The following is a 144179-nucleotide window of genomic DNA, read 5'->3' as shown; positions in this document are numbered from 1 at the left end:
ATTTCATTTAGATTAATAATTTAGTCTTGATTTTTTTTCCTAAAAGCTTTTAATGAAATATCATGACAAGATTCCAATCACATCTTTTTCAGTTTGTTCGAACAATGAGAGATTTGATCATTCGTCTAACATTTGTTTTTCCTTAATACCCTATCTAACTATTATAATTGTAAAAATAAGAGATTTGAACGATTTATCATAAATTTTCTAGTTTTTCATTTAATAAATCAAACATTTATTAGTTTATACTAGTTTATATATACTAGAAAGGTAAAGTATTATATATTTTTTATCTGTATATTCTTAAGTAACTAAATCTCAAAAGCGTATGTTAATAAAATAAGTAATTTGTTTTGTTGTTGTAGAATTACTTATTTTAAACCGAACTGGTGAATATATACTAGAAATACATTTATATTTCGAGTCTGCACTTATATTCTATAACAACTTGATATATTAGATTTGAACACTAACCTGTTAATAGAGTTTTCCGGTGATTTTCTTCAAATTTTTGATTTTTAGATATGAATCTGGAGTGGAACTACTTTTTACATATATCAATCTTTTTAAATTGACACTTATGTAATTCAACGAATTTATAGAATAAGTTAAAAAAAGATGGAGGGTCTATAAGGAGTGTGGATTCTTTTATTCCTTTCAATAATATGACAAGAAATAGTGGTCTACTAGAATTTCCGGCTAGGGAAAATAAAATGTTATGGCAAGGGAGAAGAGGAAAAGGGAAAGGGGCAGTGATGGTTAGATGTCGTTTAGACCGTGCGCTAGCAAATGAAGAGTGGCATACTCTATTTCCATGTTCCTTTACAGAGTATCTTGGGATGGTGGCTTCTGATCATCGCCCAGTGGTGGCTTATTTAGAAGATAAAGTTCCCAGAAGGAAAAGACAATTTCGGTTCGATAAGAGGTGGATTGGACAAGCTGGTCTCCTGGAATCAATTACAATGGGTTGGATAGACTATAACGAAGAAAGAGTAGGAGGGGGCGCAGAGAGTATAGTGGAAAAAGTTAGTAATTGTCGTCATGAAATTGCTAAATGGCGGAAAAATAATCCACCTTATGGCAAAGAAAAAATAAATGAGTTACAACAAGCACTTGAAGAGGTACAAACAGATAATACCAGGTCTCAAGAGGATATTCTGGAGGTGTCTAGAAAATTACAAGACGCATATAAGGATGAAGAAGATTATTGGCAAAAAAGTAGGAATATGTGGTATTCCTCTGGGGATCTTAACACAAAATTTTATCATGCTTTAACTAAGAAACGGAGGGTTCGCAATAGAATTGTTGGACTACATGATGCTAATGGGAATTGGATTACAGAGGATAATGGTGTGGAAAAGGTGAGAGTAGACTATTTCGAAGATTTATTTAGTACCACCTCCCCATCGGAATTTGATAGTTTCCTGACAGAGATTACATTGGGCATCACTCCTCAGATGAATCAACGTTTGTTGAGGCTAGCGATAGATGAGGAGGTTAAAGAGGCTTTGTTTATGATGCACCCAGAAAAGGCGCCAGGTCCAGACGGCATGACATCACTATTTTTCCAACACTCCTGGCATATAATTAAGAATGATTTGGCAGAGATGGTAAATAATTTCATGGTTTCTGGGGCAATAGATGCACAATTAAATATTACTAATATTTGTATGATACCAAAAACGGAGAGACCAACAAAGATGACGGAACTGAGGCCAATCAGTCTCTGTAATGTAGGATATAAAATCATTTTCAAGGTCTTGTGTCAGCGTTTGAAAATTTGTCTCCCCTTACTCATATCTGAGACTCAATCGGCATTTGTGGCAGGAAGATTGATTTCTGATAATATTCTTATCGCCCAGGAAATGTTTCACGGATTGCGGACCAATAAAGATGTCAAGGAAAGTATATGGCAATTAAACGGATATGAGCAAAGAATATGATAGAGTGGAATGAGATTTTATTAAGGCTTTATTGCAGAAAATGGGTTTTGATCTTCATTGGATTAAATTGATGATGGAATGTATTTCATCGGTTCAATATCGGGTTCTTATAAATGGTCAACCACGTGGTCTCATTGTTCCACATAGGGGTTTACGTCAAGGAGATCCTTTATCGCCTTATTTATTTATTCTCTGCACTGAGGCTTTAATTGAAAATATAAAAAACGCAGAGAGAGGGCAACAAATTACGGGAATGAAGGTAGCTAGAGCTTGCCCATCGATTTCTCATTTGCTTTTTCGGATGATAGTTTTTTCTTTGGTAAAGCTCAAAAAGAAGAGTGTCAAACAATTCTTAGGATTTTAAAGGAATATGAGGCAGTTTCAGGGCAGCTAATAAATTTTGATAAGTCTTCCATTCAATTTGGATATAAGAATGAAGATTCTGTCAAACAGGAATTAAGGGCTTTTTTGGGTATTCAGAATCTTGGAAGAATGAGATCATACCTTGGTTTACCAGAAAATCTGGGGGGGGGGGGTCGAAGATCCAAGTTTTTAGCCTTGTACAGGATCGTTTAAATAATAGAGTCAATGGGTGGACTTTCAAGTTTTTCACAAAAGGGGGAAAGGAAGTGATCATTAAGTCAGTGATCACGGCATTACCAAAACATACGATGTCCTGTTATCGTTTGCCTAAAGCAACGGTGAAGAAACTGACAAGTGCGGTATCACAATTTTGGTGGAGTCCGGGGGGAAGTACAGGAGGCATGCACTGGAAATCATGAGACAAGGTATGTGTAGATAAGGAGGAAGGAGGTTTGGGGTATAAAGATATCACTGATTTCAACACAGCGATGCTTGGTAAACAGTTATGGCGTCTGATAGAGAAGCCATACACTTTATTTTCTCGAGTTTTCAAAGGTCGGTATTATAGGAATGCTTCACCCTTGGAACCGATTCGTTCATATTCTCCGTCATACGGTTGGCGGAGCATTGTTTCTGCTATATCTCTAGTTAACAAAGGACGAATCAAAAGGGTGGGATCAGGGTCTTCTATATCTGTATGGAATAACCCTTGGCTCCCAACCACTCGCCCGAGACCAGCTAATAAAAATCAACACAATTTATACCCGGACCTTACAGTAGAGTCCCTCATTGACTCTACCTCGCGAACTTGGAATTCAGAGGCAATTCGGGCTTTGGTGGATCCTCAGGATGCGAAACTTATAGAAAGTATTCCACTAAGCAGGACTCAGCGGGTGGATAGAGATGGATGGCACTTTACAAAAAATGGAAAATATACGGTCAAATCAGGATATCAAGTAGAACAGATTTATCCAGATAGAGAAAGACCACCATTACTGATTGGTCCCACAGTTGATGTCTTGAAGGCTTACTGCTAGAAAATACGGTGCCCACCAAAGCTAAAACATTTCCTATGGCAATTAGTGACAAGGTGTATAGTGGTGCGGAAGAATTTACAATCAAGGGGGATTCAAGGGGATATATGTTGTGTAAGATGTGGAGCTCCTGAGGAATTGATAAATCATGTGTTTTTTTAATGTCCTCCAGCTCTTCAGGTTTGGGCTCTTTCGAAGATACCATCAAATCCAGGTATTTTTCCAACAAGTTCCCTCTTCACAAACATAGATCATCTATTCTGGAGAGTTTTCCCGCAGATGGAGGATCACCAGTTTGCATGGATACTATGGTACATCTGGAAAGCTAGGAATAATAAAGTTTTCTGTAATTTGGATATGGACCCTATGGATACGCTTAAATTGGCTGAAACAGAATCAACATTGTGGGTTGAGGCAAAAGTAGTGAATGACCAGAGGACGCCACCACCAATAATAGATACGGCATTGCCGTCGATCCCAGGAAGATGGTGTTTTACAGATGGCTCGTGGAAAGAGGGTGTTATTTTTTCAGGACAAGGTTGGCTCAGTACTTTGGAAGGTTTCGATGGATTGTTGGGGGCGAGGAATGTTAGGGCTAGTCTCTCACCTCTTCATGCGGAGATGGAAGCGCTATTATGGGCAATGGAATGCATGAGGAATTTACGTCAATTTCAGGTTACGTTTGCAACAAATTGTTCTCAATTGGTGAAGATGGTTTCGGAACCAGAAGAATGACCAGCTTTTGCAAATTATTTGGAAGATATCAAGATCCTGAAAGAGAGTTTCACCCGATCAGAGATTATCTATGTACGACGGACGCAAAATTCAAAGGCGGATAGTCTAGCACGCAGTGCTAGAAATCAATCATCTTTCGTCGTTCACATGGATGCAGATCACCCGGTTTGGTTGATGACAAAAAAAAAAAAAAAAAACTAAACTCATATCAATGAAACAAAGACGAGAACAAAATCACAATTTTATAGAGGTATAAAATAAAATCATTTATGGAAAGTCAATAGTAAACAAATTCAGAGCAGAAAACCTAATCCCCTTTTGTCATTATACAATCGATGTTGCCTATTTGGTTCTGGTGATTTGTGTTAGCCGCAAAACTTAATTTTTTTTTGTGCATATAAAGTTAAAAATAATTAAAATGAGTTGTGATACATTAACTTTTCAACAACGATGATACATTTAAGAGATCAACATTTGTATTCGTCATTTTACAATTGATAAAAATTGTAATATTACAAAATGTTAACACCATTTAATGAACAAACATTATTATAAAAATTCGTCCGCACATACGCGCGAGTTATCATGTAGTACTTATTATATATTAGTAAATTTTATTACCGCACATATGAGCAAAATACATAGTTTTTAAATATATCAAGCGCTCGGTAAAATATGAAGTAAATGCACGAAAAAAATGGCGACTTGGTGTAATCCTTGTTCGGAAACTCGCTATGCGCTACGCGTGCGGTACACATGGGCCTAGTGATTTATTGAAAAACCGGGAAAAAATCACGAAGCGTGGAGGAATTTTTTTGTACTATTAGATGATACATGTATAATATTGTACACCGTGTAATGATGGAGAGGCAATGCTGACGTGGCACATTATAAGAGCATTATAAGAGAGAATGATATAATGTAACTCCTACTACTTCGTTAATGGTAGTGAGTGAAGCCAGAATCGTACACGTGGCACGTGAAGAACTATGATCGATCTACGACCGTTCAGTTCAAAAAAATTCAGGAGGAGAAAACAAAATATAAAGTAAAAAGTAAGAAATAGTTTCCGTTACACAGATCTTTCCGCTCCTCTGAATTCCCAAAACTTCGTCTTCTTCTATCGTCGATCGATTTTCTCAGTCTCCAAAGATTCTCTTTCTTCCGCCACCGCCGCATTTGCAATCTGTAAGTGATTGTACAGATTCTTTTCTTTCTTATTTCCTTTCAGGTGATTGATTATATGTTGGATTTTCTATGTTCGTAGGGTTTCTATTCTATTTTAGGCTTTCTTGGTATTCCTAACAGTTAGTGATGAACTCATCGATTTCTGGGGAAAAGAATGTTTGTATCAAAACGTATTGTCGATTTGTTACAACTAGGCCTGCTTATAAGTTTCCTAATTTGATCTGAGTTACGGTTGACTATCTTGAATCGGTGATGACGTGATCTTACCAAACTGAAATGTATATTAGATTGATGCTAGTTAATTTCAATCCCCTAAGCTTCTTGATTATGTGATTGGTAAGGTTGGGCTAATCGTTGTATCAAACTGGAATCTACCATTTGTATAGTAACATCATCGCTTTCTTATAATTGGTTTTAGTTGTGTGTAGAAAATGATTGGACTGCCCAGGACGCCCTCTAGTAAGATAAACAGGGCCAATCCCTCTACACCTGGGGGTTCCAGAGTTACAGAGGAGAATATACTTGTCACTGTCCGGATGAGACCATTGAACTCGAGGGAACATGCCAAATATGACCTCATTGCTTGGGATTGTCCAGATGATCACACCTTAGTTTTTAAAAATCCCAATCCTGAGAGAGCTGCAACAAAATATTCATTTGGTATTCACAAGAATCTCATTGCTTTTCCTTTCTTGTATGTAAATCTGTTGATGATTTTCTTCTCTCCTTGACTTTTCATGAAACTATAGACAAAGTATATGAGCCCACCTGTGCAACTCATGAGGTTTATGAAGGTGGTTCAAGGGATGTCGCACTTTCTGCTTTAGCTGGAACCAACGGTAATTAAGCAGATATCAGAAATCTTCCTTTTGATAAAGCTTTAGTTTTAGATATGTGAATTGTTTTTTCTTTTTATCGCAGCAACCATTTTTGCTTATGGTCAGACCAGTAGTGGAAAGACCTTTACAATGAGAGGAGTCACCAACAGTGTAGTTAAAGATATATACGAGCATATAAGAAAAGTGAGTGGCAAATTTAAGGTCCCTATCCCTTGGTTTGTTTACACACTGAAATAGATATACTCAAATCTATGCAGACTCAAGAAAGGAGCTTTGTCTTGAAAGTATCAGCTTTGGAGATCTATAATGAGACTGTGGTTGACCTTTTAAATCGTGATACTGGGCCCCTTAGACTGTTAGATGATCCAGAGGTATGTAAAGGGTCGGAAGCACTATATTGAATGCTGAAAGAGGCATCCTTTATCTTGGCTTGATTGAGAATGTTGTCTACCTTGCAGAAAGGAACCATTGTAGAAAATCTGGTTGAGGAAGTGGTTGAAAGCAGGCAACATTTACAGCGTTTAATTGGCATTTGTGAAGGTAAATCCTTCCTATCAAAGTATCACTTTTGTTCTCAATTCTCGGTGCATACACCTTGGCAGAGCAACACAAATTAGTGATAGATGAACGGAGTAACTCAAAGCCTCGAACTCTTTTTATAGCATGTATAATATATATGACACATTTTCTCTTCAATCAGACGTGGTATCTTCATTTCCTTACTTGTTATGTGATTTTTGATTTGCTTTTTTCAGGTCAAAGGCAAGTAGGTGAAACTACTTTGAATGACAAAAGTTCAAGATCTCATCAGATTATTCGGCTGGTATGATTTATTCTCTCATGCATGATAGAATTAACAACTTAGTCCCTTATGTTCTAAACATGGACAAGATAGAGGTGGATAACATTATCTCATGTTCTCTGCTTTTGATATTCAGACCATTCAGAGCAGTTTAAGGGAAATAGCAGGCCGTGTGCAGTCTTTCATGGCAACTTTGGTACGCCATTTTATGTTTTGGCTAAAGTTTCACTTGGCATCTAAGATACTAAGACACTCTAATTGGTGCAGAATCTTGTTGATCTTGCTGGAAGCGAACGTGTTTCTCAAACAAACGCCGATGGTCTAAGATTGAAGGAAGGGAATCATATTAACCAAAGCTTACTGACACTTACGACAGTTATTAGAAAGCTGAGGTAAGAAATCATAACACATGATTGTCTTTGGGCACATCTAAACTATCTTTTAAATTGATGCAACACATTAATTTTTGTTATTGTTATTATTTGGATGTAGTTCTGGAAAAAAAGATCACATACCATATAGAAACTCAAAGCTTACAAGGATTCTGCAAAATTCACTTGGCGGGAATTCGAGAACTGCAATAATATGCACCATTAGTCCAGCCCTGAGCCACGTTGCGCAGACGAAAAAGACGCTTTCTTTTGCGACCAGTGCGAAGGAAGTCACAAACTGCGCAAAAGTAAACATGGTATGTCAGTTATCTTTACTCCTCTGGCTACAAACGTCTATAGGAGCCTGGTCATATACTTCAATAAATAAATAAAGGCTTTTGCTTGTTCTTCTGCTGGTATTCATTTCTGAGATTTGGTTTTAGCTGATTTTTTTTTTTTTTTGGGTTATAGGTGGTCTCAGAAAAATTACTTTTGAAACACCTGCAGCAAAAAGTAGCCAAACTCGAATCAGAGTTAAGAAGCCCAGAGTCTAGTTCATCTACCTGCTTAAAGTCTTTGTTAGTTGAGAGAGAGAAGAAAATCCAACAGGTAATAAATTCGCTGACTAAAACGTAAAACCACAACAGACATTAAATGGAGCTTTATTGTGAAAAAAGGAAACTAAAGTGATTATATATTCGTGCACAAAAAAAAGGTGATTATATATTCATGTTAATCTAATTGCAGATGGAAACAGAGATGAAAGAGTTAAAGCGTCAGAGAGACATTGCACAATCTCAGCTTGAACAAGAAAGAAAAGGAAAAGAGCAGAAGGTATGCGCACGGATATAAGATACCAAAATTTTACTGGGACATGCCTGTATAATTGATTTCTGAACCTTTTTCTCAGGTAGCAAGGTGTCTTTCATACACTGCTCAGGAGGAGTCCACTCCAAGCAAATCTGTTCCTAGAAGCCGCAGAACAAGTCGTGTCAAAAGAAAAGATAATGTGAGGCAGTCTCTAACTTCAGCGGATCGAACAGCGCTAGCGCAAGAGATCCGTTTGTTTGAGAAAAATCAGAAGAAGTTAGGAGAGGAAGCAAACCAAGCGCTAGATCTTATTCACAAAGAAGTGACATCTCACAAACTGGGTGATCAACAATCTGCAGAGAAATTTGCGAAAATGCTCTCAGAAATCCGTGACATGCAGAAGAGCAACCTTATCCCGGAGGAAACCGTGGTTGGTGATGAATCTAACTTGAAAGAGGAGATAAACCGGCTGAACTCTGAAGAAATTGCAGCTTTGGAGAAGAAACTTGAGACTGTTCAGAAATTTATTGACATGCTTGCGTCGTCTTATCAGACAGATGAAGAGACTCCGGAGTTCAGGACCCAGATGAAAAAGAAGAGAGTTCTTCCCTTTGGATTAAGTAATAGTCCAAACTTACAGCATATGATCCGGGCACCATGTTCACCTCTTTCGTCTTCTGGGACTGAAAACAAGGCTCCTGAGAGCAATGTTGTTTCTGCTAGGGATAGTCGAACCCCCTCAAAGGAAGGAACCCCTGTGTCATCTTCACGACAAGCGAATTCAGTCGATGTTAAGAGAATGAAGCGTATGTTTACAAATGCTGCGGAAGAAAATATACGTAACATCAAAGATTATGTTACTGGATTGAAAGAACGTGTGGCGAAGCTTCAGTACCAGAAGCAGCTTCTTCTTTGCCAGGTCAATTTTTATAAACTCGTGACTTCAAATCAGTAACTCGGAAGCTTTTTCATATATTTTTGTTTGTCCTTAGGTGATAGAACTGGAGGGAAACGAGACAGCTGAGTCCGATGAATCTCAAATGGAATGGCCCTTGTGTTTTGAAGAGCAGAGAAAGCAAATCATAATGTTATGGCATCTTTGCCACATCTCAATCATCCACAGGACGCAGTTCTACATGCTGTTCAAAGGAGACCCAGCTGATCAAATCTACATGGAAGTAGAGCTCCGCAGGCTGACGTGGCTCGAGCAGCACCTGGCCGAGTTGGGAAACGCAAGTCCAGCATTGCTCGGCGATGAACCCGCAAGCTACGTAGCATCAAGGTAACCCGTAGTTCTTCGGTTTTTTTTTGTGTTTGTCTTTTCTGGACTGAGTTGAGAATCATATGTTGGTGGCGCAGTATAAGAGCATTAAAGCAGGAGAGAGAGTATTTGGCAAAACGGGTAAACACGAAGCTAGGAGCAGAGGAAAGAGAGATGCTGTACCTGAAGTGGGACGTAGCGCCTGTGGGAAAACAGAGGAGGCAACAGTTGATCAATAAACTGTGGACAGATCCTCACAACACGGAGCACGTGAAAGAGAGCGCAGAGATAGTGGCCAAGCTTGTGGGGTTCTGTGACTCGGGGGAGAACATAAGGAAAGAAATGTTTGAGCTCAACTTTGCTTCTCCTGCGGATAAGAAGACATGGATGATGGGTTGGAACTTCATTTCAAACTTCTTGCATCTCTAAGGCCAACTCGTAGTTCTCAACACGTTCTTCTTTTTTTTTGTCTTCTGTAAATCCTTTAGATTCTCCGACTCTTTTGAAGCTAAACGTTGAAACTTATTTCATTTTAAATCCTGATAATAGATCGTTCCTCTTGAAATTATCAAGTCGATTTGAGTTTGGAAGCGAGATGTCTGTTTTTTTAGTTTTCCAGTTCATACATGATGAGCATAGCAAAATCATTGGCTAAACACAAACTTGCAAGCTGAGATATAAATGGCCCACTTGGACCAATTTAGAATTGTATGGATTCATTATGAATGGGAAAAGTGATGGATTCGAAAAACAATACTCTGTTTATAAAGAGTATTATATTGACATTTTTTACATAAAAATGTTTTTAATGCAATTTATAGATATATTAAATTTAGTATAAATTGAAAAACGTATTAATTCTGTGAATAATTTATTTATTTTAAATATTATTGGTTAAATATATAATTAATAAAAATAGAGATACATTTCAATCATTTTGTTAACATATGTGAAAATTTTCAAAGCGACATTTTTTCATAAAACGGATAAAGTAACAAGTAGACAGATTTACTCAAATAATAAGTTTAATCCTTTCATGAATGTTGTTTTCATTTGTAATAAATATTTCGAGATACATAAATAATGAACCAAAAAAAACTGAAATAATCAAATATTCAAACTGAGGGAGTATAAATACATTTTTACATTTTTTTCTATTGCAACAAATATTATATTAAAAGTATATAATCCAAAATTTCCTCAGATAAATTATTTTTATAGATTCAGTATGACCAGCATAAAAAGAGAATATCCCTTCCTTGAAATTTACCTAACGAATTCATACATTAATTATAAATACAAGAAATTAAATGTAAGCTACGAATTTCAAAAGAAACTTTAAAATTATACTAGTAATCATCTAAATCCAAACTTGAAATGTCAATCGAGAAATCTTTCAATAGAAGACCAGTCAGTTTATTCTTGGATGCAAAAAAATTTGGAAATTACTATTTTTCCATAGAACTATCATATAATTAAAAAAAATCGCCCAAAATTTTGACCTCAATTTAAACGTACATGAAATAATGTTATTGGACATATTTTCCCACGAAAACATAGTTTGAAAGCTAATTATCTAGAAATTTTTTATATACTCGGTTTATTGTAACCAATTAAACCATTAGTAAACCTGCTGTAAATTGAATTTAAACCTAATTTTAATCAGACCCAACCTAAAAAATACCAAAGAATAAGTAAGGGTATGACTAGTTTTCCGCTACCACCCGCAAACACAGCTTTTGCGGGTTGTAGCGGTTGTTAGCATTTTGCAACAATCACTCAAACCGTTCTAAACCATTTCAAACCGCTCTAAACCTCGTAAATTCAAAAGCTGGTTTCAACTAGCGTTTGCGGTTGCCGACGGTTGCCGGCGGTTGCGAGAGGATATAAAAAATTATTTTTTTTAAAGAAACAACATAAATACAAAAAAATAAAAAGATTCAATAAAAAATTAAATTGGAATTATAAAAATACTAAAATATATCTAGATTATATTTTAATTAATATTATAAAATTTTAAAAATATTTTCTATAATTTTTAAAAATTTAAAACTTTAACTTTCTAAATATAATTTTTATATTTATTGTAATATTATGATTTTTGATATTTTTATAATTATATAAAATGTAAATATTGTTAATTTATTATTTAATTGCTGTTGTGCATTTGGTGTTAACCAATCATAAATATCCCGCAAACGTACCAATTTCTAACCATAGAGCCACTCATACAAATCTCTTAAAACCACTAGAAATCGAAACCACCTGCATTCGTAAACTCCTGCAACCGCTGCGTTTGAACGGTCAAGCCCTAATTGTTTATCAAACCTGGCGTGTCTTTGTCTTCGTCTTCTTCACCCAACCCCATCTTCTTCACCGACCATTTAATTGCTCTATATCGCATCTGTTGAATCTAAATTCAACATACTTATTCGAGCGTGAATTTGATGATAAATTTAATGAATTTTGTGTATTGAAGTCGGAGCTCTGTGAATACATAAAAATTTATGCTAATTCTTGTTTATTCATTATTTTTCCTTTGGTTGATTTTTTTTTTATTATTAATATTTTGCATTATTCTTGCGAATGAATGAACAACGAATTTGCAGCTTTGATGGTGTAACGTCTGCAGATGCATCAAGTGGAGAGGAGGTTGTGATAGGGAGACTCACGATCCAGAAGTTGAGAGCTGAGCTGGAGGTCACTCGGATTAGAGATCGAGAGAGAGTTGTTGAGCTTGAGGCGACAAACAAGAAGTTGAGGATGACAAGTCTCGAATGTCTTAATCTATGCAGGAGGTCACTTCTCTGACAGCGAAGAACAAGGCACTGATTGCTGATCGCAATTTGGAGATTCTTCAGGCTTCCTGAGCGGCAGGTCGGGCCATCGCGAAAGAGTACAGTAGTCTTCTAGGGTCTTTGAAGGACAAGTGGAAGAGTAAGAAGCTGGAAGAAATGGTGGAAATCCATTTACAAGAGGTGACCGCGAATATCTTTTTGACGGAGATCACAGAAGGAGGTCTTCAGGCAGCCGGCGAGCTTCAACGCCTCAATGAGAATGATATTGAATTTGATACCGACTTTGCGCTGGCTACGGTGTCAGATCAGGTCCTTAACGAGCTCAATCTTCTGCAGATTTTTGAAGAGTCAATGACACAGGGTGATCTCCCATCTTCTAGGGTGGCCAATGATGAGGGTAAGGGTAAATTTATGCAGGTGCATTTGTGGTACTACAGAAATGTATAAATAAGTAGAAAAAGCAGAAGAATTGATCAAAAGTATTGTATTATTGATCTTTAGAGCATGAACTAAAACGGTTGGTGTATAAACCCTAGTTTTAGTGGTCTAACTCTAATATTTGTGTGTAGAATGGTCCATCCCTTGTTCTAGGATTTGGGTCTCCCTTATATAGGTAGTTCATAGTCGGCAATTAGGTTAAAGGCTTCCATATGTACATCTCAAATGGATTATTCGTTTTTAATCATTTACAAATCAAAATTTTGATTTTTTTAGGAAAATCGATTTGTTAATCGTTTAACATCAAATGCCCAGTTTATCTCTGCTGAACGGCAAATCTTGTCGGAAAAAACAGGGAAGAAGATATCCATAATTTTCACCTCTTTACATGCTCTCTTTCTCTCTCAACTTAAAGCTATCAATTTACCTATTATTTACTACATAAAGTTGATTGTCAAGGCGCATTTGTCATTTTATGTCTCTTTTAGCTACAGCAAATGTTCTAAACCCGGGCGCGTCACCGCATTATCTGCTGCGTATACGGCTACGTATACATCGATCGGAGCATGGGCGTGGTGAAAACGACCAAATGGGCTGCGAAATGTGGTGAAGCGAGTTTTGTCCGAGTTGTACGCTTAATTATTAAACGTGGTGCGTAAAGTTTAATATTCAGATACAGTTGTGTTCAAATCGTTTTTCTTTGAATCGTACTATACTTAATTTGGGTAATAGTTAATAAAAATTGTAAAGAAATGATGATAAATATGATATATATATATACAGAGATGAAAAAGATAAAGCCGAAACTCCATATATATTTATTAGTAAACACAACAAATAAAGAGAAATTTGGCAAAAAAAAACAAAAAAAACTATACTTTTGTCCCCACCGAATTAAAACCAAAATCCCTATAGTATAAACAATAATGAAAATCTAGTTTTGTTCAATTCTTTAAAATACAGTTAATAAAATTAACATTTTTCTTTAATGAAATAAGAAGTTTAAAAAAAAAAAAGTAGAACCCTATCATCGTCTCCGACTTTCTTTCTCAATCGAAGAGGCGATTTCGTTTTCGCCGTCGACACCCTTTTTCTCTGGTCCGTCTAAGATCGTCGGAGAGCTTTAACTGGTCGTAACATCTCTTTGTCGTCCTCCTTTTGCCTTTCTTCTTTTAGAACCACCGATTAAAATCACTTTGTAATCTCCGCCGATTACAATTGAAGTTGTTAAAGCTCGGAGTAGCTTCTTCTCGCTGATAAAGGACGATTAGCTTCACATTGGTCTTCTTTTCCTCTTTCCTCTTCTGTTTTCGTAACTTTTCTCTAGAATGCCTCTCACAACATTTACTGCATACTCACGTGCCTCCCATGCTAAAGAGTAGGATATCTCAACTCCATGATCATTTCGCATAAATTGGATGATATCATTAGGTTTCGGCCCTTCCTTGACACTTTTATACGTATGCATAATGAGAGTACCAATTGTTTTTGATGAAGATGTCCGAACATAATTGTTTCTTGTTGATGGAGCACATAAATGATCAGGTGAATACTTTTTGATAATAAAATATAAAGAACCTGTTAATCCCTATGCACAAACACGCCAGCTGCAATCATCATCTGCGCAACGAACGTACCAAACTTTTTTATCCGATTTGCCAAGCTTGTGGTCGAAGTTATTTTTCATTGCACATATTTCCATTGTTGTCTTCAAAGCTCTTTTGCAAGTAAAATGTTGACCCTTATTCACAACATCAACCAGAGAAAAGCGGATAGACTTTTCGTTTATCGTATCTTTGTCACGCTTGTTATCATCATCACTTTCATCCAGCTTAACATCTTCTTCTTCAAGCTCGGTTTCACTATAAATATCATCTGAAGCTTCATACGACATAGGCTCTTCCTCTCTGTTAGGCGACTCAATAGCTTTTTCATTCAAGTTAAAATCGACCTTAATATTGCTTATCTCGACCTTAGATCAAATACACACACATAACCGCGTCAAAGCTTTGTTCTTCACATATATATATATATATATATATAATTTTTAGTTGTTGATCATTTGTGATGAAAACATGTGGCACGATGCCAATAATCAAATCAGAGGGTAAGTAACTCAGCTCGATATTGACCATGTTTACATTGATTCCAAAGTCCTCACAAACCATATACGTCTTTAGGTTGTCAAAGGTTTTACTTGTGTCTAAAGTAGTAATACACTTCATTTTTCTTCATCAGCAAGAAATCTACATCCACTTCTTTCGGACGATTTCCAAAAACTAGAAGTAACATAGATGTGCATATTCTTATGTTAGATTGACAAAAGTTTGGTGGAACTATAAAAGAGAAGCCCCCCCCCCCCCCCCCCCCCCCCCCCCAACGAAGAAGACTCAAATTTAGGAAACAATATTTAAAAAAGAAAAGAAAAAATATTTAATAGATTTAGAGAATATTTTATAACCGTTTTCTCTTAGATTTTCGTATTTTGTTTACAAATCTTGTAGAACTTACATTCTACCAAGTTAGAAAAGATATGAAATGGTAGATAGAGAATAGAGATTATAAATAACATAGAAAGAAACTTAGATTTGTTATTCTGCTTTAGTAGATCAAAATGTTTTCGGTGTATTGCGTATTCCACTTTGGTTAGATCATTGCGTCTTCAGTAGATCGCATAATCTAAGTCGGCGTAGATAGTAGATTTGATATACAAACACATTTAGCCCATTTTTGAACTTATTATTTCAAATATTTTTTGAATCTAAAAATATTTTTTACATATGCACGTGTTTGACTATTTCATGTTTTACATATAATTTTTAATTTTTTGCATTGTAAATATATTGGTATAAATTTTTGTTTACAAGAGAATGAAAATTCAAAAACTGACAAAATTTGATTTAATACTAAAAAGACAATAAAGATCCAAATTTCTCAAAAATAAACAAAAAAGCACGCCTACGCCTTTAGAAAAGGCACTCCTACCGCTACAGTTTAACTTTTGCAAATAAGTTTTACAAACATTGTATATATAGATCGAAATATAGATAAAACCCTCTAAAAGAAATCTCTCTCCAATTAATTTTCGACCTTTTGTTAATTCGATATGTCCAACTCAACCATCCAATTCACAACTATCATAATTTCGAACATAGACTAAAGCTACTTGTCTACTTTTATTGTTTTAGGTTGGTAGTAAATTTGTTACGTTTTATGTATTTTAAGCTAATTAACTCTGGATTTCAAATTGACCAAAAAAAAAAAAAAAACTCTGGATTTTAATCAATAACTTTGATGATGAAAAACATGGAAAAAAGAAAGAAAGAGGGACACGTAAAGCCTCGTGGGCCCACAAATATAAGAATATCCTAGAAGACTTGATTACCGGAATATATAATATTTATTAGTATTAAATAGTCCTCAGAAGCGTGGTTATCTTGTTGAATCGGAGAATCGATAGGGTTACGTGAGTTACGTGTATCGAGATCAAAGCACAGGTTTATTCCTCTATTGATCCGTTGATTTTGGTGGTTGAATTGAAATCAAAGGTAGCTAGTAGGGTTCTTGAGCTTTTGTTTGTGTGTTTATGATTTCTTTTATACAGAATTTGGATTTGTGCATATGGCTAGTCTTAATGGGAAGATGAAATTCAAGTATGAAGATGATGATGATGATGATGGATATGGAGATTCGTCGTCTCTCGAGTCAATTCCAACAAAAATAGAGGCTAATTATCCCATCATCGACGACTCAGAAGAAGATTACGTAGATGAAGGATTCGATTCAGCTGAACCCAAACAAGGAAAAGTAGATGTTAACTTGAAGAACGTGTTGACTGGGTTGATAGCAATCGTCACCGGGAGTAACAAGGGCCTCGACGACCAGAAACCCCCTTCTTCTTCTTCTTCCAACCAGAACGTCTCCTTCCTTGGCTCCTCCGTTTACATACCAAGCGCCCCGCCTCTTCTTGAACCCAACTACAGTGTTTACAAGGACCTGCTCGAAGCTGAACCTCCTCACTGGCTCCCCGACAGTTCCACTACTACCTGCATGCACTGCTCTTCTCCCTTCACCGCTATCACTTGCGGCAGGCATCACTGTCGCTTCTGCGGAGGGATATTCTGTAGGAACTGCTCCAGAGGAAGGTGCTTGATGCCCACTAGGTTCCGTGAAAGGAATCCCCAGAGAGTCTGTGATTCCTGCTACGAGAGGCTTGATCCTTTGCAAGGTGTCCTCATTAACTCTATTAGTAATGCTGTTCAGGTTGCAAAGCATGATGTTGTTGATTGGACCTGTACAAGAGGCTGGTTGAATCTCCCCATTGGTCTATCCATGGAAGATGAGATCTACAAGGCTTCTAATACCTTGAGAGGTTACTCCCAGGTAGCTAGATCTGACCCTGAGAAATCCATCCCTCATGCCCTTCTTAGTCGAGCTCAGGGTTTGGCCATCCTCACTGTCGCTAAAGCTGGGGCTTTTCTCTCGTACAATCTCGGGACTGGTCTGGTTATCTCTCGGAGATCAGACGGGTCATGGTCTGCTCCATCTGCCCTACTCTCACTAGGTCTAGGATGGGGTGCTCAGGTTGGAGGTGAGTTGATGGACTTCATAATAGTGCTGCATGACTTGAAAGCTGTGAAGACCTTCTGCAGCAGAATGCACTTCTCTCTAGGCGCAGGATGCAGTGCAGCTGCAGGACCTATAGGGAGAGTCTTGGAGGCTGACCTCCGCGCTGGTGATAGAGGCTCTGGCCTCTGCTATACTTACAGCCGTTGCAAAGGTTTATTCCATTATCTTTAATATTGTTTTCGATATATTACAGGATAATTTGAATGATTTTGTCTTGTAATCTCTAACAGGGGCATTTGTGGGACTATCCCTTGAAGGCAATGTGGTGACGACGAGAAGGGACACGAATGTTAAGTTCTATGGCGATCCATACCTAAGCACATCAGACATTCTACTTGGGATGGTGGATCAACCCAGAGCGGCTCAACCATTGTACACTGCGCTCAAAGACCTCTACGCAGGTCTACGTCAGTAATCTCCATTCGCATTATAAACTACTCGTGTGATAAATCTTTTAATTGTACATGTACAAAGCAATTGTTTCTTTCTAGAACTTATGAAACTTTTAGCAATTGGTTAATTTAATTATGGATTGTTTACCGTCTTTCATTCAACATATATAATTAGAATGAAACGTGCACTGCAAAAAAAATCGTAAGAGGAGGAGGAATCAATCATTTTAAAAAGAAAGAGAAAAAGAAAAGGTACAATGAAAGAAGAAACGTGAAGCTAAGAGACAAGCAAGCCATTAGAGGTCTTCTGCGATTTGTTCCTGTAATTAGAGACGCTACCGTTTGGGTACACATTCGAATCCATCCGCTTTCGCATAATCCTGTCATGATAATAATTATTAATCAGTACACACACAGGTCATTGAGTGGCTTGTTTGTTTGCTTTACCTTGAAGGCGCCAAGGCCAGGCCTTCTGTCACATCTGAACTGAGCCCTTTCTCCACAGTTCACCCAGTCCCCTGCCGTGCTACTGCTTCAACGACATTCTTAATGTACCTGCGACATAGTAAGGAACATTCACTATCTACATCATCATGAGCATACTCATACTCCACTAGATAGGTCTCATAGTGTCTTTTCAGTGTATTGCCCACTCCCTGCCATATATAAAACCTCTTTTAAAACAAAGACTTTCAACTAGAAATCAAACCATACTTCCATTCTTTTTTTTGAGTGTGGTTCCGCCATCTTTGAGAAAACTTGTCCTTTCCAGTTGATCCCATTCCTTACGTGGAATCCTCCACGTGTTACAACCAGAAAAAAAACTCTCATTAGCTCACCATAATGCTGTCTGGGTTGATCAAAATCAAACCACCTCTCGGTACAAGTTAAACAGACCAAGCCGTTTAGAGTTGATCTTTCTGGGGTTGTGCACTGGGAAACGGATTATGCGACTAGTAAATGAAAAGTTTTAGGTTTCTCCTAGAATGCGGTTAATCTTCAGGATATAGGGACATATGGACCAGATTATTTCAATATATTGAAATTGTGACTCTAGAACGGTTACAAAAGTGGTTAGGGTTACAAATACAATGCAAATTCTAATGAAAATGAAGAGGGTTTGGGAAACGACTCCGAAGATCTAAGATCAGACTTCAATGATAATATGAGGTCATAAATTGTTGAAAGCGAGCTCAAACCTTACGATAAATTTAACCTAGTGAAGTGAATCTTCACTCTCTAAGTTTCTCTTTGGAGGTCAGGTATGCGGGTGCTTCTCCTTCAGGCGTTTGATCAACAATGTCATGTCACATGTGTAATTTGTACAGTTGTTAGGTATGCCTTTTTCGAGGTAGGCCTAGCAGCTTTGTGGGATTCCGTATTTTTTAGTGGACCTGTTTTGAATGAAATCCACCTCAGTGAAACTAAATTTTGCATGTGAGCAACCTAGAAGAGTTAACTTTTACTTATATTGAAAGATTTTGGTGACCGACCACACTATATTAGAAGAGTTAACATAATGATTAGTGTATATTAGCCTCTTTAAAAACTAAGACTACAAGAGCGTTAAATGAGTCTGAAGTACTGTGGACAACACCAAAACAAATCAAACCTGTAATCGCTAGACCAACTCATGAAGCTATTATTTCCTTTATTTTATCATGATTGTAATATGTGGTAAAATGAAAAAAAAAGTACTGTAGTTTGACTTAATGTTCCAGAAATCGGTTGAGGCGGCGGCGACCGATCTAAACTATAATAAAAGGAAAATAAGCTGCGCATAGAGAGTGTCCACGTTGGTTTAAAAAATCAACTAATAGGGAGGCTCCGTTTTTTCACGTCATCTTCATTAAGCATCAAGTCAAGTTTCTAAGTTACCGGGCTTTCGTGTGGGCTAATCTGTACACATTATCAACCCTAAGCGACTCATCAACTTCACCTGCTTCGTACCCATCGTAGAAACGCAGACATTTATCACCATTTCCGATTCTCTTCTGTAACGTCGGTCTCCACCAATCTTTCTCATTAAACCCCCTTCTTTACGGCTCCAATCTGACCCATGCAACCGTTCCGAATCCCTGATTTTTACCTAATATAAATCCTTTCTTTGATACTCTGATCCTCGCAAAATCAGGCAATCTCTTCTCTGTCCCCTTAACTTTCTCTTCTCTGATGGCGATCAAATCTGCCGATCTCTTCATTGTCTTCTTAACTTTCTCTTCAGTCATATTTTTCTTGACAAGAGATAGTTGAAATCATGTTTAACAAGACTAATCAACAGACTAGAGGAATTAGTCGGGGAAAAGAATCCGAAGGGTGCTGGGATGCTGGCGTCTATGGCGTCGTATGAAATTGGGCCGGTTCTTCTTCCCTAGCTTGAACGAACTGTGTCGGTATGAGGACGACAAATAGGAAGAAGATGATGAAACCGTTACTGTTTCAGAGGTCAATAAGATCTTGAAGGGTTTTTGTAAGACCCGATCCCGGCCTACTAGGCCGCGGTCGATGCCTCACGTCGCTCAGTCCCTACCCGGACCGAACCTCTAAAAATTTTTGCCCTTTATTTAAAACATCGCCCATAGGCGAGGGCTAACTCAGATCTTAGCTCAAGACTACCATAGTCTTTCCTAGCTTAGATCAATACAACACATACGCAGCGGAATAGTATCTACTTAACCATTGGTCTAAATCCAATCTAACACTTGTCTGGTCAGATCACCTCAGCTACTGGTCAGTAAACACAACTGCCAGCTAGCTCAAAGGTCGATCCTGAACCTAGACCAAGTCATACAATCAGAGGTTCCGTTCCCCTAAGCCATTCTATCTAGATCTATGCAACATTGACTGATCATACATTTGCCACATTCCCAGAGCTTGTTAGCTCATTGTCCCAGCTGACTTAGCTGTCTTAGCTAGCTCACCCAGCTAGTTGAGCTGAACCACTTCACTTGAGGTTTGCTGCTCCGTTCCAACTGATCGAGCTGCGAGGTAGCTTTGCCCAGCTCCCCGTCCACTCGTCCAACTCCCTTATACCTGCATAAACTCTTCCCTTGGGTACTTAGTCATTCAGCCAACCCTCCCCACAGACTAAGTAACCTTTGGGAAGTCTTCAATAGTAACTGATATGCATCTGGCCCTTCTTAGCCCATGCATCATCCAATACCCGTACGCTTTGTAGAATATAATACCAAGTCCTCTCATGGACTAACCAGATCAAGTCCTCACAAAGACTAACAATGCCCATCAGATCCTAAGTCAATCAACCAACCACCCCACATGACTCAGAACTGATGAGTCTTCATACTTCCTAATCAGTCATGGAACCATGTCCCACTGAACCTGATTAGTATTGCTCTTACCACCGGTGCATCCTTTGATCAATCAGATCAGACACCTTGATCCAACCTCCAAGGATCAGGTCGTCCATCCTTGCCCATGATCAGATCACACACGGCCTGCCTTACCAACACCAAGGTTGATAACCAGCAATTCCTTATGATCAATATCATAAGTGACAATATGTTCCAGCACACAAACATATGATCAGATATCCTAACACAAGGATCTGACCCCAATATGCCCTCAGGTGCAATTTCGACTGCAAGCAAACCTGCTCCAAAAATCAATTAAAATTCATGATAAATCATAACTAAGAGAATGGTCCAATCAGATTTCCCAGAACCGGCCTCCATCCCATAGATCTCGGCCAAGATCAGCCAAACCGGCCCAAGGGACCATCTCTAAATCAATCCCTAAAAACTCATTAGGATTCATGATAATTCATGATAAATCTTAACTAAGAGAATGGTCAAGTCAGAATTCCAAGAACCGATCTCGATCCTATGGATCTCGACCTAGAACAGCCCCACCGGCCACCTTGACCATCTCGAAATCAATCAGATAAAAATCCCCAAATACCATGATAATTCATGATAATTTACCACTAAGAGGATTCCAAAGTCAGATCGCCATAAATCCATCATGAAGTAGGAGATCCGGACTTAGCTGCCAAATTAAGGCCATGGAGGGTTCTTCTGAACCGGCCAAACCATGGTTCAGTGCTACTATGTCTAATCATCAATCTCAATCATAAGAAGAAGAAATAACATGATTAATAATCATAAAACAGAGTAAGGTGTAACTGCAGGACAAGATCAGCCCATAGTGTACCAGACTATGTCCAATGGTCTGCAGTCCCCACCTGTTACCTCATCAGGGCGTCCATGCTCCTCCTAGCACGCCTTCATCAAACCCTTATCACATACTTCCAGTATTGATAAGATCTAACCATGGTTTGTGCCCATCACTCTTTCCATGGAACTTCCATGAAACCAGTTTCTATACTGCATCCATCTTCAAGGCTGTTCATGCCTTTGAGAGTGGAGTCAAGCCTTCCCCCTTCTCTCCTAACCAATTGCGTGTGTTCCCAAGACACATAGGAAGCCTTAGACATGATCATCCATGATCAATCACCATCCAAAGGTCGTGCATCACTTCCCTCTTTGTTTCCCATGAAACTGCTTTCCACACCAATCTCCCTTTTAAGGCTGCATTGGCCCTTGGGAATGGATTCCGGCCAACTCCCTCCTTTCCTCACCATTTGCGTGTGTTCACAGGCTCCAGATAAGGCTTTGGGTGTTGTTAACAATGATCAAAACCGTTCAGAGGGTCGTTCTCAACTTCCCCCTTGATATGCCCCAAAACTGTCTCTTTATGGCCTTCACACCACCATGGGTCTTGGATTGGAAATCTGACCAACTCTCTGTATTTTTCTCTGGATTATTTGTGTTTCAGGGTGTAGAAGGAAGCCCTGGCGTGCCTGCAAAGGCACGGACTTGCCTTCCTTATATAGGAGAAGGGGTGGTTACTTCTTAACCATTGCATCCCTTCGGTATCATTTCTGGCCATTGATTTAATCAATGGTACATATTGCACCCTTTCGCCTATGGCAGTTACCACACGCCCTGGAACTGCCAAACCACTCCTGGACATGTCCAAAACTATCCCACACGGATTGCCCATGCCCCTGGCTCAATCCCAAGAGCCCACTAGCCCATCGGCACACACGGGTCACCCACATGGCCCGGCCACTGTCCAGACCCGGCCCAACTGCCCGAGACCTGAACACTCAGTCCAGCTGAGTTGAGCTGATCCCCAGCTGACCCAGCTGAGTGAGCTAGACCATCCAGTTCAGGGAGCTGACCTATACTTCAGTGAGCTACACCGAGCTGCATTACACTTCACCTAGCTGGTCGAGCTTGCTTACTGCATCGCCCAGCTGTTATACACTGTGTCCAGCTTGCTTCCTTTATCTTCTTCAATCCTTATAAGTCCCTTGGTCAATTTCCAGACCTAGAATTAGTTTTCCCATGATCCATTCTGATCACTCACTTCATCGAGCTTCACCTGGATCTTGTCCAGCTACCAGCTCGCTTGTCCAGCTCCTTTGAGCTTGTCTCCTTCTTGGATTAGCTATGCCTTAGCTTCCTGATGCCCTTAACCTTACCTTCAGGCCATGATATATTTGTCTTTAGGTCATATGACCTGACTGGTGCGTTTCCTCGCACCGCAGTCCGTCCGGACGATCCTATCCAGGATCGGGGACATGACAGTTTTGCCCAAATATGAAAGAACGAAAATATCTCTTGATTTGATCAAGGTATTGTCTCTTCTACCATCATCTAACTTCTCGGGCTTGCGCCAGGAATAAAGCATAAAATATACCGATGTATCTCCAGTCAAATCTTAGGCAGTAAGACAGGAGTGATCAAATGTCTCAAAGCAGCTATTCAGAGAAGTCTTTGAGGTAAACATTTTTTAATTTGCTAGAAGAAGAAACGTAAGAATGTTGTGGCCTACACATATAAACTTTAGAGTGTATTTCTGACCTAATTGTCTAAAATCATATGTACAGAAAATCCCACAGGTGAAGGTTGGAAGAAGACCTGGTGATGCAGAGAATCAGATCGTGTTAACCGAAAAAGCTTTACTTGAACTGAACTGAAAGTAAGCAAAACTTAAGACTGTTTCTTTTTTTAATTGTCATGCGACCTCTTTATTTTGCAATGTTTCTGACACAAAATAAACTCAAAAATGTTTGGACAGGTCAAACAATGGAATAGAAGAGATGTCTAGGGACCAATGTAACTGGGCCATCAACGGTATGATTCCTCACCAAACACAAAATAACAGTAAAGCTAAATCCAACAAGCTCCATTATTTTTCTCTGTCTTTAAGATTCATAATCATTCTGGATTTAAGCTTTGAAGCCAAAAAAACAATACAAATGAGACTAAGTTTTGTTTCCAAAACTTAACATTTTCTTTTTGCCAATGCCAACCATACCAGAAGCTCAAGTGGAATTTGCTATTCTAGTGTACATCTATTTTTTTCAGAGTGATTTAAATGTCAATGCAACAGTCGCGCCTCTCTACTATTTGGTACATTCCATTACATTAACGCAGAAATCTGCACTGGTGCCAATGCCTCACGGAGATTCCATTACACCCACGACTTAAATAAAACAGCAAGGGTAAGAAATAAGTCACACGTGCTCTTTTGGTAAGTTTACTTTGCGGCTGTTGAATGTTGAATCAAGCTATTTATGTGACATAGATCTTCTTACTGATTAACGAATGCTCTTTTATTTTCTTTCCTAGGCTACTAATCGTTTCACAGATATGGGGTGTGAACGTGCAAGCAAAGTAATTCACGCTAATTGTATGCGTGTCTCTGCATTTTCTGGTTATTTATGTAGAGTAAAAAGTCTTTATATACCTTAGCTGGTGTCCTCAGGTGTTCAAAAACCAAAATCTTATGCAGCTCCAGCCGGTGATCCTGGAATTGGTCTTGAACAGCTTGAGCTAATGTGCAAAGTTTAGAACATTGTTTCTCTTCAGTTATATGGAAACAAGGAAGCGAGTGCTATCAAAGTAAAAACCTTCAACATAGAAGGCAGTTCATATCTCAGTAGAAAGAAGAAGTCTGGTCAGAAGAAAAAAAGTGATGATGAGATAAGTAAATGGATCTGACCTTCCTACCATGTCCTAAGGTCTCGGCTGTATCTTTTCTGCCATAAGTATATCAACAAAAACCAATGTCCGTTGTCTAGCTCCCAGGAACAACATAGGAGTTAGTTTCCAGCAATGTGGCCGTCACACATGTCGTTTTTCTCCGTCGTTTGGACTTGACATAGCCTAAAAGAGAAAGAATAGAGTTTTCATGAATTATTCCTATGTTTTTCCTATTTTTGTTTTATGTTGCCTTAGTATCTCAGTTAGTTTTTTTTTTTAAATAAATAGTAAGCCTATAAATATAAAGGAAATACTCCTTTTAGTATTAGTAGATTATTTATAGATTGGGGTTGAATTCTTTATAAATATTTTATAAATGATTTTTAAACATTTTAAAATGATTTTATAATGTCAGTTTTAGTTTTTCAGAAATTTAAAGTATTTATGAAAATAATTATCTCTTAAAGATAAATTTTAATAGTGATATCAAATTTAGGGTAAAAGCAAAAATTAAAATTCTCCCATAAATCATAACATACATTTGTTTCTCCAAAAATTTTAAAAAAGGATGTTCATGTCTAATTGCAGCTTCTAATGTTTTTTCCTTCCATATATTTAAATTTATTTTTTCAAAAGAAATTTTGGTTCACACACTATTATGCGTTGTATTTAATTAGCAAACAGTTTCTCCAAAATTGTGTTTCAATTTACAGAAGTCCAACACCAAATAAGATATAGACTTATTTATTATAATGTTATCAAAATTATATTAGAACAAATTTACAAAAACAACATCTACACATTGTAAAAAGAGTTTTTTTTTTAGTTTACCCCGAGGGCATAGGTTCACCGGCCAATAATAGCCTGTTATATCATTTTTTTTAAACGTAAAATAACATGAATTTGCCAAGTTATATTATATTTTTTAAGTAAAAAGTAAAAATAAATAAATAAAATAGTACTAGCAGCAAAAAAAAATGAGTTTATTTAATATTATTAACGATGTCAGCAAAACACAAAACTCTAAATTCTAAGCATTAAATCCTAATCCTTTGGATAAACCCTAAACCCTAAATTATAAATACTAAACACTAAATCCTAAACGCCGTCAGCAAAACTCTAAACCTTAGCCCTAAGTCCTAGGGTTTAGGATTTATCCAATGATTTAGTGTTTACCCAAAGGTTTAGAGTTTACTCAAAAATTTAGGGTTTACCCAAAAGTTTATGATTTACCCAAGAATTTAAGGTTTAGTGTTTAGGGTTTAATGTATAGGATTTAGGTTTAGTGTTTTGCTGACGGTGTTAACAATGTTAAAAAAATATTTGTACTATTTTTTTTTTTAGTTTTAAAAATATAATATGACTTGGCAAAGTTTTATTATTTTTTTCCTTTTTTTTTTCAAACATTGAATATGAGGTCGCAGACTTTTATTGGTCGGTGAATAAATCATTTTTCAAAGAAATATCAAAGTACAGATAAATAATCTTTCTATATTTAAAATATTGGTTGCTAATAATAGTACGTCACTTCCAATTAATATTATTATTATTTTATTTAATAATGGATAGACAAATCTTAAATGGTTTTAGTTTTAAAACAGTTATCAATCAATAATAATAAATTCAAGTGCATTATTGAACAATTTTTTTTGTTCTGATGTGTTAACTTATATGAAATTTTAATCCCTAAAATGTTTCAAATATTATACATAAGTAAAGTTTGCCAAACATAATAAAAAAAACTAATTCAAACTATCTTCCTAATTTTACTGTGATAGTCAGGTTACTCATTTTCATTTCATATAATAGAAACTTATTTGACATTAATATAAATAAAATTTTAAAACATTAATATAAATAAAATTTTAAAACTAAATTTTCTCATTTATATAAAAGATTTACCATGAAAGTAAAAATATTAAGTTGTAATTGATCAAATAAACACAGTTAATCTAAAATTAAGATGATAGTTTACATATGATAAAATACGAAGAAAAAAAATTTCAAAAGTATATTATCCGCGCGTAGCGCAGAAAAACGATGTAGTTGAACAATAAAAAGGCAAAATAATTCTTTTAGAATGATTTTTAAGAAAATTGGTCCAAACATTCAAAAACCCGATATAAATGCCCGAATAATTAATATTTTCCTATAAATTGTCTACTATCTTTTAACGATTTTTTGAACATTGGTTTCAGTCATAGGGACAATTTAATATTGAATCTTCGAAGAACCATGATTCATAAAATTAGGACTCTTAATGTAACATGGATTAAAGGCTTGGAAAACAAAAGGCATATATCGATCGTATGCATATATATCATATTTTTTACAATAAGGAACTAAACAAGGCCTTGCTTGTTTCAAATGCAACTTTTGCGCTTCTCTGCCCTGACGATGGAAATGCCTTTTTACTTTTGTGAAATATGAATATGAATTTTCAAAACGTAACAAAAGAATGCTGTTTGCGCTAATCAAAACTTATGATTTCATTTTTCAAAACTTTTCTTTTGTTTTGACTTAGGACCATTAACAAACTTCACATTTTAGTCCTATCTACAGATAAGGTCCAGGTAGTAATCTAATAACACATTAATCAAGTTATCAAAAAGTGCATAAATTGCAAAATTGAAATCGAGAAGGATAGTAAATGTTGATAGCAACGAAATCCACAATGTCTAAGAAGCGAAAGAAAAAGTTTTACGGATACGCAAGTGGACGGTGTCTAACAGCAACAGAAAATTAAGAGTCATAAAAGTTCTCGAGTTTTTAAGTTTGCGTGCATAAGAATCTCAAAAACAGCTGATACGGTCTACAATCGACATGTCAGGAACAAGCATCATCTCTAATCAAGAGTCAGGAACAAGCATCATCTCTAATCAAGAGAAGAACCACTCCAATGTAGAAAAGAGAGAGAAAAAAACAATAACCCAAACTGTGGAAAGCAAGTATGCTTTGTCACAATTTCACAGGCTTCGATCATTTACTGTTGCAAAAGAGGCTTCAATTGTGCTGTGAAAAGGTTGGCTAATGCACCTCGTATGTCCATCTGAAAACAGAAAAAAAAAAAACTCTTACTGATTATAACAACCTTTGTCTAGATGAGACTAGAACATGTTTAATCAAAGTGGAACTTGCCTGTTCACAACAAACAAGCCTCGTGAGCAGAGGGTAGAACTCTCTCATGTGTTTCCTGAATATTTTGTTGTTCATGAAGCACATTCCTTCCAGAACCTGGCACAAGATGGCATCAGCAAATTATCCTTTTCTATCGTAGTTTATTTTATTATATATTATCTCAGCGATGTATTATCATTATATTTATTTATTACCTTGACAATCACGGGAGAACGTAGCTCAAGTACCCGGTGAACATCCATGTTCGTAGACTCCCCCAAAGAGGACTGGAGATCAGATGTTTCTTTCAGCACTTGTTCACAGAACGACACCAGCTTTTCTTCAGCTGCACCTTCGAGTTTATCTTCCGTGTCGGATGCAGCATCCCCAAGCCCAGTTGTAGTCTTATGTAAGACATCCATATATATGTTGGTTCCTTCCAGCTCTTGTCGGAGAAGGTTTAGAGGTGGCCTGTAGTATTAAACGAATTGTTGGAAGATGTGATTATAACTATAACTCAGTCCAAAGGCTTTGTTTTGTTCCTAACCTTTCCGCGGAAATGTGATTCATTCGTGTTCTGAGGTTAGAATATGAATTGTAGGAAGCAGCGAATTCTATGAAAGAGAATAAGATGTCCATGATCGCAATCTTCTGTGCTGTTTTCAAATTACTCCAGTATTTTTTCTGCAGAATTAACATCAAACACAGAAATATGCAATAATAAGAATGTATGCCCTAAGACCATACAGCATATAGCTAAGTAGAGAAGACATTTTAATACCTGGATACTGTTGATAGCACCAAGTAGTAGTAATTGTGTGATGCATTTGCCTCTAATAGTTCCAAGAGCTGGGCTCTCTTCTTCTCTGTTGTCTGGCTCTGCAGGATCCACCTGCTGCAGGAGGAAGTAGTAATTTTTGATGAATATTCCTCTGTTTATCATATTACTCGGAGAAACAAGAGAGCTATGCATGACAAGCCAGCCAAGGTGTGTGCCCGAATAATTACCTTATGTGGAGAAGAGGGTACAGACACCTCTGCAGCAGAGCTCTTTGGTTGAGATGTGAGATTCCTGAGAAAGAGATTGTCCATAAATCTTTGGCCAAAAGTCTGACTCCGCTGGATATTCAGATCATCCCCTTCCTTTTGTGACCTTCCAGATGACGACGGACGACCTTCAGGAGGGAAGGTCAAAGTCAAAAACATGGCGTTGCACAAATCTAATTGTCTTTCAACTATGCTAAAAAGTTTAAGAGGAAACCTTCAGAACCATCGTCCTTGGGCTGTATCCTAGATTCTTGAGAAGCTCCATGAATACCAACCCTTGGAGATGCCTGGGCGGAGCCTTTCCCATTATCATCCGGATTATGATCAACTCGGGGAGAATCAGTGGCATCAGCCTCTATATCTCCTGTCACAACCAGGTTCTTATTCGGATTGTCAAAACCCAAATCATTTAATAGCTCCAGCGGTTGAGTTGTGTATGATGCATCTCTAGAAACCGAAAGAAAAAGTTAGATAACAACATTTGTAGATGAAATTTTTTGTGATGAAAGATGGTGACCTTATGCTTTTCAAGAGCATATCCCAGTCGCCCTCACTAAATTGGTGACCTCCAACCTCTATAAGGTGAACCAGTGCTCCTAATGAAATTGAAACAACTGTCTGATCTGATTTCTTCGCACAGTCTAGGAGCAAGCTTAAAAGTGGAGGTAGCATAAAACAAACTTCCTGCTCCAAAGGTGAAATTCCAATGGTCAAATTTGCAGCACGCAATAATATGTTCTAACTTTGCATGTTAAGAAAAACATTTTCTGTACGGTTTCGTGTGATAAACATGACATACTGCAACAGGTGTGAAAGTTAATTGAGAAATAATGGATTGGATGCGCACAGAGAGAACAAATTAAAGTACCTTGTAGAATGTATTAAAGAGATTACAGAGAAGCTGAAGGGAATGAATGCTTGTTTCACGAAATTGAACATCCCCCGACGATACTAAGCCTTCCTTTCCAGCATGACTCACATGATCAAAAATTGGAAACAAGATGCGATGGAAGATGCTCTCCCAGAAAGGCGTGGAGAACTTTTTGCCTCTTTCATTCAGCAAATCAAACAGCACCTCCAGAGCGCAGTTTCTAACTTCAGGTCTAAAATCTGACGTGAGATCAGATAAACCAGCAAGCATCGGATACCAGTAATGCTCTGTCACATCAAAAGTTTCATCCTCATTGGTATTGACAGGCTTGAGAACACCACCCGGTATAAGTCCCTGAGCATCATCATACGCTAGACAAATGAGCAAATGTAGTTCCAGAGGGAGAACTTACAAGAAAGTGAGGGAATCTGAAGACTGAGAAATGTGAGGGAATTTGAAGACAGAGCAAAAAGTAGATAAGAACGGAAAGGAGTGTGGGATATAAGACGAAAGTTATAATTGACGAGTTACATGCTGAAATGTTAAAGCTACATTTAGCTTGAAATCATACCTCTGCAAGCCGATCCTCGCATATTCTGAGAAGGGCAATAGCTTTCAGGCTTATCCGGTCTGAAGCTTTGTTATTGGCAAATCGGATGAGACAGTTGACGCAATCCATGAAGCAGTCACCGATCACCTGGTCAAAGTGTTCCAGAATAACTGCAAACAAAACTAGTGGTTAAAAAAACTTTTATCCAAACAATGAAGTGAGAAAATACACTCAAACTATGATATAAGTTCAAGAGTTTTGTGGACAGTTTGTTACCTTGCTCCACATTCTCAAATGATTTTTCAACTATGGATTCAACATCGTCATCTGCAGCTGCTGTAAATATCATAAAAACACTCCTCCAACCCGATTTTATACTTCCAACTTTAGATTTGATCATCTACAAGAAAGAAGATTGATTAGGTGATGAAAAAATGGCTGCATACAACTGAGTAACAAAAACAAAGGAAAAATATTAATATTTAAATTAGCAAAGACCAGCAAGCAACCTGAACGATGCAGTCAACAATTAGGCTCCTTATGGTCTGACTTTGAGTATTCCGCATGATAATAACGAACGGTTTGAGAATATCATTTTGAAAGGTGAAATTGGTGAGCTCAGCACGCTCCAAATACTTCATCCCGAGCTGTCTAAGAGAATCTATGGCATACATTGCAATCTTTTCATCATGATGGCTACCAGCAGATACGAAATGTTCAGCAAGGACAGACCATATTCTTGCCCAGACCTGGTATGTCACAAAAGCAAACACAAATTAAGTCATATAGCCTAAGATACATAATCTATCAGCACTACAACATTACTTAGACAAGAGAGTCAGGAAACAGTTTTATAACAGACACCAAAACTTAGAGATAACCCAAAGTTATAACAGAATAGAGAGCAACATTAACATATTTTCCACTTGACTTTTTGATTATGTTATGGTTAAGGCTGCTCATGCTTAGCGTATCCATACTTTCAAGTTGCATGAGGTGCAAAGATTGGGTATGTGTTGTCACCTATCATATGTAACCATGCACCTAGTAGATTAGAAGACTATCAGAAGAGTACCATTCGAATACGAGCTATATTGTAGTAACTGATCTCAACGAGTTTCTGCAAGCTGAAAACCCGGGCAGGAGACTGTTTCAGTTCTTCCGCTGAAACACCACATAAAGCAGTAAAGAATTCCACAACAGATTCGCTGGGCAGCTTCACACTGTTTACAAAAACCTGTTCAGCCGGTCTCCCCGCTAATTCCTTCAATGATTGAACAACCCCATCCCTGGATATCTGGTTTGATCCATGCATTACTGTTGCAGTAATCCCAGGAGTAGAAACAATGAATTCAAGCCGAGAAACACATTCTAGAACTGCATTCCAGGTATCTTGAAGGGTATCAGGTTCTGAGTCACACAGAGCCAGTAATATCCTCAATGCTTCAACATTTTTGCTCCTCATTTCTTTCGGAGCATGCAAGAACGTGAACCTATGGACAGTTTGACGAAAAATAATCAATATGCCACAGATTTCTGTAGTTTACATAAATAGCCAATACACAACGAAACCTAAATAAATGCTCCACACTGAAACATAAAAGGCAGTATGAAATAAGTGTTGCAGGTTTACCTGACAAGCGATGTTAGAAAGGCATAGCGCATTGTATCCATTCCAAGAACAAAAGCAATATGTATGCCAGCTTTAAATCCTTCCATGCAGAGAAGAATTCTTGGTTTGTTATCACCTACTTCCATTGTAACGGAGAAAGCAGCAAGCAGAGGCCAGCCAACAGCTTCAACCATGGGCCTTATTATGTCAACTTGCTCTACAGTGTGGAAGACTCCTCTTTTCACTCCATCCTTTCGGAAAATTTCCTGTGTTTTCCTAACAATATCCTCAGTCTCAGACTTAGCATCGGCTGCTGATATTCGTTTTGGCAAACCCAGATTAAGAATACTGACAAGACCACCTTCTCCTCCTGGCCTTTGACTGTTGATTTTCCTTATGCTGCTGTCATCATCTTTGAGTTTTATCTCTTCTTTTACAATAGAATCATATATCTCTTCGAGAAGTTCAGTTGGAGCACAATCTTCGGGATCAGTTGTAGCGTTCATACGTATAAAATCAGATTTTGACATTTTAGGCCAAACCATTGGATTATGCGCATCTGTATTTAACATGATAACTGCATAGGCTAGAACATAGGCAGTATCTGCATTCTTGAAAAGACCCGGATTGTCTGCGCAATATCTACTCGAAGGAAACAGTGGAAAAGAAAATGTTAGCTATCAATGGGGAAAAAAGATAATATAGACAAATAAATATTTTCAGTTCAAGTAATAAATACCAAGCTTAATATTTGTATTTAACTCAAAAGATGATCTAAGCAGAACATATCATACCTCTCTGCAAAGTTTTCCATAATGCGATCAATTTTTTGAGCCTCTCCAGGAAGTCTGAAACCTTTGAGAAATTCACGAATAGCTGTATGAAACTTCATTTCTGAAAATTTCATTGAATCAACATAGGCATGCATAACAGCAAGAGGAAACTCCTCGTGTTGGCCCAGGTAATCGCCAATCATGACCTACACATAAGAATGGTTATCCCACCTATAAATACTGAACATAAATTCTGCACAATACGACTGTCCCACCTTCTTTAAACTCGAAGTACTTAGAAACTGAGCAACTGAAGCAGGATTCCTTTCGACCAACTTATTTGCTATTAGGTATTCTATACCCTTCACTGAATTCCTGTTGAACTGCAAAAATAATTACCAACGCGTTAGTAATGTCACTATAGTGACAACCATCAGGATATTAAACAATAATAACCTCGGAGATAGCAGCCTCCATTGTGGATTTATGAGCTTTAGCCTTCTCAAAGTTGCTTGGCACATCTTCCCTGCTTTTGGTTTCAACTGGCTCCCTAGCAGAATCAGAGTCCTCGTTTACATGTCTTGTACTATTTTCTGCCTCTCTCCTTATTTTCTCCCAATCAACAAGTGATTTAAGAACGTTCACCAGGCACTGGAAAATTTTAAGAAAACGGTTCCCCTAATTGATTATTGAATACTTCACAAGGAACCAGATCAAATAAATAAATTAATAGCAACTTAAGTAATTTATTTATGGGTGCAGGTACAAACGTGACATGACGCCTACCTGAAGGGATGAACCTTTAACTGAAGCTGTCTGCGAAGCCATGGCAGGATTGGGATCAGCACTTTGAGTACCTTGAGCAATTTTGGAGAGTGTTGTTACCTAGAAGAAAAGAAAAAGATGCAATATGAGCCCTAACTATCAGTCACATTGCTGACGTACAGTAGTTATATAAACAAGAAGAAAATGGAACACACCATGCGTTCAAACAAGTTCGGGGCCTCTAGATCACAATCGTAGTTTACATAGACATCAACAAGCATCTGAGGATCTTTACAGACTTTTTCAAGCATCCTGCAAAAAAACAAAAAACAAAAATATACATAAAAATTCACAGAAAAAGAGATAGTACACTCGTTTAAGAGATAATACAGAGCAGAATAACACTTTACCTAAGAACACCCATCTTTTGGTCATTGGGACACTCTGAGCTATCTAATGATCGTAAGACGATGATGGGGAAAAAGATACCAATTTCACCCTAAAAATGAGATTTAGGATCAGAAAATATGGTAAAAGGTAACAATCATCGCAAAGAAGAAATTCAAAACAGGAGACATCACACGCTTACTTTTAAACTATCTCTGAACCGAAGCAAAAGCACGGAGAATATACCAGATGCATACTGTCAGAAGATAAATCCTAGTTAGATACAACATTCTAAAGTGAATCCTCAAACATCTACATGAATTGGAAAATCAAACCTGAAATATGACAGAAGACTGGGAAACTGAAGCTCGTAACAACGCATATGAGAGGTACGCTTTCACTGAATCAATAAAGTGAAAGTTCTTCGTAAACGAATGACTAACTCCTTCCAGCATACCCTGCGTATTGCAAACGTATATGTTGCAGAAAAGTTGGTCAAACTTAACAACAAAAGGAACCTTCAGTGCAATGCAACATTAATAACAATGTCATCAATCCTTCTATGTTTTCAGAAACTTAGCATAAGCAAAGAGGTAAATATAGGCCTTGCACAACATTGAGGGGGGTGTATTGAATCTGAAATTTGAAGTAATTTGATTTTTAATGAGTTTGTAGATGATTGCAGGAAAATTAAAGAATTTGGTGTGATTTTTGTTAAAACACTCTAGAATCTCATCCAAAACAGTGAGATTTAGATTTTTATTTTTATAACTAAAGAACTCCCCTTAAACACTCTAGAAACAATTAAAGTACTCTAAAATCTCCAACTTAAATTTTGTTCAATAACAGTTCGGAGTGTTTTATGAAATGACAAGTTCAATAACACTGGATTTTAAAGTGTTTTTTAAAATCCATGTTTGAATAACAGTGGATTTGTCATTTTAATACAAATCACTTGAAACTCTTAGTTGAATACACCCCCTAAAGTTACGAAGATGGACAGCAACTGTTTTGAGTGTAAATACAACCTAGAACACAAGGCATGCCTCAGATATTTAGGCAGAAAGCAACAAAAAGTGCATAGAAAGAACAATCATGTCTTACAGCTCTATTTGACTACAAAATAATAAAATTTATATGATGCTCTAATGTCATGTAATGCCTTTAGTTATAAAGTTACAAGATAATGTAACTAAGTTTACCTGAAGAAGTTCAAGAGACAATATACGGGTCTTGGTTGTGACTTCATCACTATCTTCTTTCATGCCCATCTGATACAAAATTTGGAAAATATGTCACAGAAGCACCACAAATAGCTAGTCAAGGATAGAGAGATGGAACCTCAAAAATCCAACCTTGCAAAGGGTACGGAAAACTAGCAATGCATCACGCTGTCCAATACTCATGCTATCTAGCTCGATGCCCCTACGGAATTAACATGAATTCAATAAGAAGGCATGGCATTTACAAAGAGCAAACAAATCGAACCCATTATTTCCTAATCGTAACAGGTGAGTATGGGCATAATGTATGTTCGGTCACACGCAAGATTATAGGAGTAAGAGAGGCATGTGCGTAACTTGTTTAGGAAAAACTTAAATTCAAATATTGTGCAGAGTGGCATGAACAATACCGTTTTATCTTCTTGCCATCTTCAAGATGCACAGCTTTGTCAAGGGCGGCTTCTAAACCCTGACCAAAGAATTAAGAACTTCATCTCCGCAAAAACCAACAACAATATACAAGAGTTTTCTATCTATCAGGAAGACTGAAGAAACAATCCTCGAGAACTTCTTCCAGACTCACAAAATTATAATTTCTTACAAAATTCAGTCAGGAGATTCTATATAAGACCATATGAGATGCATACGTCATAAAACTATATAATGAGCGAGCGTGCGAAGACAAGTGACTACCAAATATCTCTACTTATCCAACGAAACAACGAGCATCGGTATATAAAAAACGCTACAAAACATATGCATTTCTCTTTTACTAGGAATTTAAAAAAAAAAAAATTTCAAGATTCCTTTTTATGGAAGAAACATCTGTATTTCCGTCATGGCAACTGAGAAAAGTTCGAGATATAAGTTCAAGACCAACCTTAATATCAGCACCGCCCACAAGAGTATGCAACTCTTCAACAGAAGCCAGAGTTGTGTCTTTTGCTTGAGTGAGTGCATCGCCTAATGTCATTTCTTTCTCACTTTGGTCAGCTGCAATAATTTCTTCAGTTTTAAGGCTTGAACTGTCGCCTGAAACATGTTCTTCCTGAGAAACTGAAGATGATGAGGAAACCTAAAATTGTACATTCAATTATCAGCGCATCCATACAACAGTTACTTTGTTTTCACTCAATCAATAAAACAAACGCAATACTGAGAAATTCAAATTCCTTACAATGTCAGTCTCCATTCTCCGGAATACAATGCTTATCATCTGAGTCAACATTGCTTTAGATGTTGCTTGGTTTATTGGGCTCTTGCTACATGTAAAAACTGCATTTAGTGATTACAACTGGAGTGATGAAAAAATTCAGATAAAAGGAGAGAAAGTATACCTGTTTAGAGCAATATTATAGCAAACTCGAATAACTCCCAGCAATGGTTCCCCGTGTACTGCGATCAAAACATATTATAGTAATCTAATTTGATATTTCAAGAACAATAAATAGGAAACCGGTTCAGTTATCTAAGAGTTACATAACATAGCTTTTTCTAGATCAGAGGCTTACCTTTGAACTTTCCTGAAGCAACAGCTGTAAGAAGAACCTTCAGCACTTGAAGTACAGTGCTGCATAAATTTTTCAGCTTTAAGAACTGGTGTGGCCAATCTCAAGAAGCTTTGGAAACAGAGAGGCACATACCTATCTGGTGATGAATTATCAATACAGCTGCAAACCATGTTTAGAATTTCGGTGAAAGGTGCAGAATTCTTCCCGCCATCCAAACCCGGATCCCCCTCCAAATGATCGTAGGCAATGAGTTTCTGCTTGCAACAAATAAAGAGAAAAGAACATTTACATAACATCAATAGAAGGACTGGAGATACACTACAAGACTACAGGAATCTTAGAAAAGCAAGTTTTAATGGAGCAAACAACCAGGGATGCTCAAAGAAAAAAGAAAACAAGGACATACATGAAGACAGTCCAAAGCAGCATCAAAAATCTTTAAGTTCTTCGTCTCAAATGCAAGGCGTAGAGGCTTCAGAACAAGCTCCACTTCAGCTCCCCCTAATGTGTGTCCAGCATTTGCTAAGGAAATGTTGATAGTCCCGCTTTTTGACTGGCTGGCCTGCTCGGCCACTTCACCACTCGGGACTTTTTGCGGTTCATCTGCTTCTCCTCCAGTTTTTGCACCTTCACCTTCAGCTTGTGATCTGAAGATGAAAATAAAATATAGTGGTAGTCACATGTACAAGGAAGGAAGACCGACAGAACAGGGCACCTTTACATATAAAATACGAAACTTTAAAGAGTTGGACAAATGAAACTAGAATAGCATAAAATAGGGGCTGAAATTCTGACAGAAGACTATATTTGACAAATACGGTTTGGCAAAGGGTTTTCATGATATCAAGCATGGCTAGTAGCTACCATGGTTAAAAGACAATAACACAAACATCAACAAATGATTACCTAAAATCAAAATAAAGTTTCAAAGTAAAAAAGTATTTCTGTCGAGAAAACTCAATCCACAGAAGTGACTAACTCCTGAAAGATGGGTAAAGGCCAACAAACTAGAAGAAAATGGAACGGTGGTCTGGTCATTACCTCTCATCTATGCTCGAGGATGCAGCCTGTGTAACAACCTTGGAACCATCTGTAAAATCACAAATGGGAGCTAAACAAGTTAGCAAAAGAAAAAACAAATTGAAAGTTCATAGGAAGTATACAGATCAATTGAAACCTCAGCTGGTAATAATAATAGACCACACTTCTCCTTAACCTACCGTAGAACTAAGCAACCCATCCATCATGTAACCAAACCCTGACTAGAACGTCCTTGTAAAATTAACAAATAACACGTTGCCCATTTCGTATCTTTGTCCACCGTTCACAGATACAAACTATAAGCGAGAAGTTGATCTAAAGCCTAACATCTAGCAGATAATCAATTTTCTTTTTTTTTTTTAAAAGGAGATCTGACCTTGATACGCTTGAATGGCTTTCTGGAGATCAGGAAACTTCTTGCCCCCAGATTCCTTGAGCATCGTCTCGAATGCTCGGCTCACAAATCCACCCGCCGCCATATCGTATTCGTCTTCAATAGCAAAATTTCCTGAACAATCAAACACTCGATCCAACGAAATAGAGATAGATCGTTGCAGTTACGAGGGAATCGAGAGAGAAAATGCCTGCGCTCTCTGGTTTTGATTATTCCATTGACCGAAGAGGCTTTGATCAAAGGGAGATCTGAAGCAGCGAAACGAGCCACTAGCTAGATCTATTTTCTCTTTTTCCTCTTTAAATAACCATTTCTAAGGTAATGTCCTATACTCGTATGTCACCCATTTGAACCGGGATTTTTAAGCTTTATTTATTCCGGTTTCTTTGTCTTTTGTTTAATAACTTAGGCTGTAATCCTACTATATAAAAGGGACTAAATTCAAGGCTTTTGAGACTATCCACCTCAGCCAAAATATTCTCATCTAAAAAGAATTAAAAATAAATATCATTTAGAAAATAATTAACTAACATACAACTTTTGATATTTCTAGAAATTTCAAATTTGTAACTGCTAATTTATTAATAGAATCATATATCTATATTGAATTATGTTATATTTTAATAGTTAGACTTTAAGGGTAAATAAATTATTAATTTATAATATATATAATTTATAACATTATATTGTAGTTATAAATAAAGAGAAAATAACCGGGAAGGATGAAGAAGCTCATGTAAAATTATGTAATTAAAATGGTAAAATGGTGAGTATGATGAGGTGAATCTAAGAAAATTTGTTGTACAAATTATGGTGCTTTATTCGTTCACTATAATGATTTAAAATAAAATATATATTCACATATATTTGTTTTTTTTTTTTGGTAAGATGTTAAGATTATTATTTTCTAAAAGGTTACACTGTTGTTTTTAAACAACTTATTACAGCAAGGAAACAAAAACAACCAACAACAACTCAAGGTAAAAAAAACCTTAAGGAAGTCTTATACAAGAAATATAAAAAGAAGTAGAGAAGATGAGAAAGAAGAACTTACCGGGTAAGAGAGGAGACGGTCACGCATCATACGGTCGAAAGAGGCAAGGATGACTGATGAAGGTGAGGAGACATGACTGAAAGTAGAGCTTGATGACTGGAGTAGCATGTGCATCTACGTTGACGCGAGGTTGATTGATCTAGGCTGCAACAGAGTGTAGATCAGCCGGAGGAGAAATCCAAACTTCAGCAACAAAAGGCTCCCATATCAAGCGAGAGAAAGAGCACTCAAAGAAAAGATGATGGTGAGTTTCTATTTCCAGATTACAAAGGGCGCACGTTCCTGAGACATTTAATCCCCAACGCCTCAACAGTGGCGGACGTAGTAAGAGCGGTACGGGGGCATGTGCCCCCATCTAATTTTTCAATTTCTTTGAGTAATTAATCTTAATAAATGACAGTGCCCCCTATTGAATTATAAAATATAGTGAAAAGTGTTATGTGCCCCCGATTAAATCCAGTTCTAGATCCGCCCCTGCGCCTCAAGCGATCCTTGGTTGGCAGTCTTCTCCGCAAAGCCAGCCATGATATAAACACATTACGTGGAATATGTTCCTTGAACCAAATATTCTTGTGCCAATATGTATTATTGATAGTGTTTATATTCTTTTCTGACATTAGTATCCATATTTTTTGACAAACTGATCCAAAGAGATTAGTTTGTGGAGCTAACCAAACGAGGATTATAGTGTTTACTTTGGAAAAAGTAATAGGTTGAATGATAGATGGCGTGCGTGCCCTTTCACATGGAAATCTGCACATATATTAAAATTGTAAGTTTTGAATCATAGAGAAAATATAGTGTATATGACTGAAGTTGGTACATTCCGAAACTAAAGATGGCTGAAATTCTTCTTTGTCAAAATGCATAGATGTGAATCTTATATGAATAGAGTTCTACATTGCTTATAGCAGTGTAATAAACTCCGTGTGTAAAGGAGAAAAAATGTTATATAAGTGAAAACAAAAATTATGATTTTTTTCTTGTGCCTATAGGCTCTTCGCAATTTGAAGAAGAAAGAACATATTGTGTGAAAATCTTTGGCTTGGTCAAATTTTATCCAGTTGTTTATAAAACTGTTGTTATCTGATTCATGTAATTTTTCAGTATTGATTTAAAAGCCCAAAAAACCTATCTATACTGACTTTTTATATTTTTTCTGTGATTTGAATTTAAAAATAGATAAAACTTTCGATAAGTTATGTAAACTCAGAACAAGTATTTAGCTTTAGAAAGCATTTACATGTTTCAAACTTATAATATATACATATATAATGTTTAAAATTATGCATATAAAACCTGTGTAAAATGTGTCTGAATATGTTTCTCTTCTTTAATGTGTTAATCGTACTATATATAATATTATTTTAAAATTTCAAAAAGTTTATGTCACTGTCACATACAAAAAACCATCAATAAAAAATATAATTCTCCATCTACAACAAAAAAATGAAAAATTATTAACATATAAATTTAAATTAAAAAAACTAACATTGGAAAAACAAGAAGTTAATATAAAAGAAAAAAATTAACAAATAATATTATAAATAAAATAAATTTATAAGACATAATCCGCGCGAAGCGCGGAAAAAATCTCTAGTCTACATTATAATGAGCTCCTTGCATCATTTCTAGGACGATACGTCATCAGTTTTTCTAAAAAAATCTTCTGTTATGGGCTTCGTTTTTAAACGTGGGCTTTGCTAGGCCTTCACTTGCCTGAGACGCTGGATGTGTCCGTCGGGGGTCGCTAGGGTTGCCGTCTTCCTCTAGATCTTTCAATCGCAGGGCTCTTCCTCTTCCCCTTTTGTTATTACTCCATCATTATGAACCGATCTTTGATGTTGTCGCGATTCCTCTTCCTGTAATGTATTCGTTCTGTTCCTATATATCGAGATCGTCTGCGGTGAGGTATCTTCTCTCTCTACAACTTTCATCTCATCTATTTCTCTTCGTTTACGTTTCGTAACTTCTTCCGAAATGACTTCGTCAGGTGCTCCCGTTGCTAACGCCGCCTCCCATAACGCCGCTGTCCCTAACCTCGCTGGCGCCTACTCTACGTTCAACACTCTCCGCCTTGGTAGATCCGCTCAGACCATTGTTGCTCGCCTCATCCGGTTCTGGGATTCTCGGAACATCCACAAGAATGGGGAGTTTATGGGAATAACTATTCTCCTCCTCAATGAACAGGTGATGATTGTTTCAAACTTATTTTTTTGTTTACATATGAACACGTCTCTTCGTCTTTTTGATTGTTGACTGAATAAATTATTTTCTCTGCTTACAGGACTCGGTGATTCATGGTTTCATCCCCGCTAATCGGGCCAGCCAGTTCCGGTCGTATTTGAAAGCCGGTTCCATTGTGAGATTGGATGGTTTTGAAGTTGCTCGCGTCCCTCACATGTACAAGATCACCGAACATCAGTTCGTGATCCGCTTCATACCTTCAACACGTATTGTTGAAGTCTTGGCTGACGCTCCTGTGATCAGGTCCGACAAGTTCCTGGTCCGGCGTATTGATCATCTTTAAGTGCTTGCTAACACTAACCTTGAGCTCCCAGGTTTCTTCTCTTTCTCATTGCATATATATATATTGCCATCGTTGTAATGTGTTGTAAAAAGTTTTCCTCTTGCAGACGTTGTTGGTGAAATACGTTCCGTTCAGGGGTCTGATCTCCAAAACGACGCAGCTACTACCCGAATTGTGGTCCACTTACCCATCGAACCGTGAGTTGTTTCAAATTTTTGTAGTGGTCTCAAATTGTGTACCATGTTTGTATGGAAGTATATGATCCCCAGTAACATATTCGTGTTGTTTGCACCACAGGACTGTGACCGTAAACGTTTCTTTGTGGGATGAGGTTGCATCAGCCTTTAGGGGCCTCTTGAGAGATGGATACAAATCCCAGTCCGTGATGCGGGTGACCTCGGTCAATCCTAAACTGTTTGGAGGTAAGGACCATGCACTTTCTTATTCAGCTGAGAGTTTACATATAATTTTACGCTAAAAATCATATTACATGCAATTTTAGCTTACAAGTGATTTTTGCTAATCAGGTAACCTGTATTTAAACTCCACACAAGGAACTAGGTTCTTCTTCGACACCACTCTCCCTGAAATAGCAGAGTTTGTCAGCAGGTAACAAGATACTACTGATGCAATAACATGATTTTCCTGTTTTCTAATGGTGCGAACATATTGTATGCAGAGTTGGAGCTACATCAGCTCAAGTGTATTCCTGCGTTGACACCCTCGAAGGAATAAAAAAGAAGGAGCTTGTCTCGATTAGGGATCTCAACAGCTTCATCTCCAGTTCCAATGAGCAGGTTCTTGTCTGACTTTGTCTACACCAATATAGTTTAGTTAGTTTAGAAGTTTACATTTCCTAAAGTACTACGATTTAGCAAACCCAAGAAGTTGATTTCCTCTGCAATGCCCGTATTGTTTGTGTCATCCCGGAAAATGGGTGGTCTTTTGTGTCATGCACTGGCTGTCACAAAAAATTGGAGAGACTTGGAACTTCGCTGAACTGTACCAGATGTGTAACTTCAGACGTGACTGGTGTGGTCAGGTGAGTTTATTTAATTTTTAGCATTTTCTAGAATATACCCATGTAATTATTGACTGATTATTCCATCGTTCTAACAAAGGTTCCGTGTTGAGCTTGCTGTTGATGATGGCAATGACAGCGCAACTTTTGTTGTCTTCGACAAAGAGATGACAAAGCTGACAAAACAGGAAGCTTCTGTTCTGGCACTCGATGCGGTTCCTTCTTTACTCACACAAACATTTACATTTATATCATGCTAGGTTATATATGTTCTTTTCCTCAACCATTGAAGCGCTGTTCTCAATTTGATGCAGGTTTCAAACGGTGGAGAGGAGTATCTGCCCAGCTGTCTTGAAGAGCTTGCAGGAAAGGAATTTGTGTTCCAGATCCGTGTCACACCTTTCAACTTCACTCCCAATCACCGTACATTCACAGTCTCCACCATCACTGATGAAGATAGCACCATTGCGACTCAGCTGAAGGTATTCTAATTCTACATGTTAGTTGATTGACTAATTGTATCCGTTTTTAAAACAGCACGTTCATGTAACTCAGGAACACAGTGAGGGCATTATTCCAAGCGGTTCTGGTGACGTAGGATTAACCGCTCCGTCCTCTGGTCCGTCTGTTTTGGAAGTCAAGCACGGTGAGGAGTGTGCTTCAGCAGCCCCTCCTGAGAATGCAGATACTCTGAAGAAACGCAAGCGTAGCCATGAGTAACTCGCAGAATGCCACCTACCATCCCGTCTCCAATCTTTTATATGCTTTTTTAAAAAAACTTCTAATATCTATGTTTTCAATCTCAACTTTGGGTTTATTCCTTCTATCTTCTTCATATCTACGTATGTCTCTCTATGTTTTATTATTAATGGATCTTTGACGGGCTTAAGTTGATTCCAAATTTGCGAGACTGCATATTTTATTATTACTGAGTTGAATCCAAATGTGCAAGTCATGTGTTTATTAGAATAAGTTTAATGCTCAGTTTTTTTAAAAAGTACCAGTCTTCAGCCGGAGTATAATGCTTAGAACGAGAACATTGAATAGTTGGGAGGTTGAGCATGACTAAAACATTTGAAACTGATCTATTGGAAGTATGTAGTTATATAGGCTAATTAAGTAAAAACACCCATCTGTTAACAAAGGTCTACGCATGGGATCTAACATAGATTACGACTAATTGTTGCTTTACAGATAAGTTACATGAAAATATATATTTTATTTCTCAGCATAAACATCCAATATGTATTTTCCTTTCAGCAATAAACCAGCCCTCAAATAGAATGGACAAATTCAGACTCCTTGAGTACAGTCGGATTTATATATTCAGTGTAGTAACATAAAAAAAAAAATCTTAAATATATAATCAAAGTATAAAGTGACCGGATTGGAATTTAAAAACAAACTGCAATCAAGACAAAAAGGTAAGCTTGAAAAGTTTTTTAGATGCAGATCTGTTTGGAATTTTTCAAAAAGACATAATACTTTGAACACTAGATACAGCTAATAGTTTCAAACATAAATTCGGAAAAAAAAAACCAGGACCGTTTTATACAATGTGGGTAGACATGTCCAATACACTAAAATCGATCGAACCGTACAAAACCGAACCGAAATAGAAAATATGGTTTGGTTTTGGTATGTACCATATAAACTGAGTGGGTGTGATTTTATAACAACCGTATGATTTGGATTTCGTTTGGTTTATAACCAATTAAACCGAATAACCCGAACAAAACCGATCGCAAATAGCAACATGTAAATATGTACATATTTTATATCGTCAAATGAAAATCTATTTGTTATATAAGTTATTTTTTCATTACACTGCTCATATCATATTTTTATTAGTAATAAAGAATCATAATTTGAAAAATACTTAAAATATAATTAAAAGACTGTCATGGTTCTTTTTTCTTAGTCTTCTTCTTTTAATATTTTTTCTTTCTTTTACCATAGATTGATGGATCATAACTCGAAAAAAACTTCCCAACTTTTTCCTTATTTATAAACGGACAAAGTTTCATTTGAAGAACCATGACTTTGATGAACACTACTAGAACATGAAAGAGTGGAAAAAATTTTCTTTCATGCTTTTCTCTGTTTTTTTTCCAAATTTCGATATTTGAATTGAATTATAGATTTAATTATTTCATCTGAAGGTATAAGCGTTTTTATTTTTTGCTCTTCTATTTGAAAATATAAACCGAAACTAAATGACTCTAAAATTTATATAATATGATCCCAAACTAAATTATTTTGTTTTGGTATAAAAACGAATAAACCGAAAACAGACGGTATATAAACCGAACCAAACCAAAGTTAATATGGATTTAGAATGGGAGTTATATTTTCTAACCGAAATACCGAGAAACCGAAAAACCGAATCGAAACCGAACCGATATCCGGATCGAACACCCCTAATTGTGGGACCCACATGTTTTTAATTATTTCAAATAGTTGTCCAAAAAATATTGAATTTTTTTTTAAAAAATGTACTGTTATGGGTTCGTCTTTTATTTTGTGGGCTTCGCCGTCTTCTACGAGATTTTTCTTACAAGGGCGCTTCCTCTTCCCCAATTTATATATTACTGATCATTATGACTCGATCTCTGCCGTGTTCGCGATTCCTCTACCTGTAACGTCTTCACCCCCTTCCTATATATATCAATATCGCCTACAGTCAGGTATCATTTCTCTCTGCAATTTTCTTCTCGACTCTTTTTCTTTCTTTAAGCATCGTAACTTAAAATGGCTTCATCAGCTGCTCCCGTCCCTACCACCGCCGTCTATACCGCCGCAGACGCTAACGCAGCCGTCACCTACTCTACGTTCAACAGTCTCCGCCTCGGTAGATCCGCTCAGTCCATTGTTGGTCGCCTCATCCGGTTCTGGGATACTCATAACTTCAACAAAAATGGAGACTTTATGGGAATAACTATTCTCCTCCTCGATGAACAGGTGTTGATTGTCTCAAACTAAATTTTAATTCATTCAAAATATTGCTAATATTATTTTTATTCGTATATGAACACGTCTCCTCATGTTTTTTAAGTTTAGACTGAAAAACTATTTTGTTTTCTTACAGGACTCGGTGATCAATGGTTTCATTCCCGCAAACCTCACCAGCCAGCTCCGGTCGTCTTTAAAAGCCGGTTCTATTGTGAGATTGGACGGTTTTGAAGTTGATCAAATCCCTCACATGTACAAGATCACTGAACATCAGTTCGTGATCCGTTTCATCTCTTCAACCCGTATTGATGAAGTCTTCGCTGACGGTCCTGTAATCAAGTCCGACAAATTCATGGTGAGGCGTATTGACCATCTTCAAGTGCTTGCCAACACCAACTTGGAGCTCTCAGGTGTGTTCTCTTTTAAATATTTAGTAAATATATTAAACGAATATATAAACAACATTATAATATGTTGTTAAAAATAAATACTCTGTCGCAGATGTTGTGGGTGAAATACGGTCCGTCAAAGGCTCCGATCTCCAGAACAACGCAGCCACAAGCAGAATTGTTGTTCGCCTCTAATCGAAATGTAAGTGTTTACATATTTTTGTAATGGTCTCACGTTGTGCAACGTGTCTGTATGGAAGTGTATTTTGTTGTCACCTTATAAATTCAGCTTCAAACATGAACCCAGATAAACAGATTGTTATTGTTTCCACTACAGGACTGTGACCGTCAACGTATATTTGTGGGACGAGGCTGCATCAACTTTTAGGGGCCTCTTGAAAGCAGGAGACAAATCTCAGTCCGTTGTGTTACTGACCTCAGTTAATCCTAAACTGTTTGGAGGTAAGGACCATGCGCCTTCTTATTCAGTTGAATGTGTGCATATAGTTTACTGCCAAAAACCTCTTACATGCAATCTTAGCTTAGAAGTGCTTTTCTAAATCTGGTGAACTGTATTTAAACTCCACACAAGGAACTTGGTTCTTCTTTGACACCGCCGTTCCTGAAATAGCAGAGTTTGTCGGCAGGTAATAATATCATATATGTAACGGTCCGGTTCCTAGCCCAAAAAAATTCTTAAGGAGAGACCGTTAGGACTGCAGCCCATTAGGGTAAATGACCTACGATTCCCTCCTTTTCCTATAAATGAAGCTGCCTCCTCTTACTTTTCTCTCATTCTGAAACTTGAGCGAAGCTCTGCAGAGATTTAGAGAGACTAGGAAACCCTAGCCGTCAAGTTTCTCTTTTCATTTTCTCTCTTCTTCTCTCACGCCTCTCTCTCTCTCTCTCTCTCTCTCTCTCTCTCTCTCTCTCTCTCTCTCTCTCTTTTCTCTTTCCATTGGATCTCTTCCACTCTCCTCGCCACGAGTCCCCTCGAGAGCAAGCCGAACAGCCGGTGGGGGTGGTGGTGGTCGTCCAAGTGGTGGTGGGGTGACCGTCCGAGTGTGGTGATGGTGGTGGTTGTGTGGTGTTGTGGTGGTGGGGTGACCGTCTCTCTCTTGTTTACTTGTTTCAGATCTGTTCAGATCTCCTCTCCCTTGTCTCTTGTTTCCAGATTCGGATCCAGATCTAGGCTAAGGTGGAGTGTCTTGAACCCATCTTGTTCCCATGTACTGTATACTCCTTTATGTTGGAGTTAGGTTTGATTAGACCCTGTTTGAAAGTTAGGATGATAGAACATGGTTATTACTAGGTTGATAGATGAATGGATCATGATGCATAAGAACCATCATACTGTTAAATGGGACTTAATGAACTGTCTTGTGTTGTTGTGGTGATGATTGATTGGTAATGGATACTTGTATGTTTGGATGTGTAGTCCCATGAGTGGTTTGTGATTAAAGCTAGGATGCTAGAAAGAAGTGAATGCTAAGATGATAGATGACTACTGATTGTTAATGATACTGTAAGTGAAACCTGAGTGTGATGTGTATTGTGTGTGACACCGATAACGGGTGGCGTCTAGTGAATGAGTTCAAATACGAGTCTAAGTGTAAAGGAAAGTGAATGAGAATGAGAATGAGAATGGATAAGTGAAAGTGAATAAGGATGTGAAAGGATAAGTGAATGTATAAGTGAATAACGTTAAGGTTACGCATGGGTTGGTAAATCATATAGAGTCTAGAGGGAGTATGTGGGGTAGTAGTTCTACGCTAGGCATCCATAGGAGCTGTGGTGGAATCCACAAGAATATGGAGGCACCCATAGGAGCTGTGGTGGAATCCACAAGAATATGGGGTAGAAGTCTAGCGAGAGCTACCCACGGAGAAAGAAAAGATGAGCCAGCCGCGAGAGGCGGGATATAAAAACGTGCATTGTAGAGTCCTTAGTTCATGGTCGGGTATCTGGGTGCTAAAGGTGTCATAAGATTGAGTCGGTCTGGTATGTCGAGTCGGTTAAGTCTATGGTTTGACGTGTGTGACAATGAGTGAGATCATTGTACTGATTGATCGCTAGGTTGTTAGAAATGTATAGAATTGAATGTGTGGAAATAAATGATGATGATATGAAATGTTAAAATGCATCAACTGATTGTAGTGGCTAGTCAGCCCTAGTTCCCGCATAGAGTAGGATAGAGTGTCATGCGGGCAGGCTGGTCTAGAGTCACTTCACTGAGTAACTTGTTGCTCATCCCTCCCTTTCCATTTTCCTGTGCGCAGGACTGTAAGTAGAAGTATATGGATGTGGGTGTGACGGTATTTCAAAGAAGGTTATGCGTCCGTCGACTCTTGGGACCAGTAACGGGACACATATGGTTGTCTAACTGAGTAGACACGTGTCCATAACGCCCTTTCGATAACCCCGGTCGGACGCTGGGGGATCGGACCGTTACAATTGGTATCAGAGCGGGTTAAGATCCCTTAGTTCTGTCGTAAAGGGTCAGCATTTCCGACGTTTTCAAAAAAAAAAAAAAAAAAAAAATTGTTTCATTGAAAGAAAAGAGTTTGTGAAAGTTTTGATTCTTCTAAGAGTTGTGAAACGATTTAAAAACCACCCACCATATCTATACGTCTATTATGGTTTTGATCAGATCCATTTTACTTGCAGATTTTTTTTTTCTAAGCTTAATTCATTCTTTGGTTTTAAACGATCCTGAGCAAAGTTGTTCTCGCCTTATATGCTTCCCTTGTATGATATGTGATTGTGTGAGTCCATTTCAAAATCGGATGTTAAGTTCGGAAGTTTAGGGCTTGGAATTCGGGGACGAATTTCGATTAACAGGGGAGAATTGTAACGGCCCGATTCCTAGCCCAAAAAAATTCTTAAGGAGAGCCCGTTAGGACTGCAGCCCATTAGGGTAAATGACCTATGGTTCCCTCCTTTTCCTATAAATGAAGCTGCCTCCTCTTACTTTTCTCTCATTCTGAAACTTGAGCGAAGCTCTGCAGAGATTTAGAGAGACTAGGAAACCCTAACCGTCAAGCTTCTCTTTTCCTTTTCTCTCTTCTTCTCTCACGCCTCTCTCTCTCTCTCTCTCTCTCTCTCTCTCTCTCTCTCTCTCTCTCTCTCTCTCTCTTATCTCTTTCCATTGGATCTCTTCCTCTCTCCTCGCCGCAAGTCCCCCCGAGAGCAAGCCGAGCCGCCGGTGGGGGTGGTGGTGGTCGTCCAAGTGGTGGTGGGGTGATCGTCCGAGTGTGGTGATGGTGGTTGCTGTGTGGTGCTGTGATGGTGACCAGATTTCGTCTCTCTCTTGTTTACTTGTTCCAGATCTGTTCAGATCTCCTCTCCCCAGGGCCGTGCCTGACTTTTACGGGCCCTCAAGCACAAAATATATTTTTGGCCTTTCAATTATTTATTATGGAAAAACATTAAATTTATGGGGCAAAGAATCGAACACTCAACCCTTCGTAGGAAAGAATTGGACAAAGACCAATAGAACTAACTACACTTTGTTAAAAAAATTGGCCCTTAAAATACTTATACACATCAGGGCCCCAAGCATGTGCTTGATCAGCCTATAGTCAGGCACGGCCCTGCCTCTCCCTTGTCTCTTGTTTCCAGATCCGGATCTAGATCTAGGCTAAGATGGAGTGTCTTGAACCCATCTTGTTCTCATGTATTGTATACTCCTTTATGTTGGAGTTAGGTTTGATTAAACCCTGTTTGAGAGTTAGGATGATAGGACATGGTTATTACTAGGTTGATAGATGAATGGATCATGATGCATAAGAACCCTCATACTGTTAAATGGGACTTAATGGACTGTCTTGTGTTGTTGTGGTGATGATTGATTGGTAATGGATACTTGTATGTTTGGATGTGTAGTCCCATGAGTGGTTTGTGATTAAAGCTAGGATGCTAGAAAGAAGTGAATGCTAAGATGATAGATGACTACTGATTGTTAATGATACTGTAAGTGAAACCTGAGTGTGATGTGTATTGTGTGTGACACCGATAACGGGTGGCGTCTAGTGAATGAGTTCAAGTACGAGTCTAAGTGTAAAGGAAAATGAATGAGAATAAAAATGAGAATGGATAAGTGAAAGTGAATAAGGATGTTAAAGGATAAGTGAATGTATAAGTGAATAACGTTAAGGTTACGCATGGGTTGGGAAATCATATAGAGTCTAGAGGGAGTACGTGGGGTAGTAGTTCTACGCTAGGCATCCATAGGAGTTGTGGTGGAATCCACAAGAATATGGGGTAGAAGTCTAGCGAGAGCTACCCACGGAGAAAGAAAAACTGAGCCAGCCGCGAGAGGCGGGATATAAAAACGTGCATTATAGAGTCCTTAGTTCATGGTCGGGTATCTGGGTGCTAAAGGTGTCATAAGATTGAGTCGGTCTGGTATGTCGAGTCGGTTAAGTCTATGGTTTGACGTGTGTGACAATGAGTGAGATCATTGTACTGATTGATCGCTAGGTTGTTAGAAATGTATAGAATTGAATGTGTGGAAATAAATGATGATGATATGAAATGTTAATATGAATCAACTAATTGTAGTGGCTAGTCAGCCCTAGTTCCCGCATAGAGTAGGATAGAGTGTCATGCGGGCAGGCTGGTCTAGAGTCACTTCACTGAGTAACTTGTTGCTCATCCCTCCCTTTCCATTTTCCTGTGCGCAGGACTGTAAGTAGAAGTATATGGATGTGGGTGTGACTATATTTCAAAGAAGGTTATGCGTCCGTCGACTCTTGGGACCAGTAACGGGACACATATGGTTGTCTAAATGAGTAGACACGTGTCCATAACGCCCTTTCGATAACCCCGGTCGGACGCCGGGGGATTGGACCGTTACAATTGGTATCAGAGCGGGTTAAGATCCCTTAGTTCTGTCCTAAGGGGTCAGCATTTCCGACGTTTTCAAAAAAAAGAAAAAAAAATGTTTTCATTGAAAGAAAAGAGTTTGTGAAAGTTCTGATTCTTCTAGGAGTTGTGAAACGATTTCAAAACCACCCACCATATCTATACGTCTATTACGGTTTTGATCAGATCCATTTTAGGGCATCTCCAACCCTACTCCATTTTCAACTACAAACATCATTATGGAGTAAAATCTTCTTCAACCCCACTCCATTTTCAACTCCAAAATGGAGTAATGGCTAGGGTTACTCCATTTATGGAGTAATCTTACTCATTACTCCATTTTGGAGTTGAACTTTTTTTATTTATAAAATGGTCCTTTGAATCTTTAATGTTTTTATTTCTTACTTAAATAATATTTAAAATGATACAATAACATGAAAATAATATATTCCACAAAGGATTATTTAATAATTTTAAATAAATGCATAAAATAACAAAAAACATAAATAATTAAAATAAAAATAACATAAAATAAGTAATTAATAATCTGGAAAATCTGTTCCGAATCCGCTAAGGTCGGTGAAATATTGCCCAAACGGAGAAGTCTGAGAAAGAGCTTGTTGATCTTGTGATTCAGCATTTCGCTTTGATATTATTTGTATTTGTTGAGCTTGAATATACGCACGAACATTTGGATCTTGTATGGAACTCAAATCACAAAGCAAATTTTTGTTTTATTCTTTGACTGCAAGATTTTGCTTTTGAGTCTCCATATGGTGAATCCTTTCTGTGCTTGTCTTCTTTAATTGTTCCATGAATTGTTTATTTCTTTCTTCTAAAGTTTTTATAACAGTTGATGATTGATCATCAAGCTTTCTTTTCATTTTTGACTTTTTCACCCCACTTGGACGTTTAGAGGAAGATCTACTCATAATCTCATCGTCATCGTCTAAGTTTGGAGAAAATGAAAACAAACCTGGAGATACTTGTGTTGGATAATTAATGACATGATCATTAGGAGATGTGGCACCATCCATAAACTTTTCAAAAATTTTAATCATATTCCAAACATGATCAAATTTCCAACCCGTTTTGAATTGTGGATCTTCACTTAACATTATCTTGGCTTGATTAAACTGCATATCATTAAGAACAAAAATCAATAATTTAAAAATCTTTAACGAAATTATAAATTATATAGTAATACTTACAATATCATTATTCGAAGCACCACTAGGACGTCGATTTTCGCATTGTCTGATGCATGCATGCAATTTTTTTGTTGCTTTTTCAATAGTTTGAATTCAAGATTGCACAGATCTTTTTGTACGCTCACACCAAGTTATCTTCCTTCCATTTTCGTAACCTTTCATCACACGGGACCAAAACACATCAGATGACTGATATGCACCTTTAATTGGATCTTGAGAAATTTCCATATAAACTTCACATAAAAGTTTATCTTCTTCTTGAGAATATCCAGAAGATCGAATAGACATTTTATTAGTAGAGTGTATATATTTTAAAATATTATATATGGTGCAAGAAACACCAATATTTATAAACGAAAAAGATCTCTAAGCCATGCTATCGTGAATAAATTTTGCCAGTTTTCAAAATGTGATTTATTTGTGGTCAAAATATATTTTTCTATGTCATGCAATCGTGACAAAATTTTGTTAGTTTTCGAAATGTGATTTATATGTTATGCAAACGTCAAACTTTCTTTTTCTATGCCATGCAAAGATCAAACTTTCTTTTTCTATGCCATGCACAAGTTTACAAAGTCGTGAATAAATTTTGTTGGTTTTTCAAAATATGGTTTCTTTAACATGCAAAGGTCAAAAGATTTATTCAAAGTCAGTCAGTCAAAAATGTCATACAAAACATGGTTTCCATGCCATGCCATGCACCAATTGAACTTGGAAGAGAAGCTCCACCTCCGGATATCGAAATTGCAGAAGATGAAAATGTCCGATTTCAAAATTTTCTTGCTCGATTTAGGAATATCAAAGATAAAGAAGCTCATTTTTCATTACGAAATGCATTAGTTGATCATTTGTGGGAAAAATATTCTAATGCTCATTGTTGAACCCACATATATGTTGTCTTTTTTTAATGATTTCTTGTACTTTTTAATAATAAATATTTAATTCAAATAATTTATGTTTTAATTATTTATTGTAAATATAAAATAGTTGGGGTTAATTGGTAAATTTTTATAAGTATAAGATATTATTTGCAATTATTGATAAAATAAAAATGAAATCATTTAAGAAATATTATTTTTGGAGTAGAAAATGGAGTAATACATTGGAGTAAAACTTTACTCCATTTTGGTGTTGCACCATTTTGGAGTAAAAAATGGGGTAATACATTGGAGATGCTCTTACTTGTAGATTTTTTTTTTTCTAAGCTTAATTCATTCTTTGGTTTTAAACGATCCTGAGCAAAGTTGTTCTCGCCTTATATGCCTCCCTTGTATGATATGTGATTGTGTGAGTCCATTTCGAAATCGGATGTTAAGTTCGGAAGTTTAAGGCTTGGAATTCGGGGACGAATTCCGATTAACAGGGGAGAATTGTAACGGCCCGGTTCCTAGCCCAAAAAAATCTTAAGGAGAGCCCGTTAGGACTGCAGCCCATTAGGGTTAATGACCTAGGATTCCCTCCTTTTCCTATAAATGAAGCTGCCTCCTCTTACTTTCTCTCGTTCTGAAACTTGAGCGAAGCTCTGCAGAGATTTAGAGAGACTAGGAAACGCTAACCGTCAAGCTTCTCTTTTCCGTTTCTCTCTTCTTCTCTCACGCCTCTCTTTCTCTCTCTCTCTCTTTTCTCTTTCCATTGGATCTCTTCCTCTCTCCTCGCCGCGAGTCCCCCCGAGAGCAAGCCGAGCCGCCGGTGGGGGTGGTGGTGGTCATCCAAGTGGTGGTGGGGTGATCGTCCGAGTGTGGTGATGGTGGTGGCTGTGTGGTGTTGTGGTGGTGACCAGATCTCGTCTCTCTCTTGTTTACTTGTTCCAGATCTGTTCAGATCTCCTCTCCCTTGTCTATTGTTTCCAGATCCGGATCCAGATCTAGGCTAAGGTGGAGTGTCTTGAACCCATCTTGTTCCCATGTAATGTATACTCCTTTATGTTGGAGTTAGGTTTGATTAAACTCTGTTTGAGAGTTAGGATGATAGAACATGGTTATTACTAGGTTGATAGATGAATGGATCATGATGCATAAGAACCCTCATACTGTTAAATGGGACTTAATGAACTGTCTTGTGTTGTTGTGGTGATGATTGATTGGTAATGGATACTTGTATGTTTGGATGTGTAGTCCCATGAGTGGTTTGTGATTAAAGCTAGGATGCTAGAAAGAAGTGAATGCTAAGATGATAGATGACTACTGATTGTTAATGATACTGTAAGTGAAACCTGAGTGTGATGTGTATTGTGTGTGACACCGATAACGGGTGGCGTCTAGTGAATGAGTTCAAGTACGAGTCTAAGTGTAAAGGAAAGTGAATGAGAATGATAATGAGAATGGATAAGTGAAAGTGAATAAGGATGTGAAAGGATAAGTGAATGTATAAGTGAATAACGTTAAGGTTACGCATGGGTTGGGAAATCATATAGAGTCTAGAGGGAGTACGTGGGGTAGTAGTTCTACGCTAGGCATCCATAGGAGCTGTGGTGGAATCCACAAGAATATGGAGGCACCCATAGGAGCTGTGGTGGAATCCACAAGAATATGGGGTAGAAGTCTAGCGAGAGCTACCCACGGAGAAAGAAAAGATGAGCCAGCTGCGAGAGGCGGGATATAAAAACGTGCATTGTAGAGTCCTTAGTTCATGGTCGGGTATCTGGGTGCTAAAGGTGTCATAAGATTGAGTCGGTCTGGTATGTCGAGTCGGTTAAGTCTATGGTTTGACGTGTGTGACAATGAGTGAGATCATTGTACTGATTGATCGCTAGGTTGTTAGAAATGTATAGAATTGAATGTGTGGAAATAAATGATGATGATATGAAATGTTAAGATGCATCAACTGATTGTAATGGCTAGTCAGCCTTAGTTCCCGCATAGAGTAGTATAGAGTGTCATGCGGGCAGGCTGGTCTAGAGTCATTTCACTGAGTAACTTGTTGCTCATCCCTACCTTTCCATTTCCCTGTGCGCAGGACTTTAAGTAGAAGTATATGGATGTGGGTGTGACGGTATTGCAAAGAAGGTTATGCGTCCGTCGACTCTTGGGACCAGTAACAGGACACATATGGTTGTCTAAATGAGTAGACACGTGTCCATAACGCCCTTTCGATAACCCCGGTCGGACGCCAGGGGATCGGGCTGTTACAATACACATGTAATAACAAGATTCCTCTGAATTTGATGTTGCGAACAAATTATATGCAGGGTTGGGCCTACAGCAGCTCAAGGGTATACCTGCATTGACACTATGGAAGGAATCAGGAGGAATGACCTGCTCTCGATATGGGAACTCGACAACCTGGCGAGCCAGATCAAGGTAGTCTAATTTTACATGTCAGAAGATTGACTCAATGCATCCGCTTTAAAAAAACCATGTTCATGTAACGCAGGAACACAGTGAGGTAATTCTTCCAAACGAATCTGGTGACGTCGGATTGACCGCTTCGTCCTCTGGCCCGTCTGATTTAGGAGCCAAGAACGGGGAGATATGTGCTTCAGCAATCCCTCATGAGAATGCAGACGCTCTGAAGTAACTCAGGCGTGGCCATGAGTAACACGCATAAACCGCATCTATCAGCCGAGCACCAGTTTTTCGTATTTTTTTTTTAAAAAGTTTCTAATACCTATGTTTTCTAATACACTATTTTCCTCCAAAATTTATCTATCCCCAATATATTATTTGAGAAGCATTTCAACTTCTTTTTGTAGTCACATGTCATCACTACAATGATTTTTAGAATCATTAGAGAATTATGTTGGTCCATCTAATTATATAATAAACTTTTTATTAAACTAACAATAAATTCATCATTAATGTACTTTATTATTTCCTTAAATAAAATTTACGGAATTGCCTAATGTGGCTAAAGTATATATGGCAATTAATGATTTTGAATAATAAAGATTTGATAAAAAATAGTGTATCTTCTATCATATTTGTTTAATTTTAAACTATTAAATAAATTAAACAACCACAGTAACCATATAAAAAAATTTAGATTTTTATGTATATGTTATATTTTGAATTTTTACAAACGGCTATAAATTACTAAAACTGTTAAAAATCTCACATTCAAATTTTATGATCCATGGTTTAAAATTTTTGTTATGACAAAATACAAATGATTACAAAAATTATATAAGTAAAAAATCTAATTTAATTAATTATTAAGATTAATATATATATCGTTTTAAATAAACTATAAACCATATAAAATACAATATTTTAGTTTCAAAATTTACTTTGAACAATTTTTTTGATAAAAGTTTTGAACGATGATTGACAACTTATTTTTTTTTTTAAATTATAAATTAATAAAACTATTAATCCCACAATGAAAATTTTGTTATCAGTAATTTAAATTTTTTTCTATAAAAGATACAAATGATCAAAAACACTATATGAGTAGAAATCATCATTTAATAGACATTAATATTAAAAATATACTAAAATATATTATCTATGTTAGTATCATTTAAATTTAATAACATATCTTATCAAATATAAATTTTTTTTTTTTGGATTAATAAAATTGATTTATATGTTCGCACCTATTTAATTATATATTTAATAGTTACCGACTTTTAATTATTTAATATATATTTATTATTTCACAATGTGTAAAAATATTTAATACATAAAATAATTTATATATATAATGTTGATCCCGCGCAAGGCGCGGATCTTAACCTAGTGTTTTGATTATTAATGAATGTATGAGGAGCTTAAGTTGATTCACAATTTAGAGGTTATTTATTTTTAAAATCAATTAAATGCCAGCATTTTAAGAAATCACGGTTTAGCCTGACAGCAAACGTTCGGTTTTCTTTACAGTTCTCAATTGGTTACGTTGAAACCATTATAAAAGGATCAATTACTTGCCGTGAGTTTCATTTGTTCTTTACGTGAGAAGAATCGATTTCTCTATTTTGAATGAGATGAAGCTCAAATGTTTGGTTCATGCGTTGTGGTGATGTAAAATTGTAGCTTCATGCTTTGTTATGAAATTAATTTTTAAAACCACCGGTTACGTTCTTTACAAGTAAACTCTATGTCACACGTAAACTCTATGTCACAAGTAAACTCTATCTCACGTTTAGATAAACTTTTTTACAAGGCCTAAAAACAAACTTCGCAACTTAGTAGGGACAACTCTAATTAGTTACAAGAAGGTCCGTTCTTCAGGACTGAAAATCTGCCTCCAACAAAATTAAGGGAAACCATAGTGTTAAAGAGAACATGAACATTACAATTTCAGAGATCTACGTATCCATGCAGTCTCCTATTATACACTTTCAGACTCACCATAAACATAAAGCTAAAGAAACACATAAACATTATAATTCAATCATACAATGTCTGATACTCAAAAGTCCTTTTATTATGCACTCAAGTTTCTTCACCTATACAATTGCTGATACTCAAAAAATTTCTGATAAACAATTTTTGATACTCAAAAGTCTCATGTAACGTTACAAAATGGAGAGGGTAAACGAAAGACGTCCTCATCCCTAACAATATAAAAACCAGACATTTTAAAATCACCACAAAACGATCTAACATGCGTAAAAGAAAAACAAACGAGGAAACCGATACGGAATGGAACAAACGGCCACGAGCTAGCACTACCACTACTAGAAAACAGCGATATACCGAGGGAAATATCGTCGGTATTTCGTCGGAATAACGTTATTCCGACGACATACCGACGAAACAAGTCCTCGGAAATAACTGCTCGGAAATTCATTTTTCCTCGGAAATCCCTCGGAAATTTCTGACGGAATTCCGAGGAAATGAATTTCCGAGGAAACTCCGAGGACCACCAGTTCGTCGGAAAGGTCCTCGGAATATACCGAGGGAGAACTTCCTCGGGATATTTCGATGGATTTTCCGATGGTCCAATCCTCGGAAGTTCCGACGAAATGTTCCTCGGAATTTTCATCGGGAATTTCTGAGGAACGGAGCCCTCGGAAAATTCTGAGGAAGGAGTCCCTCGGTATATTCCGACGACTTATTTCGAGGAAATGTTCGTCGGAAATTTCCGAGGGTTCATTTCCTCGGAATTTAAAAAAAAAAATAATTTTTTTTTAAAAAATAAAATTTTTGAAATTTAAATTCGCAAATATAAAATTAAAATTAAAATTCAAAACATATTAGATAATATTCAAAGTTGTACAAATAAAAATAAAACATTCCGAGTTTTTGAAAAAAAATAAAAACTACGGGTCTTGCACGTTCGGGAACACCTCATTCGGGTACATCCTCTGCATCATCTCCATCATTTGCTGGTTCAGCCTCTTCTGTGCCTCATAGCCCGCCTGTTGAGCCGCCATCTGGGTCTCCAACAAATATATGCGATCATCCTTGTCCTTCAACTGAGCCGTAAGTACTTCTGGGTCAACAAAGGGCGGTGGTGCAGAAGAAGGAGGAACCGACCGGGGGCGACGACCCAAACCGACCAAACGTCCCTTCTTCTTTGGAACCGACTGAAATAGAAAATAGCCAAATTTAAATAATATAAAAAGATGATAAAATAAAAATCAAGAAATAAATGAATTGAACTTTAAAAAAAAAGAACTTACCAATTCAACGATTTCGTTGATTCGAAACCGGGACAAGTTGGTCGAAGCCGTCGAATCGTCATCGTCGGTTTGAAGCTGAGACACTTCGTCTTGCACCTGAGTTTGGACCAGGGTGACCACTTCCCTCACAAGACCATCATCAATCTGGCCGGTCTTCTTGTTGGTATACGCCCTCTTCATTAGGGCGAGATCATCAACCGGCTCGCCATCATTTTCTTCCGCCTTGAAAAAAACATAAATTAAACAAACATTAGAAATTAGAAGAAATGCACAAAAAATAAAATTTCAAAACTTAAATAATTGAATAAAAAGCTGCTGAACTTACCATGCGATCCCCCAGAGTGGCAATAGATTGAGCACCCAAGTTATGCTTGAAGACGCCCTTCCCTTTACGGTCGCTCCTGTGGTTGGTGGAGTTGGTGGAAGAAGTTTCTTTCGTCTCTTCCTTATCCCAATGCACACACAACTCCGTCCAGACCGTGTTGTTCATCGACTTTGGGACCTTTTAATAAAAAAAAAAGAAAATAGTTTAATAAATTAAAAAATAGTTTAATAAATTAAAAACAACCTTGTTGATTTCCCACTTCTTCTTCCACTCGTGGATCTGCTTCCCATAATTGTCCATAACTTTATGGACGAAGTGGTGATAGTTAAAAAACGTATCATCGGAATTCCAGTTGAATTCTTGCTGAAAAAAAAACACAATTAGTAGAAAATTTATATTAAAGATTAAAAATATAAGTAAAAAATTAGAATACTTACCGCAAACTGACGAAACCACAGATGCTGCTTATCGGTAAGGAAGTCAGTGAAAGTCGGATGTCTCTTGTCGAGGGCCGAGTACATCATACGGCTGATCCATGCGCTGATCCCGTTCCCGGATCGGTTGAACCTAATAAAAAGAACAAATTATTAATAATGAATCAAATTTTAATGAAAAAAAAATACGTTTAATTACCATGTTTGACCCCGTCCATGTGGATACGGAGTGAGATAGGGAAAATGGTCACGACCGGGCTGTCGAACCAACTCCGCAACACTCATCACTCCCGGAAGACCCGGAGGAGCAGGAGCGGGTGCAGCAGCGGGAGCGAGAGGAGCAGGAGCGGTTGCAGCAGAGAGAGATGTATGGTAGGAGCTGTGGGGCGAAGGGGAATCCTGAATCTGGCTGGAATCCCGAGACTGGCTCCCCGTACCACCACGACCACGACGCTGTCGAGGCCGGGTCTGATCATCATTAGACATGTAAATTAAAAAAAACATATTTAAAAATTAGTTCTAATAAACAAAAAATAGTTTTAATAAATAAAAAATAGTTTAATAATTACAAAAAATAGTTTTAATAATATTAAAAATGTTTAATAAATATAGAAATTTATATTATATATATATATATATTTTTTTTTAAAAAAAAATCCCAAATAATAGTTTTTAATCACAAAAAAGTTTTATAGATATTAAAAATGTTTAATAAATATATAAAAATAGTTCTAATACACAAAAAATAGTTTTAATAAATAAAAAAATAGTTTAATAATTATAAAAAATTGTTTTAATAATATTAAAAATGTTTAATAAATATAGAAATTTATATTATATATATATATATATATTTTTTTTTTAAAAAAAAAAATCCCAAATAATAGTTTTTAATCACAAAAAAAGTTTTATAGATATTAAAAATGTTTAATAAATATATAAAAATAGTTCTAATAAAAAAAATAGTTTTAATAAATAAAAAATAGTTTAATATTCCGAGGAAATTCCAAGGAAAAAGACTCTATAATCAAATCCCTAAATCGACAAGGTCTATTCCGAGGAAATTCCGAGGAAAACTTATCTTCCCTCGGAATTTTCTCGGTATTTCTATTAAAAAAAAAAAAAAGTCGATGCTAGTCTGTTTCTGAGTCATCATCACCAGATGAATCTGAATCTGGATCTTGGTGAAACTCTCCAATCACTGGTTCATCCTCTACGTGAACGACAGCTTCCTCTCCGAAGTCGGTTAAATCGACTACAAGGCTAACTCCAGCTAAATCTTCTGCTGCACTTAAGTTGCCGGATGTGCTTGGTTGTAGTGGGTCTTCCAGCTCAGAACTTCCCAGAACTCGGCCTCTCGGGTTGAGTCTTGTAACAGTAACCCATGGATCATCTCTGTTCCTTACCCGGGGGTACTTGATATAACAAACCTGTAACATTTAAAAAATTATTAGTAAAATTATAAAATTAATACACATGATGATGAATCATTCTGAATAATTAACATTTAATTACCTGATCGGCCTGAGAAGCAAGAATGAAAGGATCATAATATTGCAGCTTTCGCCTCGAATTTACTGATGTAACACCAAATGCATCTGTTCTCACACCTCGATCTAGAGTGTTGTCGTGCCAATCACAATAGAAAACAGTACAACGCAATCCAACCATGCCCAAATACTTGATTTCCAAAATCTCATGTATGTGTCCGTAGTATACATCATCTCCTGATGCAGAACAAACGCCAACATCATAAGTCGTACTCGAACGTCTCCTCTTCTGAGTTGTGAATGCATATCCTCGAGTACAAAATCTCGGATATGACTTCACAACAAAGTTTGGTCCAACGACCATCTCGCGTATCCAATAGTCAAATGTTTCACCTCTGGCCAAACCAGCAGACACCTATTAGTAGCAGATATATATGTTATATCAATAAATGTGAATTAGTATAAATATGTGATAAATGATATTTTAATTTGTTTAAAGCACTCACATAAGTAAACATCCATCCAGAAAATTTTCTCTGCTTCATTTCTTCTAGTTCGTCCTCTGTGGCGTATCTATATTCGAACCGCTTTTCTGCCATGAAAATTCTGTACATATGATGACAATAATGTAATTAATTAAGATTTAAATTTCAACTTGTTAAAATAAAAATTTGTAAGATAATTTATTTACCTCTCATATTGAAGAACATCTTCGCAGTTGGTGAGCAAATATGTTTGCAAATTATTGCGCTCCTGCTCAGTAAGTCGACGGTCCTTTGGTTTTCCGCTAAGTCGTCCAACGTCTGTGAAAATGTCTGGAACCATAACATGATATGTTGCCCGTTCGCCTCTATCATCATGCCGAGCAGGTCTTCTGTTTTTGGTCTGAACTTCTGCTGGAAAGTAGTACTCGGCAAAGTTTGACGTTTCTTCATTGATCATCTGTGCGACTATAGAACCTTCCACCCTACTTAAATTTTTCACCATCTTCTTCAAATGGAACATATACCGCTCATACAGATACATCCATCTATACTGCACAGGACCACCAAGTTCCAATTCTCTTGCCAGGTGAATAACAAGATGCTCCATAACATCAAAAAATGAGGGAGGAAATATCTTCTCAAGGTTGCACTGAATCACGGCAATGTTAGTCTTCAAATTTTCAATACCTTCAAGAGTCACTGATATCGTGCATAAATCGCGGAAGAAACCACTTATCCCTGCAATTGCTTCATGAACATTTCGTGGTAATAGTTCCTTGAAGGCAAACAGAAGGAGGAGCTGCATCATTACATGGCAATCGTGGCTTTTCAAGCCAGTAAACTTTCCTTTCTTTCTGTCGATACAGTTACGCAAATTAGATGCGTAACCGTCTGGAAATTCCACATCGTTTGAAATTCAATCAAAGAACGCATCTTTTCCCTCTGCATCAAGTCAGTATATGGGAAAAGGAGCCATACCATTCTCATCAACATGAAGTTCTGAACGAGCACATATATCGACTAAATCCAGTCTTGACTTCAAATTATTCTTTGTTTTACCTTGAACATTAAGGATCGTGTTCATGAGATTGTCAAAAAAGTTCTTCTCAATATGCATGACACCTAAATTATGCCTTAGCAGATGATCCTTCCAGTATGGCAGATCCCAGAAAATACTTTTTTTGTGCCAATTATGTAGGTCTCCAACAGCATCTACCGGAAAACGCTCATGTCCACCGACGTCTGGCGTTCTTTCTGCACCAAAATCTCTTAGTTGTGTCTTCAAATCTTTCCCACAAATTTCCGGAGGTGGACTGTCAAACACCCTCTTGTTCTTCGTAAACAAATTCCTACTCCTACGATATGGATGATCAGGTGGTAGGAATCTCCTGTGACAGTCAAACCAACACGTTTTACTTCCGTGTTTTAGTTGGAAAGCATCAGTGTTATCTTGACAATATGGACATGATAGTCTTCCATGCGTTGTCCATCCAGATAACATACTATATGTTGGAAAATCACTTATTGTCCACATTAGTACTGCCCGTATTTGAACATTTTCTTTACACGAAACATCGTATGTTTCAGCACCTTGAGCCCATAATTGTTGTAACTCATATATTAGTGGCTGAAGAAACACATCAAGTGATCTCTTAGGATGCTCTGGTCCGGGAACGAGAATCGAGAGAAACAAAAATTCTCGTCGCAAGCACAAGTTTGGGGGTAGGTTGTATGGTGTAAGAATGATTGGCCATAGAGAATATTGTCTTCCACTCTTGCCAAACGGGCTGAAACCATCAGTACATAATCCAAGGTAGACATTTCTTCTCTCATACGCAAAGTCGGGATACTTTGATTGGAAATGCTTCCACGCTTTTGCATCTAAAGGATGTCTGATCTCACCATCTGTTGAGTGCTCCGCATGCCATCTCATTGGTTGCGATGTGCGTTCAGACAGATACAACCTCTGCAACCTTTCCGTCAAAGGCAAATACCACATCCTTTTATATGGCACTGGAACTCTTCCACTCGTATTTTTATAACGAGTCTTCCCACAAAATTTGCATGTAACCTGCTGTTCATCCGCCCTCCAATAAATCATGCAGTTGTCGCTGCATACATCTATTACCTGATACGATAAACCAAGACCAGCTACGAGTTTCTGAACCTCGTAGTATGAAGCAGGAGCTACATTATCCTCGGGTAGAATACCTTTTACAAAATCAGCAATCGCATCCACACAGTCTTCAGCCAAATTATAATCTGTTTTAATGTCCATCAATCTTGTAGCAGATGATAAAGCTGACTGACCATCTCTGCAACCTTCGTACAATGGTTGCTTTCCAGCATCCAACATATCATAAAATCTCCTAGCTTGTGCATTGGGTAAATCTTCCCCTCTAAAATGATCATTTACCATCTGCTCAGTACCTACACCATAATCTACATCTGTTCTAATTGGTTCTTCTAATCTAACTGCTGGCTGAGGTTCGCTAGTACTACCATGTTCATAATCAGTTTCCCCATGATGATACCAAATTTTGTAACTTCGTGTAAACCCACTCAAATATAGATGAGTCCAAACATCCCACTCTTTAATAACCTTTCTATTTTTACAATTAGAGCAAGGACATCTTAAGATACCTGTTTTTGCTTCCGGTTGTCGGTGAACTAACCCCATGAATTCGGTTATACCTCGTTGGTATTCTTCCGCAAGCAATCTCGTGTTCGGATCCAAATGAGGTCGATCGATCCAAGAACGAAAATAATTTGAAGAAGACATGTTTTTTATGAATCAAATTCGTGTGTAAAGAGAGTAAAAGGGAGGATGAAGATATGAGTGAATGAAGACAAAGAGGGGTGCTTGTATTTATGGTTGAAATCCTGCCGACAGACCGAGGAAATTCCGACGGAATTCCGACGCCAACGGCTAGTTCGTCGGAATTTCCTCGGAATTTTTAAAATCCCCCAACGGCTCTCCAACGGCTATAATATATCCTCGGAATTCATCGGTTTTTTCCGAGAAATACATTTCTCCTCGGTATTCCATAAGAATATTCCGACGGATTGATATTTCCTCGGAATTCCGTCGGTATAATCCGAGGAAACCAAATTTTGTGTTTCGTCGGAATATCCTCGGAAATTCCTCGGGATATTCCGAGGATTTCATTTTCCGTCGGAATGTCCGTCAGAATACCGCTGTTTTCTTGTAGTGTACAGTCGACTCAGGAACACCTTCAATTATTATTGGCTCCACCAGCGAAACTCCAAACCGTAAAGGTACACTCAAACTCTATATACTACATACAACACACCCATATAGAAATCTTCTAATAAGCATAATTCCTGCAGATACCCAAAGAAGAGCACGCGAAATGCGGAGAGCCATACTCCTTTCAAAGAAGCCAATACGGAAAATACCAAGTAATATAGAATTTCTCTCTACTAATTCTCCTTTTGATATCTACTTTATCAGACAACCAAGCAGGCTTCCTAACCACGACGAACATCTTTATTATAGGATCCAGAGCACGTTCTAAACGTATGACCCCACGAGCTCGTAAACAGACATCTAATGGGATCGTTGAATGCCCATTCTGTCATGCTCTGGTTTGGGAAAAAGAAAGAAAAGGGTTCAGAGGAAAAGAGAAGATACCACTATTTAGTATATGCTGTCAGCAGGGTCGAGTGAAACTCCCCCAGAACCAGAAGCTCCTCCTGCTTTGAAAAAGCTCTTCAGCTCCACTCATTTTCAGCATGATATCCGAACATATAACTCCATCCTTGCATTTACGTCTATGGGAGCTCAGATTGATCATTCAGTCATGCACAAAACGGGTCCTTTTACTTACCGCATCCATGGTCAAAATGCACACCGGATCGGTTCTTTAGTACCTGAACCAGGGCGACCTCCAAAGTTCAGTCAGCTATACATTTTCGACACGGCAAATGAGATTCAGAATAGGATTACAACGGTTAAGAGAACAGCAAAAGTTGGTGAGCTGGATCCTAAAATAGTTAAAGAGCTGATAGAAACAATGGACACATACAACTGTCTAACTAAGATTTTCAGAAAAGCAAGAGACATTCATGAAACGGATAGCTGCCAAGATTTCAGTATTAGACTCGTCGGCCAATCTAAATGTAATCGTCAATATGATATGCCTCAAACAGACGAAATAGCAGGCTTAATTGTTGGTGACTTTACCGAGGATATGGGTGAGAGAGATGTAGTGGTGCAGCACAGATCATCAGGCCTGCAGCATATAAGTGATATGCACCCACTCTTTATGACTTTGCAGTATCCAATCCTCTTCCCATACGGTCAGAGCGGCTTCAACGAAAACATACCTATTACCAATACTGATGGAAACCAACGAAAGAGGGAATACATCACAAAAAGAGAATTCTTTTCTTACCAGTTACAAACTCGCCTGGATGAAGGCATGGTTATTGTGAGCTCCAAAATACTACTGCACCAGTATATAGTTGACGCTTATACATGCATAGAGATGGAGAGGTTGCGTTGGTTTCGATTGAACCAGAAAAAAATCAGAGCGGACCTGTACAACAACGTACAAGATGCAGTCATGAATGGTGACACTGATGCAAGATCTTTAGGGAAAAGAGTCATATTACCCTCGAGTTTTACAGGAAGCCCCCGTTATATGGCTGAAAAGTATCATGATGCGATGGTAATATGTCGATGGCATGGGAATCCAAACTTATTTATCACGATCACAACGAATCCTAAATGGGATGAGATAACTGACCACCTAAAGATGTACGTCTCTGATGATCCCAACGACCGCCCTGACCTAGAGGCTAGAGTGTTCAAGATGAAACTGGATGAGCTAATTTCAGATTTCAACAAAGGCACCTTCTTCCCCCGTCCTAAAGCAGGTTTCATTCCTGCAAATACATTTTTTTTTTAAATAATATAAGCTTCCGCAATAAAAACTAACAAATTCTAACCTTTTCTTTTTTGCAACCAGCTGTTTACACCATTGAGTTTCAGAAGCGAGAGCTGCCCCATGCCCACATTATTCTATGGCTTGAAGGTGACTTCAGGACCCCAACAGCATCAGACATTGACAGAATCATCTCCGCAGAACTACCAGACAAAGAAAAAGATCCAGAAGCCTATGCTCTGGTGGAACAACACATGATGCACGACCCCTGTGGGAAAGACAGAAAAACATCTCCGTGCATGGAGGAAGGTGTTTGCAGTAAGAAGTTTCCACATAGCTACGTTACACACACCCAGATTAACGACTCCGGTTACGTCTTGTATAGACGACGGCATACAGAGCACTTTGTCTACAAGGGAGACATAAAGCTTGATAGCCAATTCGTTGTTCCCCACAATACCCAAATCCTGAAAAAATACAAGGCACATGTCAATGTCGAGTGGTGCAACAAATCAAGCGCGATCAAATACCTCTTCAAGTAGATTACAAAGGGTGTTGATAGAGCGACATTTAAGTTGCAACCAAATGCAGAGCGGTCTACTCTATTAGAGAGAGAAAAAGAAAAGCCAAGGAATGAGATAAATGAATTTGTGGAAGGGAGGTACCTTTCAGCGTGCGAATCAACATGGAGAATATTTAAGTTTGATATTCACCACAACACCCCAGCTGTCCAAAAATTACCAGTTCACCTTCCTGGAGAGCATACAGCAATTTTTGACGAGGATGAGGACCTTGAAGACGTCGAGACCCGATACCTGCATGGCAGGACGATGTTAACTGAGTGGTTTGAAATGAACCGACTCTACGAAGAAGTGAGGAAATTAAAATACATTGAGATGCTGACTATGTTTGTGTGGGACAATTCACAAAAGATATACACTAAACGAAAGCACAAAGGAACACTATACGAAAGCAGAAAGGAAGAATTGTCAATATATGCCCTACAGCTGGTGATAAATATTACCTTGGCATTTTGGTAAGCTTACTTCGAGGCCCTACAAGCTATGATGATTTGTACACAGTTGGTGACATCAGATATGAAACCTTTCAAGAGGCCTTCTATGCAAGAGGCTTGCTCGGGTCAGACAAGGACTGGCATGACTCAATGTCTGAAGCATCACAATTCTCATCACCAAGATCTCTTCGCTGCCTTTTCGTCCTGATCCTCGTCTTCTGTCAAGTTTCAGAACCAAAAAAACTTTGGGATCATTCTTGGCAGGATATGGCAGAAGATGTTCTGATGCACCAGAGACGTCTACTTCGATTCCAAGCCCTCCAGCTAACACCAAGCGAACTACAGCATTACACCCTTATCGAAATAGAGAGCCTGCTACAAAAATTCGAGAAATCATTGAATGAGTTTACGGGGATGCCACTTCCAAACAAGGCTATCATGGACGAAATGAAAAAGAAAGCAATGGCAAGGCACAACCAGTTTGACATAGCAGAGGAAACAATGATCCGCCAGAGCCTATTTGACAAACTCAACCACCACTAACGGGCAGTATATGATGCAGTGACAACGTCCGTGAATGAGAACCAAGGCAAGCTATTCTTTCTTTATGGAGCAGGAGGTACAGGGAAAACATTTCTCTACAGAACAATCATCGCAGCTTTACGATCAAGAGGCAAGAAGGTGATCCCCGTTGCATCATCCTCCATTGCTGCGCTTCTTTTACCTGGGGGACGAACAGCCCATTCGAGGTTCAGTATTCCACTCAAACTTTATGAAGACACCTACTGCGAGGTGAAAACTGGGACAGTCCAAGCCAACTTCCTAAGTGAAACAGACCTCATCATCTGGGACGAAGCTCCTATGGCCCATCGTCATGTTTTTGAGGCTGTTGATCGTACTCTGAAGGATATTTTAGCGGTTTCAGATGCAAAAGCTCTAACAAAACCTTTCGGTGGAAAGACAGTACTTCTAGGAGGTGATTTCCGCCAAATTTTGCCAGTTATTCCACAAGGAACAAGACAAGAAACAGTCAGTGCCGCTCTTAATCGATCGCCCCTGTGGAAATACTGCGACATCTTTCACCTCACACAAAACATGCGGGTAGAACCAGAGGAGAAAGCGTTTGAGGACTGGATTCTTAAGGTTGGCGATGGCAGAGCAGCAGGCGAACCTCAGCGTTTGGCCAACTGTGAAACACCAGAAGATCAGATCTTCATAGACAATAATGTCCTTCTCCCCATAACCTCAAACCCTTTGGAGACTCTATCCTCTTCTGCGTTTCCAGATTTTGAATATGAGTACAAGGATCTCAACAAACTTCGAGAAACAGCCATCTTAACACCAAGGAACGTAACAGTTGATGAAATCAACAGTTATTTGGTCTCCCAAGTACCTGGAGAAGAGAAAGAATATTTAAGTGCAGACAGCATTGCGGAAAGTGAGCAAGATTCAGAAGAATTATGTATGACTTACCCATTGGAATATCTAAATTCTTTGGAATTTCCAGGCCTACCAGCTCACAAGCTACGTTTGAAAGTCGGTGTTCCAGTTATGCTCCTGCGTAACATGAACCAAAAAGAAGGCTTATGTAACGGCACAAGACTAATTGTCACACACATGGGTGAAAAGGTTATCCAGAGATGCTTACATCGAAAGCCAAGAGAGATCCTATTCTTCTACCATGGATTATACTGTCACCACCAGAATCCAACCATCCATTCACCTTGAAGAGACGCCAGTTTCCAATCCGTGTTTGTTATGCGATGACAATCAATAAAAGCCAAGGATAAACTTTGTCGAACGTGTCCCTCTACTTACCAAAGCCTGTCTTCAGCCATGGTCAGCTCTACGTGGCACTGTCACGAGTTACAACACCGAAAGGTCTCAAGATTTTAGACATGAGCAGGAGCGGGGAGGGGAGTAGAACGATAGCCAACATCGTCTACAGAGAGGCTTTCAATGGGCTGCCACAACCAATCGATACGTTTTCTTCTAGATCCAACTACGGTTTGGTCTAAGCTTGGGTTGTCGAACCTAAGAGAAAATCTTCAAACCACAAGATGACCGCTTGAAACACCTACATTAGAAAAAGGATACGAAGCAAGTAAACAAACAAAACCACAAATAATAAAACAGGGACCTGAATCAATTTCACCTTTAATAAGCGCCTCCTAAAAAAGATAGAACACAACACAGTTAACAAATTCATACCTTCTCGTTGCAGGTTTTGACGACGACCAATCTTCGGAGGATCCACGAATCATCGGAGAATGGACACCTACGGGATGAAGCTTTAGATTCATGACGCAGCTTAAATTAAATTGATGTAAGTAATATCATCCTCATGTCTCTTTTGAACTTTCGGAGGATCCACGAATCATCGGAGAATGGACACCTACGGGATGAAGCTTTAGATTCATGACGCAGCTTAAATTAAATTGATGTAAGTAATATCATCCTCATGTCTCTTTTGAACTCTTATCGACTTCAAAACTCAAAAACTTAACCGGTGATCATACCAGGAAACGCCGATCTGAAGCTTCCCCGACAACAGAGAAAATAATGGCGACCTAACGGTTTTTCCCATTATCAAAACAAATCTCAGCCTAAGGCCCACTACTATTTCAGCCCAAACATTTTAAAACTCTATTTCTTATCCATTACGTTCAAACATCACACAAAAAACCGTTTAAATTTAATGATTTTTTTGGTTACTTAATATTAAACTTTTTAAAAAAAAAGATATAATTCACTTTTTAAGAAAGTGCCAAACCTACAACAAAAAACATACCAACCAACCTAATCTCATAAGATAATCATTTATATAACCATATAGAATTTTTTTAAAGAAATATTTCATTATCATTGTTAACCTATTCAATCTTTATTTCCCTTCACTACTTATTTTTTTCACATTTATAGGTTTAAAAAAATACATAATTCTATTTTAAACAACAACCTTTAAGCTCATATGGATGTTAAAATAAATATATTTAATTTCAAATGATCACCTCAAACGTTACAATCTAAACAAATTTACAACAAAAAAAAATACATACAAAGGAAACAATGATGATAAAGAAATCATTAAACGTACTATAAAAAATTAAACTACAACACGAAACAGCTACTAAAAAACCCATATAAGATAAAACATAAACTACACCACGAAACATAATTAATATCAACTTATTATACATTGAAAAACACAAACCATATATAATGAACTCATTACACGTCCTTAATAATGATCACCTCTATTTTCTAACAATCGTATTCATGAATAGTACCATTTAAAAAAAAAAACAAACACAGTAAATTAATTAAATACCATTAATACCAAATCTTACGCTTTTAAAAAAGTACACCATATAAACAAACGTAAAGAACCCAAGAAAAATAAACGCATATACCAAACATCTATAAAACATATCAATAGCGCCAACAGTTTCCACACCAAAACAAAACAATGAATAGTGACCCAATTCTTTCGTATAGACTCTCACACCAAACAAGACCTACAAGAGCACATCCACATCAAGCACTCCAAGTCTATATACACAGGCCAAACACACAACAATCAACAATCGACTTCTAAATACAATCTATCGTTGACCATCGAGGTAATTTAGATGAAACAGCCACTGAGAACTTGAATCTCATGTTAACGTACCATGACATTGATCACCCCAACTCAACATTCCTTATTCAAAAGACTAACACATATATAGTGAATTTACTAAGGGACAACAATAATATTTTTACCAATGATCTTCAAGTTTCTCTAACCATCAGAGACTCCAATCACAACGCAACTGCAAGGCTTGACGTTGATCTAATCATAACGGACCTAGCAGACACTAATAGAACTCCAACTACAGATGAGGAGAATGATATATGCATTATTTGCTTTAAAAACTACAACAATGTCACCAATATTTCCACTCTTACATGTACCCACAAGTTTCATTTTCATTGTATTGATCAGTGGCTTCGTATAAATATAGTTGCCCAGTTTGTCGGGAAAGTAATTTATGATTGAAATTGAGATATTAATAAAAAGAAACGCTACCATTATTTTAACTTCTGAAAGAATACATCTTATTTACATTTACAGTTCAAATAATTTAAACATGTCATTCTAACATCCACATATTCAATATTTCTTACGTTTAATTTGACGATCATTACATTTGAAGTTAAGTCCAAAACAAGTCCACAATACCAAGAAATGACAACATCTGAAGTACCAAGTACACAACACATTACAACAAACTCAGCAGCCAACATCCCTTGAACCAAACTACATAAACCATACCGCAAGTAACCGGCCCCGCGCTTGCACGGGGTATATAACCCTAGTTGTTTACTAGTTTTTTAGTTGGAAGAATTGTTAAAACCAACTCAAATATTCAAGTCAAACCTAAAAAATGTACTTCACTTTCAATCAAATACAAAACCAACTTAATTGAATGGTAAAATTATTATTTAATCCTTATAACCAAACAAAAAAATAGAAATGTATTTTACGTTTCTATAATTCGTAAGTCTACACATAATAAAAGAAGTCTACACATATGCAGACCTCATACAAATCTACCTTGTAGACTTATTATGTGGTATACACCCTAATTTGATCTAATAATTTAGTTTTGAAAATGTATAAAAATAATTATTGTGATATTTTTAACTAATCATCAATATAATGGATAATATGAAGTAAATAAATTAAAATTTATTTAATTGAACAATTTTAAAGAATATATACTAATTTGGTAACCATGTGTTATACAATGTTCATGGTTTAGAAACAAAAGTTTCTAACATGTTATTTTTTTAGTTGTAGATTTCATAGGGCTATATTTTAGATTTTTTTTTTGTTTTATTGACTTAAATATGCATATTAATGTTTAGTAGTTTATATATGTATAATTTTGATATTTGATACAATAATTAAGACTTTTTGATTATCAAGCAAAACATTTAGGGTTTGAGATTTGTGGCTTAGGGTTTCGTAGACCTACGATAAAGTCTATTTAGCTGGAGACATCTTTTTCAGTCTATTTTTATTGATGGTTTACAAAAAAATTTAATTTTAAATTAAATTTACATATTTATGAATAAGAATGTTAAATTTTGATAAATATGTAATTGTGCTTTAATTTTTATTGGCTTCCTGTCAGTCTCACGGCTTCTACTCTAGCCGGCGAACGAACGGTGCTTCATCTTTCCGGCGAAGGAACGGTACTTCATCTCTCTATGTCTTCTCTCGTTTAACTAATAACCTAACTAGTTGACTTATCTCAATATGCATGTAACATCTCTCATAGTTTGTTATCTAACCTATTAGTGTCTTCTCTAATCCATTCTATGCTTCCGGTCAGTCTACTTTAAGGTATACATCATTGTTGATATGTAGACCATCTTTTATTGTTGTAGACTTCATTTGAATTGTTGTCTACTGTTGTTGTAGACTTCGCTTGTAGAATTTTGAATTGTAGACTTCTCGTGTAGACTTCATTTTGAATTGTAGACTTCTAGTGTAGAATTCTTTTATTCGTTTGCATACTTCTCTTGTATAATTCTTTGTTTGTGTTTTTTTTTTTTGCTGCAGGTTTCAAAATGGATAAGCTTGATTTCCCACAGAGGCTGTATACTCTAGGGCAGGAACCTTTTCTGACTAAAAGTATTGCCTACTACAGCGTGACAGCAAGCTCTTCCCTGCTCTTAAAAAAGCACTCGAGGCAGATGAATGGGAGGAGCTCAAGAACTAAAGATTAGGAGTGTTCTTAAAGTTCCACGAAATGAAGTTTGGATGGGTTTCAAGGTTGGTGCACCGTATATTGTGTTTTTAGCTTGAGTGCAAGAAGAATTATAAGTTGTGGAGTCTTGTAGGTGTTCAACCAATGAGGTTTTCTCTGCATGAGTTTGAAGAGATAACTGGCTTGAACTGCGAGTATTTGAAGAATCTCGAGAATTTGTTTGTTGAGGTAACAAATGACATGAAAGCATTTTGGGGGCAGATGGGAGTGAATTTCAACCGGGGGCCAAGTATTGATGAATTAACTGGAGCGTGTCAGATGTGCAGAACATTGTCTCGAGATGATCGGCTTCGTTTAGGGTATCCAGCCATCTACTTTGGCTTCATCGAAGCACCAAGAACCTCGTCACCCACACGGGCTAGCCTGGCTAGGTTAGTGATGGATCTAGATGCTTTTGAAGATTATTCGTGGGGAAGAGTAGCGTTTAAATTCTTGATGGAGTCCGTGAAGGGTTTAGACTTAACAAAGACGTATGCTATTGAAGGCTTTGTTCAGGTTCTTCAAGTCTGGGTCTACAATTGTCTCCCTGAATTCGCAGCTGGGTTTGGTCAGCCTATATAAGGTTTCCCGACCCCACCTCTACTTGCATTCTTAAGTGCCAAAGGCAAGAGAAATATCCAGGAGAATATTCTGAAACAGATATGCTTCGTATGTTTATATATGTATTAATTTGATTTAAAGTGGTTTTATACTAACTTAATAATTTTATCTTCTACAGACTAGGGCTAAAAACTTTACTGTGAAGGAGTACTCTGAAATATTCCCTCGCTGTGATGGTGATCTGGAAAATGAGAGAGTTGATAACATAGTGAAGGCAATGTTTTCTCCAGGCTGGGTGTGGGAACAAAGTCATTGGCCTCTTGTTGGAACAAAACCGTGGACAAATGTGAACGTGGAGATCCATACGATGAAGATAGAGGCTGGTGAGATGGTGCGAAGCAAGAAGGCAGTGTCCCCTTCTCGCACAGAGTCCGAGGCAGAATCACATAAGAAGGCTCGTGAGTCCCATAGCCTGGATAGGGAGACCATGAAAGCATATATAGTTGTTTGGCCAGCTGGCATGTAATATGGTTGAGGGGCTGAGCAGATGCGAGAACACTCTGAAGACACAATCCCGCATGATTGAGGGCCTTACTACGAAGATGGGAGCTGTTGAGAAGATTGTGTGTGAAGGTTGGAAGGAAGACCACATCAAAGCTGGTTCATCTACTGATGTACCTGAGGCAAACAAATCTGATGGAGACAAAGCTAAAGAGGACAAAGCTGAAGAAAGCAAAGCTGCGGAAACATCTCCCAAACCCATCAGAATGACAACATGAGCCAAAGCTAAATACGCCCAAGCCACTGTGGTTAGTACCAAAACATCTCCCAAACCACTCAATCCGAAAGAGGCAAAAAATCAGTGAAAAAGAAATAACTTGTTTGCATTTGCATTTGGAATGGTGGAATTTTTTTCATGTTGTTTTCTGGAACCGTGGAATATTAGCTTGTTTGGTTTGAAAAACGTGTGCATTTGACTGTTCTCTTTTTGTTTGTACAAGATTGTAAAAGGATGCATTTTGTTATTAATGGCTGTTATTAATGTGTTCTTTCTACATCAACAAATGCAGAGTGAGAGTGAAAATGGGAATGTAAGCATAAGTGTTGTTGTAGGAGATAAAGAACAATCACGCATTGATTATGGTTCTGTGAAAAAACTGAAACAAGTTGATAAACTGAGAGCTGCTCGCATTGTGGCACGTGCTAAGAGTGAGGCTTGCTGTACTTAGCAATCTCCTTTTGATGGAAACAGCACAACAAAGGTTATCATACCTAACCAGCCGAAGCGAGGCCAAGGATATAACCCATTTGCTGGTGTTGATCGCCAAAAGCTCTCTGTTCTTCGTGATTGGGTGAAACTTGACGTGTAAGTCATCTAACGTCATATAACTGCTCTTTATATGGCTGGACTTGGTAGTGTTTTATTTATTTAATTTGATTATTGACAGCAAATGGCGACAGAAGGTGGCTGGTTCTTCAAGTTTTTGGTTCTACACACTACTAACTCCTAAAGAATGGTTGAATGACACAGTATGTAGACTTCTCTCTCATGTAGACTTCCATTGCATGTAGATTTCTCGCTGATGTAGAAGTCTCTAATTTTGTAAATGCAGCACATGGATGCTGGAATTAATCTCTTAATACTCCGATATACAAAGCACCTGGAATGGTTTAGATCGGACATAATTTGCATGATGGATGATGTGTTTACTCAAATGTGGACAGCAAAGTACTCAGAGTTTCTGGACTCTCCTGCCAATCCTGACGGCTCAGGTAAACTACTCCCTCTTGGGGCCTTAGACTACTACACATACGAGGAACCAGCGTATTGCAGATCAGATAAAACATGGGCGCTGGAGATTGATGATATATATGCGCCATTATTTGTCAAGAATGATCATTGGGTAGCTTGCTGGATATCAATTCCGAGGAGACACATAGTGATTTGGGATACTGATGTTGTTTACACGAAGGATGAAGAAATAGCTAAGACCGTGAAGCCTATTGCACACATGTTGCCGTACATGCTACATATGTTATGTCCCGGTGAGGACAGGGAGTTGTACACAGTTGATTTTACACATGAGCGGGTCTCACAATCTAGGGTGCCACAAAACAAACAAAGTGGTGACTGTCGAGTTTATTTCGTGAAGTATATAGAATGTCATGCACTTGGCATGCCATTCCCATCTCATGACATGTGTGATAAGAGCATCAAGACAATCAGGTCTCAGATGGCGACTGAGATATTTGATGAGACCAACATAAACGGCACAGATAAATGTCTTTATAAGCATCTCAGTGTCTATGACTAAGGTTAATCCACTTTTTTTTGGTAGAATTGGGGGAAAGTATGAAGTTTTTTTAGTGACTTTCTTCATCGGATATATGTAGGTTGATTTAGTAGGCTTTTGTACCAAACTATTGTATTGTGCTATGAGTAACAGACTGATGTAGCAGGCTTTTGTACCAGACTTTTGGTTGTAACAAACTTATGTAATTTGCTTGCAGCAGACTTAAGTATTAGTCTTCTTTTACATAAGACTTTTACAGAAGTATGCTACTCAACTATCTATCTAGACATCATCTTTTATTCAGTATATTAATCATCTTTTAGATATTTTAACTCATAGAAAATACAACTTCGAGACAACCCAAAGACTTACTAGTCTTATTTTACAGAAGACTACAGAAGAAGTCCGTGTTCTGTAAAAGAAGACTAACACGTTAGTCTGCACGACAAAAAGCAATATTATACTCAAAGTAGTAAAAAAGTAAGACCTACGAATTCAACAAAAGTTCATCACATAAGACAGTCTTATTTTACAGAAGACTACAAAAGAAGTCTATGTTCTGTAAAAGAAGACTAACACGTTAGTCTGCATGACAAAAAGCAATATTATACTCAAAGTAGTAGAAAAAGTAAGACCTACGAATTCAACAAAAGTTCATCACATAAGACAACATCCAAATAAACAATACAACTGATAAGTTCCACACATAAGACATAAAACATAACACTACAAGAAATGTGGGTATTAATAGCATCATAGGATAGCGTTTAAAACAGTTCTGCTATTATATACCAACGCTGGCTTTTCTAATAGCGTTTCTGTTTTTAAAACGCTATGTTTCGTATCGCGGGAAAAATTAAAATTTTAGCCGCGTTAATTTGCTAAGTATAGGTGTCTTACCATTGCAGATCCCAAATTAATAGCTATCGTAAATGTAAAAATATATTAATTTTTTGTCAAAAAAATACTTCAAGTTTAAAAATACTCCTTGATTCCTCTCTTTCTTCGCACTTAGTTCTTTTTACTCAACCGAGAATCTAGAGAGTTCCTTTACTCGAAACCTTCGTTCTTCATTGTTTCTCAGAAAATCGAGACTGTGCTCTTGAATCGAAGCTTCAGAAGGTATGATCTTATTCAACCGTAGCTTATTTTTTTAATCTCATCGATATCGATCGTTTCGTTGTTAATTATCAACAAAGTTTGTGAAAAACGATTCTGATTTTGGGTTTGTGTGAACATTCATGTGAAAGTTTGTGAATTCGGGTATCGATTTTGATTTTAGGTTTCGATTCTTTGTTTGTGTGAACATGCATGTCGAAGTTTGTGATTTTCGGATTCGATTTTTGATTTTGGTTTTCGATTTTGATTTAGGGTTTCAAATTTAGTTTGATTGAACATGTTCTTCGTTTGATTTTGGGTTTTGATTTTACCTTGATTGATTTCAGAAATGGCAAAGACAAGAGGAGGAGGACGAGTTGGTTCTCGTCGTTCTAGTAGACGTACTCAAGGGAGGTACAAGTTGCTTCTGCAACAACACTTAAGGTGAATAAAAGATCAACAAAGAAAGTGGCTTCCCCAAAAAAGAATTTAGCTATAACGCCAACGAGAAGAAGTAGTAGAATCAAGAATTTGGCTGTTCAAGATGATGAGGTAGAAGCTGTGACACCTGAAGATGATGTAACACCGGAAGATGTAACACCGGAAGATGATGATGTTATGGGGGAAGATAAGGAAGATGATAAAGAAGATTCTGAGAAAGACGGAGAAGCATGTTTGACTGTACATGAAGAGCAAGAGGAAGACATAGAGAATGAGAATGACGACAATGAGAAAGGAAACAAAGAAGAAGCTCTCAATATTGAAGAATATGAAGTTACCAATGCTCAAGATGATGAGATTCCTAGTACTGACGGAGTTCAGCTACCAGCGGATGAAGTGAAAGAAAAAAATAGAAGAGGACCAACAAAGATGTGTAGAGTGGCTGAAAATCCTAATGAAAAGGTTGCGGTCACATTCAATGACTTTGGTGATCATGTTGGACTTGGTTCAGTTACATTATCTTCTTTCTTGGTCCTCTTGTGAGGGAACATGTTCCGGTAACACTTTCTGATTGGAGAAAACTTGATGCAACGACTAAAGCAACAATGTGGGAAGAAATTCCAGGTTTGTATATATATGTTTTGTTGAGCCGCAAGATGAAATTATAAGCATGTTTGACCTTTGCTTATTTTGATGCAGGGTAGGTTTAACTTGCAAGAAGAGTGGCAGAAAGCTTGTATTTTCAAACAGTTGGGAAGCTTGTGGAGGGCTGGGAAGTCAAGGCTAGTGTCACAAGTACGTGCTGCGAAGACTGCTGCTGAGAGATTAGATTTAAAACCCAGCAACGTCCCATCCATTCAATTGTGGAACTCTTGGGTTAGGAGCAAGACGACCACAACTTTTACGGTAAATTATCCACAACTAAGTGATAACTTTCTTGTTTATATGTCATGTCTTATAGATTTAATCACACTCATATTTATATAGTAGGAAATAAGTAACAGGTACAAAGAGCTGAGAAAAAAATCAGATTCCTCATACCACCAGCCGCAAAGGAATGTTTCGTTTAGCTTATGATATGGTAAAATGAGTACCTCAAACTTCTATATATTGTACAGCTTGTTAGAATAAACTGGTATTGAGATATATATGTATTTTATATTGAAAAAAAGAGCCAAGACCCAATTAAGGTAAGTAGGAGTAAGGTATGGATTGCGGGACATACTCATGTTGATGGTAGACCCGTGAAGCCTCAATTTGCGGAGACTATTGTAAGAATTCTGGAACTTGTTATATTGTGTATGATCAATGGATTACGATCAATGTGTTATATTGTGTATAAAATGTTTGTATCATGAACAAATACAGTCACTTGATAGTCAAATGGACTCTACATCAGCTACTGATAACATAAGGGAGGATGCTGTGACCAAGATTTTGGGAAAAGACAAAAATGGACAAGTAAGGGGGTTTGGTAGAGGGGTTACCGCTACTAAGCTAGCATTCCTGCAATCTAGAGACGCAAAGATTGCTGATATGGCTAGTGAGATTGAAGAGTTTAAGGTCATGGTCCGAGACTTAGCTGGGAAGAAGGTAATTGTTTTAATTACATTTACTCAACTGGTCTTATGCCATTAATAATTCTTTTTCCTTCTCACAGAAAAGTAATGGTGAGACTGAAACATCCGAGACTAGTGTTGGATTCAAAGAAAGAGTGAGAGTACAAATACTGGATTGGTTTGAGGCAGAAGATGTAGTTGTTGGTGAAGGGGAATTTTGCTCTGATGAACCGATGTACAAAATTGGTCGTGTACCGATTGGTCCTAATGCAGTGGCTGTTATTGTGACATCTGCATTAAGTTCGGAAGCCTACAACAGATGTGTTATCTCTTGACGACGCTGTGGGGTGCAAAGTAGCTTGGCCAATAAATAAAGTGATTTTGCACAGGAATCCAATCGCTTCTCAAGATGTATCCATGGTAAAGTTTGCCAATCTTGTTGTTTCTGCATAAGTATATATATGTCTCTAATCATTAGCTTCTTACATTTTAGCAACTCAAGGAAGGTGAAATTCGAAGATGCAAAATCTATGATTGGACTACTGAAGAGGAGGAGGTTGTTGCTGAAGGTCTCGTTTGCTCATCTAATTCCAGAGATATGGTTAACAATATACCACTGGGTCCAAATGCTGTTAGCATTGAAGTTGTGAAGGTGTTTAAAGATCATGCTCATTTGTGGAGGCCAACTTCGGAGATGTTTTTGATTGGTGATGCAGTTAACGAGAAAATCACATGGCCAATCCTCAAGTTCGAAGTCATGGCTTCAACCACAACAGATGCAACACCTACAAAAACTGCAGCCAAGAAAACAACATCACCTACGAAACCAGCCAAGAAAAAAGCAGTGGTATGTTATTGACATGAAGTTATTTTATTTGTTTGTCTGTTGATTGACGTTGGAACTTGTTGAATTGTAGAGTCCAGGCAGCACTAGTTCCACCAGAAGTGCAAAGCAGAAGTGTATTCTCTTAGATTGCAGCAACTCTGGACGTAAGGTAGCTGAAGGAAGAGTAGCTTCGACGGATCCGAAAGAGCTGTGCCACTTTTTACCCCTAGGTCCAAATGCAAGCAAGGTTTGGGTTGGAGTGGTTAAGATTGGTAATGCAAAGGTCTGGAGGCCAAACTCAAAGATTGAATGCATATCTGATGCAATAGGTTCAGTTGTGGCATGGCCAAATGATAAACTCAAGTTCGTGTGAAACAATGTCAAGTTGGTGTTATAACTAATATATGCTCTGGAACAATGTATTATATTGTCCGTTATGTATTTCTAGTTCGAACTTATGTTATGTGTAATATTATGTGTAAGTTCACAGACAAAAAAACAAATATTATGTGTAATATTATGAAGGTTTATGTGTAGTAAAATATTGTGTAATAAATCCCAAAAGTTTAAACTTTAAAACAACAAGTTGTAAGATAATTTAGACAATAAACTTAAAAAATTAAAACACTGTACCCTAAATTTAAAACCCTAAACCCTAAAGTCTTTGATCCCAAATTTTTGTGATAATTGTTCTTGATTTCGGATTTTTGTAATTATAAGATATGATACTATAATCTTGATTTCATAAAACTCATTTGTTGATAGTCTTATAAAAACTCATTGTTAAATCCCTAAACCCTAAAGCCTTTGTACATACACTAAGTCATGTAAGTTAGATTCTTGGATTTTATAAAAACTCATATAAATTTTTTATAGATATAAGAAATAATATTTGAAAAATTGGAATTCAGATATTTAAAATTTTAAGATTTAATTTATATTTTTTAGCTCAATAACCTATTTTATATTGTAATTTTTGCATTTAAAACGAAATTAATACTCTAAGCCAATGAGGAGCAACCTCCGAGATTACAGACGTGGCGAGTCATACACCGATGGATGTGACTTGCCAACTTCGATTTGTCTCGTGAGCTTTGATCTGAGCCGTTCTTGTTTTGAGCCAATGAGGAGTAACCTCTAAGATTGAAGACTGATTAATCCTAGACCGTTTGATTTGTCTCCCTAACTTTGATCAGACCAATCCATTTTTTTGTCTCATTTCGCGGCCAGAAATTCAGAATACAACTCATACCAATTCATGTTTTCTTTCAGAACAAATCGTGTTATGTCTCGCGAGCTTTGATTCGAGCATCTCGTTTCACAACGAATCTTACTTCCATTCGCCGATTGAAATGAAGCATATGGATAAGACATGGATTTGGCTGCCAAGGTATAACCTAAAAATCTCTCGAGCTCACCTGTATTCAATTATTGAAAGAAAGCTAACTTCTTTTGTCTGATTTACCATGTAGGAATAGTCACGAGTACTCAGAAGGAGCAACTAATTTCGTGAATTCATCAGCGAGAAGATTGGGAAACCTGCCTGAAATGCTATGCCCTTGCAGAGACTGCCGCAATTTAAGCCATCAGTTACTCGAAAAAATAGTCGAGCATCTAGTGATTAGGGGTATGGATAAGAAGTATAAGAGCTCTTGTTGGAGTATTCATAGCGAGACAAGAGAATCTACACAAGACAGTGGTCTTCAATATGAAACAGAGGCATTTGATTTGTTTAAGACAACATTCTCTATGGATGAAGGTGGTCCGAATCAGACGAATGACAATGCGGTGGAGACAAATGATGATGATGAGCAGCAGAGGAAACTGAATTTAGGAAAAAGTTAAGAGACGCTGAAACGCCATTGTACTCGGATTGTATCAAACACACAAAGGTTTCAGCAATCATGGGACTTTACAGATTCAAGGTTAAAAGTGGTGTGTCTGAGAACTACTTTGATCAGCTGTTGGTTTTGCTTCAGGACATGCTACCTGAAGACAATGTTCTTCCGAAGAGTATGGATGCAATCAAGAACTTTTTGAAGATATTTGGTTTCGGCTACGACAATATTCATGCTTGCAAGAATGATTGCATACTCTATAGGAAGGAGTTTGAGAAGCTAGAAAGCTGTCCAAGATGCAAAGTTTCAAGATGGGAGAAGGATAAGAACAACAATGAGTTAAAGGTTGGGATTCCAGCTAAGGTCCTTAGATATTTTCCAATCAAGGACAGACTTAGGAGGATGTTTAGATCAAAAAGGATGGCTGAAGATCTGCGTTGGCACTATACCAATGCCACTGAAGATGGTACAATGCGACACCCCGTTGATTCTAACTCTTGGGCACAAGTGAATGATAAATGGCCAGACTTTGCTGCTGAATCAAGGAATCTTCGACTTGGAACTTCTACAGATGGGATGAACCCTTTCTCCATGTAAAACACCAATAACAGCACATGACCAGTGTTGTTAGTGAACTACAACACGCCTCCAACTATGTGTATGAAGGCTGAGAATATAATGTTGACTTTGTTGATCCCTGGTCCAACAGCTCCTGGTAATAACATAGATTTTTACTTAGCACCATTAATAGACGATTTGAAATATTTGTGGGCTGAGGGTATTGAAGTCTATGACTCATTTGCGAAGGAGAATTTCACACTTAGAGCCTTGCTGCTTTGGAGTATCACTGACTATCCAGGCTTAGGAACATTGTCTGGATGTAAAGTGAAGGGAAAACAAGTCTGCAATGTATGTGGAAAGGATACACCTTCTAGGTGGCTTAAGTTCCGCGGTAAGTTTGTCTACATGGGAAATAGAAGGAGACTACCGCCTGGCCATCGTTACAGATATAAAAAAGCCTGGTTTGACAACACTGTTGAGGAAGGAAATGCCAATAGGATACAAACTGGCGCTGAAATATATGAGACACTACAAGCTTTTAGGAATGATTTTGGAAGACCTCTAGATAAGGAAAGTAAAAGAAACAGATCAGAGATGGAAGATGATGAGATGGTTCAAGAAGAAGAGTGTGAGGAATCAAATGATCTCTGGCAGTGGAAGAAGAGATCGATATTCCTGCAATGATGTCGAAACTAATATTCATATTGCTTGACTGAGTTATAGGTGCATGAAAACACTAAAGGCATTTGTTAAGAATTATGCAAGGCAAGAAGCATGTATGGCTGAGGGGTATTTAGCTGGAGAATGTGTTGCATTTTGTTTAGAGTTCCTTAAAGATTCAGTACCAGTTCAAGAAGTAGTTAATCGTAATGAAGATATCGAGGATGATAAAGTCGTGGTTGAAGGTCGACCTCTGCAGAAGGGAGTAGAGGTTACCCTTTCAGATAAAGATACAGACATTGCTCATCGCTATGTGCTAATGAACATGGCATCTATGGATCCTTTTGTTGAGTAAGAGGTTACCCTTTCTGTTTCATCTACTAATAATTATAATTTATTTTTCTAAAATGTTGTTTAATGTAAAATCAGGATGCATTTGGAAGAATTACAGGCTAATGATGCTCGAGGTGCTAGAAATGAAACTTTGTTGTGGAAAAATCATACTGAGTAGTTTGCATAATGGGTAAAAAAAGGTTTCCAAGTCCAACTTTTTTCTTGATTATTTTTTTATACAGCTTGTTAGATTGATGAAGATGTCCAGATGAGTACTGCTTAGCTTGTATTTTGATGAGTACTGCTTAGCTTGTAAGTTGATGACTGGTTGTTTGGTATAGATTGTTAGCTTCGTGATTATGTTGTGATTATCATGAAGTACTTTAGCTTGATGATCATGTTCTGATTTCATGCGGCAGGTACATTCAGACTCAACAAATAGTCATTCGAAGGAGATAAGGTGGTTGGCATTTGGACCAAGAAATGTTGCTATAAGGGCCAGCGGTTTCATACGGATACAGTTAAGCGGAAGACTCAAAACAGTGGAGTAAATTATGAAGCATTTAGTATGTGTAGATCAAGTGCTCGAGATATGAGACAAGTTGCTGACATGCTTACATATTATGGAGTGATAAAGGAGATTTTACTTTTGGACTATCACATGTTCAAAGTATTGTTGTTTAGATGCATTTGGGCGAACACAGGGCATGGTGTGAAGGAAGAAGATGGCTTCACTCTTGTTAACCTTCACATGAACCAAGCAGCTTATCTGAAAGATCCGTTCATTCTTCTGCCTTCTAATGCAAAACATGTTTTCTACTCTAGGGAAGATGATAATTCTAATTGGTATGTTGTTATGAGAGCACCACCTAGAGGCTATCATGAGTTGGAAACAGAAGAGGATTTAGGTGCTGCACCTTTGCCTGTTCAAGAAGTCGATGATCTTGGTGGTGAAGCTTCTGATGATGATAGTGTTTATGTTAGGGATGATTGTGAAGGATTGTTAGTGGTAGATTGATAGTGTGTTTGATAGGTATTGATGGTTTGTGTAAACAAGGAAATGTATTACTGGCTCTTAAACATTTGAAGATTTTTTAGTTTTTATAATATGATTTATTGTTTTTATTACAAATATTCAAAATAAATAATAATTTTAAAAAATAAAATCCATTCGTAATTATATTTAATTAAATATTAGGATAATTTTAAACAATTTAATAACATGAAGCATTTGCTATCTATGTATAACAAACTGCTATAGGTAAAATCAGATTGATGGGTTTTAATAACATTTATATCACATTATTATAACTATTAACAATTGCATAGATAATAACGTTATCATTATTAACTTAACTATAGCATACAACAGATCCGCTATCAAAATGGTCAGACATACGATAACGGGCGCTGTGAGAGCGTTTTAGGGAACACTATTAAAATGGACTAATAGCGTTTATCGCCAGCTATTAATACCCACATTTCCTGTAGTGTAAGACAACATCCAAAGCAATAAGACAACATCCAAAGCAACAATACAACTAATAAGTTCCACACATAAGACATAAGACAACATCCAAAGCAACAATACAACTGATAAGTTCCACACATAAGACATAAGACATAAGACAACATCCAAAGCAATAAAACATACAACACATGTTTAACCTGGACAGTTAGGACGAGTGTGACCCGGTTGTTTTCACTGGGAGCAACTATAATCCTTGGGCAGTTTTCGCGGTTGGTTTCCCCTCATCCTAGAAATTTCTAGCCAAGACTGCCACCTCAACTTCTTTTGCCTACCCGGACCACACTTGACATCTGGAGGAAGGCATTTACGTGTGTTGGAAGCTCCTTCTTCATTGGTAGGTAATGTGATCATGGATCAGCCAGCTGATGAAGATGTCTTAGCCATTCCAGATGATCCTATGACTCGTTCAAGAACAAGAAGACTCAATGAAGCTGTTGGGAGTTTACTCAAGTTGTCTTGGAAGCAAGAAGAAAGTCTTGGTCGAAGCTTGATAAACCAAGACACACTCATCACCATTCAAGCTGCTCCACCTTCAAGCTGATCATCAATTAGGAAAGTAACATATGTGTGCTCTTTTTCCCTATCTTTGGTTTTGCACCACTGGGTTTTCCAAAGATATGTTTTTAACGAGGCCATATGTTGCTTCCAAAACACCTGATTGATGATCTCGGTCCAACCTTATCCCCGGACCAACCTTATGTTATATTATAAGCTTTGTTTTATTTCTTTTGTTTCTGAAAACTCTTTTAATTATGGTCTTTGTTTTGAGTACCAAGGGAGCGTGTTCCCATTATTGTTTTTAGTTTTCGAAAAGCTTGTGTTTGTACAAGTCTTTTCTTTATAAGTTGTCGAAACCTATCTATCTAATCCAAGTCTTCTTTTATCTAAACCTTTGTTTTCTCTCTACTTCTTGCTTGTCTAGTTGCTTGAGTGTTGGTGTGTAATATCCAACTTCTGGTGCATAATATCCAGAGCTAAGGGTGTCTACCTCGGTGTGTCATATCAGATCTAGCCATCTAGGAGTATCAAGAGACCATTCCGCAGCCTCTTGTATCACCCACCGATCCACAGCCTTGATAAACTTGAGTCTCCGATTCGTTTATGCAAGGATCTATCCATACCACCCAGAGAAGCATCCTAGGAGTTCATTAAGTGGAATCAAAGTAACTCTGGAAAGGAAGTGTTCTGTTTCTAAAAAAAATTGATTGATCTGTTCATCTCTTTGATCAGTTTGAGTCGATCTGTGTGTCTGTTGTTAAGATCTGATAATTCTGAGTACTTTATCATGATTCTGAGTTTAGTTTATTCATATTTTTGTTGAGAAAGTTACAGATGTGGTTTGTTGATTTGAATCTATTTGGAATTAAATATAATCAATCTGTTTTTCAACCTGTGAATCTGTTCTTTTCTGATTTGATCTTTGGGTCTAAGTCTGAAACTCAACATGATTCGAAACCACTTTGTTTCTGATAACATTGATCTGGTTTAATAACTTGGATTGATTTGGGTCTATCGACTGAAGTTAGTTGATCAGTTTCTGTTTGGTTTAAGATTGTTCGATTCTTTTCTATTGGCAACCAGTTTCTGATTATCAACCAGTTTCTGATTATCAACCTGCTGGATCTGTTTTTGGTATCCTTGTGGATTTGAACTTTGTTTCGTATTGATCAAGTTTGTTTGTTACCCAAGTTAAATTCCCTGCTTTGATTGTGAGCGATCGTTTTCAATTTTCATTCTCTCGATCTAATTTCTTTTTCTTGGAAATATTTATTTGTTGTGTGTTACCTCGTGTAACAGGGAACGAGGGTGAGTGACAATGAAAAAGAAGAAATCACCGCTGATTATAAGTTTCTACTTGAAGCCCTAACTAGATGCATGGATAAGATGATGGACACTAAACTCACGGCTTTCGGAGAAGAGTTTCATCCACAGTCTTCTGATCAAAGGCGTACCCAAAAAAGAGACAGACGCCATGATAATCAACAAGAGCATGCTAGCTCAAGGGAAACCGACAACTACTATGAACATGGTAGCCCAGCTTCTAAACCAAGCCAAAGAAGACATAGGCGTAAGGAAGAGGAAAACAGAGAGATGAGCTAGCTGGTTTGAAGCTTAAGATACCTCCATTCCATGGAAAGGTCGGTCTAGATGCTTTTCTAGAGTGGGAGAAGAAAATTGAGCTTGTCTTCAATTGTCAACAGTTTACACAAGCCAATAAAATTCAGATCACTGCCACTGAGTTTTATGATTATGCCTTGAGCTGGTGGGATCAGTTAGTCACAAACCGAAGGCGCAATCACACTACAAGAAAACATATTTTTACGAGGGCAATATTCCTTGTAAATTCGTCGTAAAATGGGTGTTACGACGAATTAACATCGAAAAATGTTTCGTTAGTAAACGTCCATCGTAACGGAGGTTTCGTCATAAACACGTGGTAACATTTACGAGGAATGCTTTCCTCGTAAAACGGAAGGAAACATTTCGTCGTAAACGAGACGTAACATTTTTTTGTAAAGTACTCGTATTATTTCGATGTAAACTCCATGTAACATTTACGAGGATTTTACAATGCTGCCCATGTAAGCTCCACGTAAACGTTTCGACGATGTTACGAGGATTTTATTGTAAATTCCATGTAAGGTTTACAACGAATTTACATCGTTTCTTACCACTTAATATTAAATTAAAATAATAATATTATTTAAAATTCAAAATTTTAAAAATTTTAAATATAAAATGAAATATGAAAATGAAAACATATTTTTAAAAACTATTTAAAAGTCACATCATATTTAAATTCATAATACAATATGAAACAAAAAAAAACTACTACATATTATCGAACTAGTCGGTGGCGGTGCACGGTTGAGAACGGTCTGGATCGGCATCTTCGGGATTCCGTATTGGCATCCCGAGAGCTGCTCGTCTCTCATTTAGTGCTCGCTGCATAGTCGGATTTCCCACCGCCATCACGTCCAGCAGATCCTCAAGAGAGTCTAAACGATCCTGATGGCTATCCATCCGAGCTCTCATCTGAGAGTTTTCTTCATCCCGTCTCGAAGTATATGACGAAGTTGCCTTAGCAACTTAGTTAACAGAACCTATGCCCACTGTCCGTCCCTTCTTTCACAATTTACCTCTTCGAAGATCCTGTCGACCTCTTCGGTGGTCAGTTTGACGGGTAATCCATCGGGAGACTGCTGGGTTAATTGTGTCTCCCGCTCTTCAACCCGAGAAGCCACTGCGTTGAAGAGTTTCTCGGATGTCGGATCCACAAAAATTCCATCTGATGTGGCGTGAGTCATCTTGAATAGATCAGACAGAGATGATAAGACTCCTGTCTTCTCATACTACAAACAAAAAAATTAAATAAAATTAAATATTAAAATTTAAATTAATTAAAAAATTCAAAATAAATATTAGAAACAACTTACAGCTTCTAGACGGATTCCAGCGTGAGGCTTTTGTCAGGTTCTGTGAACCATGGGCAAATGACCATCTTTGCCCTTCGTTCTTTGGGAAGCGGAGAACTAGTTGGCCTTACAGATCAAAGAGGATAGCTTCCAATAAGCGATGAGATCATCCCATACTTCCTTCGTGAGCTCGGTGGGCTTTCCGTTATAACCGTAGATCTCCCACTTGTCCTTCCAATCGGAGACAGTGTTGTAAAGGCGGGTTTTGCCTTTGCAACAAACTCCCTCTTCACCCTCTTGGTGATTCCCAAGGACCAGTGCCACCTTTGCTGAAACAAACAGAATTTTGAAAAATTTAAAATAAATATTTAATTAGATTTTTTAAAAATATATATTATCGCAAAACATTTAAACCAAGTCGTCTTAACGTGGTCTGGAGTCTTGCTCCAATTCGGGTAGGCTCCATTGTAGTAGCCCTTGATCGTCTCTGACATGCTCCGGCCAACACGGTTGTTCGCCCCAAACGTGAAAAGAGAACCTAATTGTTGAAAAAATGTACTAAAAAATAATAAGTTACCAATAAGTTCCCGGCGGTCTATCGGGATCCAGAACATCCAAGTCTTCTCGTCCAGGTGTGGGAACCGAAATTCGCACTGTCGATTTCCGTTTAAATAAGGAAAGTAGGAGAACCCTAATTTCCCAGAGGTCCCGGATATCTGCTAATACCACACGCCAAGCAATCAGAACACAAAATAAAGACGATAAAAGATAAGAAATCGAAAAGAGAGCAAAGTAGATATTATTCCGAATTCGCGTTTTGAGCGTTACAACAAGGTAAGAGCCTGGGCTACAAGAGCTGTCGGCGAGATTCCTAGTTCTAAAACCCTAAAGCTGCTAAACCTAATTGAGACGCAGCTCGAATAACAAAAACAGAAAATTGCCTAAATTGCTCTAAGTGCTAAGTGTTGCTGTGTCTCGAATCTCCCTTTGACTCTCACCTAAGACTCCTTATATACTTGCTCCTAGGCCGGTTTGCGCCTTTTCCCTTCTGCCCTTAAGCCGTCATAGCTCAAAAATGGAGATATTCCAATTTTCCCGATCTTCGTGATTATCTTCGGAAGCTTCACATTTATCCGCGGAAACTTGACATTTATCTTGCCTTACGAACCAAGCATAAACCGTCATAAGGCTTATGGGTTTTCGGTTAAGAAATCGTAAGTGGGCTTCGAGTTGCGTTTTAGGTCTCTTTGGGCCGTCTTTGACTCGAAACGTTTATTACGGTTTCTTCGATAAAAACAAACTTCCTGCCGTTTTTATCATAAAGTTTGACTGATGACTTCGAGTGATGAGAAACAAAGAATGGATTAGCCATGGCCTACGGGAGATAGCATTAAAGAGTAGATGAGAATACATGGATTCGTGTCGTATCGACGTTTTGGGAAAGTTCGGTCCCTACGTAGCGACCGAGCTTGGCTGGAGCTCGGTCGCTACGTTGCGACCGGGCTTGGCTTGAGCTCGGTCGCTACGTAGCGACCGAGCCGTGTGCGTACTCGGTCGCTACGCAGCGACCGAGCTTGGCTTGAGCTCGGTCGTTACGTAGCGACCGAGCCGTGTGCGTGCTCAGTCGCTACGTTGCGACCGAGCTTGGCTTGTGCGTGGTCCGATGGTCATACTTGATCTTGTCCGTGGCCAATTTGGATACGTGTCCGTTGACTCCGGACAATCGGTATTTAGTGGTTCGATTGAGATTATAACAAGATTTTACCGCAAGGCTCTTTGTGAAGATTCTTTTTACGAAGAATAACTTTCGTAAAAAATGTTTACGCTGATTTTTACGGAGATTTGGACATTAACTTCGTCGTAACCGTTTTTGACCCCAACAGTTAGCCCCCCAGCCCATTAGAATCGTGGATCGTTGATGAGATTCTAGCGTGCGGTTAGGCGAGTTAGTGAACATAGGCATGTTGGACGAAGTTTTTATCCGAAGATTCGTAGACAAACATTGACGAATAAAAACTTATGGATATAAAGAAAAGTTTTTTTTTATTGGGGCTGCGCTTTATGAAGGCTGCCTACGTACCCTTGTCGAAGAGATCAAGCCTTTTGTAGTTCGTTTTGGAGTTAAGATGCTTACGATCTGTTTTCCAATGAGACATTTACGGTTTAGTTATGTGTCATGTTGGGATTATCAGGCATGTTGCTGTTGATGGAATTTTATATCAGACCTTTGTCGGCCTTGAAACTACCCTTGTTGGCTGTTTGCTTTGACCAAGTGTGGCCGTATTTATGTTTTCGGGACTGAAAGCGTGTGGCTTCGAATCCCAGCCGCTTTGCGACTTTTTTAATAAATTGTGTTTCGTGTTTTAAGAACATGTTTGTATTCGTTCGATTGTAGAGGGAAGAGTATGAGTTGTCATCTCATATCTAACTCTTTATAGATCGTTATATTCACTGTTCGTTTTAGATGAGAATGTACAAAAAATTTTCTTTTCGGAACTTCATGAACATTGTAATACAAGGAAAGAGACATATTTTGGGATCTCGTATCTTTTGATATCATGCCTAGAGATGTTAGAGACCAGTGTGATGGGTTTAGGGCAAGACCTAGGTTTACTTCTGGTTTTAGGGGGTGCGATGACTAATTCGGCTTACGTATCCCGTTACAGTTTCAACCTGATTCCATACTGATTTAAAGTCCGCGATAGGTTCTCGGCTTATACGATTTGTATGGTTGGAACCGAGCATCTCTCCAAGGACAATTTCTAAGTCTCCTGGAAGTACTGACCAAAATTTTGGATTTCTTTTATAGCGCTATTACCCTTGTGTCGGGTGTATGAGAGCTATCTCTATGAGATGGCTAAGTCTGTTAGGACTGTTAAGAGTTTATTGTGATCAGCAACAAACTTATTGGTAGATATTACCCTTTTTAAATCTTCTCGAAGGATACGTGTTTTAAGAGGGTGTTAGTGCGTATGATTGTTTGGTCCTCCAAGATGGTGTTTTTATCGAGGAAGGTATTTTTGTCAAAAAATGTTTCTTCAAGCGTCTGCGACGTCTCGCAATGCTGAAGATTGGTTTCTATTTCGTATGCCGCGTTTCGTGCTCGACATGTTCTCGGGCTTGAAGATGTTACCCTGCGTTTGAGAAACATTTTGGTTTGTCTACGGATGTTCGCAGCCAAAATTGTTGTTCCTTTTTGGATTTGATTTGCGATCGAGGAGTTAGGACCAAGGGGTCGCGTAAATTTGTCCCCGGAAAGAGTCATCCTCCTAAATTGTGCTTTGTGAGGTGTTGGCTTTCCGAGATTTCTTTCGTGTATATTTGAGGATGTTTCGTATAGCTATAGGAGCTCTGTTACGAGTTTTCCTTACATGCCGCATTTTACGAGTAAAACACAGCGCGCTTAAAGTGAATCGTAATGTATGGAACTTGGTCGATTTTTAACAAGTTCAACCTTTCCGTTAACTGTTTGGTTGTTAGGACTGAGTTTTGTTATGACAAATTTTCCGTATGATTCTCGTTTCTGGGTCATACGATAATTGTTTGTGTAATCGTTACTTGGCGTTTCAAGACAAATTGTGGATTACCGTTTAGCCGTCAAGTTATTGGAGCGGTGGTCGTTCAATTGTTTTGGCTTTGCATGAAGGTTGTGCTCAGCTTTATAGCCAAGGACGTTGTTGGTAAAGGATTAAACCATGGCACTTTTGTGTTAACACCAAAGCCGTGTTAATTTACGTTTTTTCTTTAAAGGGATGCCGAATTCGGGTTCGGGCTTTACCGGAAGGCTAGTTAGCCGAGGGGCAAAGGGCGTTTGTCGAGATTGATAGGCCAAGTAAGTCGGAGCTTTCATGTTTTTAGATGGCCCATGGATGTAGAAAACGATCTTTGCATTAGGTTTCAGTTATACGATGAATATTTCGTATAATGTTTCCTTTAGTCGTAAGAAAATTGTTTCCTCTTTATCTGAGGGAGACGAAGCCTAAGAGTCTCGACCCAGAACCCGTGCAGAATCCGTAACCCCCCCCCCCTCCTTCTAGCGCCAAACTGTGGGAACCGAAATTCGCACTGTCGATTTCCGTTTAAATAAGGAAAGTAGGAGAACCCTAATTTCCTAGAGGTCCCGGATATCTGCTAATAACACACGCCAATCAATCAGAACACGAAATAAAGACGATGAAAGATAAGAAATCGAAAAGAGAGGAAAGTATTTCTTATTCTGAATTCGCGTTTTGAGCGTTACAACAAGGTAAGAGCCTGGGCTACGAGAGCTGTCGGCGAGATTCCTAGTTCTAAAACCCTAAAGCTGCTAAACCTAATTGAGTCGCAGCTCGAATAACAAAAACGGAAAATTGCCTAAATTTCTCTAAGTGCTAAGTGTTGTTGTGTCTCAAATCTCCCTTTGCCTCTCACCTAAGACTCCTTATATACTTGCTCCTAGGTCGGTTTGTGCCTTTCCCCTTCTGCCCTTAAGTCGTCATAGCTCAAAAATGGAGATATTCCAATTTTCCCGATCTTCGTGATTATCTTCGGAAGCTTCACATTTATCTGCGGAAGCTTGACATTTATCTTGCCTTACAAACCAAGCATAAACCGTCATAAGGCTTATGGGTTTTAGGTTAAGAAATCGTAAGTGGGCTTCGAGTTGCGATTTAGGTCTCTTTGGGCCGTCTTTGACTCGAAACGTTTATTACGGTTTCTTCGATAAAAACAAACTTCCTGCGGTTTTTATCATAAAGTTTGACTGATGAATTCGAGTGATGAGAAACAAAGAATGGTTTAGCCATGGCCTACGGGAGATAGCATTAAAGAGTAGACGAGAATGCATGGATTCGTGTGTATCAACGTTTTGGGAAAGTTCGGTTGCTACGTAGCGACCGAGCCGTGTGCGTGCTCGGTCGCTACGTAGCGACCAAGCTTGGCTTGTGTGTGGTCCGATGGTCATACTTGAGCTTGTCCACAGCCGATTTGGATACGTGTCCGTTGCCTTCGGATAATCGGTATTTAGTGGTTCAGTTGAGATTAGTACAAGAATTTACCGCAAGGCTCTTTGTGAAGATTCTTTTTACGAAGAATAATTTTCGTAAAAAATGTTTATGCTGATTTTTATGGAGATTTGGATATTAACTTCGTCGTAACCGTTTTTGACCTCAACACCAGGCTGGGCGAGCAAATCATCCACTGTATATCTCGCGTATGGGGGAGATGGAGGCACACACAAATATGGATGAACTGCACCTGCTGGGACAGGCTGAGGTGCAGCGGCTGGAGAAGGAGGTGGTGGAGGCATATGAGGTGCAGGAGGAGGAGGACTCCAAGAAACTCTCTGAGATATCTGAGAGTCCGGAACTGCCTCGGAAGATGATGGACCGGAAGAAGATGTCCCGACACCATCATGAAACATCTGAGAGTAAGTAGGTGCAGCTGGCTTTCTTCTAGGACCCATCTAATTTTTTTAAAAAAAATTACAGTTAGTTTTATGATTAACGACATAATTTAAAAATATTATTCCGATACCTAACTAATCACCTAAACTAATTACCTATACTAACCACTTAAACTAGTTACCTATACTAACCACCTAAAACTAAACAAATTAAAAAAAAAAAAATTAGAGAGAGGAAGAGGTTACCTTAGAGGAGTGGAGAGGGATTTGGGAGGAATGAACGAGCAAAGCTCGTTCTGAGGCGTCGCCTATATATTAGAAAAGGCATTCCTCGTAAAGTCGTCGTAAAGTTACGACGAAGTTACCAGGCCCGAGATTTTTCAGTTACGACGAAATTACCAGGCCCGCTTTTTTCATTTACGACGAATTTACCAGGCCCGTGTATTTAACTTTACAACGAATTTACGTGGAATATTTACGACGAATTTACGTGGAACGCTCATACTTTTTTCATTTACGACGAATTTACCAGGCCCGTGTTTTTATTTACGATGACTACGAGGCTTAACCCTAAACCCCGAAACCCGAAAACCTAAACCCCAAAGTCACTTATCTTATAACACCATCTTCTTCTTTACATCTTCTTCCTCTTTATCTCTTTATCCAACTTAAACCCTAAACTCCAAATTAATTTTTTAAAACCAAAAGAAAACATATTATATAAAACAACATATGTTACACATACATTAAAATGAGAAAATGAAAAAGAAAAACTACATTTGTTACACATACATTAAAATTAAACTGAGAAAATGAAAAAGAAAAACAACATTTGTTACATAGATTACATCATTCTGAATCGTTTTCGTTCTCATCAAGGTCAGTACAATGATCATCGTCGCTTCCATCGAACTTGTCTTCACGTGCTTCATCTATCACATCTTCGGGAAGATCTTCATATTGTTGGTTTTCCGGATCGATCAGAAGGATTTCATTAAGTTGTTGATCAGGTACATCAACTTTAATTATAGCGTCTTCTTCTTGCAAAGGTGGTTTTTCTCCAGCAACAATTCGTCCACGAGGTGTAATTTTTATAACAGCTAACCAGTTTCTCCCAGAACTTCGAAGGCGAGGGTATGGAAGGAAGCTAACTTCGAAGGCGAGGGTATGGAAGGAAGCTAGGATGAAATGCTCGAACTTGTTGTATCTTCTCCCAGAATTGACATCCACAACACCAAATTTGTTAACCCGAACACCTCGGTTCACAACGGGGTCGAACCATTTAGATTTGAAGAGGGCGCATTTTAGCTTCAATAACCCTGGAAATTCGACTTCAATAATCTCCTGCAAGATCCCGTAAAAGTTTGTTTCGCCTTTCACACATATTCCGTAGTTACTTGTTGCCTGATGTCTCCCATACTCGTATGTGTGAAAGGTAAAACCTCGTGTGAAATACATAGGTGATGTGGTGACCTTTGCTACTGGACCTTGGGGCAAATCGTGAAACCATACGGGGTAATATGGATCGTCATACTCAACCTACAAAAAGCATCACCGTTAAAATTATCTTATAGCATCACTGTTAAAATGAGATATATATATACCTGTAATTTTAACCACTTGAGAAAGTGCTTATCTTTCCGTGCGTCCACCTCAGTTGAGGATATTCCTGGTATTGCTTCTTCAACTTGAAATACAAACATGCTGCAAATAAAATGAATACTTTAGAGCATATATAATTAACATTTTTCATATAATTAACATTCACAAGAATATTTACCTCTCAAAAGAACAAATTACTGAATCCTCGCAGTTGAGCAAAATATAAGTGTGGGCACTATGCTTATCTTCTTCATATGACTGTTGGACCCAATTTCGGTCAATACATTAATGGACCTCGATCAAAGGAATGGGCCAAAATGAACTGAAGCCCGTAGCAAGCAATCGAGCTCGAAAGCGAAGACTTCGAGGTCCCGGAGATCGCGGAACAAGAGACGGAGATCTCGGAGCAGTTACAAAAGTCACGAGGTTGACTCACTATAAAGGAAGAAGAATGGGAATGAAGAAAGACAAGTTGAAAACCCTAGAGAGAGAGCTACACACTTACATCGACCTTGTTCTCATCTCAATCTTAGATTATTTTTTTACGGATCTCGTTTGTATCACTCGATCTAATTCAACTCATTGTATTCGATCATATTCATCAATAAAGTATATTTTTACCTACTGGAAACTGTTTAACATCGTTGTATTCTAAAGATATCGTTGCCTACATCATTTGTCTTCCCTAGATCCAACCCCGATCACTATGAAATACTTAGTGTAGATTTTAGGTTCTACAATGACCACCATACTTCTTTCAGTTTACCACCAAACCGTCCAATTTGACAGAAAATGTCAGGAACACCATCAACTGCATATGATGTCGGTACTCCTCCATCATCGTATCTTCTAGGAACTCTTTTTCTCTTACGAATAGTTGGAGCAAAGTAGTATGATGTGAAGTTAGATGTTTATGCTGTCAAACTCCCAGAAACTATTGAACCTTCGACTTTTGCAAGATTTCTTGCTTTTCCCTTCAAATGTTCCATGGAACGCTTAAACGGATACATCCATCCGTTGTGAACAAGTCCACGGAGCAATGCTTCATACGGGAGGTGGACAACTAGATGCTCCATGATGTCAAAAAATGAAGGTGAAAATATCTTTTCCAGATTGCACAATATGATCGGAATGTTCTCATGAAGTTGTTCGATGACTTCTTCCTTGAACGTACGTGTGCTAAGATCTCTGAAGAAGGCTCTGATGGCTGTATATTGCAAAAGTAACCCAATTAATAACATTTCATAACATATGTACATATATTATAAATTGATATTTACCTGCAATTGCTTCATGTACGTTTGTTGGAAGGAGCTCGGCAAAAGTAAATGGAAGTAGTCGTTGCATAAACACATGACAATCATTACTCTTCATTCCTGAGAACTTTTGAGCTCGTTCAACACATCTTGACATATTAGAAACATAACCATCATGGAACTTAACTTCTGATGCAACCCAGTCAAACAAAGTTGTTTTGGCTTCTGATGACAACCGAAAGATAGGAACATGAATGTTTCCATTGCTCTTGATATGTAACTCACTTCTTGAGAAAATATCCGGTAAGTCCATCATTGACTTCTTGTTATCTTTTGTCTTCCCAGGGACGTTCAGTATTGTATTCATGATGTTGTCAAAAAAGTTCTTCTCTATATGCATCACATCCAGGTTGTGACGTAAAAGAAGATCCTTCCAGTAAGGCAACTCCCAAAATATACTCTTCTTATGCCAATTGTGCGCCACACCATACCCATCAGACATATTTCCAGAAACATGCCAGTTTCCTCCACACTTAACTATTTCCTGAGCTCCGTAATAATCAGTGTCTGCTTCGATCTGTTGGCCGCTGAGATATGGAGGACGACTGTCTCTGACAACTCTTTTGTACCTAAACAATGTCTTATTTCTTCTGTACGGATGAGAAATGGGAAGAAAGCGACGATGACAATCAAACCAACAACCCTTCCTACCATTCTTCAGTTGAAAAGCATCTGTCGATCCAAGACAATATGGACAAGATAATCTTCCATGTGCTGTCTAACCAGACAACATCCCATAAGCAGGAAAGTCACTTATCTTCCACAACAGAACTGCTCGCATCGTAAAATTATTTTTCAACGAACAATCATACGCCCTCACCCCTTCTGACCACAACTCCTTTAGCTCTTGTATCAATGGTTGAAGAAAAACATCTAGCGGCCGTTTTGGATGCTTTGGCCCAGGGATTATATGGTTAAGAACATAAATTCTTGTTCCATGCACATTTCCGGCGGCAGATTATATGGCGTAAGAATGACTGGCCACAAAGAATATTGTCTCCCAGACATTCCGAATGGACTAAATCCATCGGTGCATAACCCAAGATAGACATTCCGAATATTACTACTGAAATCTGGGTGTACCTTGTTGAAATGTTTCCACGCTCTTGCATCTGATGGATGAGCGACCTCGCCATCCCTCTGGACATGTTCGGCATGCCAACTCATCGATGCAGTAGTCCTCTCAGATTGATATAACCTTTTCAACCTGTCTGTAATTGGTAGGTACCACATCCTTTGGTACGGTACCCTATTCCTCCCTTGTCCTTGCGGTTTGAATCGTGGTTTCTTGTAGAATTGACACTCTTCTAGTTTCTCATCATCTTTCCAGTAGATCATGCAGTTGTCGATGCAAACATCTATCATCTCTGAAGGCAACCCAAGACTATAAACCAATTTCTGAATCTCATAATAATATTCAGCAGACCCGTTGTCTTCTCGCAAATACTCTTTAAACAACTCCGCCCAAGCATCCATGCAATTCTCAGGTAAATTATGATCCGTTTTAATATTCATCATCCTAGCTGCGAGAGACAATTTAGAGAGACCTTCTCTGCAACCAGTGTAGATTGGTTGATTTGCAGCATCTAGCATTTCATAAAACCTTTTTGCATCCAAATTAGGTTTTTCTACATTTCCAGTTCCATCAGCTATTGTTGTAGTTGTTTCTAAAAATGCATCAGTAATTATGTCTTAAACCCTATCATGATCTACCATCTGATCTTCTTGATGGTAATTATATTCATTATGCAAATGATACGGTTCTTCATTATTACCAGCATCCTCAAAATTATTATTACTACTACTAACTTCATTTCCACAATAACCCTCTCCGTGTTGATACCAAATATAATATTGTGGTGTAAATCCTATGTTTACTAAATGCTTCCATACAGTTTCACTACGTGCAAATTTTGAATTCTTGCATTTCCGACTAGGGCAGAACATCTTACCGCTTTCCTGCATGATCGGTGTAGAGCCCGCCTAGTACATGAATGTCTCTAGCCCGCTCAGAAATGCATTCGTCACTCTCCCTTCCGAATCTTTATGGGAATACATCCAACTCCGTAACTCGTAAATATTACCACCATCCACCATTTTTTTTTAACTCTTTTTGGGAATTTTTTTTTGGAATTTTTTTTGGGAATTGTTCTTTTTATAATTTTTTTGGAATTTTTTTTCTCAAAATTTTTTTTCTTGTTTTCTTTTGTGAGTTGTGAGAAATGACATATATATAGAAAAAATTTCGAGATTGGCAGATGAAGTATAACAATGATTTTACTAGGAAAATTTTGCTAGGGTTTTACATCTCTTTTACATCAGTTTTACAAGGAATTTACAACGAAATTAGGCAATTCAAAGCGCATTGAATACACTTTTTCACCAAGAAATAACGGTAACATGTTTCGTCATCATATCCTCGTAAATTTACGACGAATATTGTTCGCGACGTACTTTCGTTGTAAATGTACAAAGTTTTTACGACGAAATATTTTCCTTGTAATTTTACGTCTACGTTACGACGAATTTCCATTTCGTCGGAACATCCTCGTAAACTACTCGTAAGTTTACGAGGAAAAATTTTCCTCGTACCTTTTCGTCGTTACGGAAACATTTTCTTGTAGTGTCAAGAGTACCATGTTGAGATGTGGCAAGAGATGAAGTCTATCTTGCGTAAGCGGTTTGTTCCAAGCCATTATCACCGTGATCTCCACCAGAAGCTAAGGAAGCTCACGCAAGGTTCACGAACCGTGGAAGAATACTATCAAGAGATGGAGTTGTTGATGTTGAGGGCGTGTATATCAGAGGATAGAGAGGCTACTGTCACCAAAGCATACTCATCTGAAACACAACTCCGCAATTTGGTAAAAAACCATTCCCACGAATCATCATTCTCCGCATCCACAATCGCAAAAGCCAATGGAAAAATCTGAAAATTACCGTCTTGGGCTGCTGCAACTAGCATAACTCCTTCATACTTTCCACATAGATGAGTCCCATCCACGACAATAACCCCCCTAAGATAGGTAAAACCAGCTATCAAAGCTCCAAGAGATAGGAATAAATACTTAAATCTGTTTTCACCATCATTCTCAAGACATGTGACAGTTCCCAGATTCGATATCTCGATTTGACGCAAATAAAAAGGCAGATTCTCATATCCATCTTTTGTTGTTCCTCTCACCAACTCTTGCGCAGATAACAAAGCTCTGTACGAAGTGTTGTAATCTAGCTTCATCCCAAAAATTTCCCTCATCTCATCATCGATATGCTTCGTTGTAAGCCCATCTATAATCCCAACCCGATCTATAAATAGTCTTGCAACATATTTTGGAGTATAATGTTTCCGTTGAGCCATTCGATCCACCACTGAACATGTATGAGTTTTCAAATATTTTGTCACCCAAATTGTCTTTGGCCCATGCTTCACACTCGCTCTAAGCTTCCAACCACATCCTTGAACACGACACTTAGCCACATATAGAGTTTTCGGTGTCTTATATGCTGTGAATGTAAATTTACATTTCATAGCCACCGGCTTCAGCTTTGAAACAAGCTCATCCTTACCAGCAAAACTCTGACTGACATATATATTGTCATTTAAGGACAACGATCTTCCTTCAGCACCAGAGCACTGTTCTTTATGACCATCATAAAGCGTTTCATTTGCATCCTCGTTAGAATCCTCATCTTTCACTTTCCCGTAATCATTGTAGTTTACACCATCGTCAACATCAACAACAACATCAGCAGTTGCTTGAACATCATCAACAACATTACTATCTTCATCCAACTCTTCATCAGTATCTTCATCAGTATATTCATCAGCAAATATACTATCATCACCATCAGACACATCAACATCATCATTAACTCCAGCTTCTACTTTGCTTTGGCTTGATACACAAAGGCACATACAAAGTGTGTCTTAGATAACTCGATCAAGTTTCGCACTTGTCTATCATTCGTGACATGCATAGGAGGAGTATCCTGAGTCATTTGCTGTAAAATGACATCTGGTAAGGAATATGTTAGCACCACCTTCTCGATTTTCTTATCCAGATCATAATCTTCTTGTGCCATTTCAAGAAGTTCACCATGTGTACATCCATTAGGCACAAGGAACATTCTCACTCCTTTCCAATTATTGACCACAAACTCCCACAAAGAGCCTTTCACCACCCATTCTCCGTATACAACAGGTAACTGAGCCATTTCCTGCAAAAAAATACATGTTTACATAATTAGCGAAGACATATTTCATGTTTCATAAACTATAAAAGTAGACTTATAAGTACGTCTACAATTATTAGCTAACAACATAGACAAATCAAATGTATTATACTTTCATAATTATAACAGATTTTCTTTTCAAAATCACTCAAAGCCATTAGAATTAACTAACACACACTGTCAAACAAAAAAAATCTAGAGAAAACTTAATGAATAATACACAAATTCACTTTTAATATATATTTTTATGTAGACTCCATATTCAGTCTACGTATATGTAGACGTTCTTTTCAGTTTACTACTACAAACTATCAAATAGGTCTACTCTTTGAGTTAGTTTTTGCAATTGCAAATTTTACGGGTTACTTTCTATATTTGAAAAAAAAGTTGTGATTCTATACAAGTAGACTTCCATTTCAGTCTACACTTTAAAAACGTTAGTTTTTGCTATTGACTAGAATTCATCCATGATTTGACATTCAGAAGTAGACTTCATATGCAGTCTACATGTTTGAATATTTTTTGAAAGATGTTAGTTTTGCAATTGATCATGTTTGACTTTCAAACAAGTAGATTGAAATGAACGTCTACAAGTGTATAGACTTCGGGTGAAGTCTCTTTCAAATCCGACGTGTTAGTTTTGTATTTGACCAAAATAAAAAAAGTAGACTTTATACGCAGTCTACATTTTTTTCTAAGATAAGAAGACTGTACATAAAGTCTACAGTTTAATAAATTTTTTATTAATTTTTAAACTTTTTAGTCAAACACAAAACAAACCTATTCAACGAAGTCAAAGTTTCGGTCAAATGCAAAACTGGTATTTTGTAGACTTCCCGGACAGTCTACATTTTGTAGACATCCGATGAAGTCTACATTGAAAATTCAAAATTTTGGTCAAATGCAAAACTAACCTCTTTTACGTACATGTATTGGTAAGTTTACCTAAATTTTTGTTTTTGTTGTCAAAGGTAAAGACGAAAACTGATGGAAAAGTCTGTATTACAAAAAAAAAATAGTTTGGTCAATTGCAAAATTGACGTGTGCGTTGACAAGTAGACTGCATCGTACGTCTACACAAACACGTATACATATAAAATAGTCTAATTTCGCGACACATATCTGAAAAATGAGGAAAACCATGTAAGTAATTACCTTTTCCGGTGTAAAGCTTGTTTCCAACCTTTCCAACCGTTCAAACTCCAAATATGAGCAAAAAGAAGCACCTTTGACGATTCACTAATGAAGAAACTCGAAAATATGAAGTTTGTGATTATGAAAATGAAAGTTATGAGATTTTTAGATGGAAATGTAGAGGAAATGAGAGGAAATGAAGATTTGTTAGTTTAGAATGAGAAAAAAAAGTGGCTGAACATTGAATTGTAGAGCTTTAGGAGCTAAAAAATGGTGGTTCATGGTGGTTGGAAAAATTATTGATGATGATATTATTGTAAATAAGAAGAAATGGTTAGGGAATATTTGGTTTTTGTTAAATTCGAAATTGATAAAAAATTAAATAAAAATGGTCATTTTGTAAATAATTCAAAAACATATGAATAATATAGAAAATTCATCGTTGAATAGTAATGACAAAAAAAATGGTTGGTTTTAGGTTTGGCTTAAAATGGGTTGGTTTTCAAAAACTTTTGTTTTTGTTTTACCTTTTGGTTTCTAATATTTTAGATTTTGGTTTTTAATTTTCAGAATTTTATTTTTCAGTTTTCAGTTTTCATATTTGGTTTTGTTTTGTTTTTCAGATTTTGAATTTTTATTTTGAATTTTACTATATTTTTTGTTTTCTAAAAACTACTAATTTATACTCAAATAATACAACAAAAATATCGACAAAATATTTAGAAGTTACCATTAAAATATATCAAAATATGTTAATTGTTAAAATCTGAAAATAGTTTACACATAAATGGTTTTCAGATTTTAATTTTTCATATTTTAAATTAAATTTTTTATAATTTTATTTTGATGTATTTTTAGTTTATAGAAATATGATGATTAGTTCAAAAAGATGATGATTTATTTTAAAGAAATAAAATTAATAGTTAAATATGTTCAATTATATATTTTATCATTAAATTTATTAAAAAAATGATGCTTGTTGTTTAAAAAGAAATCCAAAATATATGAACTTGTTGTCTTGACATTACTGTATTCTATCAAAATATATTTTACTAAAAAATAAAATATTAAAATGTGACAAATAATAAACGAGAAAAATTATGTCAAAAGTATATAATTTAACTAATATTGATATTATATTATATTTGTTACGGTAAAATAAAATAGAGTTTCTCGTGATATTACTATGAAAACATGAAGTAATGCAGTAAAGCAAAAAGGATAGATGAAAGATAGTGTTTTATTGATCATGAATACAATGTATTGGTCTCAAAACCTTAATTCTAGTTGTTTGTTTCTACATTTGAAAGTATTAAATTGTCTATCCAACTTTTTTTAGGGTTTATAAATCCCTTTCTAGGCCATTGTAGTAAAAGTTCAGTTAGATCTTTTCCTATTTGAATGAAAGTGTTTAATAGTCTATCCAGCTTTTCTAAGGTTTTTAAATCCCTTTTATAGGCCACTGTAGTAAAAATTTAGATTAGATCTTTTTATATCTTCAAATATGGAAAGATCCTACTAAAATAAAAGATTTCCATTACCCGAAGGCGGGAAGAAATCACGAGCCATGGGTCAGATGTCGTTTGACCAAAATGATTAGACTGGTTTCATGCTCTAAGCAGAAAGACTGACTTCTTGTATTAGTTATCCCCAATAGTGTACCTTTTATCTTGCGAGTTCAGACATGAGGTTTGATGCAAGACTTTTCAAGGGTCTAAGATCAAATCAATGTAGTATAAAAGATTGTCGAACAAATCCTAAGTGATTCTAAAGCAAAGGGAATGCAAGTTCATGCTTAAGCTAAGTGCGATCCGGTTTTAAGATGGTATGAACTAAGAACTAATAAGCTAATGCAATAAAGTAATGATCTTTCTTTCTCAATTTGAAGCAAGAGGACTCATGGGGCTAGGCATTTGATCTTGGGTGATGTAGATCCAATCTAAGGGTAGCAAGGTATCAATCAAACAATTTCCTTATGCCTAGACAATAAGCTAAACAAGCTCTATCTCTAGATGAATGTTCTTTTGGTAAAGCAACTCAAGCATTTAATCTCTTAGGTTGAATGTTACTAAAACAAACATGGAGAACAAGTCTAATAGCAATCTTAACTCCTTTAGCAACTAATCTCTTAGGTAAAGCAAACTAAAAGCATTGAAGAGTTGGTTCAGGCATTTCATCATACACCTTGTGGGCATGAAATGCCTAGAGATCTATTTTAGTATGAACATGACTAAAATAGCATTGAGAACCCTCAATAAGCAAGGAAACAAGTAAATCTAACACTAAACACCCTAGATCTTCTCTAATCACCCTTAATCACCCTAGCCCATGAATCCAAGATTAGTCTACTCACTAATAGACATGAATAACCCCAAAATCATGGATGATTCAAGGTTAAACATGATTAGAGAGCAAGATAATCAAGCAAAGATAAGAACTTATGATCAAGATTAGATCTTTCAACTCAAAGTTCTTTTGTGATTAGATAGAAAATAAGATAATCCCCCCAACTTTGGGATTACAAGAGTATTTATATGTCTTTGGAAAACCTAATGGTTTCCTTTAGAAAGTCTAAAATGCCCTTTAAAAATATTAAAATTCGACTAAGGTAAAATATCGACTCGGGTAAGATCTTTGGGGCTCAACCCGCGTAAGCTTCCCCGCGTCAAGCCATCGCCACGCCTTCAGTTCATGCGAGCGGGTACATGACCCCGCGTGCCCTTCTCTCCGCGTCAATCGTCATCGCGCGGGTAAGGGAATCCCGCGAGCCTCAAGCCGCTCCCGAGCTCGTGACAAAACGAGCGACCTTACCAACCCGCTACAATGGACCCGCTTCGACTCGAGCTTGACTTCTTCTTCTTCGTCTTCCTCGAGCTTCACCATATCCACGACATCGCCACTGCGTCACCGCCTGTGAGTCTGAGCCTCTCTCCGACGCTTTGCTCCACCACGAATCTCCGGATCCTAAGCCACGACGTCACCGGACCAAGCACGGCGAGCTCCTCCACCGCCGCAGCCATCGTCATCCATTCCAAGCTTCCGGTGTCGTGAGTACATCTCCAAGCCGCAGCCATCGTCGTCCAGCTCCGGAGTCGAGGAAGAGAAAGCTCACGGTCTCTCCAATGGTGAATTTTGGCTAAATTGCACATATGGTCCTTCTTCTTTTAGATATTTACGAATTGACCCCAAAACTCTTGAATTTGCAGAAAGGTCCACCCGAATCAGCTTCAAAACTTCCAATTGTGCATCTTAGACCCTGTCAAATGCAATTATGTATGCAACTACAATTTAACACCTAAATGCAACCTAAAATGATCATAATAAGCTAAAGGATGAATCTAAAACTTATGAAAATCATGAGATATCAACTCCCCCACACTAGTCCTTTACTTGTCCACAAGTAAACTTCAAAAACAATCAAGAGGGAGATATTTAAAATTGGGAGTTTATAACCAAAAGAAACACTTTCTAGCTTTCAACCTAACATCATAAGAAAACATAGCAAATAGCATGAGCAACTCCCTTATTATACTCTAGCTTCTCTAGGCCTATATATACTCTTATTCCTCTACTCAAGTTGCAATACTCATCAACTAACAAGTTCTTTCAACCAGCTCTCACATAGATTCACACACACACACAAGGTGAATTCTCACAAATGGGCACATGATCTCTATCATTTGGCTAGGTAAGCAATGGTCTAATATGAATGAAAAGAAGGATTCAAATGTTGTCATTTCAAGGTGGTTATCACTCAAGAACAAGGAGCTTGATCATTATGCAAAATTTATCTAAGATTAGAAGCAACTCATGCATACATAGATTCATTCTCATCATTCTACCCCATTCCCAAGTGATTACAAATTCTACACTCATTTCATTCATCCCATAACCCAAAATGAAAAACACTCACATCACTCACCCAATGAACAACATTCTTTTCTTAAGACTCAACCACTAAGGACCTCTTATTCACTTTTCACATTTCTAAGCTCTAATACTTTTTATTATCCCTTCCCCGCTATCTTATTGAATCTTTCTTTTTTTCTTTTTCTTTTTCTCCATTTTGTTTTTAAAGGGGGGAAGGTCTCAAACAATACAATCAAGAGCTTTCTTATTTTTCTATTCTAGGTCCCTAGGACTTTTCTTTCTCATGACAATCTTTTGTTCATCATTCTCAAAAGATATAAACCTTTAAGGAACAAAGACCCCACTCACCATCCTAGAAGCTAGCTCAAATGATGACCCTATGCTAGCAAGAGATGAGAACAAATCCATGTCGCTCCCAATACTCTCAAGATTTTGCACATGACAAACTATCAAAAGAGGCCTCACTCATGCAATTCAATGTTTGGTCTCAAAGAATGGTTATGGTTGTAGGGTATGGAGTGCCATTTGGGTTAACAAAGATTGGCATAATGGAATAAGATAACCCAAATGTGTATGAGATCCATGATCAAGTATGCAAGTGCTCATATGCAAGAGAGATTAAGTTCATTTAAGCCAAGTTAAGATTGGAGCTGATCTTAAGAACAATGCCAACATCAAGCAAGCAAACAAGTTTCAAGAAGAGTTTTCAAGGCTCGAAGCTTACAAGTTTTTTTCAAAAGATGCTTAAGCTACTTGATATGTTTAGCTAGGATGTCAAATTGAGTTCTAGACATGTGTTCTTTACAAGGTTTCTCCCAATGCATGAATGCAATCTAAATGCTTCTAGACTCAATCCTAAAGATGCAAATGATGCAACTAAATGCTTATTTTTGTGATTTTCGAAAATTTTCAATTTTTGTGGATTTTCTATGCAAATAATTATTCATAATGCAATGCATGAGACTTAATGACAAGTAGACAAAACAAAACACAATGTGAGATAGTAGACTCTCCCCCAAACTTACTTCATACAGTCTCTTGTGTGAGAATAAGCTCAAAGGAGAGATCTACGGGAAATACATAAACATGATAACTAAGTATTTACAAAGGTAGAATGCACTTACTTGAAGTTGCCTGTCATAAGAGAAGGGAAATGAGGAGGGAGGACTTGTTGTCACCTTGGAATTTTTGACATGACCTTTGGGAATTTTTTAGAATTCCCCCAAACTTGTCCCTAAGCTTATTCAAACACACTAAAGCAAGAAAAAGATATATAAAGATATATACAAAGGATACCATGGGACTTCCTCCCAAGTGAGCTTGTTTTAAGTCTCTCGCTTGACTTTCCTTCCAATTGGCTAATGAAGAGGATGATCTTTCCCACCTTCAAGAGTGATGGTGAGGACTTGAGAGAGAAGCTCTTGAAGCTTGATTGGATCATCTTGGAGCTGTGAAGTGATGATGGCCCTTGCACTTGAGAATGACTTAGACCTCCCCTTGCATTTGATTTTGTACTCAATGGCCCCATCTTTAAGCTTCATTGGATGGAGAGTGAGAGTGTGAAGAGTCTTATCAAGAGGTGGAGGCTGAGGTTCTTTCACAATCTTCTTCTTGTCATGAGCAACCTTTGTAGCTCTACTCACCTCCAACTTTTTAGCACTTTCCAAGTGCTCATCACACATCTCTTTAGAGGACTCTCCAACAAGACTTTCTTTCTCAATACCAACCCCTTCAGCCTTTGTCTTCTCAATGGAGGATGCTCCACAAGTGATTGTTCCACAATACTCAGCATTCATCTTTGGGGATTGTAGTGGATAGGAGACAGCTTTGTTCACATTTAGGAGTGTGACCTTCTTGTTGGCAAAGTCTATGCAAGCTCCCACTGTTGTGAGGAATGGAATGCCAAGGATCAATGGGACTCTCTTCTCAGTTGCCATCTTCAGAACAGTAAGGTCTATAGGAATGGTGCATGCTCCAATTTTCAAAGGGAAATCCTTGATGAGACCAATAGGAGTTGTAGAAGAGGAATCTCCAAACTGTATGGAAGATGTGTTTGGCTCCATACTCTCAATCCCTAGACTCTTCATCATCTCCATTGAGATCACATTCACACTTGCACCAGAATCAACAAGAGCATCATCAAAAGTGAGCTTACCAAGGTAGCAAGGCAAGGTGAACATCCCTTGAGACTCAAGCTTAGGGAGGGACTTTGGAGGGATTGGTGGATCAATCTTCGGAATGGAGATGTCCAAAAGCTTGGCCACTTCAGTTTGGTGGTCTAGAATGTCGTTGATGAGCATCATCTGGACATGAGCTTCACGCATACCCGAGATTTCTGGAAGCCTGACCCCAACATCACTAAGATCTTTCCTGAACTTGGAGAGCACCTTCTTCTGAGCTTTGGTGAGAACTCTTTGGGGGAAAGGGAGATGATCATAGGGTGATAGCACAACATTAGTTGCTTCCTCTAACTCAACCTTTTTCAGCTTGTAGTCAGCCTTGGGCTCAGCTCTTTGCAGATTCGTTGCTTCAACCTTTGTGGCAGCATCTTTCACAATTTGTGCTTCAGCTGTGGCTACAACAAATCTCTCAACTTCCCCAAACTCAGTTCCACATACTAATCTTTCAATCTCATCCTCCTCTTTCTCATGATCACTCAGCTCAATCTTTGGAGAAGTAGTGGAGAAGACAGCATTGCAAGACTCCTTGAGGTTCTTTTCTAGTTTTCCTGGTAAAGACCCCATTGGCTGCTTGGAGGATGAAGGCATAGAAGCAACTTGACTCTCCAAAGCCTTGAGATGAGAGGCAAGTTGCATGTACTTGTTGTTGAGGTCAGCATAGTTCCCATCAATCTTTGCATGGATGTTCTTGAACTGATAAATCATGGTCTTCTCATTTCTGGCCTGAAATTCCAAGAGTTGCTTGAACATAGAATCCACACTTGAATCTGGAGCTTGAGCTTGAGAAGAACTTCCTTGAGTCTGAGGAGATTGGTTGGCTTGAGGATAGTTCTGCTTGGCTTGGTAACCTCCTTGTTGATTGTTGTAGTAAGGTCTTTGCTGAGAGTTGTTTTGGTACTGAAAATTGGGTTCCTTCCTGTACCAAGAACCATTGTTGTTGATGAAGCATACCTCTTTTTGACCTTCCAAACCATCAACCTCATTGACCTTGGGAGGAAGCTCTTGAATAGGACCACCCACAAAGTTCATCTGCTCCTGTTTAGCTTGGTTGGAAAGAAGCAAATCCATCTTCTCTTGCAAGGACTTGATCTCTTTATTTGTCTGCTGATCATCACTTCTGTTGACCCTATCATGCTCCTCACTGTAAACTGAGTCACTCTTGGCCATGTTCTCTACCAGTTCCTCTGCCTCTTCCTCAGTTCTTCCCAAAAAGAAACCATTGCTGGCAGTATCAAGCCTGTTTCGGCATTGTGGTAGAGCTCCTCTATAGAAAGTGCTTAGCAAACTCTCCTTGCTGAAACCATGATGAGGGCATTGAGACCAATAGCCCTTGAACCTCTCCCATGCTTCACTGAAGCTCTCTAGACCTTTCTGTTGAAACCCAGAGATTTCGTTCCGGATCTTAGCTGTCCTTGAAGTAGAGAAGAACTTGTCTTGGAAAGCTCTCTTGCACTCATCCCAAGTAGTGACAGTGTCACTTGGAAGAGTCTTCTCCCAGTGGTGTGCTTTATCTTCCAAAGAGAAAGGGAACAACTTCAACTTGAAAGCATCTTCAGAAACACCATTTGTCTTGGACAAGCCACAATACTTATCAAACTTGTACAAGTGATCAAAAGGGTCTTCAGCAGCAAGACCATGATACTTGTTGTTCTCTATGGTGTTGAGCAGCCCTGACTTGATCTCAAAGTTGTTGTTTTCCACAGCTGGTGCTCTGATTCCCAACCTATGACCATTAATGTGAGGTTGATCATAGGCTCCAATGGCACGAGCTTGACGCTGTGGATGTTGTGGCTGGCGCTGTGGTCTTAAAGGATCAGCTCTTCGATTAATGCCTCCGTGGGCATCACCATCTTGAGGCAGATTCTCCATATCAAACTCCAACCTTTGCAAGTGAGCCTGTTGCTCTACTTCTCTTCTCTGTCTTGCTATCTCCCTCTCAAGTGCTCTAATGTCTTCAACTCTTGGAACTAGGTTTGTTGGACCTCTGCTCCTTGTGTTCATACACCTGAAATGCAAAGGGAGAAAAACAAAGAGAAGCAATAACACAATTAAATAAAAATTGACTTAGTCTCAAGCAAATGACTAAATCTCAATGTCACAATCAACTTAGAATTTGGCAACGGCGCCAATTTGATGCAAGACTTTTCAAGGGTTTAAGATCAAATCAATGTAGTATAAAAGATTGTCGAACCAATCCTAAGTGATTCTAAAGCAAAGGGAATGCAAGTTCATGCTTAAGCTAAGTGCGATCCTGTTTTAAGATGGTATGAACTAAGAACTAATAAGCTAATGCAATAAAGTAATGATCTTTCTTTCTCAATTTGAAGCAAGAGGACTCATGGGGCTAGGCATTTGATCTTGGGTGATGTAGATCCAATCTAAGGGTGGCAAGGTATCAATCAAACACTTTCCTTATGCCTAGACACTAAGCTAAACAAGCTCTATCTCTAGATGAATGTTCTTTTGGTAAAACAACTGAAGCATCTAATCTCTTAGGTTGAATGTTACTAAAACAAACATGGAGAACAAGTCTAATAGCAATCTTAACTCTTTTAGCAACTAATCTCTTAGGTAAAGCAAGCTAAAGGCATTGAAGAGTTGGTTCATGCATTTCATCATACACCTTGTGGGCATGAAATGTCTATAGATCTATTTTAGTATGAACATGACTAAAATAGCATTGAGAACCCTCAACAAGTAAGGAAATAAGTAAATCTAACACTAAACACCCTAGATCTTCTCTAATCACCCTTAATCACCCTAGCCCATGAATCCAAGATTAGTCTACTCACTAATAGACATGAATAACCCCAAAACCATGGATGATTCAAGGTTAAACATGATTAGAGAGCAAGATAATCAAGCAAAGATAAGAACTTTGATCAAGATTAGATCTTTCAATTCAAAATTCTTTTTTGATTAGATAGAAAATAAGATAATCCCCCAACTTTGGAATTACAAGAGTATTTATATGTCTTTGGAAAACCTAATGGTTTCCTTTAGAAAGTCTAAAATGCCCTTTAAAAATATTAAAATTCGACTAAGGTAAAATATCTGACTCGGGTAAGATCTTTGGATCTCAACCCGCGTAAGCTTCCCCGCGTCAAGCCATCGCCACGCCTTCAGTTAATGCGAGCGGGTACATGACCCCGCGTACCCTTCTCTCCGCGTCAATCGTCATCGCGCGGGTAAGGGAATCCCGCGAGCCTCAAGCCGCTCCCGAGCTCGTGACAAAACGAGCGACCTTACTAACCCGCTACAATGGACCCGCTTCGACTCGAGCTTGACTTCTTCTTCTTCGTCTTCCTCGAGCTTCACCATATCCACGACATCGCCACTGCGTCACCGCCTGTGAGTCTGAGCCTCTCTCCGACGCTTTGCTCCACCACGAATCTCCGGATCCTAAGCCACGACGTCACCGGACCAAGCACGGCGAGCTCCTCCACCGCCGCAGCCATCGTCGTCCATTCCAAGCTTCCGGTGTCGTGAGTACATCTCCAAGCCGCAGCCATCGTCGTCCAGCTCCGGAGTCGAGGAAGAGAAAGCCCACGGTCTCTCCAATGGTGAATTTTGGCTAAATTGCACATTTGGTCCTTCTTCTTTTAGATATTTACGAATTGACCCCAAAACTCTTGAATTTGCACAAAGGTCCACCCGAATCAGCTTCAAAGCTTCCAATTGTGCATCTTAGACCCTGTCAAATGCAATTATGTATGCAACTACAATTTAACACCTAAATGCAACCTAAAATGATCATAATAAGCTAAAGGATGAATCTAAAACTTATGAAAATCATGAGATATCAAGGTTGGAAGATAACATGTGCCTTTCAGTGGACCAAAATTATATTTTCACAACACGTTTATGGGTGATGTGAGGAGCCGAACATCGCTTTTTGTAACTTCCCCAGATTATCATGGCATGGATCATATTTAAATTTGGCAAGAGATGCTTCATTGGGAAGGTGCATAATGATAGGAGAGATTGGAATCTCTTATGTATTTTGACGCGGAGCCATACTTGATCCGGAGATCTTGGACCACGATTCATGTTTCATGCCTCTTTTCCAAGCTTTTGATAGAATTTGTCGTCTATGTCGCTTTTATCGTTCCTTGTGCCCTTTGGTTCCTGCTTCTGAAAGAGTTTGGACCGATACACTAAGTCTTCATCCCACTTCACCTGCGCACATGCTCGGGACAATACATCATCCATGATTTTGCATTGGTACTTGGTTATTTCTTTGTACAGGTCCCCGTCGGGTAGCATGCCTCTTTTGAAGGATGTGATAGCAGTCGAGGCATTTTATCTTGGGATAGATACCTTTTTCCTGTTTGAAGCGTGTTATATAGATATACAAGGGCTCAAACTGGTGCTGTCGGATTTGTATATAGATCGTCGGTTGTATTCTCTAAGTTTATGCTACTTGCAAGCTGTACGACGAACTGATCGGCCATGGCTGCAAAGGAGCGTATTAATCCGTTTGCAGGTTAATATACCACTAGGTAACCCGCGCTTTGCGCAGGATGTGATTATTAGTTTCGTTATTTTTACTAAAAAGACATTAAAATCTGTTTAATCTGGATTTTTATTCGGTTTTAAGTTTTTTTTTTTGGCTTTTAATCTTCTAAAATATAACTATTATTTTAAATTAATATTCATTTTAGTTTATTAGGTTAAAATGTTTGATTTTTTGTTTTTTCCGGTAAAAACCAAAAAATAATATTATTTGTTTATTTTCATGTTATGAATTTTATATAGTCGTCATGTCGAACCAATAGTTTCATATTATAGTTTCTAAACAGATAATAGTTTAAAAAAAAAAGAAAAGAAAATTATTAAGACAAATCATTTCACTACAATTTGGTCGGTAGTGAAAGAAACATTAAGAAAAAATATTTCAACTTTCAAAAAAATTAGATACTTCAGTTGTGGTGAATACTTAGTTACAAGGTGCTCGCATCAAGGTGCACACATGTATGTGTATGTAAAAAGTATATAACAATAGTTGACAAATATATAAATATATTGTTAATTAATATTAAACGACAATTTTGTTCAAAATAATACATGAAAGATAAAATTAAAATTAATTTAAAATAAAAAAGGCCTTGACGTTAGTCATTTTTCATATAAAGAAAATAAAATTGTATCCATAAATAGGGGTGAGCACAGATCGAATATCTGGATATTTGGAAGCATTCGTGTCGATTCGATCTTTAGCCACCTAGATATTCGGTGACTCGGATAACCGAAATGTTTTAGAATTTTAAGGAATATCCTATTTGATCCGTAAATAAAATAAAATTTGAAAAAAATTAAAAAATTTAATAATAACATTTTATTACAAAAATAAATTATTATTTAACTTTTTAAATTCTAGTACCTAATATAATAAATTTAATTCATAAAAATATTGTAAAACTGATATAAAGTATAATATATATAATGTATATATATAATTTTGGTATTTGTGATTTGCTTCTTTTTTGGATATTGTATTTTAGTATTTGATTTGTTTCGTAGAGTTACGGATATCCAGTTTTTTTGGTTCAAATCAAAACGGATAACGAATCGAATCAAAATTTATGAATATTTTGCTCAAATTTATCCATAAACAATAAAAATAATATATATATATATAGTTTGGCTTTTGATTCATTATCTATTTTTATTCGAACTGAAAAATCCAGAGTTTTATTAGAACCATGTATGTGAGTTTTATATTAAAAAAAAACGCAAAATACATAGTGTGAACACATTTATGAATATAGTATGAACGCATTAGCATACTTATTATCAAATCATTGTGAGGCTGTCACGTGTCTATTATAGTGTGAATGCATTTATTACAATGCTTCTCTTTTAATATATAAGGGATTATAAGGCCGGTCCGGTTACGGTTCAGCCAAAACCCTTGCACATATCAGCTTCTATGAGTTCCTTCTGGATTGTAGTAGTAAGCATTTGTTGCTTGTACATGGCCACGTGATTATCTGGATTGTTGGTGCCATCATACATTCTAATGTTAGGAAAGAAATACTTTTTTGGCATCTCTATTAAGGCAAACTCATCTGCAACGGGTGTCCGCGTAGGAATCAGGACCACTTCTTCGGATTGGGGAGCGACACCCATGAGCCTTTCAATCATTGCTTAGACGGCTTCAAACTTTTTGGAGAAGACCTGCTCGAGGTATGCTGTTGTTGCGGATTTTTTTGCTTTGTCCGCCTCCAGCATCTCTTCATCGGTATCGAGTAAGAGTTGTCGTCTTATGCAATGTTCACTTGATTTCCTCCAGTTTTCTCGGTCCAATACTCGGTTCTCCATTCAATGGTGGAGCTAGTCTGGTGGTGTTGCCTCCCTCAATTAGAGTTTTCAGGGGTTGCATTAGTCGAGGGTGGGTTCGAAACTGGCGTCGTTTCTTCCTCATCGTGTTAAGAGATGAGCTTTTTCTCGAAATACCAGGTTTACAGCCTCGAGCTGTGAAAGTTTTTCCACACTTTGTTCCAACAACTTGAAGTGTTCATCCATCTTGTTCTTCAAAACCTGAACCTCCGAGAGGAGTTCAGGATTGTCCATAGGGGTGTTGCTTTCCCAATCTGTGTATCACTCTGTGACTTTGCTTTTTAAAGCTGCGATCTGAGCTCGCAACTCAGTTTTGACCGAAGTAGCCAAAGGCTGCTCGTTATGCTCACTTTCCGTCATCGTCATCGTCACGTTGTCAAGATTACCCCTGCTTCTAGCGCCAAATTGTTAGAGTAATTTCATGCATGTATTTTGTTGGTACTAAAGAAATGTAAACCAAGCGAATAACAAGGAGGAAAAGCGATCAGATAATATTGTATTGATCTTTAGAGCCGAAACTACAATGTTTGGTGTATGAGCCCTAGTTCTAGCTGCATCGCTCTAATATTTGTGTGATGAATAGTCAATCCTTTGTTAGGGTTTGGGTCCCCTTTATATAGGTTGTTCCTAGTCGGAAACTAGGTTAAATCCCCCTATATATTATTTGAGGATCTTTTAAAAAGTCGTAATCTCAATTTTGTATTAATAACAAAATGAACTTGCTGATATGTCATCTTCAACTTATTCTTAGTGCTTATGTGACATTTTTATAAAGAGTTTGGGGAAACATTAGTCTAATTTTTTTCATCTAGAGATTAAGTAACATTACATTAAAAGACAATTATAAAAATTATAAACCGTCGATGATGTTTATAAACTTTTACCTTTTTGTCAATTATAAATCTTTATCTAACATTTATATTTTAAAACATAATCTTATAAAAAAGATTATCCCTTATATATTAAAATTATTATATCCCATATATATTAAAAGAGAAATATTACAATATTTGAGGTAGTCATGTGTCATCACCACAATGATTCTTAGAATCTCTAAAAAAATATGTTGGTCCATCTAAATATATAATAAAAAATTTAACCATAAATTAATTATTAATGTTCTTCATTCTCTCCATAAATAAAAAAATTAAGGAATTGTCTGATGTGGCTAAAGCATACATGACAATTAATTATTTTGAATAATTAAGATTTGATAAAAATTGGTGTACCCTCTATCATTTTTTCAATTTTAACTTATTAAAATAAAATAAACAACAACATTAACCATATAATATAAATTTAGATTTTTCCGTATCTGTTATATTTTAAATTTTTAAAAACAACTATAAATTACTAAATAGTTAAAAGTCTCACATTAAAACTTTTGTGAACTATGGTTTAAATTTTTTGTTATGACAAAATACAAATGATTACAAAATCATATAAGTATGAAGACTCATTTAATAAATATTAAGATTAAAAATAAATAAATATATATATATATATATATATATATATATATAAATGTATTTATTAATATTGTTTAAATTAACTATATACCATACAAAATACATAAATATTTTTATTTTAAATTTTTTTGAACACTTTTTTTGATAAAAGATTTGATCAATTATTGACAACTTAGTAGTTAAATTTTAAACTTTGCATTGAATTTTGTTTTAAATTATAAATTACATAAACTATTAAATATCACACAATGAAAAATTTTGTTATCAGTGATTCAAAGTTTTTGTTATAAATGATTCAAAGTTTTTGTTATAAAAAGATAAAAATGATAAAAAAATAATATGAGTAGAAAAAATATTTAATAAATATCAATATTAAAAATATAGTATATATCTATGTTAATATCATTTTAATTTAATTATAGACCATATAAATTAAAAAGTGTATGTTTGGATTAATAAAATTTATTTATGTGTTCGCATCAATTTGATAATATATGTAATAGTTACTGAATTTTTAATATATAATGTTTATCCCACGCAAAGTGCGGGTATTAACCTAGTTTCCATAATATTATGTCTGGTCAAACTCAATCATATAATTCGTACTCAAGTTCCAGCACTGTAGCACATTATCTGTGAGTTTATATTCGCCATGTAGCACTAACGAACGAAACTAACCATGTAGCACAACATTGGTCATCATTTACATGCACAATTTCAAAACAGTCTTTCTACATGAACGGATTTTACGAACTTAAAGATAAAATTAGTTATGTATGTTCAGGCAAATAGCAAATATGATTTAGATAAACATATAAGTGCTAAAAGAATCAGTTTAATGATTTGCTTTTCACTATGTGCCTATAAAGTGCTTCAATCGTTCACAAACTATTATGTTTAGTGCAGTTCTTTAAAGTTCTTTGAAATCCACAAATCATTATGTTGAACTGATCCGGTTTTATATCTGAGTAACATATTGAATTATAAACTCATTAATAAACCATACCATATTTTACCGCTTTAGTTTTTATGTCCACAATACACCTGAGTTACAAGGTTTGTGGCATTGGTTTTTGGCAACTCACTATTTATTAGTATTAAACTAGGTGGTGAGATGATTATTTTAAACTATATATTATATATTGGATAAAATTATACATACTTATGGATGTTTTTAAGGTAATTTTATTTTTATTAAAAATAGAAAATACAGGTATGAAGTAATAACAAAAGGATTCACATTTGCATAATTCAGAATGAACATGCATGTTGGGCTCAAAAAAAATTAAACAAATTTGAAAAGGCCTACTTTCTTGGACTTGCTAACTATCTTACCACGATTTTGGTTTAATGATGGGTTTTGAATAAATTTCTAATCCATATAAATAATAAAAAAATAAAAAAATGGAAAGACAAATATAAACTATAAAACAATTTGATGTTTGCAAGAAAAAGGGGATTAGGGGTTGAAGCTGTCGATTTACGAAACACAGGTGTTGACAAGTAATTTTAGTGATTCTTCTCTTTTGATTCCGTCCTAATAGTTTTATGAAACAGTGTTTCTGTTATTTTGTAATCCATAATTCTTCACTTGTTTTTTCTACTGGAATTCACGATTTATGCAAGAGGGTGCCAAGAAAAAGTTAAACAGAAGCTTAGAACATCCTTGTCTCAGTAAAGTATGAATCTGTGAAACCAAATCCATTTTAATAGATTCATGTATTTTATATCCCTGAAAAAGGCAAACAAAAGATAGCATCAAGATAACACATAATATGATTAAGCTTTTAAAAATACCGATTAACATCAACTTACTTTTGCATATACAAAAACCATTTCAATGGTCTCACCACCACCAGTCAAATATTGCTTCCAAAGTCTTATGACGTTCTTTGACTTCAAGTCAGAGATGAAATTCATGGCACTAATTTTCTTCGCTAGTTAACAAACTTGTAGGTTGTAATGTCGATGAATTTCCTTGTGTAGATATATAGTAATCACGGTTAGGTTTAGTCCCATGCATGATTAGATACAAACGAATATTCCCTCACTAGAATCAAATTGTATTAATCCCTAACTTTTAGCTTCTAATTTAAAAATTGTGGCAAGTATTATAATTAAGGAATCAACATATATGAAACAATATTAACTATGAGAATTAACCAGATCGAATATAATTAGATTGAAAGTTATTACGTGTTGATTCCTTAATTTAGATTCTTGGTGCTTAGGTTAAGGGATTTAATGAAAGTTGTAAATCTGAATTGTAAAATCAGTCAAAAGATCAGATCCAATCGGCGTCATATTGAAGTATCAATGCTTCTATCAAATCATTTAGGCGTAAATAATTAATGTTTATACGATATATTCAAAATTAGTGTAAACCTATTGCGGATGTTAGATTATTATTGAACGAAGAGCTGATATTGGACCAAGAGTTGATAATGATATAAAATTTCAATAATAAGTTTTTGGGCTGAGAAGTGTTGCGCTCACCAAAAAACTGCGTATCTTCCACTCCAAAAAAAATTTTCTTTGATTTAATATAAAACAAAAACCATTGCAACTATATATGCGAAATTAGAGATTTTTATACTAAAATCCAGTTTTAGCCAAATCTAATTAATTCCTAGTAAACAGACCGGTTTACCATAACCGCAAATCATTTATATTAACACCACCGGTTTGAGTTGTCAAATAGAAAAGACCTCATCAGTAAGGCACATATCGCATGAAAGTATTATAGAATCTCAAAGCTTTAAGAATCACAACCTTAATAAGAAGTCCCTCTCTTATTTATTCAATCACAAGCTCAAATCACAAGTCACAAATTATGTTATGCAACACAATATGCATCTCCATATATATAGAACAGGATAACTCCTAATTCTATTAGTATTATCACAAAACCATATTCCTAATCTTATAGATAATCATAACACAATAAAGAAAAGGAAACTTGTATTCCAAGCTTATCCAACATTCTCCCCCGTAAGCTTGAGCTCATTTTCATTCACGTTCTTGACCCCGATCAAGTTTCTCATTTCGACGAACTTTGTTCTTCCCAACGATTTTGTCAGTATGTCCGCTCTCTGTTCAACGCCAGGTACATGTTCTACCTCGATCTGTTCCTTCTCAACACACTCGCGAATAAAATGCAACCTTCGATGAATATGTTTGCTTCGGCCATGAAAAACAGGATTTCTCGCAAGTGCAATCGCAGACTTGTTATCTACTTTCAACTTCACCTTCTCGCAAGTCTTTCCCATGACTTCGCCAAGTAGCTCTTGCAACCATATCGCCTGTTTCGTTGCTTCCGTGGCAGCCATAAACTCTGCCTCGCAAGATGACAGAGCAACAATCTCCTGCTTCTGTGAAGACCATGTTATCGGACTATCATCAAGGTAAAACACATGACCCGTTGTGCTTTTCCCATCATCTTCATCAGCATTACGTGAGCTATCACTAAAACCCACTACTTCTAGCTTCGAAGACCGAGTAAACATAATACCAAGGGATATGGTTCCTCGTATATACCTTAGGACTTGCTTTAAGGCTGCGCCATGAGACTCCTTTGGTTCCTGCATATAACGACTCAACAATCCAACACTGAAGCTCAAGTCCGGACGCGTGTGCAGCAGGTAACGGAGACATCCTATGTTTCTTCTATAATCAGTCTCGTTAATACTCTTCTCAGCCGGTGCTTTTGACAACTTAACATTAAAGTCCATAGGGACATGGCTTGAGTTACATGCACCCATACCACTCTCTTCAAGCAATTTGCTCGCATAGCGACTCTGCTGCAGTGTGATACCACCATCAAACTGATATACTTCAATTCCCAAATAATATGTCAGTTTTCCAAGATCACTCATATCAAACTCAGCCGCCATACTCTCCTTAAACTTGACTATAGATGTTAGCGACGAACCTGTTACGAGTAAATCGTCTACATATACTACTACGAGTAATAGGCTCATCTTATCTCGTCTTCTGTAGAGAGATGGTTCCTTGGAGCAACGATGGAAGTTTAAGCCGACGAGTATCTTATTCAACTTGACATTCCACGCCCTAGGAGCTTGTTTTAGCCCGTACAGAGCTTTTCTCAATTTGTACACCTTTCCTTCTTGTCCTGCCACCTCAAAGCCTTCTGGCTGAGTAACAAAAACTTCTTCTTTTAATTCTCCATGCAAAAATGCAGTCTTCACGTCAAGATGATGTATTTCCCAACCAGACGCAGCGGCCAACGCAATAATAAGTCGTATTGTCTCCACTCGAGCAACCGGAGCAAACACCTCATCGTAATCAATTCCATGTTTCTGAACGTATCCTTTGGCTACCAATCGTGCTTTGTATTTGATGATACTCCCATCAGCATTACGTTTTATTTTAAAGACCCACTTCAATCCGATTGGTTTTACTCCCATGGGTGCGTCAACAAGGATCCATGTGTTGTTCTTTTCAATCGAGATAATCTCGTCCTTGCAAGCATCAAGCCAGACTTGTAGTTTACTAGCTTCAGAGAAACTCCATGGCTCATCATTAATAATCACAAGAAGACGTTCGCATTCACGCTCTGCATCGGCTAGTAGAAGAACGTAGTCGTCTAAGTAAGCAGGTTTGGTGCCTACTCTATTTGATCTTCTTAGCTGAGGTTGATCTTCCTCTGTTTCATCATACTCGTCGTCCTCTCCTTCGTTCTGTATATTATCATCCGCCATTGTTTCATCATTATTCGTACCTTGATCCTCAAGAAAGCCTTTTAGCTCAAGTTCAAAGTCACCAACATCGTCTTTGCCTCTCTGTTTCTCTGTATTCCACTTCCATCTCACATCTTCTGTAAATATTACATCACGGTTTACTATAATTTTTCGGTTTAGTGGCTCCAAGAGTCGATAGGCTTTAGTTCCTGGTTCTATGCCGAGATGTACTAAGCGTCGAGAGCGATCGTCAAGCTTTTTTCTCCCTGTTTTCTCAGATGCTGCATAGCACACGCAGCCGAAAACCCTTAAGTGATTCATGTTTGGTTTCTTAGATCGAAAAACCTCATAAGGTGTCTTCTCACTAAGTGATCTTGTGGCAAGCCGGTTGATCAAGTAGGTAGCATGTCTTACTGCCTCGCCCCACAAGTAATTTGGAACATCCATATGTTTTAATATGCTTCTGATCATCTCTAGTAATGTCCGGTTTCGTCTTTCGACAACACCATTTTGTTGAGGTGACCATGGTGCTGTAAGATGTCTCTTTATGCCATTCTTCTTGCAAAAATCATCAAACTCGTGTGAAGTAAATTCGCCTCCTCTGTCCGTTCTCAAGGTTTGAATCACTGCTTTTGTCTCTTGTTCAACCATTGTCTTAAAGCGTTTGAAGCTTTCAAAGGCTTCACTCTTTTCTTTTAACAAAACAGACCACATGTAACGAGAGCAGTCATCAATAAGAACAAAAACATAACGTTTTTGTCCTGGTGTAGCAGGTGAAATAGGTCCACAAAGATCTCCATGGATGAGTTCGAGAAGATGACTTGCTCTATATTGAGTTTTCTGTGGGAATGGCTGTCGACTTTGCTTTCCAAGCAAACATGAAGCACACGTTTCTTTTCCGACTATGATCTTAGGAATGCCAGTGACTAATTCTTTTCTTATCATCATCTTCATAGTCTCAGTGTTAACATGCCCTAGTCGGGCATGCCATTTAGATGATTCACTCGTCACTACTTGCAAGCATTGTATGTTGTCCGTCTGCAGGTTAACCTTGTATAGACGGTTTCGTGAACGTATGGTCTCGATCATAAGATGCCCAGAGCGATCATATAGCATTAGTGAGTTGCCCTTCATTCGTATCTCACAACCAACCTCTGTGGCTTGCCCCAAACTCACAATATTGCTCTTTAGTGCTGGAATATAGTATACATCATTCAGAATCTTCTTAGCGCCTCCCGCAAAGACAAACCGTATGGAGCCTTTCCCTTCTATGTCGACACGCGAGTCGTCTCCAAAACGTACTTTACCAGTTACCTTTTCATCAATTGAGACAAAGAAGTTTCTATTTCCACTCATATGGTTGCTTGCTCCGTTATCAAGATACCACAAATCTTGGTTATCCTGGTCAGATTCGAAGATGCTTGGATTAACCTTTTGTTCATTAAGATAGACTACTTCATGCATCATCAACTCATCAGCCTCTTCGGTGCTTTCCTCTTTCTTCTCAGTAGTTTCTTGCAACTTAAGTAACTTATCCGGACAGTCGTTTGCGTAGTGACCAAGTTTATCGCATTTAAAACAGGTAATGTGTGAGATATCACGCTGATTGCCTTGTCGGTATGCTTCCCTTTGTTGCTGAAAGATGCTGTACCTACCATGGCCTCGTCCCCCGCGGGAGTTGTATCGTCCTCCACGTCCTCGTCCTCCACGTCCTCCATACTGATCATATTCTGTATTGGAGTATAGTAGTTTGTTCTTGTCGTCTTGAAGTTCCTCATCATCTTCTCCTATCCGTTCCTCATATGCTTTTAATCTCCCAACTATATCCTCAAAGCTAGTTGTATTGAGGTCAAGAACTTGTTCCAATGAAGCAACAATTTGAATGTATCTTTTTCTTGGTAAGCTTTTAAGAAACTTCTTTACGACTTTTGGTTCCTCAATGATCTCCCCGAGTGAGGCCGCTTTTGAGGTAATCTCTGATAACCTCCCAACAAACGTATCAATGGTGTCTTCGTCTTTCATTTTAAGTCTATCAAATTCAGCCATCAAGGTTTGTAACCTAGCTTCTTTTACTCTCTCAGCTCCAACATGTCTAGCTTTTATCGCCTCCCATACCGCTTTAGCTGTATCCATATCTCCTACTTGTAAGATCAAAGCTTCTGGTATGGATTGAAATAAGAACGCAATTGCCATGTTATTTTTCTTCTCATCTTTGACTCCTGGATCAATCGTTTCCCATACCTCGCTGACTTTAAGAGCTATCTTCATTCTCATAGACCAGACGGTATAGTTTGAAGAGGTTAACATTGGGAATTTTATGGAGGCAGGTCTCTTCTCCTTGTGCAGCACGATTGCATCCGTAACTTCGCTCATGATTGATGTTTGTAGCTTTCAAGTTTCTATTGTAATGGCTCTGATACCAAATATAGAATCTCAAAGCTTTAAGAATCACAACCTTAATAAGAAGTCCCTCTCTTATTTATTCAATCACAAGCTCAAATCACAAGTCACAAATTATGTTATGCAACACAATATGCATCTCCATATATATAGAACAGGATAACTCCTAATTCTATTAGTATTATCACAAAACCATATTCCTAATCTTATAGATAATCATAACACAATAAAGAAAAGGAAACTTGTATTCCAAGCTTATCCAACAAGTATATATATATAATAGAAGTTACATAATTTAATACGTACATATTTATAACAAAAGTTCTAAGACAAACTTCCACTGCAATTAATAGTGGACGAAAAGGACAAATAATCCGAACCAAATATCGTATGCAATAGTATAATACTTCTCTAGTTTAAATGATCAATGACATCACATGTAGTTGTTCTATGCAAGAGAGGAATTTTTAACAACGGCTGTGAGAAGGGCTCTCTTGGTGATACCTAAGCAATGATATTCTTGTTAATCATACATGAGGGTAAGAGTTATTAATAAGAGTCTTCGTCAAATAATAAAAAAGGGATATGTTGTATATTTAATACATATACTTTTTGTCCAAGTATATGATTTCGGCAACTAAGAATTAGTCATAAATCTAATCTATTAATTTATATTTCTATTTAAAAATTATCATGGCATGTTTTAAATTTGAACCTATTAAACATGTTGTACTAAATATAGTAGGACTAATCTATTTACTAACTTAATTTAACCATATAAAATTTATATCTACACAATTAAATTAAACGTGCATCATAATAATTTAACTTTACGATATTATACATTTACACAATTAAATGAGATTAAATATAAAAAAAGCAACTAAGTTTCTTCACATATAGTTATCATTCCTAGGTAAATTTCATCAAACAAACCTAAAGTTAAGATTTTTTTTCCAACATGACATAGTATATCATCATTTACTTTTGCTTTCGGTGTTCATCACATGAATTGCATATCACATTGAATCATCATAATCTTGAGATTAAATTAACTCGGGCTATGTTTTGGTTGATTATCATTATTAAGGACTTGTGTGTTCAAGCATTTCATTGTTTTTTTTTGTCAGAAAAAAGCTTTTCATTTATATGTAGCAGCAGGTGCAGAAAACGATCTATGAAAATATTCAACATCGGTTAACTTTGTTTCTTTTGTCAATCCAACCGGTTCTATTTTAAATAAAAAAAAAACATTAATTGGTTAAACGACTTTATATATATGTCACAGGTTCTGGTTGGTATAATAAATTTAAGACATTTCTCATTGTAAGAATGTAACATGTAATTCATTAATTTGATATAGTTGTAATTTGTATATTATCTTTCCCTAAATTTTTTATTCGTGCAAAGAAATACCGAATGAGTATTCTCTTTTCAAACTATAAAATTTTAATTTATCATATGACAACAACCACGATATTTGGTTTTAAATACCATATATATATATATATATATATATATATACTAATTTTCCGGTAACATCCGAAACAATTTTCTAAATCCTATATACACAATATAATTCATAGATAACACTATATCCAATCCTAACCAAAGAATATTATTGAATATCCTCCTAAATTGGAAATCAAACAATATATTTAAAATTTTATTAAACAATGTGAATGAAAATATATAGTTTTCAAACTTTTTTATCGGACAAATGGATTTTGATTTGTTAGAAATTAATAAAAAAATATTTCTTTTAATGATTCATAATGGCAAATTTTTGAATACTGAGACAAAATTTGGGTTGTGTATATTTGCTTGATATCCAGAAATAAAATTAATAGGTTTGGGTTCATTTGTTTGGTATAATTTTATGAGCAAAATGTGGGAAATTTTTATTTGGGCCGCATAATATATGAGAACATATTGGTCCATATCAAGAAAAGTTTAGATAGATTATTTAATAATCTAATACTAGATTTTGACCCGTCTTTTTAAAGCGCGGGATATTTTATGATGGAAATTTCACAACTAAATTTACAAATATTTAAAAATTATCAATATTTTTTTTCTCTCTCATGAGGGTTTTGATGCTTTCACGAAGATGGGATCCAGGTATTTGCGTAGGAGATTGGCTCATTACGGAGGTTCAGGATCGCGATCCTGATGGCTGGAAACAGGGCTTTCATTCGGATCAATTGGGGATTGATTTGGGATTCAACAAGGAGATTTTGGGGAGTTTAAGGAAATGTAAGATTTGGATTGATTGGTGCTGGGCTACGATCATCATCAAGACGGAATCGTCTAACTATAAAGGTTGTACTTTGGATTGCGATTTTTCAATACTTTTCTTATTTATTGTGGAGATTGTACGAAATACTCAAAGATTTGGTGTTATCGGGGCATGGAGGTTATGGTATTTTTGGGACTACAGATCGGAAAGTATCAATTTATAGAGATATGGTTTTATTGGGAAATATCTTATGAGGGAAGATACGGACAATTGGGGTCAATATAAGAGAATTGTATCACTCTTTTATCATCTTGTTACAGTAGAGATCAAAAGCTGAATCTTATTGTTGATATCATGACACAGAGTCAACTATTGAATCACAGTGAGGAACTGAAGAATGGTGAGGGCACTCATAAAAGACTGAAGATTTCAGTGGCGCATTTCGACAACTCTGCGCTAATCAAGACATATTCCAAAACCCTGATTGGAAGGTGTATGAATCCAGAGGAGCAGGAAATGAAGGCCCTGTTTACAAACCTTCCAAAGATATGGGAATTGGAGGAAAGGGTTACTGGCATTGACTTGGGATTTGGCAAGTTTCAGTTTGATTTCAAGACGGAGGAGGATTTTGAAGCGGTACTGAAGCAGCAACCTTTCCACTTTGACTATTGGATGCTATCCTTGGCGAGGTGGCAACCAAAGCAATCCAAATCTTTCCCATCAGAGATCATGTTCTGGATCCAAATCATTGGCGTACCGCTGGAGTTCAGGACGGTCCCTACTTTTGAGAGCATTGGTGGTGCTCTGGAAAGAACGGTGGTAGTGGATTTGGTTCATAATCGGGTCCAGGTGGCGATTGATGCTTTCAAAGAGATGTGCTTTGAAACTACTGTGGACTTTAAAGGCGGAGAGTTCTATGACGGGGAGGAATATGACGGGGAGGAAGTGGTGGTTTCATTTCATTATGAAAATCTTTTTGGCTATTGCAAGCTATGTGCTAGTCTCTGCCACAAAGAGGAGCTTTGCCCACTCGAGCCAAAGAACTCAAAGATGAGTCCAGAGTGAAGGAGGGAGAGTAGAGAAGAGAATGGAGGATCGTCTGACAGGGCGAAGCATGATGATCGAGCTAGGAGCTACAAGGGCATGGTTATTAATGGCAATATGGGGCAACAGAATAAGGAAAGAGATGGTAGGGAGTACTACGGGAAGGGTAAGGGGAAAATGTTTGAAGCACCAGACTCTAAATGGGTCAAGGTGGCGGAGAGAGGACATAGGAGACCTTCGAATAATCATGAAACTACAGGGGAGATAGTGAAGACTCACTGTACAAATCTGCTCGTCGAGAAGATGCGAGGAATGGTACTTCAGAACTGGGATTTGGTGGCCAAGAAGCTCATAATAGAACTTCCTCGGGACAGTCAAGAGCAGATGAAGGTCAGAGGGCGCCACCTAAGGAAGATCGAGAGGAGGGAGAGATCAAGAACAATGGAGAGGATGATACGATGTTGCCCTCCACAAAATTTCAACTGGAATTAGCTAAGACGCAAGCAGAGGGAACAGAGGTGACCGTAGAGTCTACTGATGAGGAGAAGGTCTTGCTTATGGTTAGTGGAATGGTCGAGAAGCAGGATGATATTGCAGAGGATTTAGGAATGGAGATTGAGGCGATTAATGCTACTCTCATGGAGAGTGGTGTTGATATGGAGGAAGAGAGGAGCTTCAGACTCTCTTGCAGGAGGAAGCTGAGCAAGCCTCACGAGCTCAGGAAGTGCGAGTTCACACACAGGAGGAAGAAGAGATGGTGTGTGGTGAAGCCGACATCGAGAAAGACACGGGAGCAGCGGTTTTGGAGACGAGGCAAGGAAACCGCAAGAGGCTTTTCAAGCCTTCACTCAGCACTGCAGGAAGCACCAAGATGAGATTGGCAAGTGCGCTTCTTTCCCCACGCAAAAGGGCTTCGGCGAAGATGGGGCCTCGTCATGGAGACAGCAGAAAACCACTGGAGAGCAAGGGTTCTTTAAACCCGAAACTGGCTAACCTAAAATTCTAAGGTTATGGATCAAGCCTTTTTAGCAGCAAGATTAAGCAAGAAGGAAATGGCTTATGGGGGGGTGGGGGTGTTTTCAATTATTATAATTAACTCTTTGAGTATTGGAGTTTTATTTGGTTTCACGGGTATAAGGGAAGTAGTTCTTGTGTTGTTTCTTTGGGTTTCTATCATCCTTTGGAATGAAAATGTCTTTTGGGGTTCATGGTGTTTTAATCTTTTGAAGGCAATTGTTCCACACTATGGGAATGGCTATATTACTTTGGCATGGAATATGGAAATGCTTGGGGATTTGTATATATAGGGAAAGTCGTTTATGTCTTAAAGGTGTTGTGGTATGTTGGAAAATGGTTGAGAGAGATATATGTAAACAATGCTTGCTTGGCTCTGCATTTGGATGTATGTTGGTGCCTCTTACGTAAGTGGCAGGAACGGGAGAGCTTTGGAAAAGTATGGTGGAGAAGATACAGAGATGGGTCGAGAGAGGTGTGTCATGGCATTCAGAGAAAGTACATGGGTCTCATTATGTGGGAGTTATATGGCGCTTATTGGAACAAAACAGAGGGCACAGCGAGGGGTTTGATCTACAACATGGGTTTGAACTATTAGATTATCAGGTGGTTCTAGATCATAAGAGGATTCAAACCTTTTGTTATTTTGGTGTTATTACGATGTGGAACGTGGGGAAAATGTGGAAATATATGGGAATTGGAGTAGTATGCTTGGATAGCGAATCCCAGTCATATGAGTGGCATGTAATTTTGATGGAATTAAGACCGTGCATTTCATTATATTCATGCGAGTCTCCAAGTAGTAATTATAAGGAATTGCAGAGCAATGGTACTTTTAATGGTGTAATTGGGTCTATAGCTCTATATAGTTCGGAGCTTACAATATTTTTTTCTTGCAAGGCACTATATTATGGCTGGCCTAGTGCATTTTGCGACGAAATTCTTCATTGCTCTCGTCATGTTTGGGGTTTTTGGAGTTTACTGTTATTGGAATATAATTTTAAGATGGCCTTCTTAATGAAAATGACGATTAGTTTGTTTTGGAATCTAGACTGGAGACTGTTGAGGAATGATCGATATAGTGGCTCTTATCAGGATGATGTACTAATTCGGTGTGAGTTTGTGTTACAGCTGGTTAAATTATTGAATGTGGTTCTGGTAAAATGGAAGGGGGGCGCTGGTATTAGGAGTTTTTTGGATATCTTTATGCCCGAATTTTCATGCTCGAAGGAGCAATTCAAATACTATTATATATGAAAATATTAAGCTGGAATTGCAGAGGACTCAGAAGTCATTGGACCATAAGTTATCTTCGGGAGATATGGCATAAACATAAACCGGATTTTTTGTTTTTATCTGAAACGAAACAGGATTTTGAATTTGTACAAGGATTTCAATCACACTTTGGTTATGATAGTCTGGTTACTGTGGATCCATCCGGGAGGAGTGGGGGTTTAGCTCTCTTTTATAATAACGAGTACCAAGTTAAGATTCTATATTCTAGTAATAGAATGATAGATATTGAGGCGGTGGCCAATAGGCAACAAGTTTTCCTTATTTTTGTCAATGGAGAACCGGTTCAAAAATTAAGAGATCAGGTTTGGGAGAGATCGACTCAGTATGGATTATCACGATCGGAACCTTGGTTTATTATAGGAGATTTAAATGAGATTACTGGGAATCATGAAAAGGATGGGGGAGTTGTGAGATGTGCGACTTCCTTCATACCTTTTAACAACATGATACGAAATAGTGGATTATTAAAATTTCCGGCTCATGGTAATACTATGTCATGGCAAGGACGGAGAGGTAAAAGAAAAGGAGCAGTGACGGTAAGATGTAGATTGGATCGAGCTTTGGCAAATGAGGAATGGCATATGCTCTTCCCATGTTCTTATACGGAATATTTGGGGATGGTGGGATCAGATCATCGACCCGTGGTGGCTTTTCTAGATGATAAAATACTCATTAGAAAAAGGGGACAATTCAGGTTTGATAAGTAGTGGATTGGTCAAGAGAGTCTTATGGAATCAATTGTGTCAGGCTGGACAGATTACCAGGGAGAACAAGTAGAGGATTTTGTTACAAAAATTAGTAATTGTCGTCATGAGATATCTTCATGGTGGAAAGACAATCAACCATATGGGAATGACAAAATTAAAGATCTTCAACAGGCCTTGGAAGAAGTACAAACAGATATTAATAGATCACAAGAGGATATTCTCGAAGTCTTCAGGAAATTACAAGAGGCTTATAAGGATGAGGAGGAATGTTGGCATCAGAAAAGCCGGAATATGTGGTATTCATCAGAAGATCTTAATACTAAGTTCTATCATGCACTAAGAAAGCAACGTCGGATCCGTAATAAAATAGTGGGACTTCATGATGAAGAGGACAATTGGATTACAGATGAGAATGGGGTTGAGAAGGTGGCGGTCGATTATTTTGAAGGATTGTTTAGTACTACTACTCCAACGGAGTTTGATAGTTTTTTGGAAGAGATTGTACCATCCATCTCCCCTCAGATGAATGAAATACTACTGCGAACAGCAACATAGGAAGAGGTTCGACAAGCTCTATTCATGATGCATCCTGAGAAAGCGTCAGGTCCGGATGGAATGACAGCCATTTTCTTTCAGCATTCGTGGCATATTATTAGGAAGGATGTGGTTGAGATGGTGAATAATTTTCTGGTTACAAGAGATCTGGACCCACGTTTAAATATTACCAATATTTGTATGATCTCAAAGATAGAACAACCCACAAGGATGACGGAATTAAGGCCGATAAGTCTATGTAATGTTGGCTATAAGATTATTTCAAAAGTCTTGTGTCAAAGACTGAAGGAATATGAGGTTGTTTCAGGGAAACAAATTAATTTTCAGAAATCCTCAATTCAATTTGGACATAAGATTGAAGATTCCAGTTGTCAAGAATTGAGAGATATCTTGGGAATTCAGAACCTTGGAGGAATGGGATCTTATTTAGGTTTGCCGAAAGTCTTGGAGGATCTAAGGTACAAGTGTTTAGTTCCGTACAAGATAGATTGAATAATAGAGTTAATGGATGGACTTTTCGATTTTTTACTAAAGGAGGAAAAGAGGTGATTATAAAATCGGGGATTATAAAATCGGTGGTTACGGCTTTGCCAAACTATGTGATGTATGTTTATCGGTTACCAAAAGCTACAGTGAAGAAGCTAACGAGTGTCGTAGCTCAGTTCTGGTGGAGCCCAGGAGGAAGTACAAAAGGCATGCATTGGAAATCATGGGATAAATTATGTGTTCATAAAGATAATGGTGGATGCTTGGAATGCAATTGTGGCGGCTGATCGAGAAGCCGAATACTCTTTTTTCTCGAGTTTTCAAAGGATGATACTACATGAATGCTTCACCCCTAGAACCGATCTGATCATACTCCCCATCATATGGCTGGAGGAGTATTATATCTGCTAGATCTTTGGTTTGTAAAGGACTAATTAAAAGGGTGGGAACAAGGTCATCTATTTCTGTGTGGAATGACCCTTGGATCCCATCCACTCGCCCGAGACCAGCAAACAAAAACCTTCATCACAGTTACCCGGATCTCACAGTGGATTCTCTCATTAATTCGGTATCACGAACATGGAATTTATCGGCAATTAGGACTTTGGTGGACCGTGATGATGTCAAAATCATTGAAAGTATTCCTTTAAGTATGAATCAGATGGAATATAGGAACATATGGCATTTCACTAACAATGGGAAATATACGGTAAAATCTGGGTATCCAGTGGAACAAGTCTATTCAGATAAGGAAAAACCACCAGAATTTTAAGGACCAACAATGGATATACTTAAAGCCTACTGCTGGAAAGTGAGGTGTCCTCTGAAGATAAAGCATTTCTTATGGCAGTAACTTTCAGGTTGTGTAGCGGTAACGAAAAATTTAAAAGCAAGAGTAATACAAGGAGATACATGTTGTGCACGGTGCGGAGACCAGAGGGAATCAATTAACCATGTGTTATTTGAATGTCCTCTAGCACGACAAGTATGGGCGCTATCTAAGATACCATCAAATCAAAAAAAAATTCCTACAAGTTCTTTCTTTGCCAATATGGATCATCTCTTTTGGAGAGTTAAACCAAAGATGGGATGACCATCAGTTTGCATGGATATTATGGTATATCTGGAAAGGTCGGAATAACAAAGTGTTTAGCAATATCGATATTGATCCGAGGGAAACGCTCAAATTAGCAGAATTGGAATCAACACTTTGGGCTGAGGCACATGTATAATAAGGAATCAGAAGTTGGTACATGAAGTACAGACCAGCCCATCCTAGCGAATTCAGGAAGATGGTGCTTCACAGACGGCTCCTGGAAAGATAAGAACATGTTTTCAGGGCAAGGCTGGTTTAGCACTTTATCGGGTTTTGATGGGTTGTTAGGGGCAAGGAATGTACGGGCATGTCTCTCACCTCTTCATTCGGAGTTGGAGGCATTAATATGGGCAATAGAATGCATGAAGAATTTAAGTCAGTTTCAAGTTACGTTTGCAACGAATTGTTCCCAATTGGTGAAGATGGTTTCAGAACCTAAAGAATGGTCAGCATTTGAAAGCTACTTGGAAGACATTAAGCTTTTAAGAAGAAGCTTCCTCAACTCAGAAATCATTCATCTACCTAGGACGGCGAACCTAAAGGCGGATAGCTTAGCATGCAGTGCTGGGAAACAACCGTCATTCGTCGTACACATGGATGCAGAGTTACCAATTTGGTTTACAGAGTCAACATGAGTCTGTAAATGTTTGTTGTCAAGAAAAAATATCTAGTTTTAATTATTTTTACATTTAAATAAGCATTTTTAAATATGATACGGACCTACGGCCAAACCGGTTAACCCAGTGATTAGATATGTTATTTAGTTTGTGTTTTAAAAAATATTCATATTAAAAACCCTATAAAACCCGTAAAAGTGCTAAAACCTGAGATTAAGTGGAGGTTATTGGTTGTTGTATTTTAATGGATTTCAAAATACGAATTAAATCTAGTGTTATTGGTTCTATGATTTTCAAATCTGTATTAAAATCATGTGTTATTGGTTTAATGATTCATAAATTCTATATCAAATCAAGTGTTATTCAATCATACGGATTTACAATTAAATTTGATTTTATAATGGATTTGAATGGATTTGTTTGGATTTTTTTGTTAAAAATACAAAAAACTCAAATCCGAGGAAAAACTTCAGGATTTTTTTTTGTGATGAAATTTCAAATTTATTTATAAGCAGCAAAAGAATTGGCCTTTACAAAAGAGAAACAATGGACTAAATTCTAATCAGTATGGGAAAGGAAAAAAAAAGAAAGAAAAGAAAATTCTATGGTATATGTGTTCCTATAACTCATGATATAACTTCAAACCATCTTCTCATCAGTCCCTCCAACTTGCTTCCATACGAATATCTCAAAGATAAGATTATGTTTCTCATGGTCTTATCAATCTGATACGCCAACTTCTCCATAGGTATCCAAGCTTTCCCATGTCTTCGAGTGTTCCTCTCCCTCCAAATATGGTATACCGCCATTTGAAAGACCATGCGCATCAGAACCTTGTCCATCTTATTGCCTCGATCATACTGAATCCTCGTAACTGTGTCCTGTCAATCCGGTGTGATACGGTTGCCAAGGAGGCTACCCGTTGCTCGTACCCAAACCATAAAGCTGTATGGACAGGCGAAAAAAGAGGTGATCTCTAGTTTCGTCCTTCTCCCCACATAGCAAACACTCCTGTTGCAAACCCCAAACTCATACGGTCACCAGTAGACAATCGATTCTTAATCGCTAGCCAAATAATGAAAGAAAATCTGGGGACAGCCTATGCGAACCAAACCACAGTGCTCTAGATGACCTTCTCTCGTCTGCCTCGTATCTGCTCCCAGGTTCGGCTCGTCGAGAAATAACTCTTATATTCACGCTGAGCATGCTTCAATAAAACGATGTCTGCGCCTCGTTCACCAGCGGGTAGAGGTTGCCCTTGAATCTGCTCAATAACATCTTGAAAGACACGGGTTCGTCCTCCTCCTATTCTCCATTGACAGCTATCAGCAGCGTCACCAACCCGGGCCTGTCTAAGGACGCCCAGGTAGCGCGTACCTTGCTCACCTGTAACGTCAATTAGCTTCCCTACTCCCAACCAGTTATCAAACCAGAAAAAAACTGTCTCACCATTTCGAACCTCATGACTGATAAACGGATATGCAACACGTCTCAGTCTCAGCAATTTTCTCCATATCCACGATCCCTGAGAGCTCTCTTTAATGTCCCAAAAAGAGCTATTCCGCAAAAGGTAATGTTGGATCCAAGATTTTCATAGCGAATTGCCTGTAAACAGACGCCATATTAAGCTCAAAGCAAAGACCCGAGTGGTGTCTCTGAACCTTCGAAGTCCTAGTCCTCCTTCTTCTTTAGGGTAACAGAAGTCAGCTCATGCAACTTTTGCACTATGAGTCTGTGTAACAGTGCCAGACCAGAGGAAAGCGCTGCAAAGACTCTCAATCATATCCAGACAGCCAATAGGGAGAATGAAAGCTGAACTCCAAAAATTCACAATACTATAGATGACTGATTTGATGAGCTGTAAACGTCCAGCATAGGAGAGGCTTCTGTTTGCCCAGGAGAGTAGTCTCTTCCTTACCTTATCAATCAAAGGTTCATAGTCTTGCTTCGTAAGAGATTTAGTAGTCAAAGGGAGCCCAAGATAGCGGATAGGTAATGTGCCCATACCTATACCATTCTCAGCTGCTGCTGTTCCAATCTCTGGCCCACATCCTCCTGAAGTGAAGATCGATGATTTGGCTGCATTTATATGTAAACCCGAGAACCCAGCAAATTGATTCATAACTTGTAAAACCCCTTCCAGCGACTGCACATATGCATCGGTGAAAACTAGTATATCATCTACAAAACAGAGGTGAGTCAAGTTCACTGCACTACATTGTGGATGATACTCAAAGGCCCCAGTAGCTGCCGTTTCATTCAACATTTTCGAAAGAACGTTGTTCATGATCACATAAAGGTAGGGAGAGAGAGAGCAACCTTGTCGGATCCCTCTTGCACTTGTAAAAAACCCCTCAAGGCTGCCATTTACTGCCACCGAGAAGGACGCAGTGGAGATACACACCAAAATCCAACGAATAAACTGATCTGGGAGATTCATTGCCTTCAACACAGAGGTGATGAAAGACCACTTGACGGTATCGAAAGCTTTAGATATATCGAACTTTATTGCACATCGAGGCGTGGTGGAGGACTTATGGTAACCATTGACAAGCTCAGAAGCAAGCAGAACACTCTCCAGCAAAAGCCTCCCTTTAACAAATGCACTTTGATTTGGCTCAATTGCTTCCGGCATAAGTACTTGAAGTCGACCTGCCAATACTTTAGAAATGACCTTGTAAAGGAGATTGCAACAAGCTATCGGCCTGAACTCTTTCATACTCTGTGCATTCTCCACCTTAGGTATTAGAGATAGAATGGTGGCATTAATACATGTAGGAAGAAACCCAAACAGGAAGAAAGACTGAATCGCTGTTATGAATTCAGTTCCGACTATAGGCCAAGCAGCCACAAAGAATTCTTTAGTATACCCATCTGGACCAGAAACTTTATCATTGGGCAGTGAGTGCAAGGCAGTGACAATCTCCTTTGGAGTAACAGGAGCTACCAGATTTGCTGCCAATTCCAAGGTACATCTAACGGTAAGCAGATTCTGTAGAGTGGCTATCAAAACCTCCTCACTGACTTCATGGTGCTGCTGAAGGAACCTCTGAAAGTGCAGGACAACTTCATTTTTAATATCTTGCGCTGATGTAAGAGTCACTCCCTCACTGTTAATGAGCACCTTAATTGAGTTTTTTGAGTGTCTGGTCTGAACTGCTCGATGGAAAAAGCCGTATTATGATCCCCAGCTTGCAGCCATTTGATGCAAGATTTCTGTCGAAAAATTTTTTCTTTAATGGCGGCCAGCTTGTTCCAGATGTTAGATAGTTCCTCCGCTGCTGCAAAGTTGGCCGGTGAGGGGTCCAGTAGAACCTGATTTTGACAAATGCACAATGCCTCGAAAGCCTGCTTAGTCCTCTCTGTTATGTTCCCAAAGTTGTTCCTATTAAGGGCTCTCAACTCCTGCTTTAGTGTCTTGAGCTTATGGTGAAAACGGCTCAGAGCACTTCTTGAGTGATGGATCGGTTCAGTTGCATCCCACACAGTTTTAACAGTTGGTATAAACTGTTCGTGATCTACCAAAAAATTGAAGAACTTAAATGGTCGCCTTACATATTCTCTTGTATCCGATAATAACACCAAGCACCTTGCATGATCAGAATCCCCTCCTGTATCAAATTGAGCATATGATTGTGGATATTTAAGCATCCAAGTCTCATTGACAAGAGCTCTATCCAGTTTCTTCCCTACCGGATTGCCCTCTTGTTTATTCCACCATGTAAATAACGCTCTCACATATGTCAGATCAGTGAGATCACAAGCTCCCACTACATCCTGAAACGGATGCATACACGCCTGATCTGATAGGTAGTCTTGAACTCTAGAATGCTCTCCCGATGCTAAAGTGACGTTGAAATCACCAACTAATGTCCAGGGTATTGGAAGGTGACTATAAGCCGCATGAGTTGCTCTAATATCCTCCCATAAGGACCTCCTTTCAACCGCTGTATTATACGCATACACTGCAGAGACAATAAATTACTTTCCCGATTCTGGTATCTGAATTGCACAGGTGATGATCTGTGCGCTTCTGTGCAGCAAAGTAACCATAACTTTATCTGACCAGCAAAACCAAATCCTTCTTAGTCTGTGATGATCATAATTAGTTACCGAGTTCCAACCCGGTAATGCTACCTTCATACACTTTAGATGATTCTCCTCCCTAACTCTTGTTTCCACCAAACAGCCAAAAAGTGGTTTTTCAGCTTGTACCCAATTCCTAACAACTTCATGCTTGCGTCACATATTGAAGCCACACATATTCCAGGCATAAAAAGACGTCATAACTTCCTAACGGAAGCTTTTTTGTGGTGGTTTGCGTGTTCAGAAACTTTAGGTCCCTTGAGCGCATCACTTTCTTTTTAGTCGACTTTTGAGCAGCCACCGAAACGCTCTTCCCTCTACGGTTGTGGTGCTCCTCTTTATCTTTTGGTCGCTCTGAGTCTGCTATCCCAATATGTTCATTCTCTGAAACTACCTCGCCTTCCTCCACCTCTGTATCCTCAATATCTTCATCAAGTGTTGTTAAGACCGTAAAGCGTGAAGGTGAGACCACCGTCTCTGTGGCAGACACGCTACTACTTGAAGCTTCTCCATTCACCATGTCTGAAATTGGTGAACTACGGGTACCTCCATTGATAACTGCCCATTCTGTTTCCTTCTGGACTGTTATTTCTTGACCCCTTTCCTCTGTATTCTCCTGAACAATCATCTTCTCCAAATTAACTTCACCAACACTAAACTCCACATTCGTCTCAGTGCCCTTATGGCCAGAGCCTCCTTCTTGTAATATAGGATAAAAACATTCCAAATCCCTCAACAAATCAGCAACTGCGTTCTTTTTAAGACCATTTCCCCCTGCCTCAGTGCTTACTGCTGCCACATTCTCAGCCTGAGGAGCCGCATTTTCCTTACTCAAAATGACAACATTTGATCCTACACAATCTGATCCTTTGTGGCCCCAACCGTGGCACACAGTACAACGAGGAGGCAGCCATGGATACTTCACTTCAATATCAACTTTCTGACCTTCTTGGTTCGTGAAAGAGATCTTCTCAACCAAAGGTTTTTGTAGATTTACTTCCACCAATACACGAGCAACATCGAGCCTGGTACATCGTTCCGTGTTGGGATGAAGCTTCACGTACTTGCCAGCCGCACGAGAGAGACACTTCAAACCCTTACAGGAAAAGAGCAGATTCGATACTCCTTTCAAATCAATCCACATTGGCATTGCAGAGAGATCCAGAGGATCCAGAGCTGATTCCGGCGACCATTCCCTTACCACCAGCGGAACGTCAGCAATATGCCAATATCGGCTCTGGATTACCTTGTCTCGCAAAATAGCATTCTCAATACGAAAAAGAACTGTGTTCTTTTCGATAAACTGGACGTCGATCTTGGACCCATCTCTCGCCATGGTCCAGATCCGATTAACCGTGGCGTGAATCGAACCAACATGAGGAGCATCTCCAATGAAATGCCCAACAACAAAGCTCCTCCAGAGCGGCTCTGGATTTGCGTAGATCTCATCAAGAATCTGTATAGACGCCACTCCATCAGTGACGTCAATCAGCGGTTGAAAATCAGCAACATGCCCCTTCGACCAAGGCCTGGAGGCGCGACGCGGAGAAGATGAAGCCGTAGTGGTGGAAACAGGAGTCGGTAATTCGATTTCCGGTGGATGGGAGGACCCCATCGAAGACAGCACTCGCGGTAACCCTAATCCCTCGCGGTGAGAGTTTATCCGGATATTAATAATCTGTATATTTTATTTGGATTTATAAATACTACATGGATTTCTAAATCAATCAAAATATATAAACCAATAACACCTCCTAAGTGTTTTAACCGATGGATGGCTGATTTGATTCAAATTGTTATAGTTGCATAATTTGTCATCTTTTACTCCAAATATTTTAATGGTCATTTTTGAAATTTTATGAAATTAGAACGTTTGTAAAAAGATTTGATATAGAAAATGATAGATATACAATAATTAATAACTATAAATAACTCTTGATTATATTAGCTTTATAAATATATTTTGGAAACATGCCTTATTTCATTTCTTTTGTTTTTTTTGGAAAGATATGATGCAAATAGTTGGAAACAAAATACTTAAAAAGGAACCATAAATATAAAGGTGGCACACTTTATAATATTATTATCAAAATAAAGAGATGTCAAAAATGGTGTTTGTTTTAATAATATTGATTTATTTATTTAAAATGTTTTATAATTGATAAAAGAATTTGTATATTTGATAGAATATTTTGTACAAAACTTTAATTGCAAAAATATTTACTCATTAATCATAAGTTAGTTTAGAAAATTCAATTATATTTTACACTTTTCAAATATTTATTTAAAGAAGAATTAAGATTTATTAATTAGGCTTTATTTAAAATTATAGTTGTTAACCACATATACTTAGGAAATTTATTTTTATCGGTCTAGAATATAATTATATCTGTGATTTTAAAATATTTTCAATATTATTAGTAGCTGTAATATTTTTTAAATAGTTTTTTAAAATATTATTGTTAAATATTTAATTATTTTTTTTTGAAAACACAAATTGACTGATATAAGTTATGTAAGATATGTGTTAGGCGATCAGCAAGGCTAGTGGGTCTCATCAATGTGGTGGAAGACCAATTATCACACGATTTAATTGCTCTTTTTCTTTTGGAATATTGCTTAAATATATTGTTTTCTTATTACCTGAATTTTAATTGTATATGATTTTACAATTTTTTATGTTAAATAAATGGGCAAAATACTTTTTGATTTCTCGTGGAATATTCCCTTATTTGTTTATTTATGTTATGAAAAAAAGAAATGACAAAACCTGTAATATTGTTGTAAAACCAAAGGAACCTCACAAAAGATATTTGAGTTTTAATAATATAGATAAATAACTGGATATAATGAATAAAAAGCTGTACATAATTTATGTTTGGATAAAGTGAAATACATATACTGTATAAACTAAATATTGGTTAAAATCTGTATCTAATAAAGATCTTATTTACGCAGAATATTCTAACCGCATTTGTATCGATTTGATCAAATCTAACCAGTATAATCTTCAGTTAACCATATATTATATAAATTAATATTGAAAATTTTATATCTAATAATTCTAAAATTAACTTAGTTGTATTTTCTTTTTTTCCTATCTTTTTTCTCAAACCAATTCTATTAGATTTGAAAAAGACAAAATATATTTTTAAGATTTCGTCTATCGATCTTCAAAAAAATATTATACCTGACGGTTAATATCTAACAATATAAATAATCGTCCAACCCCTAATGCATTCTACACTTCACCATCGCCGAATCATACCACTAAAATAACTACATACTAGGTGTTTTCCTGCACCATTTGCAGTAAGGAATTTTTTTAATCTAACTTATATTTAAAAATAAAATTTATTAAATATTATAGATTTTACTATTTTCTTACTAATATTTAATATAGATTTGATATATATTAAATCAATTTGTATAAAACTAATAAAAATGATATAAAGTGTATAATTATCAAAAATTTAGCCTAAACAATATTTATAAAATTTGTAGATATATAAGAAACTAATGATCTTACGATTAGATATTTAATTTTTTTAAAAAAATTTTAGAAATTTTTGAAAGCTTTGGTAATAAAAATTGTATAATTATACAAAAGTAATAATATTTCAAAATTTGAAATGTTATATATGAATATATTTATTTTATAGATGACGTATTACCATATTTAAAAAAAGTTTACCAAAAAGAAATATCAATATTAAATGTAATATATGAATTATTACTATATTCTAATATGTTTGCCAAAAATATAAATAAACATTAAATAAAATTATCCATGTCATATTTTTTCGGAAGCCATGTCATCAATTTCAGTAGCCATGTCATATTTGTTTTGTGAAATTGATTGTAGAGATGACATGTGGCAAAATCAGTTCGAAAATATAGTCTAGGGGATAGAATATTATAAATTATATATTAACACAATGTACAATATATATTATAACATAAATCAGTTCTATACATGAAAAGAACATATATTATTATAACATAAATCAGTTCTATACATGTAAAGAACATATATTATATATATGTCAATATATATATATATATACACACATATTATGTAACATAAAATATAGACCACAAATTTAAAAATCGTATAATGTAATCTAAATCATTTTAATGAAGATTTGCGAAACAATATTCGTGCACGCAGGTCTTCATCTAGTCAATCCTTAAATTTAGGATTTGTCTATATCCTTTTGGCTTGATATGCAAGTTTTTTTTGGCAACATAAGAGGCTATTAGCCTATGAAATCACCGGTTCAGATAGCTAAACCGGGGGTAGTGAATCGACATATAACATAGTTGAAGGAGAACCTCTCGCACCACGTGCAAGCTTAGGGAAAAAAGTTTTACTGCAGCAGAATTCTTCCATGTGTGTAGCAAACGCCGTCCATTCTTCAAGTGAGGACACCGTCTTCACCAATTGAGAACAATCCGTCATAAATAATACATCTGAGAACTGCAGAGTCTTCATACACTCCATTGCCCAAATCAGGGCTTCACATTCAGCATGCAAAGGTGATAGGCTTCATCGAAGATTCATTGCCCCCATCATTATGTCCTCCAAATCCATTTTCCGACAGTACCAACCATGTCCGGTGAAAATATCTTGTTCCCTCCATGCCCCATCGACATAGTAGACTCTGGAGATCTCATTGTCTGCCAGTTAACATCTGGCTGAGAATACCCATGATGCTCTGGTACCAAAAGCTGCGCCTCAGCCCAAAGTGTTCCTTCTACTTTTGCTTTGCGCAGAATTTCTTGAGGATTTCCATTCTTATTAGTATAATTTTTTTCATTTCTATTCTTCCATATATACCACATAATCCATGGAAAACAATCTGAATCAATCTCCGTTGGAAGCCTCCAAAAAGATAGTCCAAACTGGTAAAAACTGATGATGATGGAAATATTTCGGGAGGGGAAATAAAGCCCAAGTTTGTAATGCTGGTAGACATTCAAAGAGAACATGATATATAGATTCCTCCTCTGCCCCACAAATACCACACCGAAGATCACACTCAATGCCGCGGGCCTTCAGATTCTTTGAAACTGGCAGTGTCCCAGATAAAACTTGCCAAACAAAGTGCCTTAGTTTCGGAGAGCACTTAAGTTTCCATGAAAACGCCAAGAGGGGTTTAATATTTGGTCCATAACTTATCATTCTTGGGCCCCGATCCGGGTATAAAGATTCAGTCCTAAAACCTGATTTAACCGAGTATTTACTGGATTCTGTAAACATCCAGCTGTACGTATCTATCTGGCCTTTGTGCCCGGCTAATTGCTATACAGCGAATAATCTTCACATCGTCTGGATGAAAATATGCATCCAGTAGATCCCCATTCCAGGAACAATCAATGAGATTTATAAGATCTCCCACCACAAGAGACTGATTTAAAATTTGAGATTGAGTTTTTGGTAATGCTGACCTCGGGCGAGGAGCAGGAATCCAGGGATCATTCCAAACGAAAATTGATTGCCTGGTTCCCACTCTTTTGATTAGCCATTTTTTAACCAGAGGTCTAGCTGATCAGATACTTCTACATCCATAAGAAGATGAGTAAGATCTGTGATCATCCAGAGGATTAGTATATCAAACGCCATAATTGTTTAGCCAATAAAGCTGTATTAAAGTCTTGCAGATCTCTAAACCTCACCCCCCCCCCTTCTTCTTATGTGTACAAACTTTATCCCATGTGTTAGTCCCACTACTCCACCAGAAATGAGTTAAAGTACTCGTAATTTTTTTGGTAACCCCTTTAAGGAGTCTGAAACATGACATCAAAAATGTTGGCATAGGTGAGGCTGCTGATTTTATTAAAACCTCTTTGCCCGCTCTTGTAAGAAAGCGAACTGTCCAACTATTCACTTTATTGTTTACCCTCTCATTTAAAAAACCGAATATCTGTATTTTTGATCCTCCTAGACTCTCCGGGATCCCCAAATAATTCCCCATTCCTCAAAGATTCGTAATACCCAATAAATTATGTATGTTCGATCTCAGACTATCAGGAACCTTATGCCCAAACTGTATCGATGATTTCGAAAAATTAATTTGTTGTCCTGACACCATTTCATAATCTTTGAGTAGTTTTAGAATGACACTACATTCTTCCACCGTCGCCTTAAAAAAAATAAACTGTCATCCGCAAATAATAGATGAGAAATTGGTGGACTCGCCCGGGCTATTTTTAGCCATGTTAAACGTTTCACCCTCTCTTCCTTCCGAATGTTTACAATAAGCAGTGGCGAACCTACGTGTAATAAGAGAGTGGCACTTGCCCCCATGGAAATTCAATATTTTTTTGTGATGTGCCTAAATTTTAAATGTTTTCTCTTACTAAAAATTACATATTGATAAATCATTTTATATGTATACACTACAAGAAAACATATTTTTTACTAGGGCAGTATTCGTTGTAAATTCGTCGTAAACGGGGTGTTACGACGAATTAACGTCGAAAGACGTTTCGTTGTTAAACGTCCGTCGTAACGGAGGTTTCGTCGTAAACGACTCATTACGTTTACGACGAAATATATTCCTCGTAAAGCGCATGGAAAGGATTCGTCGTAAACGCCACGTAATTGTTTCGATGTAAAGCACACGTAAATACTTTCGTTGTAAATCACTCGTAAACATTTCGATGTAAAATCCTCGTAAATATTTCGATGTTAATCACTCGTAAACATTCGACGTAAACTCCATGTAATGTTTACGAGGAGTTTACATCGTTTCTTATTATATTATTATTAATTAGTATATAATAGATTTTAATTTATATTTAATATTCAGAATTTAAAATAATTTAAATTTTAAAACAAAATATGAAATTGGAAAACATATTTTTAAAAAGTCATACAATAATATTTAAATTCATAATACAAACAGAAAAAAAACTACATATTGTCGAAGTAGTTGGTGGGGTTGCTCGGCTGTTGACGGGTTGGATCGGACTCTTGGGGATCTCGTGGTGGCATTCCAAGAGCGGCTCGTCTCTCACTCAACATTCTCTGCATAACCGGGTTTCCCACGGCCATCACGTCTAGCAAATCTTCAAGAGAGTCTAAACGAACCTGATGGCTATCCATTTGAGCCTTCTGGCTATCCATTTGAGCCTTCATCTGAGCAGTCTCTTCATCCCGTCTCGAAGTGTATGACGAAGTTGCCCTTGCAACTTCGTTACAGAGCCTATACCGACTATCCGTCCCTTCTTTTTAGGAGCCACCTATAAAATCAAAACATATATTAATATAGTTAATTATGTTAAAATATTTAAAATAATGTAAACTAAAATTTTAAGTTACCTCTCCGAAGATTCTGTCGACCTCTTGGGTGGACAATGTGACTGGTAATCCATCGGGAGACTCTTGGGTTAGTTGCGTCTCCCGTTCTTCAATCCGACCAGCCACTGTTCGGAAGAGTTTCTCAGATGCAGGATCCACAAAAGCTCCGTCGGATGTGGCGTGAGTCATCTTGAATAGGTCAGACAGAGAAGGTAAGACTCCCGTCTTCTCGAACTACAAAAAAAAATTAAATTAAATATTATAAATTATAATAATTGAATATTTTAAAATATATATTTAAAACAAAACATACAGCTTCTAGACGGACTCATGCATGAGGTTTTTGTCCGGTTCTGTGAAGCATGGGCAAATGACCATCTTTATCCTTCGTCCTTCGAGAAGCCGAGCACGAATTGGCCTTTCTGATCGAAGAGGGGTGCTCCCAATAGGCGATGAGGCCATCCCACACATCCGTCGTGAGCTCAGTGGGCTTTCCCTCATACCCGTAGATCTCCCACTTGTCCTTCCAATCAGAGATTGTGTTGCAGAGGCGTATCTTTGCCTTTGCAACGAATTCCGCCTTCACCCTCTCGGTGATTCCCAAATACCAATGCCACTTTTGCTGAAACATAAAAATTTTGAAAAAATTACAATTAATAATAAATATTAAAAATATATATATATATATATTTAAAAGTGAAAATTTAATTAAATTTAAAAATCTTACCGCAAAACATTTAAACCACGTGATCTTAACGTGATTTGGTGTCTTGCTCCAGTTCGGGTATGCCCCGTCGTAGTAACCCTTAATCGTCGCCGAAACGCTCCGGCCAACACGGTTGTTAGCCCCAAACCTGAAAAAAAAACAATTTAACCGTTACAAAATAAAAATTAATTTAATTTTAAAGTAATAAAAATTAATAACTTACCAATAAGTTCCTCGGGGTCTATCGGGGTCTAGAACATCCAAACCCTCCCGTCCAGGCTGGGCAAGCAAATCCTCCACCGTATATCTCGCGAAGGGAGCATAT

The 144179-nt window shown here is 37.5% G+C and overlaps 9 protein-coding genes, 1 long non-coding RNA gene, 1 other non-coding gene and 1 pseudogene across 19 annotated transcripts; 9 read left to right on the top strand and 3 right to left on the bottom strand.

The window, feature by feature from the left end:
* The first annotated feature begins 5116 nt into the window (after nucleotides 1-5116).
* LOC106366348 (kinesin-like protein KIN-7B) lies at nucleotides 5117-9914 on the top strand. Of its 3 annotated transcripts, none has more exons than XM_022710561.2 (15): nucleotides 5117-5263; nucleotides 5692-5923; nucleotides 6013-6102; nucleotides 6185-6285; nucleotides 6360-6473; nucleotides 6561-6642; nucleotides 6858-6925; nucleotides 7041-7100; nucleotides 7172-7296; nucleotides 7397-7592; nucleotides 7783-7884; nucleotides 8023-8109; nucleotides 8186-9004; nucleotides 9078-9367; nucleotides 9445-9914. In XM_022710561.2, the coding sequence occupies exons 2-15, from the start codon at nucleotides 5695-5697 to the stop codon at nucleotides 9773-9775; spliced, it is 2694 nt and encodes an 897-aa protein (XP_022566282.1). In that variant the 5' UTR covers nucleotides 5117-5263; nucleotides 5692-5694; the 3' UTR covers nucleotides 9776-9914. The 3 variants fall into 3 exon arrangements, with proteins under 3 accessions (XP_022566282.1, XP_013661398.1, XP_013661399.1); XM_013805944.3 differs by having other exon boundaries at nucleotides 7747-7884; XM_013805945.3 differs by having other exon boundaries at nucleotides 5127-5263; nucleotides 5682-5923; nucleotides 7747-7884.
* Nucleotides 9915-15960: 6046 nt separating this feature from the next.
* LOC106366349 lies at nucleotides 15961-17760 on the top strand. Of its 2 annotated transcripts, none has more exons than XM_013805946.3 (3): nucleotides 15961-16079; nucleotides 16187-17362; nucleotides 17442-17760. In XM_013805946.3, exons 2-3 carry the CDS (start codon nucleotides 16204-16206, stop codon nucleotides 17624-17626), a joined length of 1344 nt encoding a protein of 447 aa, XP_013661400.1. In that variant the 5' UTR covers nucleotides 15961-16079; nucleotides 16187-16203; the 3' UTR covers nucleotides 17627-17760. The 2 variants fall into 2 exon arrangements, with proteins under 2 accessions (XP_013661400.1, XP_048607189.1); XM_048751232.1 differs by having other exon boundaries at nucleotides 16013-16130; nucleotides 16212-17362.
* An 18-nt stretch (nucleotides 17761-17778) lies between these two features.
* On the bottom strand, nucleotides 17779-20141 carry LOC106364248. The gene is made up of 3 exons (XR_001273150.3): nucleotides 18318-20141; nucleotides 18051-18158; nucleotides 17779-17983 (listed from the first exon to the last, which is right to left on the bottom strand). It is a non-coding gene; the product is annotated as an uncharacterized LOC106364248 (long non-coding RNA).
* Nucleotides 20142-27342: 7201 nt separating this feature from the next.
* LOC106366350 (brefeldin A-inhibited guanine nucleotide-exchange protein 5) lies at nucleotides 27343-38297 on the bottom strand. Of its 2 annotated transcripts, none has more exons than XM_013805948.3 (33): nucleotides 37890-38297; nucleotides 37514-37562; nucleotides 36879-37119; nucleotides 36605-36726; nucleotides 36473-36531; nucleotides 36299-36356; nucleotides 36139-36223; nucleotides 35842-36036; nucleotides 35372-35430; nucleotides 35094-35163; nucleotides 34941-35009; nucleotides 34074-34196; nucleotides 33941-33994; nucleotides 33762-33850; nucleotides 33567-33663; nucleotides 33373-33471; nucleotides 33043-33237; nucleotides 32862-32969; nucleotides 32608-32792; nucleotides 31835-32455; nucleotides 31277-31694; nucleotides 30711-30950; nucleotides 30478-30601; nucleotides 30223-30371; nucleotides 29649-30005; nucleotides 29298-29464; nucleotides 28995-29227; nucleotides 28742-28908; nucleotides 28515-28628; nucleotides 28281-28417; nucleotides 27949-28204; nucleotides 27755-27850; nucleotides 27343-27665 (listed from the first exon to the last, which is right to left on the bottom strand). In XM_013805948.3, exons 1-33 carry the CDS (start codon nucleotides 37990-37992, stop codon nucleotides 27600-27602), a joined length of 5205 nt encoding a protein of 1734 aa, XP_013661402.2. In that variant the 5' UTR covers nucleotides 37993-38297; the 3' UTR covers nucleotides 27343-27599. The 2 variants fall into 2 exon arrangements, with proteins under 2 accessions (XP_013661402.2, XP_048605288.1); XM_048749331.1 differs by having other exon boundaries at nucleotides 28515-28625.
* A 2302-nt stretch (nucleotides 38298-40599) lies between these two features.
* LOC106366351 lies at nucleotides 40600-43440 on the top strand. 2 transcript variants are annotated; one of them, XM_013805949.2, is made up of 11 exons: nucleotides 40600-40872; nucleotides 40955-41151; nucleotides 41249-41522; nucleotides 41598-41688; nucleotides 41789-41913; nucleotides 42019-42100; nucleotides 42171-42288; nucleotides 42367-42533; nucleotides 42613-42727; nucleotides 42827-42994; nucleotides 43068-43440. In XM_013805949.2, the coding sequence occupies exons 5-11, from the start codon at nucleotides 41877-41879 to the stop codon at nucleotides 43230-43232; spliced, it is 852 nt and encodes a 283-aa protein (XP_013661403.1). In that variant the 5' UTR covers nucleotides 40600-40872; nucleotides 40955-41151; nucleotides 41249-41522; nucleotides 41598-41688; nucleotides 41789-41876; the 3' UTR covers nucleotides 43233-43440. The 2 variants fall into 2 exon arrangements, with proteins under 2 accessions (XP_013661403.1, XP_013661404.1); XM_013805950.3 differs by having other exon boundaries at nucleotides 40649-40867.
* Nucleotides 43441-43648: 208 nt separating this feature from the next.
* On the top strand, nucleotides 43649-55696 carry LOC106366353. Of its 4 annotated transcripts, none has more exons than XM_048751235.1 (7): nucleotides 43649-45199; nucleotides 45277-45473; nucleotides 45601-45874; nucleotides 45966-46055; nucleotides 46191-46315; nucleotides 55118-55229; nucleotides 55303-55695. In XM_048751235.1, the coding sequence occupies exons 1-4, from the start codon at nucleotides 44851-44853 to the stop codon at nucleotides 46046-46048; spliced, it is 903 nt and encodes a 300-aa protein (XP_048607192.1). In that variant the 5' UTR covers nucleotides 43649-44850; the 3' UTR covers nucleotides 46049-46055; nucleotides 46191-46315; nucleotides 55118-55229; nucleotides 55303-55695. The 4 variants fall into 4 exon arrangements, with proteins under 4 accessions (XP_048607192.1, XP_048607190.1, XP_048607191.1 ...); XM_048751233.1 differs by having other exon boundaries at nucleotides 54886-55229; XM_048751236.1 differs by lacking the exon at nucleotides 43649-45199 and having other exon boundaries at nucleotides 45209-45473; nucleotides 54886-55229; nucleotides 55303-55696.
* Nucleotides 55697-64897: 9201 nt separating this feature from the next.
* LOC125583121 lies at nucleotides 64898-66681 on the top strand. The gene is made up of 2 exons (XM_048749693.1): nucleotides 64898-66131; nucleotides 66224-66681. Exons 1-2 carry the CDS (start codon nucleotides 64898-64900, stop codon nucleotides 66679-66681), a joined length of 1692 nt encoding a protein of 563 aa, XP_048605650.1.
* Nucleotides 66682-68015: 1334 nt separating this feature from the next.
* On the top strand, nucleotides 68016-71229 carry LOC125584003 (annotated as a pseudogene).
* Nucleotides 71230-73060: 1831 nt separating this feature from the next.
* LOC106362754 lies at nucleotides 73061-74042 on the top strand. Its single transcript, XM_013802602.2, has 2 exons — nucleotides 73061-73471; nucleotides 73695-74042. Exons 1-2 carry the CDS (start codon nucleotides 73061-73063, stop codon nucleotides 74040-74042), a joined length of 759 nt encoding a protein of 252 aa, XP_013658056.2.
* A 25096-nt stretch (nucleotides 74043-99138) lies between these two features.
* Nucleotides 99139-100589, bottom strand: LOC106362756. Its single transcript, XM_013802604.2, has 2 exons — nucleotides 100312-100589; nucleotides 99139-100270 (listed from the first exon to the last, which is right to left on the bottom strand). The coding sequence occupies exons 1-2, from the start codon at nucleotides 100587-100589 to the stop codon at nucleotides 99139-99141; spliced, it is 1410 nt and encodes a 469-aa protein (XP_013658058.2).
* Nucleotides 100590-109088: 8499 nt separating this feature from the next.
* Nucleotides 109089-109195, top strand: LOC125584593. The gene has a single exon (XR_007321506.1). It is a non-coding gene; the product is annotated as a small nucleolar RNA R71 (small nucleolar RNA).
* A 16100-nt stretch (nucleotides 109196-125295) lies between these two features.
* Nucleotides 125296-126006, top strand: LOC106362757 (uncharacterized protein At4g02000-like). Its single transcript, XM_013802605.2, has one exon. It carries the CDS (start codon nucleotides 125296-125298, stop codon nucleotides 126004-126006), a length of 711 nt encoding a protein of 236 aa, XP_013658059.2.
* The last annotated feature ends 18173 nt before the right edge of the window (nucleotides 126007-144179 follow it).

Source organism: Brassica napus, chromosome C3 (genome assembly GCF_020379485.1).
Source record: "Brassica napus cultivar Da-Ae chromosome C3, Da-Ae, whole genome shotgun sequence".
NCBI classification, from domain to species: Eukaryota; Viridiplantae; Streptophyta; class Magnoliopsida; order Brassicales; family Brassicaceae; genus Brassica; species Brassica napus.
The sequence above is the reverse complement of the archived record's forward strand: the minus strand, read 5'-3'. Positions and strand labels throughout refer to the sequence as shown.

Coding starts and splice junctions, on each gene's coding strand:
- LOC106366348 (XM_013805944.3), top strand. CDS start 5,695: ATGATTGGACTGCCCAGGACGCCCTCTAGTAAGATAAACAGGGCCAAT. Junction 7,593..7,746: donor ACTGCGCAAAAGTAAACATG/GTATGTCAGTTA, acceptor TTTGGGTTATAG/GTGGTCTCAGAAAAATTACT. Junction 7,885..8,022: donor GAGAGAAGAAAATCCAACAG/GTAATAAATTCG, acceptor ATCTAATTGCAG/ATGGAAACAGAGATGAAAGA.
- LOC106366349 (XM_013805946.3), top strand. CDS start 16,204: ATGGCTAGTCTTAATGGGAAGATGAAATTCAAGTATGAAGATGATGAT. Junction 17,363..17,441: donor TACTTACAGCCGTTGCAAAG/GTTTATTCCATT, acceptor AATCTCTAACAG/GGGCATTTGTGGGACTATCC.
- LOC106366350 (XM_013805948.3), bottom strand. CDS start 37,992: ATGGCGGCGGGTGGATTTGTGAGCCGAGCATTCGAGACGATGCTCAAG. Junction 33,851..33,940: donor GGTTCAGAGATAGTTTAAAA/GTAAGCGTGTGA, acceptor TCTCATTTTTAG/GGTGAAATTGGTATCTTTTT. Junction 30,006..30,222: donor GCGAGGATCGGCTTGCAGAG/GTATGATTTCAA, acceptor GATGATGCTCAG/GGACTTATACCGGGTGGTGT.
- LOC106366351 (XM_013805949.2), top strand. CDS start 41,877: ATGCGGGTGACCTCGGTCAATCCTAAACTGTTTGGAG. Junction 42,101..42,170: donor ATAGCAGAGTTTGTCAGCAG/GTAACAAGATAC, acceptor TATTGTATGCAG/AGTTGGAGCTACATCAGCTC. Junction 42,728..42,826: donor CTGTTCTGGCACTCGATGCG/GTTCCTTCTTTA, acceptor AATTTGATGCAG/GTTTCAAACGGTGGAGAGGA.
- LOC106366353 (XM_048751235.1), top strand. CDS start 44,851: ATGGGAGTTATATTTTCTAACCGAAATACCGAGAAACCGAAAAACCGA. Junction 45,200..45,276: donor TCAATATCGCCTACAGTCAG/GTATCATTTCTC, acceptor TGGCTTCATCAG/CTGCTCCCGTCCCTACCACC. Junction 45,875..45,965: donor CACCAACTTGGAGCTCTCAG/GTGTGTTCTCTT, acceptor ACTCTGTCGCAG/ATGTTGTGGGTGAAATACGG.
- LOC125583121 (XM_048749693.1), top strand. CDS start 64,898: ATGCTGTCAGCAGGGTCGAGTGAAACTCCCCCAGAACCAGAAGCTCCT. Junction 66,132..66,223: donor CTTCCCCCGTCCTAAAGCAG/GTTTCATTCCTG, acceptor TTTTGCAACCAG/CTGTTTACACCATTGAGTTT.
- LOC106362754 (XM_013802602.2), top strand. CDS start 73,061: ATGAGGTTTTCTCTGCATGAGTTTGAAGAGATAACTGGCTTGAACTGC. Junction 73,472..73,694: donor CTATTGAAGGCTTTGTTCAG/GTTCTTCAAGTC, acceptor TATCTTCTACAG/ACTAGGGCTAAAAACTTTAC.
- LOC106362756 (XM_013802604.2), bottom strand. CDS start 100,589: ATGGCTCAGTTACCTGTTGTATACGGAGAATGGGTGGTGAAAGGCTCT. Junction 100,271..100,311: donor CAAGTGCGAAACTTGATCGA/GTTATCTAAGAC, acceptor TTGTGTATCAAG/CCAAAGCAAAGTAGAAGCTG.
- LOC106362757 (XM_013802605.2), top strand. CDS start 125,296: ATGACACAGAGTCAACTATTGAATCACAGTGAGGAACTGAAGAATGGT.